The sequence below is a fragment of the Cryptomeria japonica genome, chromosome 7 (genome assembly GCF_030272615.1).
Source record: "Cryptomeria japonica chromosome 7, Sugi_1.0, whole genome shotgun sequence".
Lineage (NCBI taxonomy): Eukaryota > Viridiplantae > Streptophyta > Pinopsida > Cupressales > Cupressaceae > Cryptomeria > Cryptomeria japonica.
The window spans coordinates 813681881-813826059 of NC_081411.1; positions in this window are offsets into that span (position 1 = coordinate 813681881).

The window sequence follows — 144179 nt, forward strand, 5'->3', positions numbered from 1 at the left end:
TGGATCATTGATTCCAGATGTTCACATCATATGACTAGTGATAAGAGTAAATTCTTAACCTTTCAAGAATACAATGGAGGTCTAGTAAGATTTGGAGATGACAATGTTTGTTTGATCAGAGCAAAAGGCACTATATCTTTTGATGGTAAGCACAATACTGATAATGCTTACTATATTGAAGGTTTGAAACATAATCTTCTGAGTGTTGGTCAATTAGTTGAAAAGGGATTTCAATTACAATTCAAGAATGGTAAATGCAAAATCATGAATAGAACTGGTTTGGAAATTGCAACCGGTAATCAGACTAGAGGTAATATCTTTCATTTGAATAAGGATGAGAAGACATGCTTTATTACACATATTAATGAAAGTTGGTTATGGCGTAAGAGACTGTGTCATGTAAATTTTGATTGCATTGTGAAAATCAGTACAACTAAGGCAGTAAGAGATTTACCTAAGATTGTTAAACCTCACAATCCGGTATGTAAGGAATGTCAATTTGGAAACCAAGTTAGAGCAACTTTTAAGAGTTCCAAAAAAATCCAATAATGTTCTTGACTTAATTCACACTGATTTATGTGGTCCAGCAAGAACTAGAAGTTTACAAGGAGGTAGATATTTTATGCTAATCAGTGATGATTATTCTAGAATGTGTTGGGTTACTTTTCTCAGGGAGAAATCAGAAGCTCTTGGGAAATTCAAATTATTCAAGGTCATGATAGAGAATGAAATTGGTAATAAAATCAAATGTTTGAGATTAAATCAAGGAGGTGAATTCACATCTAAGGAATTTAATACATTCTATGAAGTGAATGGAATCAAAAGACAACTATCAACACCTCGGACACCCCAACACAATGGAGTTGTGGAAAGGAAGAACATAACTATTTTGGATGCATCTAGAAGCATGATATCAGAAGAAAACCTACCTCATGTGTATTGGAGAGAAACAGTCAATATAATTGTTTATACATTCAACAGAGTTCACATCAATGGTGAAACTGGTAAGACCCCTCATGAACTATGGTTTGGTAATACTCCTACTCTTAAATATTTCAGAATATTTGGAAGCAAATGTTATATTATGAGAGATGATTATATTGGAAAATTTGATCTTAGATGTGATGAAGGAATATTTCTTGGTTATTCATCTAAGAGCAAGGCATATAGATGTATTAATAAGAGATTGCAGAAAATCGTTGAAAGTGCCAATGTGAAGATTGATGAACAGTTTAGAAGGTCTATAGACTTTGAACTGGCAATTGAGATAATCACAAATGAACCTACTATGAGTTTGTTAGGATTCCCAAAGATATTGAGAGGGGGGGGTGAATCAGTATCTAACATGTTTATGGATTTTCTAAACTTATCAAATAAATTGCATGCTAAAATAGTGTACTGGTAAACCAGAAATAATGTTGTAAATAAGATTAGTAAACACAACATAGAAAGCACACCATAACACAATATTTTTAATGAGTAAACCCGGTGTGGGAAAAACCTCGGTGGGATTTGTGACCTACAATATTGACTCACTGGCCAATAAGTGAATATTACTGATACAATAGGAGCCTGCACATGTAGGAAGGCCAACTGCCTAAAGCTCGCTGCTTAAATACAAAAAGGGAAGTCTCACTGACTTACAAAAGTGGATTATGTAAATCCAATGTCATGTACTGCTTCAGTTCAGCATCTTCTATGCCAGGTTCAGTACCGGTTTAAGCTCATACAACTTCCAAAACCCTATTCCAAGGTTTACCTTAATATTTGCATCTTCCTATTACATTCCTTTCATGTTTTTCACTTCATTCAAATGATTTAGAAGATATCATACTTATATGATTCCTAATACAATTCGCTTTGTCGGCTTACAAAAAAATTTACAATTAAATACAAAATACAATAAACAAAATCCTGTCGGCTAGGGTGTCGATAAACATCTTTGCTAATGCTGATGCCGGTGTCTGTGCCTATGCCGGTGTCTATCAGTGCCATAGGATTGTAAGGTTGGCATCAATGACAATACCTTCAATCACTTACAATTTCTCATTGGATTGTGCATTTGCCAATAATCTCCCCCTTTGGCATTGATGGCAACACTCATGAGAAAAAGCCAAAATTATATCCAAAAAGTGTTGTCCAAAAATCTTACCAAAACTATGTGCTCCCCCTGAGAAGATGATCTCTTCTCTCTTACTCATTTTTCTCATCCTCTACTGCTCCCCCTTTGGCATCAATGACAAAGGTTGTCATTCAATGTCAATTAAGTGTAGTTCATGTCTTGATCCCTATAACCGATTGGTTACAATCTGATATAACTCTGTTGCTACAAAATTTAGGGTGTTGTAGAATCTCTCACTATCCTTTAGTGCCGCTTCAGTCCTCTAGATTGTACCGATGAGTATGTGCATTTGTTCTTCTGGTGTCTTAAGTCCTGGAACAAGAGCCTCAGAAATCTCTTTTCAAAAAGAGATGAGGATATCTAGTTTAGGACCTAGTCTACATTTCAGTTCCTTTGCCTTAAACTTTAATCTTTCCTTATCTTTTTCAAGTTTTTCAATTTTCTCTCCAAAGCTAGTAATTTCTTGTTCTACTACCAATATTGAATTTGATGAACCTATTAAATTATCAGCAATGTCATTGATTTCCTTTTCAGCTATGTTGATCTCTTTATCTATATCCTTGGTCAAAATGTTTGTCTTGCATGTTTCTCTGTACAATTTCTTGAAGTCCAAAATTGTCTTTCCTAGTGCCGGTAATAATGTGTCTATATGTTCCTTACTCTTCTTTATTGTTTCCTCAAAGAATTTTTCCTTCTCTTTATTCATTTTCTCTCTGAAAGTCTCCTCATTGATTTGATCAATTGTTAGAAGATTGCCGGTTATGTAGTTAGACAATGTGTCTAGTTGGCCTAAAGAATCTTTATTCTCTATGTTACACTTGGGTGCAATCATCTTCAAAATTGGTATGGTGTCATCAATTGTCTTATATGCAAGTGCATTGCAATTAGTTATTTTCTTAATTGGGTCAAGCAATACCTCTGTTACATTAGTCAGCCAGAATTATGTTAGTGAAGAATCAGATGATTGGCCAACTGTCTTAACAATCTGTAATCCGCCAATGTCAGGAACCTCTTTGGTTATGGTGACCTCTGGTAGGTTAATTTGAGTCTGCATTTCTACAAGCAAGGGTTTAGGTTTCTCAAATGTTGCCAGTGGTATAGTCTCTGCATTAACCTTTACCTCATCCTTCTTCTCATCTAATTTCTCAATGTGTACCTCAGTCTATTTCTCAGATCTTTCCACTGCCGATTTTTCTGATTGTGACTCTATGTTTTCTACCTGTTTCTCTGTGTTAACCTCTGAAATGTCTATAGCCGATACCTCAAAAGATTTGTTAGTACTATCAATTGTCGGTTTCTCAGTAGATACATCAGTATGTACATCAGTGGTATCTACCTTTCCCATATCCAGGGAATCAGTTGCCTATTCAGTTTGTTGTTTAGTCCCAATTTCAATGTTTACAACTATATCCTCAATATTTGTCTCAACTGTAGTGTCTTCTACCGATGGCTCAGTTTCCACATCTCTCTTCTCACTTGTTTCCTTATCCACCATAATGTTAACTTCATGTGTGTCAATATTCATTGTAAACAACACCTCAGAATCAGGGTTTGTATCCTCATGTGTTGTCTCCATACTCTCAACATTATCTGTTGTCGGTAGTGTATCAACAGTTTGTGTCAGTGGAGTATCAGAAGGAGGTGGGGGCAAGTCATCTATTATCTTTATGCTCTGAGGACCACCTACCTTACCTTTATCTTTATCCTTTTCCTTTTGATAGAATTTAAAAGTCTTTGGTCTCTTAAGCTCTTCTTGTTTCTCTTTCTCAACAAAATATATCCCACTTATCTGTTGTCTCTTATGTGATCTCATTAACTCTACCAGCCATTAGTGCTACATGTCGGTGACCGGTTGAAAATATTATTTGGTTAGCCTCACTTATCAGTTCATCAATTTCTTCTATTGAATTCACTGGGTGAACTGCAAGTAGTTTCTCTATCTTCATCTTTTTATCCAATTCAACAATTGCTGCTCTCCTTGCTTCTAACCTTCTATACAACTCATTGGGTAAGTCATCTACAACCTCAATCAAAAATTTCTTGTAGATATCCAAGTGTAGGATAACATTGTTTTCAATGCTTTCCTTTTCATCACTATTAAAAGTATCATACAACTTGCTAATGTTTGATAAGTTACCATTTTCCATTATCTCATTCAAAAGTTTGTCAAGTGGAGGAACAAATTGTTTTTCTTTTCTTTTCTTTGGTGTTAAATTCTTTGTTGGAGGCCTAACTACCTGTTGTTTTTGTCTTTTTCTCTTAGGTGTAGGAGCAGGTATCGATGAAGGTTTCCTTTTCCTTAATACCCTTTTAAACTCTGTCAGTATTTCACTATCAGAGGAGGTACCAACTAGTGAAAGATGTGTTTCTGGTTGTAATCCTTCCAAGTCACTCTCCTTAATACTAGTTTTATTCAATGTCTTCCTTGATTGCTTTAGTCTGCCTTGTTCCTTTCTACCAATACCGGGAACTTCCTTGGTGATATATAGCAATGTACGTTAGGAAATAGGAAATCATCACAAAACAAGATAGAAATACCAATAGCTCAATCACAAATGCATTCATTGCAATGAATCTATCCTAAGACACATTCAATAGAGACATGAAAACAAAGCATACAAAACTAGAAATTATGCAAACCAGATGACGATTTGAATGCTCCTTCCATGCAGCTCCATTGTTCTTCTTTCCTCTTCAAATGGTTTGGTTGTGGATCTCACCTACAAGTGCACATACAATTGAAAGCAAGTAGACGGGATTTTTGATCAAGAGTACTAGAAGCATAAATTCGATAGTCTGATTAAGGATTATTCTTATTATTAGCCAAGATTGAAGAAATTCATCCAATTTATAGAAGAATTGGAGAGATGACAAGATTAGCATGATAGTGATTCGAATGGAAATTCAAATCAAGAATAGCAAAATTATGACATGTCTATGACAAATTGCTATGCAAGGGTTTATGACAATTTATGACAAATTCTTTGTCAAGAATTTATGACAATTTATGACAAATTTCTATGTCAAGAATTGATTGATTGTCAATTATGACAAATTTCTATGTCATTTCCATGAATTTAGGAGAGAAATAGGAGGAAATTGAAATTAGGAAATTAGAAAATTAAGAAATTAGAAAATGAGGAATTAAGAAATTAGGAAATTTGATGGAAATTAGAAATTAGGTAAATTAATTAATAATTTGTCATTTATTAATTAATTCACAAAGAGGAATAATTAGCCAATTAAATGAACATTTAATTGCAATGAGAAGACTTAGGATAAATAAACAATTTATTAATCCTAAAGGAAGAAATGACACACACAAGGTTAAATGATTAAATCATGAAACCTTAGAAGATGAATTAGGTCTTGATGAAAGATAATTGACTCGATCATGATTTGATTTTGGATTGATAAATGACCAATGTGATAAATGTTTTGATTGAGAAAATGCGCCAATTGACGAGGAACAATGACAAATTGATCCAAATTGACATATTTGAGACAGATAATGATCGATGAAAAATCGATCGCAAAATGACAAGATTGAACAAGATGACAATAGTTGATGATAAATTGATCCAAAATGACAAGATTGAAAATGACCACGATCAATGATGAATTGATCGCAAAATGACAAGATCGAACATGACAACGACCGATGAAAAATCGATCGTTAAACGACAAGATTGAAGGATTGATGATAAATCGACAAGATTGATAAGAGGACAATGATCAATGACAAATCGATCGCAAGATTGACAGGAGGAAAAAACCCTAATTAGGATTGACAATGTCCAAAATAATGACAAATAAGCATGCACATTGATGCAATAGGATAAGATCGATTAAAATCATGACTGGATAGTGTTGTCGACAAGACCAAATTCAAGAGCGAGATAAATGAAGAATGTAGAAGAATGACTCGATGTTCGCAAATGATAAAAACCAAGTACGAATCATGGGAGAAATGTTAATGCGACGCAAAAACCTAAAATGGGGCAATGCGCAAATGTTAAAGTATGACTCCGCAAGCGTTGACCAATTTTAGGTGTCTACAAGTAGTAAGCATACAAGTAAGTTGCCAAATCTGAATGTACCTTTCTTATCACTTTTGATCTTCCTTGGATTGTCTATCAATTCATCCTTCAACCATTTGCATATGTCAATCTTTGTATTATTGTTTACCATGTCATAGGCACTTTTGATACATAAGCTAGAAATAGAGTTTAATCTATTGGCATGTGTAACTTTGTATCCAAGAATCATGCTAATGAACCTTACATTGATATCCTTTACATCGTTTACTCTCAAGGATCTCTTGTCAAAGGTTGCATTGGTTAGGGTCATTACAATGTCATTTGGAACATTTTTAGTCTTGTTAGGCCTACTACCGGTGAAAGGTAAGTCTGTCACTGCCCTAACTACTTCTTTTGTTATCTTGTTAATGGAATCCAGCCAAAAGAACTCCCCATGAACTTTGCTTAACACAATCCTTATAACATCCTTTGGAAAATCAGGGATACTAAGAATCTCCACAAAACCTAGGGTTTCAACTATCTTATGTTTCAGTTTCACATTTCCATTAACATCACAAATTATTATTCTATACATGATCATAATCTCTTCAGGTCCTAGTTCTTCAATATGACAATGTATGTAAATTCTAGGATCCTCAGCATAAGCAACTCCTTTGGGTATTTTTGAAAATGCTCCTAGGGTATCATCTTTCTTCATAATTTCAGGAATAATTTTAAATACGGGCCTAGGGTGCTTAACAACTTCAATTACAGTAGGGTTTGCGATGAATTCAGGTGCAAAGGAGGAAGCCATTGTATAAATACCTTAATATGCCTTTAGGTTTGAATGCTAGAATGATTTTCTTCACTTCTCATTGTGGATGCCTTCTCTTGGGATTTTCGTGCTCTAAGGAAATTTGAATGCTCGATGAATGAAAAAGAGCCAAAACATTTGCTTTATAATGTCATTTCCTTCAACTACCATATTAAATGCCTGTCGGTTAAGTGAAACTTAACACATCTACCGGTAAAGAAGTATTTCAACTTCTCACCATCAATCAAGGGTAAATTAGCATGTTTTTCAATGCATTTCCATACCCCCAAAAAGGTTTCTTTTCAACTAGATGAAGAATCTCCTGCTGGTGGAGTGATACTCTGTTCTACCGGTGAAGGAATAGCTTCATTAACATTCATATCTGACTTTCTAATCCATTGTTTTGAAAATTCTTTCTTTACTTCTTCAACCTTCTCTTTACCTTTCAAACTAGGTCCTTTTTTATTTAATGGTGATTCCTTATTTCTACAAAATTTTGCAATATGTCCAATCTTGTTACAAGCATAACAAGTCACATTGTTTTTCTGAATAGCTTTTCCATATCCTATATCGGTATGTGTTCTACATTGATTAGATAAGTGTCCAACCACAAACATAACATCTTACATTCATTCTATAGTTTTTTGAATTATGACCAACTTTGTTGCATTTAGAACATTCACCAATGGGTGCATTGGTGTTTTGAGAGTTTTTAGATCTACACTGATTTTCTCTATGACCATACTTGTTACAGTTAAAGCATTTTCCATTGAATTTGTAGGCATTAGGTTGTCTTACCGGTTTACTATGATCATGATTGTTTGCAATACCAAAGCTTTCACCAACTTCAAAGCCAAGACCATTAGTATCTCCATTAGGTTTTTTATTTTTCAACATATCATCAAGTTCTTCTAAACTTTTCTTGAAATTCTCCTTGTGTTGATTTGCAGTAGCCAACTCATTTTCTAAGAAATCTTTCTATCTCATGAGTTCAGTTTTATCATACTCCAAGTGAATTATATCTGTCTTCAACATATCATTTTCATGACTGAATCTTAGATTTTTATTTCCAACACCATTGATTCTCCTAGCCAACTCATCTTCATTCTTCTTTCGGTCTTCAATGTCTTTACAAAATCTCATAGTCATATCTTGCATTTCATTCCTCAAGGCCATGTTATCATGCTTCATCTTGCTTACAAGATCATTAAGAGTTTTTTTTTCATCATCATCACTCTGTATCTTCTCATGAAGTTCTCTTCTTTTGTTCCTAGCAATAGTGAGATTTTCCTGAAGTCCTTGAATGATTTCCTGTGTAGCCTTCAGATCATTTTCAAGTTTCATATTCTTCAATTTTTCTGCATCATAATCTGCAAGAGTTGTTTCCAATTGCTTTCTCATGTTTTCTATCTATACTGGTGTTAGAATCTTCCTCAAGTTGTTAGGATTTTGAAAATAGAAGATAAAGCTCTAATACCAATTGTTAGGATTCCCAAAGATACTGCGAGGGGGGGTGAATCAGTATCTAATTGGTTTATGGATTTTCTAAACTTATTAAATAAATTGCATGCTAAAATAGTGTACCGATAAACCAGAAATAATGTAGCAAACAAGATCAGTAAACACAACATAGAAAGCACACCATAACACAATATTTTTAATAAGGAAACCCAGTGTGGGAAAAACCTCGGTAGGATTTGTGACCCACAATATTCGCTTACTGGCCAATAAGTGAATATTACTGATACAATACGGGCCTGCACATGTAGGAAGGCCAACTACCTAAAGCTCATTGCTTAAATACAAAAATGGAAGTCTCACTAACTTACAAAAGTGGATTATGTAAATCCAATGTCATGTATTGCTTCGGTTCAGCATCTATTATGCCAGGTTCAGTACCGATTTAAGCTCATACAACTTCCAAAACCCTATTCCAAGGTTTACCTTAATATTCACATCTGCCTATTACATTCCTTTCATGTTTTTTGCTTCATTCAAATGATTTAAAAGATCTCATACTTATATGAGTCCTAATACAATTCGCCTTGTCGGCTTACAAAAATATTTTACAATTAAATACAAAATACAATAAACAAAATCTTGTCAGCCAGGGTGTCAATAAACATCTTTGCTGCAGCCACTACCGGTGTCTATGCCTGTGCCGGTGTCTGCTGGTGCCATAGGATTGTAAGGTTGCCATCAATGACAATACTTTCAATCACCTACAATTTCTCATTGGAGTGTGCATTTTCCAACAGAGTTCACCGGTACAAAATGTTGATCCAGTCACATCAGCATCATCTGAGAATTCCACAGTGACTGAAGAACAACAGCAAGTGAACACACCCAGGTATGTAAGATTGAATCACTCTAGAAGTTAGATAATTGGGAATAAGTATCAAGGTGTTATGACTAGAGGAAGACTAGAAAATGAAGAGGTGTGTCTAATTTCTCAATTTGAACCAACAACTATTAATGAGGCATGTGAAGATAAACATTGGATTAAAGCTATGGAAGATGAATTGGACAAATTGAAAAGAATAACACATGGACATTGGTTCCCCAACCTAAAAATAAAAATGTAATTGGAACTAAATGGGTATTCAGAAATAAACTTAATGAAGATGGTAAGGTAATCAGAAACAAAGCAAGATTAGTGTGTAAGGGATATTCACAGAAAGAAGGAATTGATTACAATGAAACCTTTGCACCAATAGCTAGAATTGAAGCAATCAGATTATTCTTAGCTTTTGCAGTACACAAGAACTATAAAGTATATCAAATGGATGTTAAATGTGCATTTCTAAATGGTGATCTTGAAGAGGAAGTTTACATTGAACAACCTGATGGATTTTCTTTGACAGATGACAAAGATATGGTTTGTAGGTTAAGGAAAGCTTTATATGGATTGAAGCAAGCTCCTAGAGCTTGGTATGCTAGATTGGACAAATATCTTTTGAAGCTTGGTTAGACTAAAGGTAATGCTAACAACAACTTATATTACAAAGTGACTAATGATGACATCTTGGTTATTGAAGTTTTTGTTGATGATATCATTTTTGGAGGAGAAGATGATTTATGTAAAGATTTTTCTAATAAGATGCAAAAAGAATTTGAAATATCTATGATTGGGGAGATAAAATTATTTTTAGGATTGTAGATTTCATAGACTGATAAAGGTATATTCATAAATCAATCAAAGTACTTGAAGGAATTACTTAAGAAATTGGCATGGAAAACTCTAAACTGGTAAGTACACCAATGACTACAAACTGATAAACTATCATTGAAGGATGAATCAACACCTATTAATCTGACAAGATACAAGTCTATGATAGGAGGTTTACTATATTTGACACAAAAAAGATCTGATATTATGAATGTAGTATGTATTGTTTCAATATTTCAGAGTAACCCTAAAAAAAATCATGAATCAATAGTAAAAAGGATTTTCTAGTATCTACAAGGCACAACAAATCTTGGTTTATGGTATCCTAAAGATGAAAATTTTGATTTATGTGCATACACAGATGCAAATTAGGTAGGAGATGTAGATGACAGAAAAAGCACCATGGGCGGAGCACTTTTTCTTGGCAGCAGAATAATTTCATGGTTGAGCAAGAAACAAAGTTGTACATCTTTATCAATGACAGAATCAGAATATGTTGCAACAACAACTAATTGTACATAAGTATAATGGATTAAGAAAATGTTGAAGGACATAAAGGTAAAATGCAAAGAACCTATAATCATTTACTATGATAATATGGCAGCAATTGATATATCAAAGAATCTGGTATTTCACTCTAAAACTAAACATGTTTCTATCAAAATTAATTTTTTGAAAGAGAATGTTGAAGCAAAAGAAGTGAAATTGGTTTATGTGAATACTAAAGAGCAGATTGCAGATATCTTTACTAAGCCTTTGCCTAAGGAAACTTTTGAATATCTAAGAGAACAACTTGGAGTTATACCCTCACTGGTAGAAACTTAGAGAGTTGGACCATGGCATCAGACCGACAAAATTAACAGAGAAACTTTTTTTCGGCTTTGATGAGGAGAGCTACTTCTTAGGGGGAGTAGATTGAATAAAAGTGGTTATAACAATTGGTATATGTAACAAGTTCTGTAAACTGATTGTATTTTGTTTTGTATTGCTTTGGAATTTGATGTCAAAGGGGGAGAGATATCTATGGAAAAACTATTAGGCCCAATATGGAAAGCTAATGTACTAAGAGGGGAGGGGTGAATCAGTACTCCAAAACTTTTCTTGAATAATAACTTTATTGTTATGCATAAACAGAATAGTGCAGTAACATAAAATAAAGTTAAAGCAAATAGATAACAATCATACATGATTCACTCCATAACACATATATTTTGGTTATGCAAAAACTCTTGGTTAGAGAGAAAAATTGTGGTTGGGATGACACCCACAACTTCACTACTGCAATAATAAAAAGTGCTCGGTTAGAGCTACATTTTAGCTATTTCTGATAGCTTACCCAGTTAGGAGTAACAAGATCTGTTAGATCTACCTTGCTAAAGGATTTTACAACATTTATTCTAAATGTTGCACCTGGTTAGAGGCTTTACAATTTATAGACTTGATTAGAGTCTTTTACCCTGTTAAAGGTTTATCTTTCAACTTCACAATATTACAATAAAATCATTACAAATATCTGCAACTTTACATCTGAAATGTTATAGCAGATTCTATGTGCTCATAATAGATTACCTTGCTTATAGAATACCTTGGTAACCCATATAGTAACTCGGTAAACCCTTATGTTTACTCTATTCTTCGACTATTCTCTGAAAACCTTCTTGGTGACCTATGTGTCTCTATAACAGTCTTCTTACACATATATACACACTCTTAATTCATACTGTATAAATAGATCTCTTAAGACAGTGATCTAATTCATTGTTTCGATCTTACAAACAAGATTCCTTGAATGAATAACTATACAAATTATTTCATTGGTTAGATTGATCTCAAAATCATACACAATCTTCTGGTGCAATTTCCAATGTGATAACGGTTAGATGTGCCTCGATCTTGTAACACGTTTTCATATGCATGTCCAAGTTCAATGTATCTGGTAACACGTTTCACTCAGTGTATATCAACTTGGTGTGTCATCTTTACTTCTCGGTAGTTATAAAAAGATACTCGATAGATAGCTCGGTGTATACTGCGTTCTGTGACTGCTTTCTTTTGTAACTGACTAGATTGTGCATATTGACTTCTCTATGTGTACCGACTGCATGATTCGGTAGTGTTAACCGACTAGAGTATATAGTATGACTTTGAATATAAAAACTAATGGCAATTTGATGAGTAGTAACAATCTCCCCTTTTGACATTAGTTGAGATGTTTGACAAAAACTACTTTCAAAGTCATAACTCAAAAATCTATATACTTTGCAAAATGACTATACTTGACAATATATACAATAGTCAATAAAATAGTATATTCAGATATACTCCCCTTATCATTATACTATACATAACTCTAATTTTGCATGCTCGGTTATGTGTTTGTGTGCTCTGCTTTCTATCCTTGGATACTCTACATACTCTGCTCGGTATACTCCCCTTGTATACAATACTCTGAATACTGTATCAAAACTGTATTACCAAAAATTGTATCATTCCCTTAATATATTATATTACTCCCTTTATATAGTATCACTCCCTCTTTTTGAAAAACATCAAAAACTTAATTCCTATCCGGGGGTGGGAGCTGATCAAAAATGGATTTATACTTTGTCCGGGCCTTGGTGAGAGCGACAAAGAGTGCATCTTTGACACTTTCCATTAAAGAATTTTGTGCTTGAACATCAGCCAATAGTGATATTAAGCCATCAAGAGTGCTTCCCTCTTATGTAGTAGATAGGCGTGTGGCTCGGTTAATCTATTCTTGAACTGATGAAAGATGAGGAAGAAATAATGTCTGGAGTGTCATTATATCCATCTAGATCTTATGTTCTTCATTTCTGAGTTCCAGTTGTTGAGCCATGAGTTGTTGAAGCTTGGTATAAAAATTTTGAACTGAATTGGGCCCAGGAGTCAACTTATTTGAGAGATCGGTGATCTCTTTCTCAATTGCATCAGTTTTATTCTTGATATCTTTAATGAATATAGAAAATGTACAAAGTTTCTGAGAAAAATAAAGAATATGCTTGAGTTGAGGGGACAACTCAGCAATGAATTTGACAAGTTTGACTTTGCCAATAGCTAGATCTTTTTGTACCTCTTCAATCATTTTTGCAGTAAGCTCCTTGTCTTTGAGCATGCTCAAGTACTCAGATGCATCTACTTCAGATGTTTCTATTTGATTAAGGAGTTCATCCAGTTGAATGTGGATGGCTGCATCGGTTGACACTGTAGCTAAAGGTAGCATATCTGTTTGCAGTGTCTTCACCTTCTGAAGTACTTTATTCTTCTTTTGTATGGCCATCTATTTCTCTTATTTAGCCTTTTCTTTGCATAGTTCACCAAAATCAATGAGTGCTTGCCCCTTTAATTTTGATATATTCACACTGGGCAACACTATTGGTTTAGATAAATCAATTTTGAAACTATGCTTTTTCACCTTCTCTTTACCTTTGGTTGGTTGAACTAAGACAATAGCTTGAGAGGTTTGCTGACCCATGGTAGGTTTCTCGGTAGAGGCAACACTTTGGTTGGTTCCTATAGCTATTGTGGTGTCTTTTGGTGTCTCGGTACTGGGTGTCTCAGCTGCTACATTTTTGGTTCTTGAGGGTGCTTTAGAGGTCTGGTCTTGGGTAGTCTCTTCTCCTATTGTAGACTTGTGACCTTCAGTGCCTTGTGTTGTATCCTAAGGAGCTTCGGTAGAGATAGGTTGAGTGATTAGTGGGTAAGGCTGAACTTGTTCTAACACAGATTCACTAGATACAAGTTTTGCATATGTAGTGCCTTCTATCATCTCCTGCTCCTATTCCATTGTATCCATGACATCTTCATCAATTTGAATAGTGTCAGCAGGGCCTTGCTCAGTAGCATCAGGACCATGCTCGGTGACATCAACGATTTCAACTTTAGATTGTTCATCGGCATCTTTTATTTTCAAGATTTCTTGCCATTTTGCTTTTGTCTCATTCTCTACATCAATATATAGCCCATTCATCAATTTTAAGGCTCTTTGTTTGACAAGAAATTTTGAATTGTAGGTTATCAAATGTTCTTTTATTTCTACTATAGACATATCATGAAATAGATGGACTAGACTTCTTTCTCTAATTTGTTTCTCTGAGTCCATTGCATACTTCCACCTATTATCAATATGCAAGTAAAGTTCATTTAGAAGTGACTTTACTAGTTCCAACGGAGCTAGCCGAAACTTTAGAAGTGTACAAATGACATCTTCTTAAATTTTTCTCTTCTCATCATTATTTCTTGTTTCATACTTGACATATCTAAAAGAACCAAATCCACCATATTCTTTTAGATTGGCACAAAAATTTTCAACACTATGTATATTTACCTTCTTGCTTTTGACAATTTGTAACTTGTTGGCATCCTCAGATTCTGTATCACTAGACACTTTTGTCAAAATGAGTCTTCGAGTAGATTTCTTGTAGGTCTTGGTTACCTTGGGAGTAGTAACACTCTTTTGTTTCTTACTCGGTGATGCAGTTGATGCTCTTGTATTAGGTCTCTTTGTTGGAGGAGTCGGTAGGGCCTTTGAAATGTCCTATTTCTTTCTTTTCAATACTTTACCCTTAGGCAGTTCAGTGCTCAATGTTATTGTTTCCTCTTGAGCTTCTAATTCCTCTTTGGTGATGGCAAGAGTGCCTTTGACAGGTGTGGAGGAGGATTCTTCTCCAAATTTCTTCGTTAAAACCTTTATCATCTTTGTTGCTTTCCTTGTAGCTCTGGGTACTACAATGCTCATTTTTACTTTTCCCTTCACCTCTTCATAGGTTCCATACCTCAGTTTGGTAGCATGCCTTGGTAATGAAAGATAGGCATCAATTTGCTATTGTGTGATACCAAAGTCAATCTCATAACCCATAGGTGGCAAAGATTGAGTTCTCAGTTCCATAGCATTCACATAATAGTAATCAGTGTCTACCTCAAAGCATATATCATCTTCATATTTGTCCACTAGCTGGGGTGGAATCCAGTGCCTATTGTGCATCTTCTCTTGAAATTTGCTGAAATAATCATCCATTATATCATTGAAATTATCTCCTAATTTCTTGATAAATTCATTAATCTGATGGGTGATTGGTCAGTGTAGCTCCCAAACTATTTTACCGACTGATGGAAAGAATTTTTCAAAGTAGAAAAACATGCATACAAGAAGTAAGCCAAACTTTAGTGTATTTTCCGAGTTGTTCTTCTTCGGCTTCCTTATTGTGTTCAGGTTCTCAAACAGGTTCTTCAGTAATACTTCACATAAGTCAATCTTCATTCCCTTTTTCACGATTTTATAAGCTATGTCAATTGCAGCACAAGGTACACTGTTTTCCCTTGCTGATTGGAAGAAACAATAACCAATTACTCTAATGGAAAACTTAAATTCTGCATCAGTGACATTATTCAGTTTTAATCCTCGGTAATCAGATTCAACTCCAGTTAGGCTGATTAATTCCTTTTGTGATATCATCTTCTGTGCTCATGCATGATCATAGATAGGATAGCCTGTGATCACATGAATGATTTCCCTGGTGATTTTGAATGGTTGCTCTTCTAACCACATGAAATCATCATGAACTCTGCTTAGAATAAACTTGACCCATTGGGGCTTGAACACACGAGGGTAGGTTAGGGCTTCAGTCAATCCTTTGATCTTGATGTGTTCATACTTGCTATTTAATACACCATCGGTACATAGTTCATCATAGGTGTCTCTTATCTCAACATGACCGAGTTCTTCAACACAGCATTTGGTGAAGAATCTAACATCTTCAACTAACAAGACTCGATCCAGGATGAGTGGAAAGGCGGTTTTGTCATTCGATTAAGAGGCAACTTTAGGAGTCAAAGTGTATTTTAGTGAGGGCTTCTCTACATTCTTGACAACTATGGGATCTTGGATCTTGGGTGTCATTGTAGATTTCAGGTAAAACTTAGCAAACTATCCTTGGGGTTTGATGGTTTACAAATGGCAGATACTTCACACTCAGCAGATAATAACAATTTGATAAGATGGGTAAATCATCTTAACAATGCGATAAGATTTGATGTAAATAACTTGGATTCGCTCTGAATGAGGTTTGATTGCCTTGATTCACTCTGCTCTGCTCTTTCAAAAACTTGGTGAATGTAAATGACCACGAAAATTCTTTTAAGTACACAAAATACCTTATCAGGCTCCATGTGGGTTAGGTCAAAAAACATTAAATGCACTCAGTTCACCTTTAACCGATTTACTCTCTTTTTTTTTCATTTTAACTGAGTAACCAAATTTCCTTTATTTACCGACTTGACAGGCTTCCTGTATTCACTAACTTGATAGGTTTCCTATAAAGTACTTTTGATAGAATTTCAAACTTACTAATGCATCTTGACTATGCAGATTTTGAATTTAGTACATAATAGAATAGGAACTATTATGATTTTAACCTTCAGAGAATGCAGTCCCTTCATACCTTTGCTGATTAATTTGAAATAGGTGCACCTAACTTGGTAGGTAAGGTGCTTTGTTCATTTGACACAATTTCCTTCTTTTTCCAAATCATCTTTAATTTTTCTTTTATTTCTTCAGTGTCTCCTCTAGGTTGATCTCTACAATCTCCAACTAAATGTCCAACTTTGTGATAATGAAAACATGCCATACCAGGATTTCTCCATGATCTTCGATTGTTCATTCCAAACCTTATAAAATAGTTGGCACTAATATGTCCATATCTTCCACAACATTCACACCATATCCTTGTATTGTAATCCCATGGTACTACTGCATATTGTTGGTAAGGATCTGTGTGAGTTTGGTAGCCTCTAGTGTCTGCTCGGTGTGCAGACCACATGTAGTTCTTTTGCTTAAGCCAACACTTCTCAGTACTACATCCATATCTATTGTAGTTTCTACAAAACCCTTTGAATTTTTTCTTCTGATAGTTGTTAACAGACTTTGTCCTACATTGATTAGATGTGTGACCATATTTATTGCAATTGTAACAATAATCATTGGACTTAGTGATATTCGGTTGCTTATCTTTTCTGATTTGGCATATGTTGGTAGTGTGACCTTGATTTCCACAGTAGTAGAAAATAGGCTTCTTTCTTTTTATGTTATTCCTTTTTCCAGCTTGCTTTGATGATTCTTCTCTCTCAGTAGTATGAATCCCTTTCTCGGTAGAGTCTTTTCCTTTGTAACCAAGTCTTGCATCTCTGTTAGGTCTTCTTGTATTCAGTTGCTCATCCAACATATTGGATGCTTCATAACTCTTCTTCAGTGTTTCTTTGGATTTCTTCTCTGTTTCAAGTTCATCGATCAACCTTGATACTTCAAGTTTCAATGCTTGATTCTCATCATTCTTCAAAATTGCTTCATGATGTGCATAACCTAGTTGATCTATCATATTTTGTTGAATCCCAGTCATCCTTATGATTTCATCATTTTTATCAGATGCTAAAACTTCAAGTTGTTGTTTCTCTCTTTGTAGATCTCTTGCTTTATCCTTAGCTATCCTTAATGCATCTAGATTTTCAGTCATTTATGTGTTGAAATGTTCATGTTCTCTTTTCATTGTTTTTAGTTGATCAGCAAGTGCTTTGTTCTTTTCTTTCAATACTCCAATCATTTCTTCAGTCTCTTTAGATATACTATTCTCAAATGATGTCTCAATTTGTTCCACTAACTCTTGAGAATCCTACAAGTCATCAGATAATCTTCTTCTTACTTTCAGAGATTTTTGCATTTGCCTTTCAATGTCTGCAATCACTTGATTAGCATGATCCAGCTCTTCTTGCAAATATAAAATCCTCCAAGATTGTTTGTAGCCTTCCATTGATAAGATCTTTCTCTTTAGGCAGTTAAACCCTTTTCCAATATTCAAGCTCTGATACCAATTGTTAGGCCCAATATGGAAAGCTAATGTACTGAGAGGGGAGGGGTGAATCAGTACTCCAGAACTTTTCTTGAATAATAACTTTACTGTTATGCATAAACAGAATAGTGCAGTAACATAAAATAAAGTTAAAGCAAATAGATAACAATCATACATGATTCACTCCATAACACATATATTTTTCTTACGCAAAAACTCTTGGTTAGAGAGAAAAACTGCAGTGGGGATGGCACCCACAACTTCACTACTGCAATAATAAAGAGTGCTCGGTTAGAGCTACATTTTAGCTATTTCTGATAGCTTACCCAGTTAGGAGTAACAAGATCTGTTAGATCTACCTTGCTAAAGGATTTTACAACATTTATTCTAAATGCTGCACCTGGTTAGAGGCTTTACAATTTATAGACTTGATTAGAGTCTTTTACCTTGTTAAAGGTTTCTCTTTCAACTTCACAATATTACAATAAAATCATTACAAATATCTGCAACTTTACATCTGAAATGTTATAGCAGATTCTATGTGCTCAGAATAGATTACCTTGCTTATAGCATACCTCGGTAACCCATATAGTAACTCAGTAAACCCTTCTGTTTACTTTGTTCTTCAACTATTCTCTGAAAACCTTCTCGATGACCTCTATGTCTCTGTAATAGTCTTCTTACACATATATACACACCCTTAACTCATACTATATAAATAGATCTCTTAAGACGGTGATCTAATTCATTGCTTCGATCTTACAAACAAGATTCCTCGAATGAATAACTATACAAAATATTTCATTGGTTAGGCAATTTCCAATGTGATAACGGTTAGATGTGCCTCGATCGTGTAACACATTTTCATATGCATGTCCAGGTTCAATGTATCTGGTAACACGTTTCACTCAATGTATATCAACTCGGTGTGTCATCTTTACTGCTTGGTAGTTATAAAAAGATACTCGGTAGACAACTCGGTGTATACTGCGTTCTGTGACTGCTTTCTTCTGTAACTGTCTAGACTATGCATACAGACTTCTCTATGTGTACCGACTGCATGATTCAGTAGTGTTAACCGAATAGAGTATATAGTATGACTTTGAATATAAAAACTAATGGCAATTTGATAAGTAGTAACAAAAACACATTATCTTTTGGGGAATGATTATTCATTGGGGGAGAGATTGTTACTCTCTATATCTGTATTTTGAGTTCTGGTTAGTGATCTCTTTGGGAGCTTGTTGGTATTTGGTTTTTGGCATTTCTGCTTTGGCACTTAGATGGTTTTTCCATCTTGTGTTGCCATCAATGCCAAAGGAGGAAATTGTTGGTATTATGTATGTGTTGCATTGGTTTTGTCATTGATGTCAACACTTGTCAAAACTTGGAGATCTTTGGTTATGTTCACTAGCATATTCAGTCACTTATTCACAGTCACCGATATCTGGTTCACCAACAGGTTATATTGATCATCGACACTAAGAATAATTTGTTATCATTTGGAGATTACTTGGTTATGTCAAAGACATTGTTTGGACACTTGGTGATTTGATTATTGGTACAATCAAGTTTGCATATTTGTTGTTATCGACAAATAGGTCTAGGTTATGGACCGGAAAGCATTATCTATTCCAGATCAGCACAACACATTATGGAGATGATTTTTTATTGTTGTAAATGCATTAAGCCAACATCATGCATCGTGTATTGATTCATTTGTAATTGATTTTATTGTAATATATTTGTGAGCCAACCTACACATTTGGTCTTAGGTTTTGGTATATATGTAAGATCTCATTTATGAGATTAAGTAGAGGAGTGGAAACATATTTGTAATAAGGTATATGTGAATATAAGTAGAGCTATACATGCAGACATCATTTGAAGATTCAAGGAAGGTATGAGGAAGAAAATTAGAGCTTAACCGGTACTGAATCCAACATATGAAGATGCTATTTTGAGCAGTACATTATCATTGGATTTAACCATCCAATTGTAGTTAGTGTGCCTCCCATTTTGTGATTGAGTAGTGAGCTCTAGGTAGTTGGCCTTTCTGCATGTGCACACCCCATTTGTACACACATACTATCTGCAGTAGTAACATATGATTGTGGGTAAGGTTTCCCACCATAGTTTTTCCCCTTACAGGGTTTCCATGTACAAATAATTGTGTTATGTGTTGTGTATGTTATTTGTCTTTCTATTTCATGCATTAAACTTTACCGGTACTGTTATTAACTGCTAAATTGTCTACTAGCATTAAAGTTTGGTTTACCTGTATCATGCACTAATTTTGGTTAAGTTATATTGGGTTGAAATTAACTGACAACTTATTCACCCCCCCCCTCTCAGTTGCCTCCAGGACCTAACACAGGATGCTAGAACCCAATTTGTGTTGTGTATAGGATCCATCAAAGTATAGGTTCCATTGCTTGGGTGTGATAGTGGGCACACCCATATCTAGAAAATCCACCTATAGTGGGTGTTGGTTTGGTAGTGGTGCTTCTACCAGTTGATCTGCAATTGCTTGTCCTTTGATAGCTCATCGTTCTATGTATTGAATGTCGAACTCACTTAGGATCATGATCCATTTAGCTAATCTTCATGTGAGAGTGGCCTTACTAAGTAGATACTTGAGAGGATCGATCTTTTCTACCAACTTGATTGTGTGGGCTAGCATATAGTAGTTGAACTTTTGAGAAGCAAACACCATTGCTAAGAAAGCCTTTTCAATGAATGTATAATTAAGTTTATATCTGTTTAAAGTCATGGTGATGTAATAGATATCCCTTTCTTTGCCTGTTGGATCTTCTTGTGCTAGCAGTGCCCCTAATGATACTTATGTTGTTGATATATAGAGAATGAGTGGCTTGCCTGCTATCGATGGTACCAAAACTAGTGGATTCATCAGATATTGTTTGAGCTGGTGGAATGATTCTTCACATTTGTCTTCCCATCTGAAAGGTATATTCTTATGAAGTAGGTGATTGAATGGAAGACATTTATCTACTAACTCAGTGATGAATCGTCTAATGGATTGTAGCCTGCCCTGTAGAGATCATAGCTGGCTGATGGTTTTAGGAGGTGGCATCTCCAAGATAGCCTGAACCTTTGCTGGATCTACTTTGATGCCTTTTTCTAATACAATGTAGCCCAAAAGTTTGTTGGATGTGACCCCAAAGACACATTTCTTAGGGTTTAATCTTACATTGAATTGCTCCAATTGTTGAAAGATTTTATCTCGGATGCCCAGGTGTTCTGCTCTGGTGAATGATTTAGCTAGCAAATCTTCCACATAATCCTCCATGAAAGTATGCATCATGTCATGGAATATTGTTGTCATGGCTCTTTGATAAGTTGCACTAGCATTTTTCAAGCCAAAAGGCATGACATTCCAGCAATATGTTTCCCATGGATAGGTGAATGCAGTTTTATCTTGATCCTCAGGGGCTATCTTGATTTGGTTATAGCAAGAGAATCCATCCATGAGAGATAACATTGTGTGCCTTGTTGCTAGATCAACAATAGTATCGATGCTTGGCAAAGGAAAGTCGTACTTTGGACATGCCTTATTTAGGTCTCTGAAGTCTTTTCAAATCCTTATGCTTTTATTTGGTTTGGAAATTGGTACAATATTTGAGATCCATTCAGCATAGTCTATAGGTCGGATGAATCTAACATCTAATAACTTCTTTAATTCTACTTTGACTAATAATGCCACATGTGGATTCATCTTCCTTAATTTTTGTTTGGCAGGTTTAGCTCCAAGAGCAATGGACAAGTGATGAATGATTAGATTTGGATCCACTCCTAGCATGTCAGCATAAGACCAAGCAAAATTGATTTGCTTCTCCTTGAAGAATTTGATAAAAATTGGTTGTTCTTTTTCTGTGAGTGATTCTGCTAGATGTATGGTTTTGATTACTGCTTCAGTGCTGATATTTATTGATTGAGTTGGCTCAATCAAGATTGGTGACCTTTCCTAGTAATGTTCAGAAAGATTGTCAAGTCTCCCATCTTTATGTGCCTCAAAAAGGTTTTCACCTTCAGATACGTCCTTTATTTTTACTTTTTTTGTTTTTATGATCTAACACTGCCATTAAATGGTTTTCACCATTAGATTCATTTTTGTGATTGAGAGACTTGGCACTCCCCTGATTGTAGACATTGTTATGTGGTTCACTGGTGGAGCATGTTTCCGAGTTGACTGAGTATAGGTATTGGACAATTGATTCATCATTTGGGAATATTGGTATATCATGATGTTCAAGTTCTTTCCAGTCTATGAGGACAGGATATATGAGGGGTAAGGAGTCATTTGGCGGGTTAAGATCAGCTACTGTAAGTGTGATGATGGAGACATCGTCATAGTTGTTTGGGATATCGGTGACATCTATGATATTCTAGAGGTCTTCGATGATACTTTCCTCGACATTTCCTTGTTTGTATTGTCACTCCTCGTTCTCACTAGCCTCGTAGATATGTTGTGGTCCAAATTCAAATGGTCAAGATATTGAGCCTTGTCCCTCATGAGAAATGGGTATGTATGCATGGATTGTATCCACCTCAATATCTTCAGTGTAAGTGACATTTCCTCTTCTATTTTCTCTTTCTTATACTTTAAGTTATATTCCATATATATTTTCAAGATGTTTGAGAGGGGTTTCGGACCTCTAGGAATTATAATGCAAAATCTAGTTTTTGGAAGATCCTCCAAATTTCAGACATAGTCAAATTTCAAGGCATTTCAGGATCAAGAGTGAAAAATTTGTAACCAAGATTTGAAATTAGGCTTGTGTAAGCCCACCAAAGGTTTTTATTTTTCACTAACTTCTTTCCTTGCAGGTTTTAACTGTTTCTTGCAGGTTGGAGGAGTTAGAATTAGGATTTGTGATTTCTTTCTAGCTTTTTAAAGTTGGATAAAAAGAACTCTTTTTTTCTTTGGATTAAAAAGAACCCCATATTTCTTTTGGGTTTAAAATCAACTACATTTTTCTTTGGGATTAAAAAGGACAAGAGTGAAAAATTTGTAACCAAGATTTGAAATTAGGCCTGTGTAAGCCCACCAAAGGTTTTTATTTTTCACTAACTTCTTTCCTTGCAGGTTTTAACTGTTTCTTGCAGGTTGGAGGAGTTAGAATTAGGATCTGTGATTTCTTTCTAGCTTTTTAAAGTTGGATAAAAAGAACTCTTTTTTTCTTTGGATTAAAAAGAACCCCATCTTTCTTTTAGGCTTAAAATCAACTACATTTTACTTTGGGATTAAAAAGGAATCTCATTGCAAGGTAAAAAGAACAACAAATCAAACACTTTTCTTTCTTACAAGACTAGGGGAAAGCACTTCATTTTGGGCTCTAAAAAGAACAACAAATTTTCAATTTTCTTACAAAAGGTAAAAAGAACAATCAACTTGTTCATTTTTTACAAAGCAATTTACTTTCAAGGAATGTGCTTTCATTTTGTTGACCAAGATTTCCAATCCTAGTTAGAAAACAAATTTTTATGTGGAACTAAAATAAACACCATGCTTGTTGGAGCAACATCTCCAAATAGAGGATAGATCATCATTGCTTTGAAGGTTAAAAAGAACACTTGTATTATGTGTCTCGAAAGTGGTAGGTATATGCTCTCCCCTTAATTGGGTGACCATAAAACCAAACCACTTTTTATGCTTTCTTTTACTTTCAAGCAATTAAACCTTTAGAGGGCTTGCCTTCCTAAAGCCTCGAAAAGGCTAGTGTGAAGGGTATGACTCAAGTGGGAAACAACTTTATCACCAAGTATTCCAACCCACTATAATCAAATGTTGAGGCTTATGAAAATCCTCTTCAACAATTTTGCTTAGTGATTAGCCTTCCCCCAGTATCTTTAAGATGCGTAAAGTCTTTGTTCTAAAGGTTGGGAATCCTCCCAAGGGAGTTTATCACTGAAGACCAAATGAAATCCTTACTATGAACCTTAGCATTAGAAGCTTTGTACCAAGTCAGTTACCATACATTGGCAATATCATAGTACAAGGGTGGGGAAGAATCCACCCCCAAGATCACTCACCATATATCTCCCAAGATAACTACCCAATTGTGAAGCAATTCACTTTGGGTTAATTTATGGCAGAAGGCAAAAAAAATGGGTGCCCCCTAGGGGTGACAAGGTTGTTTGAGCTAATGGAGTATCGAGACTAGTGGGCTATGATATTGTTAATTACCTTTGAATAAAGATTCAATCTAAGATGTCTTCTTTTTAATCCAAACCAGTGGAAACATCAGGGATTTGAAAACATCCTCAAAAGAATATACACTATTTGTTTAGCATAGAAAAATTGTTATCACTTCTATCTGTTGTGTTTTCAAATCATTTTATCAGAAAATCATCCATCAAAGATACAAAAAAAATCATTTCTCAACATCTCAGTGAAATCATCAAAACAAAGATATCAAGACAGTTAGTGTGTAGGATCAACATCCTACCGCATCTCAACCATCTGATAGCGCATTCCAACCAATAGTTAGTTCTTTTGTCACTCACATTAGTACATGATCACTATCATACTGGTAAAAACTCACAGAGTTCTTGCCAACATCATTGCAGTGCATATGAGCATTAGCCTAGCGCATCTCAAACATATTATAGCACATTTGTACTAAAAATTAGTGCCTAAAAGGGACATATTAGTGCATAACCGATTCAACAATTGTGTTATCAAATAGTATAAAATAGTGCATTTGAGAGGTAGCATAGCGCATCTGGACCATTCTATAGTGCTTTGGGGGCATCCTTTAGCGCATCAAGTTTTTGTTCTAGCGCATGATCAAAATTGGCAAAAAATAGAGAGCAAACCAGTCACCTTGTGAAATTTTCATCAACAGTTTCGGATACCCTTTTAGGTCCTCTGACAAATCCAACAATGAAATTGCAAAGAAGGATCATAAGTGATAAATTTCCAAATCCAACCAAGAACCCATAGAAAGAGATATCAAATCTTCAACTATCTTAATATCAGATTTCATCCAACAAAATTGAGGAGTATCAAAAACAATGATCAAAGGTTCCACCGTCCAACGAATCCTATCAAACCAATACCTAGTTAGGTTCTCAAGTTGTCAAATTAAGTTTCTAGATCGTGAAACTTGACTCATATCATTTGGAACTCTTTATCATAGAAGCGAATCAAACTAAACTTCTACTTGATGAGTAAACTTGATTTTCCAAAATGAAATATCCATATCCAACATCATCAACATCAACATTGATCATTTGTGTATGACCACTCCCCATATTTTGAGAAGAAGAAGTCTTCATCAAAAGACTAAGTTGAAGAAGAGACAACCTAGTTCTAAGTCACTTATCAAGATGAGTGAATTTCTATATATCATCCGTCAACTCTATAAATCATATCGCGCATCCTTGCGTCATATGCGGTTGTATATCTAAGGAAAAACCAATAAATTTGACAAAGAACCTTTGAGAAGTAGGGCTTACGTTCAAAAAGAATCATTCAACCAATGCCTTAATAGGGGAGGAAGGATTAATTCCACCTTGTTTCCAAAGTTTCTTATCACTTACAACAAAGCTCGACTTGAGCCTCCAACTCCACCAAGAACCCCAATAGAAGAAGAAGAATTTACTACTATAGAGATATATTAATGCCCATTGTCACTCAATCTCATAGAAACAAAAAAAAACAATCACAACTAGAATCAAGCAGGAGTCGTATATTGTCCAATCCTTTTGATGAATATGCAAATATGGGAGAAACAGAGATCACTGAAGAGCTTCTCCAAGAATCTCAAGAGAATGCGGCTTTCCAAAAGCTTGTAGAAAGACTTATAGAAGAAGATAAGAAAAAATATCTACTCATGCTAACTAGTAAAGGAGTCAATATTCCCGAGGATTCTAACATAGAAAACTTAAGGAATACAGATGAGAGAATTTTAAGAAGGGCGATAAACTATGCTTATCAAGAATAACTGAGAGAAGAAGAAGCACATGATCAAGAAAACATACACAACCAAGATCACACCCATGAACAAGATAACACTCACGAACAAGATAATACCTACAATCGGGACAATCTTAATGAACGAGGGGAAATTCCCCATCGAAGGACAAATGCACTCCTTGTTGTTCTTACACAACTCCAAACACCTCAAAGACAAATGCAGGACATGCAACAAGGGAACATGGTACAATACTCATTAGATGATATTTTTCCTTATCCTTTTGATAGGATATTGAACATGGTACCTTTTCCCCCAAATTCATATATACCAAAGAATGACAAATACGATGGTAGGAGTGATCCCCATGATCATGTTCGGGAATTTTGTACTATGAGCTTGGATTTTGCTCACAATGACACATACTTAATGAGATTATTTCCAAGAAGTTTGGGAGGTAAAACAATGGAGTGGTTTTCAAAACTCACAGCTCCCATCAGATCATTTGATGAGTTGGTAAATAAATTCATAACGCAATACTCCTATAACATCCAACATGCAATCACCATGCTTTATGTGTGTATATGAAACAAAAGAACAATGAAACATTCATGGTGTTTCTACAATGATGGAGATGCATGGTCGCAAGGATCCACGAGATGTGCTTGAAAAGAAAAAGATGGAAATCTTCATAAACAATCTAAATAGTGAAATGAGTTATCATCTCAAACTACAATGTATACTATCTTTTACAAAGTTAATAGAAAATGGTATCCAAGTAGAGGATGCTTCCATCAAGAAAGGAACCTTGAAGGTCTTTAAAGAAGGTGTTAGTTCATCAAACAATAATACCTTTAACAATCAACACAATAACAACAAATTAGAAAAGTCCAGATTTTGGACAAGGAACAAAAACATTGTTAATGATGGGGTAATCGATACCAACAATGTAAAGTCTAAACAACCCGTGTTGAATTTATCAGGCAACCCACCATCCAATAATGATCAAAGAATTTATAATAAATTCACTAACACTTATCAACAAAATGTCCCTTTTACTGAAGATATTGAGGTGGATACAATCAACAAGGTGCCATAAATGTATGAAGGAAAATGTGGTGATCAAAATGAATAAATCAAGATCAAAAGACCCACATACCAATGAGACTTTTGGTATGTTGGCATTCTACACTCTTATGAGATAGTTGATGTTGTCATTGATGGCAACCATCTGGCAACCAACTGGAAAGTCATCGGCAATTGGTTTCTACATGCTCAGCATCACAAACTTCATACACTGTTAGCTACCGGTACTGACACCCACTTCACCGGTATTCAGATTACATTGGCAACAAGCATACCGGCACCCCAACCGACATGGGATAAAGTTTTGTTTATATGAATTGTTTTTGTAATGTAATTATCTTTTGTAAAGCCGACATGGTATATTGTAAAAGACTCATATATGTATGAGATCTTATAGGTCATTTTATAAAAAAAGAAAAAGAGAGAGAGGCATAATGTGTGATGAGGCAATTTTGTATAAAGTGATATAGTTGATAGTGAAGGTTTTGGTTATTGACTAAGCTTAAACTGGTATTGAACTTGGCATGAGAGATGTTGTTTTGAGTAGTACATTGTATTGGATTTAATAATCCATTTTGTAGTCAGTGTGACTCTTTATTGAGTAGTGAGCTCTAGGTTGTTGGCCTCCCCGCATGTGCAAGCCCCTCATTGTAAGGAGTATTTATTCATCGGCTAGTGAGTAAATATTGTCGGTCACAAATCCCACCAAGGTTTTTTCCACACCAGGTTTCCTTGTTAAATATCTTGTATTATGGTGTGTTTCTATGTTGTCTCTATTATTTCTATTTATTGCAATAATTCTTATTTACCAGTACACTATTTTTGGATGCAAAGTTATTAATAAGTTTAAATATTCTGTCAACCGATTAGGCACTGATTTGCCCCCTCTCTCAGTGTCTTTGGGACTGTCATTGAATCTAACATGGTACAAGTATATAAACAATTGAACTAGTTTAACTTCCCAAGGGGTGTCCCATTGTTTTCTATCTCATGGGATCCCTAAAGACAATGTTTTTCTCTCAGATCATTGAGCAAATGACTTAGGAATGACAACTCCAAGAACAAGTGATATTGTGATCTACATGCATGAATGGATTATAAGATCTATATGATGTGTTAAAACTATGATGATTAAGTTAAGATGAAGATAGTTATATGATAAAAGATTAATAAATTATCCTAACATGATATACTAGCCTAGCACGAATAATCTATGATATGAAAAATGCTTCTAAATGCTATGATGATGTTTTAACAAAGAGAGGCTAAAATGCTTAGTAAATTAGGCTATAATGTAGATGCATGAAAACTTGGATATAAAAAATAAAGAATGAGAGCTCTATTTATAGGAGAAATTGGGCAATGGATGCTTAAGATTGAATAATCTTAACAAGGGCTAGGATTGAAAGTTAATCAATCCATGTTTACAATTTTCACCAATGAAATGGTGACAATTGTCAACAAGAGGATGCTTGAGAGGAGATGCAAGAGGCATTAAATTCTTGAGAAGACATAAAGGTTAGGTTAGGGTTATCCAATGGATAAATCCTTTACCCAAGGGGTAAACTCTTGTGTAAGGGTTAAATGGATAACTATGGTCAAAGCCATAAGTGCTTGATGAGACCCTTGAGTCAAAAGGATGGTTAAGTTAGAGGAAAGTCTCTAACCAAAGGTCAAAGGTGAGTTAACCATAAATGGTAATGTAAGAGGCTTTAATGGTTGTAAAGAAATACCCTGTAAGGAGTAACCTCAGTAGAGGATTTGAAAATCCAATCTAATGGACCACCTTGTTAGAGGAATTGAATAGCACCAAGCATGTTAGAGCTTACCCAATTAGGGGATTTCAATTCTACTGTAATTGTTAGAAAACAATAGGAATTTGTTGATCTATCTGAATAGAACTACACTTGCTTGATCAGATCCATTTCATGCTCCTATCTGTCTTTACTCAAACTGTAGATACATCATTTGGTTAGGCAACCACACACTCAACTGAACTGTGTCTATCTCTTTGCCAACTCTTTTAAAAACTAAATAACTTCATCGACCTTAAATACAAATTGTATATGGTGAAAATGGATAACAATAATAACGATATTGAAAGGCTAAATGAATTCAACCACAAAACCCTAGCCTAACAACAACAAAGATCCACCATAACATATGAAGATTACCTAAGACAATGAAAATCAAATGAAATCACAAAGATTACACCATCACATGTCCAATAGGGTTTGGATCTCCATTCTTCCTATCTCCATTGATCTTGCTTGATGTATTTGCTCTCAGATTTTATGTGCACAAGAGCTCAACAAAGAACGAAATGTGGTTGCAAGTAGGATCGTAGTGTAGTCAAGTCCTTAAGATGATTCATTAGAATGAATGATTAGTTAGGGTTTGATAATGAGGGAAGCATCTCCTTATATAGAAGACACAATACGAAATGGAGGGATAAGATTGAGAGGTGTAAAAGGAGGTCGGCTTTGATTAGAGGGTAGGTAAAAGAAATAATAAAATAATGAAAGGGGTAGGTAGTGTATGAATTAAGAGATGAATGACATGTGTCATGGGTAGAAAAGGTTAATGAATTAACTAAATAAATAAAGATTTATTTAATTAATAGAAGAAGTGGGATCAATTAAATTAATAAGATATTTATTTAATTTAGGAAAAGGATAATTTAAATAAATAAATGTATTTATTTAAATGAGAAATAAGGCTAGAAGAGGATAAATGAATTAATTAAATAAATAAATATTTATTTAATTAATAGAAGAATTAGGCTTAGATAATTAAATAAATAAAATATTTATTTAATTAGACTGGACAATTTTAGGTGTCTACATTTTGCCCCTCTTTGAGACAATGCGGCTTGTCACGTTGTTTCAAAGAAGATAATATGAACTGATACAAAGTTGCCCCAAGATGGGAATGATATGCCCCCTCGAGAGATTGGATGAAAATGTTTGTAAAGATCGCAGACAATCTCTCGATAAGAAAGAAAGGCTAGAATGGACTAGCCGGATAAAGTGACAAAGTCACGGTATAAAGAAGACTGACTCAGGAAACAAGGGCTAGGGGTAGTCTATAAGATAGACCACGGGGGAAAATACATCCTCATTGTCATCTACACATCCACAAGAGAAGAGTGCAGAGTGAAAATAGAGTAGCAGCAGTCAGCAGTGATGGCCTTCATTCACAGATTCGACTGTGTTCACTGATTCTAGAGGCCAGCAGAGGCAAGAGAGCTGGTAAGTACCACCAAACCTCCTCGTACTTCGATGCATTTATTATTGTCATTAATGCATGGTAGATAGGGAAATAAATGCATTTAGAATAGGGTCCAAAAAATGTCCAAAAACATCCAAGCGCATCTGCGTTGGTGCTAGGCGCGTCTATACTCACGAGGCGCGTCTGTGTTTGTGCCAGGCGCGTCTGTGATGGAAACTACATCTGTGCCAAATGCGGCTGCGTTTGTGATGTGTAGGTGCATCTTTGCTAAGAAGGCACGTCTATGTCGCCCAGGTGTGTCTATGCAAAACATAGGCACGTCTATGTCAAGTAAGCACGTTTGTGTCCAAAAAATGTGAATTTGTGTCTTCTAGGTCAAATCGGTAGTTCTGTGATGAACATACGCTGTTGATTGGATAAGCTGCTGAGAGGATACACTCAAGCAGGTCCTCTAGGGAAGACTAGGATAGATCAAGGCACTTTGTGATGAACAGTGAGTACCAAGATAGAGTACTTTGTGATGAACAGGGAGTACTAAAATATGAGCAACACTTTGTGATGAACAGTGAGTGCAAATGTGAGTAACACTTTGTGATGAACAGGGAGTGCCACACACGTAGTATTTTGTGATGAATAGGGAGTACCACTAGGATAGAAGCAATACTTTGTGATGAATAGTGAGTGTCATTAGGATAGAATGCCATATGCATGTAGATAAAAAGTAGCATTTTGTGATAAATAGGGAATGCCATGATGACTGACATGATTGATTTGCTTGATTGTAAGAGTATTTGCCTATGCTGGAGTCATGGGAGAGATTCCCGTCGACTTAGAGATTGTGACCTAAGCTAATAGTCGAGGACCGAGCTGCGATTGAGGCTATGGGATTGAGACATGTTCTGTATGTTCCTGAGTTTCGCGTGAACATGGGACTGTTGACTGCACTGGCGAAGAGATGGCACTCTGAGACATGCACATTTCATTTGTCGATGGGGGAGATGACAGTCACCCTCGAGGATGTATATAGGATCTTGAGGATATCGATCGATGGGGAGCTGATCCCATATGATTGAGATGGAGACAGGGAGGCCCTGAGACGAGTGTTCCAGGACCCAGGACTGGAGATGGGGGCTGGACATGTGGCTTGGGATACTATGATAGCTACAGGGCTAGCACTGCCAGTAGTGATAGGAGGAGCGATCAGTGGGTTCTTGTGTCCTGATAGAGCGACACGAGGGTTGGCTATGGGCTGGGGAGGTGCACTAGAGACACTAGTGACACAACACACCAGATATGCCTAGGGACCGTGTGTGCTGGCACACCTCTACTATGAGCTGCATCAGTTTGTATACCACGGATCAGTGGGATTGGGCTGCAGGGTGACATTGTTGCAGGTGTGGGCTTATGAGCATCTGCTAGTGATAAGACCAATACACTTTAGAGGCAGAGGTCATGGACGCAGTTTTGTTCACTTATACAACATGATCATGTTGCAGCCACGGATTGGCAGGTTAGAGCACTGGCGGCGGGTGATTGATGATATGGACATGGTCATATGGCGGCCATACCTGGGATGCGAGTAGTGGGAGGACGATGCGATAGAGCTTCCCTACACCTTCCAAAGTAGGTACCTAATTGGGCGGACGCCCTATGTGCTGGAGAGGTAGCTAGTGGATAGGGTTGGCAGGCAGTTTGGCAGGATTCAGCGGATGCCATGGGGTTCAGGCATGTATGCACAGACTGTGAGAGATCAGGCACAGTTTGGACCCCTATTATCATATGATCAGGCCATTATGCAGCTGGTAGAGATGATGCCCATACCCTGGGATATGTGACCAGAGATTGAGGATGTTGAGTACACAGCCTACTAGGCCGAGCATCCATTCCCATGCCTGACGGATCTAGGAGATCTATTAGATGGAGATGGTGGTGGGGATGGTGATGATGATGGAGCTGATGGGGGCAGAGGCCGATGGAGGAGGAGGGGGGCAGTTGGAGAGAGGAGGGTTGCACCGCGGAGGGAGGGTGGAGAGGATAGGCAGGCTCAGGTGGTGAGGGGTCACGGTGGATTGCCGCTACAGGTGCCAGTAGCACAAGGTCCTAGACAGGTGCAAGTACAGGGATAGATACTAGTACAGGCACCAGTACAGGTACCAGTATAGGCACAGGCACAGGGGCAGGCACCCGTATAGGGGGAGCCATAGGGGGCTGAGGCCAAGGAGGATGAGCTGACGGAGTTGAGGGAGATCTGCCAGGGATAGGCAGATGAGATCCAGGAGTTGGAGAGGGAGAGGGATAGGCTCAAGAAGCGGCTCAGAGATACTGAGTGAGAGCCAGACTAGGCCATTCAGCGCTACACAGAGGCTGAGATAGCATTGAGGGCTGGGAGATAGGCAGCAGAGGACACAGGGGCCGGATATGCCTACGTCCTGCAGGCAGGGGAGGATATTGCCTACTGGCGGGATCTCTATTATGGTGTAGTACTAGCAGATCAGCAGGTGAGGAGCTTCCATAGACCATCACGGACAACGATAGCTACGGGAGGGAGCCGGAGGAGATAGGCATCTAGTGGTGGGGTTATGGATCCTCCACCACCACTAGATAGAGGGGACAGGAGGAATGATCCTGGGGTGGGTCCTTTAGGGGCTCAGATTCCATCGAGGCCAACGGCTCTGAGGGAGGGAGTTCATCATAGCCGTAGAGGGCTCCCTATGTATCAGTATTGTACCATTTTTGTATGATGATGTAGACACCTTCAGGTGATTGTAGCCATATGATTTTTTGACATCATTGTATCATGACACTTTATATATATATATGAGATGATTCATCTTTGCGGCAGCTATATGCATGTGTACCTATGTGATGTATGTTCTTATGTGATGTTTGTTTTATGTGATGTTTATGATATGGATGCAAATATGTACATGATGCAATGCAATATTTTTGTTCTTTTATGTTTTATATGTGTATGCATGATGCAAATGTGAATGTATGAAATGCAGATGAATATGATAATGCACATATAAATTGTGCTAACAGGTGTTGTGTGCAGGATGTGATGTAGTTGTGATATCTATATGTATGTATGAAATGCTAACATGTGGTAATGTAGGTGCAACTACATGAAATGAAAATGTTTTTGGTGTGTCATTATACTCAGTCATGTGATAGCAGGCTACGCAGACTCGAGAAGGACGATGGAAGTCAATCAAGAAAGGGGGATGAAAGATAGAAGATATGAAAGTGAAAGAGCTTCTTGTGTGTTATCATCATTGAGCTTTATTATGGCAAGTAGGTTATGACAATCGAGGCATATGTTTGACCCAGAAAGTCATTGTACCTGTTTGCATGGAGATAAGACAGTCACAAACAAGGAATGCCCCAGTTCATACTAGACCCATAGTGTCCTCATATCCTTGGACAAGTCATAGCATTACTAAGAGACAATCCACAAATAGAAAATACAAATAGGTGACGATACCCCATCCTTGCCTTTCTAGTCAAAGACATCCTGGAGATAGAATCTCTAGTCAGAGACATCCCAGAAAATCTAAAAGACATGTCACCAAAAAAGATGAAATCAAAAGAAAACCAAGACTCGACACCAACATCCACTGTAGTCCTCAAGTTTAGTGTCCCTTGTCACTTGTATAAGTCTTATTTGATTGTGGTCACAATGTTTACTTTCACAAAAAGGATAGATAGCACTGAACCATAATGTTGTCTGAGTCTGTTGAAAGATTTGATTTGTTAAAGCCCATTGTTTCTGCTATGTCTCATCTGAAACTGACTGAATCCATGAAACTGATACTTTATTGCGAAGAAGATGGAACTTTATTGAGGATTTGTGATGCAAATGTTGCTTTATTGCGGATTGTGCGCGGATAGACTGAAGAAAGCTGGAAGAAACTGTACTCCTTGAAACATGTGATGTTCTTAGTTCCAAACCCATCACTAGACGTAGGATTTGCCTTAGCCACAGATAAGAGCTGATTTATTATGGATGGAAAGGGAGGTGAAAAGGGAGGTTTATTATGAATGGCGAACCAATCTTGGGTAGATCAATAACAAGCCATGATGGGAGTGGGTAAGTTTATTATGAATGAATAGGTTGTGAGTGTGTGCAAAGTGAAAGGATGAAAGTGAATCCTGAAGGAGGGAGGAGCAATGTCTCTATGCATGGCGCTTGTGACCCAGTTTTCACCATGGTATTTGCCCAGGGCGCCACCAAAGTGGTTTTCACCATTGGACGAAATTATTTCTTTTTACTTTTTTCAATTTTTCAATGTTTTTTGTGTCACAAGGTGCCTATTTGCTAGGTTTTCACCAAGTAATGATTTTTTTTGTTTTATAATTTTTTTTTGTATTTTTTTGAATTTTTTTATTTTTTTTTATTTTCGAATTAGGATATTCTAAAGAGCTATGTGTAAAACCTGCGAAGCTGCATGCTATTGATAGGATCCTCCAAAGGTTCACCTTCTGTAGTTGAGAGCTAATATGTATAGTAACAGAGGTTGATCTGGAACTGGTGGCATCAGAACTGGTGGATTTAGAAGATAATCTTTGAGCGTTTGGAAAGCCTGTTGACAGTTATCATCCCATTTGAATTTGATGTTTTTATGTAGCAGGTGCTGAAAAGGATTACACTTATTTGCATGTTGTGCTATGAATCTTCATATGGACTAGAGTTTGCCTTGTAAGGATCAAAGTTGACTGATATTTCTTGGTGGTTGCATCTCCAAGATGGCCTTGACTTTTGCTGGATCAGCTTTGATTCCCTTTTTGGATACAATGAATCCTAGAAGCTTCCCGGAGGTTACTCCAAAGACACATTTCTTGGGGTTTAATCTTACTTTGTATTTTTCCAACCGATCAAAGATGACTGAAAGTATGTCTAAATGTGTATTTTTGTCTATTGATTTGCCCAAGAGGTCATCGACATAATCTTCCATGGTTACGTGCATGAGATCATGAAAGATAGTAGTCATGGCTCTTTGATATGTAGCACCTGCATTCTTTAGCCCGAAGGGCATGACATTCCAACAGAAAGTTCCCCAAGGACAAGTGAATGATGTTTTGTGTTGATCCTCGGGTGCGATCCTTATTTGATTATAACTAGAGAATCCATCCATTAATGATAACATTTCATGACCTACTATGAGATCAACAATCAAGTCAATATTTGGTAATGGGAAGTCATCCTTTGGACAAGCTTTGTTGATGTCTCTGAAATCTGTACATATTCTAATGTTGTGATCTGGTTTACTAACAGGCACTAAGTTAGAGATCCATTCAGGATAATCAATTGGGCGTATGAATCCGACATCCAATAATTTCTCAAGTTCTACTTTGACTAGTAATGCCACTTGTGGATGCATTTTTCTTAATTTCTATTTTACTGGCTTTGCCCCCGGTTTGACTGTCAAATGATGCATTACCAAATCCGGATCTAATCCAGGCATATCAGTGTATGACCATGCAAAGTTGATTTGTCGTTCTTTGAAGAAACTTATGAATTTTGACCTTTCTGACTCCATCAATGATTGAGCTAGGAATATGTTGTGTGGAACCTCTTCTGTACCAATATTTGTTTTAATAGTCTCCTCTACCAACATGGATGACTTTTCCTCATATGATGCTGGGAGAATGTCGAGCCTTCCATCTTCGGGTGCCTCAGAGAGGTTTTCGCCCTCAGATACGTCCTTTCTTTTTACTTTTTTGGGGTCAGACAGTGCCACAGTGTGGTTTTCACCATAAGACCCTTGATTTGTTCTTATTTTCACATTTTTGCGACTGGAAGGTCTGACACCCTCACCAAAATATGCCACGCTATTGAGTTCTATACTGTATCCCACTTTATGGTCCCCAGGGGGAAGATAATCTTGTATGCCAAGATAGTCAATAAAAGCTTCATCATTTTGGAATGTGTCAAACTGTGCAGGTCCTTCATGATCCCAGTCAATGAGTTGGTGGTGAACAAGGGGAAGGCCATCAATGTCTTCAAAGTTAGCGGGGCTAAGAGAGAAGATGCAGTTATATTCAGGTATGTCAAAGTAATTATCGAGGTCATTGATGACACTCTCCTCATCAGTCTTGATCGCGAGCGAATCCAAATTATCATCACTAGTAGCGCATTCTGGGATAGGTGTTCTCATCCTATGTGATTTCAACCTAGGACCTTGAGACAAGGACTGTGTGGAACCCTCATGGGTTATTTCTTGACCAACTCTGAACTTGTTATAGAATTCCTCTTCTTCTGTGGGTTCATCTGGCTCTCTGAATGTCTCGTCGAGCTCATAGTCATTGGAGGACTTACCTGAACCCCATTCCCATTCATTGGAGTCTGTGGAATAGTGATCCTCTTGTTGAATTTTGGCAGCTTTGATTTGTAAGGCTTCTTCTATCCTTTGAGTGTGGACCTTGGAAGTCAGGAAACCAAGTCCTTTTGAGTGTTCCTTTTTAAATGTCAATTTAGGTTGTAAAGGTTCAATGATGCCTTCCTTTCGTAAACCAAGAGGGCTTTTTCCATCATACCCAAACTTTTGTAGAATTTTGAAGCCTTTGCCATATTTCTCACATGGTAGACTGATGTGATCTTGTGTGTCATCTTCAATGTCTTTGTAAAGAATTTTGTATAGATCTTCCTCTTCCAGTTCGCCCCATCTTTGAAAGGTAGTAGGGTCCCATTTAAGTACCGGGATGGATACTTGCTTGTTAGGATGTGGTCTTCCATATTCTTTTGGGGAACTCATGACTTGTCGTAAGTACATGGTCTGATTTAAAGTGTATTCCCCCATGCCCTTGTCTTGAAACTTGCCTTTAAGCTCACCTTGTTTTTTATGTCAAAGGTTTTAATGACTCAAGATCAATGTATGCCGAAGAAGGAATAGATTCGCGATTACTGGGAATGATGGTCTCAGTTTTTGATCTCAGGTTATTGCAGTATATGAACAGATTAGGATCGCCGTTAACTATTACTTCCACTCCATTGTGAGGAAACTTAATGCATTGATGATATGTAGATGGGACTGCCCTCATTTCATGAATCCAAGGACGTCCTAGCAATATGTTATAAGTGAGATCTAGATACACGACTTGACAAACCACATCCTTTGTAACTGGCCCAACTCTGAGAGGCAAGGTGATTGTGCCCTTGGACAAACGTTCTTCATCATCATATGCCTTGATGGTGATTTGATTTGTAGAATTCACAGCCTTATCAGAATATCCCAATTGTTTAATTGTGCTCAATGTACAAATGTTTAGACCAGCTCCTCCATCTATCAAGACTCATTTTATTCGATGTTTGTGTATGAAGGCTTCAACATGTAGCGGTGCATTATGTGGCCGACTTACGGAGGTGTCATCGGCTTCTGTGAATGTAAGTGAATGTGGAATGGAAAGGTATCCCACCATGGCTTGAAACTGGTCCACGTTCAGATCAGTAGGAATGGCAATATCTCTCAAGATTTTTTCAAGAATGGCTTTATGAGCGGGGGATATGCGTAATAGCTCAAGGATGGAGATGAGTGCGGGCATCTTCCCTAACTGTTCTACAAGGTCATACTCAGGTTTGGTTGATGAGGAGGTGATGTTCTTGGCTGGAGCACCCTACAAAGTAAATTTAAATCAGCGGGTTGTGACAGTACATTTAGAGGTAGGTTCAGAAGAAGATCCAACACCTTTTAGGACAATCCTGGGTCTCCGGGTAGAATTCTCAGACGTTTTATCCTTGATGATAATGGTAGAGACATAGCTGTCCATTGAGATGTGATTGATGGTTGAATCATAGTTATAAGATGCTCTGGTATAGTTGGTTTGGTCATCTGTGTCTTTAGCTTTTCCCTTGTCATGTTTTGGGAATGGTTCCTTAAACATCTCATGTTTTTTATTAGATGAGTGTCCCTCAATCTCAATATCACCTCTATCAATGAGATCCTGTATGATGTTCTTCAGTCGATGACAATTTCCTATCTTATGACCCTTGCTCTTATGAAATTCACAATACTCATCATCATTTCACCACTTTGGTTTAACCTTTGGTTCATATGGAGGAAAATCTGGAACTGTGATTACCTTGTTTACCACTAGCTTTTTGAAGACTGATTCAAGTGGTTCTCCCAAGGGAGTGTACTTCCTTCATGATCTAGAAGTTGTTTGAGTATTCACTTGATTGTTTGTAGAACTTGATCCTGAAAAGATGAATTTGGGTCGCACTGTGTTGGCGTCAACAATACATTCATTGACTATGTTCTTGTTTTTGTTCCAAAATCTCGGCTTGTCTTTTCCCTTAAAGTCATCTTTGTTTTCCTTGAATATCTTAATGACTCGTTGTTCAATTAGGACCTTTTCTGTTGCTAAGCCTTTTTCAATGACATCCTTGAAGGTGGACAAACAATCTTTCCTTAGATCATAGCCAATGTCTTTGTTAACAATCTGGGTGAACATTTCTACCATTTGTTTTTGTGGAATTTCACAAGAGCATCTGCTAGCTAGATTTCTCCATCTTTGTAAAAATGATGAAAAAGACTCTCCATCCTTTTGCCTAGTGTTGCACAAAGTAGTGACTGATATGTCTGTCTCTATGTTGTAGGAGAAATGCTAAATAAATGCCTCTGCTAGATCACCCCATGACTTAATACCAGGTGGAAGTTGGGAGAACCATTCCATAGCTTGATTACCTAGGCTTTGTGGGAATAATCTCATCAAATATGTCTCTTCTGCTGCTACCTCAATGCAAGCTATGAAAAATTGTCTTATGTGTGCCTTAGGATCCCCTTTTTCTCTATACTTATCAAATTTAGGCGTCACAAAGTGTGTAGGAAATGGAGGCATTGGAATGCTCTTTTCAAATGGATAAGGACATATGTCTCTCATTGTGTATGTTGGCTTCGGTGTATTTATGTCCTCCATTTTCTTTTGTAAGTCCCTGATTTGTTGCTCCAAATTGCTCTTAGGTGGAGATCGACTTCTTGGACCATACCCCATGCTTGAGGCACCAATTGGAGGAGGAGCATGTTGCATATATGGATGATATTGATCATACACATGCTCATATGGAGGAGGTCTATAGTGATGCTACGTATATGGACCACTTGGTATAGATTCATGTTGAGGAATGCCATATCTATTTTGTCCATGCATACCATACTCTACAAGCATGTCATGTTCTAATGTGTTGCCCCCAAATTTGACACGAGGTTTCCTTGTGTCCAAATTTTGAGCATGCCTTTGAATATCCAATTGCTTTGGTGGTTGATCCTTAGCATTGGTATATGATTGAGCATATTTCTCTACATAAGACTTCCATAATGGTCTGCGAAAGTGAGTATCATATGCTTGACCATGTGTATGTGGGACCTCTGGTTTTTGAAACAAAGATGATGGTGATTCAGGTACCATATGTGGTCCTCTATTGCCTCCACTATTTGGTCTCCTTTGATCCATGTTGGAGTGAGTTTGTTGCAAAGGTCTATTTTCCATTATTTGAGACATGTCAAAATCATGAGGTATCTTGGCTCCACTTTGTGCCATCATTTGTAAGAAGTATTATCTATCTCTCTTCATTATTTCCTCAATCAATCGATTGAAGCGGGGGTCCATAATGGATTCTTCCACATCTATTGAATGTACTAAAAAGTTGCCCATATCGTCATTGTGTGTATCATTTTTGTTTGTAGTGTCCATGTTCTCAACATTTGGAATGTTTCTATAGGCATCCATGTCAGGTAATGTGTTATGATCAGTATTGAAAAAGACATCATTGTCATACTCATAGATACTCATGTTTGCGGACTCTTGAGCCTCTTTAGTTTCTCTCCTAGATTTTTGAAGATGGGTTTCAACCATGAACTAGGTAGTAACCGAGATGTGTGAGACTAGATGAAGAATGGAAAAAGTATGGAAGACCAAGAGTTGGATGGAATGTAAATGAATCTGAGGTTTACTTGCAATGTCCAAAGTGTAAGACCAAGTATGTATGTAGTAGAGTAGGTGTGACTTCCAAAGAGAGGATAGTTTCTCTTGATGAGGTAAATTGACCTTGACTCTAAGTAAGACCAAATGAGACCCAAAGGTAAGAAACCTTGATGAGGGACCACTTAGCAAAGTGTTGTTGTATGTAGTGTGTTGACAAAGTATAGTGAGGACAAGCAAGTGACCTTTTGATTCAAGTTTAGACAATTGTGAATGTAAAGTGAGATGTGAAGCAATGATGGACTTTGTGAGACCCAAAGACAAGTTGAATGCTAAATGAAACCCTAGAGAAATGACCTAGGAAGCTCAAGAATTCTGAAACTGACTGTGTTTGTTTGATGGACTGCAACAGTTTTTCAATTTTGAACACAGATGCACCTGTATACTTCACAGACACGGTTTCCTGACATAGACGTGGCTCTGTTCAACACAGATGTGCTTCTGAGATTTTTTTGCAAAGTGTAATGTTGATTCTGTAAACACAGATGCGTTTCTGCCCTTCACAGACACGGTTATACAACACAAACGCTATTATGTCAGACATAGACGCGTTTCTACAAAATTTATGCAATTTTTTCCAATCTGTGAAGTCATTTTGTTGTGACCAAATCTGACTGTTTGACTTCTTTTCGTGACAAGAGGACATAGTGTTGATGAAGACCCAATGTTTGCAAGTGTCTAGACTCAAAATGACTCCAAGAAAAGTGTGTTGTTTGATGTAAAAATGTTTTGCATACACTTGAAGACACAAAAGACACAATGTTTTGGTGTTTGGTCTTGAATGTTTTGAATGTTTAAAATAAGTCAAGCACAATTCTTATGGCTGGCCAAGACAATAGTTGTTGATCCCACGTGGGGTTTTACCCTCGAGGCTACGCTATTCAGAGCAGATACTTAGATGCTTGACCTCACTGGCTCCACCCTCGGCACTCACTTCTCGGGTCAGCCAAGTATCAGTCCCCACAAAAACTCCCCATGGCGAACTTTGTATCTCTACTAAGAACCGTATGTGTGTGGGCCACTACTAGAGGTCCGACCTCCTGCCCCAACAACTAGAAGGATTTGGGCTTCTAAAACAAAAAGGTGCTAGTAAGGGCATCTGCTCATGTGGCCATACATGCGGTACTTTCAACTCTATAAATATAGAAGGCTCCCAACCGGTAGGGGTTACGCTCTACAACTGATCAAATAAATTTGATCAAACGGGTTTATGGGGAGACATAGTGTCAGTATGAACTAATCAGCACACGTTATCCATAGTTTTCACCATGAATATAGTTGTTTATAGTGGTTTGGAAGAGGTGGGTTTTCCTCGCTACCACTTGGGTCGTTCTCTTCTCACTAGTAGTCCTAATGACCACACGGGAAGATAGGCCCTCTAAAGATTAAACAAAAAGAGCCTATTACTCAAGACACAAAAGACAATGATTCAATTTTAGTGCACCAATTGAAGTGTTTGCTAGTCTATGAAAACAAGGCACACAATAAAAATCCAAAAACCCTTGCCAAGGACCTGCAGCAAAGATTTATTAGTAGTTTGGATTGTTTCAAATAATCACCCCTTCCTGCAAGCACACATGTTAGATAAATTTTAAATCCAAAAGACTTTGTGAAATAGGGGCCTTCAATCAAACGATTTTGCTTTCAAGGCAAGCTGCACCAATTTCGTTAGCTAGATCTGAAAATGTTAGCTCAAAATAAACCAGATCTGAAACCCTAAATGCAAAAACCCAAAACTAAATCAATAAACCCAAAATTTGAAACTGGTGAACACAGACGCAATTACTTTCAACACAGACGTGACTTCCTATCATAGACATGGTTTTGTGAGACACAGACGCAACTCCAGAATGTAGATGCGACCTTTGGACACAGACGCAGCTAAAAACACCGCAGACGCGACTTAATAACACAAACACGATTCCCAGAACCTGCAAAAATAAAATACTACCAATAACACAGACGGGATTCTAGATGTTGCAGACGTGCCAGAAAATAAAAAACGCGATCCGAAAGTACGCAGATGCGCGAATATCAAAATGTTGTCGAAAACGTCAGATCTGCAACTTCAAAACACAAGATCTATAACAAAAATGTTAAATACAAAAGGGACAAGAGTCCCACCGGGCATGCCAAAATGTATATGGTGAAAATGGATAACAATAATAACGATATTGAAAGGCTAAATGAATTCAACCACAAAACCCTAGCCTAACAACAACAAAGATCCACTATAACATATGAAGATTACCTAAGACAATGCAAATCAAATGAAATCACAAAGATTATACCATCACATGTCCAATAGGGTTTGGATCTCCATTCTTCCTATCTCCATTGATCTTGCTTGATGTATTTGCTCTCAGATTTTATGTGCACAAGAGCTCAACAAATAACGGAATGTGGTTGCAAGTAGGATTGTAGTGTAGTCAAGTCCTTAAGATGATTCATTAGAATGAATGATTAGTTAGGGTTTGATAATGAGGGAAGCATCTCCTTATATAGAAGACACAATACGAAATGGAGGGATAAGATTGAGAGGTGTAAAAGGAGGTCGGCTATGATTAGAGGGTAGGTAAAAGAAATAATAAAATAATGAAAGGGGTAGGTAGTGTATGAATTAAGAGATGAATGACATGTGTCATGGGTAGAAAAGGTTAATGAATTAATTAAATAAATAAAGATTTATTTAATTAATAGAAGAAGTGGGATCAATTAAATAAATAAGATATTTATTTAATTTAGGAAAAGGATAATTTAAATAAATAAATGTATTTATTTAAATGAGAAATAAGGCTAGAAGAGGATAAATGAATTAATTAAATAAATAAAATATTTATTTAATTAGACTGGACAATTTTAGGTGTCTACACAAATCAATCAGGTCAGTAACACAACAAAAACCTAACTCTCATCGAGATTACAAACAAATTCAGTTCAAGTATGATCGTTGGAATACATAGCAATCTCTTCTCATCAATCAAGAAAACCTTGATCGCTCCTTGATCATCACTTCAATGAACTTAGTAACTCATCACACACTTTGCATTAGATGCAATATTTTTGCTCAATCCCTAAACAAAAACCATTACAACAACTCGCCAAAATCTCTTGGAATTGTCTTCATACAATAATCATGCATGTCATCATCATTACTGCTCATCATCAGATCATAAACTAATATAACCAATTCACCAAACTTAAATCAGTTAGGGTTTATCAAAAACAATTGGTAGGGTTTACCGGTTACAAAAATAGATATGGTTTACACCTTTACACTAGGTACCGGTTCTCCTCACAAATTCTTCCTACCGGTTACAGTAACAATATTACAACACTATCAACAATATCATTACCGATTAAATTGACATCAATGACAACAAAACATATCATTAATGCAATCTTCATGCAAATGCCAACATATGTAAGAGCCTTTAATGGTTTGGAAGGCTTTAGAGGTTAACCATTTGAAGACATAAAGCCTTTAATGGTTATTGAAGACTTTGGAGGTTTTTGAGAAGTGACTTCCTTTTACTTAGGAATGTGACAATGATTACGAGACGAATTAGGCTAAATTGGAAGTGATTAGAAGAATCTAGAAGGGGTTTAGGAGGCAAGTGGGAGATATAGGAAAGGGCAAGTGTGTGAGGGAAAATAGGATTTAATTAAAATAAAATTGATTTATTTCAATTATTGGTTGCAACTTGCATTTGATAGATTTAAATAAATATTGATTTATTTAAATGTGAATTTGAATTTTGCAAGTGGGGGGATTTATAAATAAATTTTGATTTATTTATTTGCAAATGGGTTTTAATTAAATGTGAATTTAATTAAAAGGGGAACGGGGGTAAATGGAGATTTTTAATTAAATGTGAATTTAATTAAAATGGCTAGAGAGGGGGGTATTTAATTAATTTTGAATTTAAATAAATGATTTATATAGAAGAAGGGGAATATTAATCAAATATAATTAAAAGAATAGGGCTATTAATTAAATCTTATTTTAATTAATTGGAAGAATTAGGGATAATTAAATGAATAAAATTAACTTAATTCATTGTGCAAGTTTTAGGTGTCTACACAAACCATTCAGAGTCATAATATCTACATTTGGCCTAGGAGAGATTGTATCTATTCAACATGGCACCCAAAATGTCATAAGCTTTTCTATTTGTAAAATGATACATTCCTACTATGACCTGAGATGGGAGAACCAAACCCTTCTTATGAGCTCCTCCAATCAAGGACTTTTCTGCTTCAACCAATTGATGCATAATTTTTAGAAAAGCAACTTTTCTAGCACTATTATAGGAAGGTGCCTAAGAATGACAGGGCTGCCAAAAATTCTTATAATTGTATGGTCTTTAAAGTAAAACCATGATCCAATTGTGATTAATCCCTAATGTGGGCAAAAGGTCCCTATGCCTCGGGAATTCCTTTGCCTCTTTACTCAAACCTCATCTCACCTCCCCTTCAAGGATACTCAATAATTTCCGAACAAAATGAATTTCAAAAGTAAGATAGCTAGACTCCTTCAAGTGCATATCCCAAACATAGGTCTATTCTTGGACAAGGAGTGATTCACCTCTTAGAAACGGTACAAATTTGAGTTCAGGTTGCCAAACCTTGAGACCTTTACACAAAAAAATGTGCATTAGGATAGAATAATACCTAAAATTCAATGAAGACCCCTTCTTCAAATCATAGAGGGGTTTGTGAAGTGCCTCATCCAATAGACTAGCATAGTCAAAAGGTCTATTTATATCCCTATTCTGAATATCTATACACACCACAAGCATCTAGTTAGGAATCATACTCTGAGCATCAACTCCACAAACTTGACATAAAGCATAGTAGGTATCTTTGAAGTATCCAACAAAAAGGTTTATATTGTAGGGTGCAACATCCTTTTAAGTTAAGGTTCTCTCATCCCTCTTCAAATGCATGGGCCTAAAAGCTGGAATCTTGTCCCTATATAATCTCTCATGGATCTTGTATTCCTTTTCAAGTTCCTTCGAGTTGATGGGACAATCAGTATTGACATTGAGCATAAAGACCTCATCAATCACATCCTTGGTGATGGCCACCAATCTTCCCTCGTCTTTAGCCACAAATTCTCTCACATATGATTTGTAGTTATGAGCAATCGCAGTAACCAAATTAACATTTACAAAAACATTCAAGACAACCAACCTTTCCAAATTGTGGCTCCAAATATTAGATACAAGAACCCGTTCCTTCTTCTTATTGTAGCCCCTCCTCGAGAGGCTAAACCCCTATGGTTCAATTATGGGGTCCCTGCATCCACTGGTATGATCAATTATGAATTCATTTGGTTGATCACTTGGTTTGGACCTGTTTTGATTCTGAATCAATCTTGAGAGTTGTGCAATTATCTCCTCTAAAAATTTCCCCTTGCCCTGGCTAGAGGATTCAGCCATCTTTTTAAAATTAGGGTTTATAAAATTAGGTACAAAAAATTTCTTGGGTTTCAAAATAGGACTCTATAGAAAGGGCTCCTGAGTAGCACATGACAATGCAACAATTTAGAAAGTTAAAGCCTTGAAAGAAAGTAAAAATATTATTGAATGAAGCAAGTTGAATCATTGTTGTGTATGTTATCACTGATTAAAATGGGATTTTCTTTTCCCATGATTGGCTATGGTTTTGTTGAATTTTTGAATAAGGTGTAGTTCCAAATGCTTCAGCTTTGTTTTAGACCTCAAGGGTTTAAGGGTTTTTTATTTTAGATCCTCTTGTGTTTCGTTCTAAAACCTCTGGTTTCTAATCTTTCGTTACTTTATTCACTTAAGTAATGGGTCATGGGGTCGTAGGAAGTGTTTCCCCTTGTTGTTTGCCTAGGCAGTTATGCTAATTAATCGAAAAATTTATGCCTTATATGTTTTTCTTCTAAAGTTGTCGGGCCCAATAACTAGTGCACATCTCGCGGATGGATCCATGGCTCGTGTTATTTTGTTAGGCGAAGTTGCGCATAGTTTAAAACCAGCGAAGTTGCGAAAAACACATGGCATGCCACATAGACGGTCCAGCTAGTGGTTGAAAGCAAGTAAGTTGGCAGCATGTGGCACAAGTCACAACAATCAGCAGGTCAGGATGAAAGGCTAAAAGGCAGGCCCCAAAGGTGAGTCAGGTCGTAGGTGAAGATGACCTGGAGGATATAGCTGTTATGAAAAAGGTGGGGCCCCATGGTTTCCTTTTGGCAAATGAGAGAGTGACAAGTCAGCTCCGAAAGTGACTAGGTGCCAGGTGTTCATGATGAGTCAGCGAGCCCACCCCTCTTGAGAGCCTTTTCAAAGGATTAAAAGCCGATCAGCTTAAGAGATGATCCGACGGCCCATGCTATTTCGCAAGGGTAAGATGCTCGTCCATTATATGCCATGAAATAGCGAGAGTGAACGCGAGCCATCCACGTGTCATGATGACACGTGGTTTAAGAAGAAAGTGTGGGCCCACCAAGGTGGAACCGGCAGTATGAAAGAAAGACATGTGGCTAGTATCAAGTGGAATGCAAAGGGAATTTCAAGGCCAATGGGTGGATACCACGTGGTATCATGTAGCCAATAGAAAAGCGCGACCCAGAGTAAAGCCAAAGCTGTCAGTTAACCTAATGCTCAATCAAGTTTCTTTTGATCGAATGGTTGGCGTTATTTTGCAGGACCAAGCTGCCTGATAGTTATGCTTCGCGAAGTTGCGAAAGAGAAGATTGAAACACTTGCAGGAATGTTGTGACCCGTTGGAGCGAAAAATACAAATTCTTGTATGAATTCAATTTTGAAGGGATGGCCGAAGCATGCAGAATCAATGTTATAGTTAAGGCCCTGAGTACATATATTTGATTTCCTAACAACCGGGTAAAGATATCTTTTAAAGGATTTTGCAGAAGAGCAGACGCAGAGTTATTTTCCTCAGATACAGAGCAAGTCGTTTTAGTTGCAGAGAAAATCCCTTCAAGCAAAGAACAGGTTCTCTCGTATTTTTGTGTAGCAATTCATGTGCAGTGTTCTAAATTAGATAATTGATTCTTCGCAGAGTTGTTTAAGAGTGGTATTTATTTCTTGCATTTTCAAAATGGCTCCTAAAAGAAAATTTTCTGGTAAGGTTAACTATTTAGAGAGGAGTGTTTGTGATGATTTTTTAGAACAGTTGACGTTGTCAACTAATCAGGCATCAAAGGCAAAAGAATTAGTACCCAAAGCTCCTCGTCTAAAGATAGGAGAAGGATTATATGACAAGGGTAATTGGTTGAGAGACCCACAGGTTGGACTATCTGGGTTGGGGTTGTTTAAAGTGGGATTCGGAATGAGAAATTCTCCTGCCCCGCAAAACTGTATCTCGGAACTAGATGTCGGGAAATTAGTTGTCCCAGGAGTATTTATGGACATAGATTTGTTAACCTAGATTGCATTCAACTATGATCCAATCACAAGAAATTTTCGGGATGTAAATGGGAAAACCCTTGTTGAAATTAATGTTGAAGAGTTTAGGACAACATTTGGGCTTAATGAGTTTACAAACTTTCTAGAACCTATAAACTTCACAGCATTAGCCCAAATTTACGGTGCACAGAGGAGTCATCTCAGGAATGGGCCTCTTAAGGAATTTTTTGTGAAAATAGGAGGGTTACCAGTTGTAGGACCCAACACACAAGAGCCTTTCTCATTAAGTCTATTCACCCTGAGGGCTAAAGGAATGTATTGGGCACTTTGCCAAGTTTTGGGAGAAGATGTTGAAGCAAATATGTCGAATCATTACTTGTTAATGATCGCTCAGATTTTGAATCCTTCTCTTGCAATCACATTTGATTATGTCACATATATTGTTGATGCTATTCATGGAGGGTTGATAGGAATCAAGAATGGAAAGGTGGACAGGCCTTTTGGATGGTACTCACTCCTGATGCATCTTTTTCTTTTCAAAGGTGGTGATTATTTTGCCAGTGGGCTGGACCAGGTTAAGGAGAAGGAAGGAGAAAAAATGTCGGTACAATTATGGAGTACTGTGTTGTCATGGGATAGAGAGGATGCTAGTTTTTTGAGGTTTGATAAATATTTTGCATCAAAAATAAGGACTCTCCTCTGCTCTGAGAACCCAAGAATCCCCAAAGTTCTTCTGGAATTCATGAGACCAAAAGAATTCGCAGAGAACATAAAAATTGTTCATAATGGGGGTGACATCTATTTATATCCAGTCTCCACAGTTTTCAGAGTTTTCGGTTTCAAGGGCACCCCATTTTTGTTACCTTACCAGGTCCCTCTCAAAGTAGGAATCGCGGTGATCCTCAAACAAATTGGTGGCTTGCAAGAGGCAGAGTTAATAGGCAGGGGTAAAGGGACTATTTTCCCTACAGCTACCATAGCCCACCAATTTGTAATAACAAAGGGAGGTTGGAATTGCTTTAAGGATTTCCTCAAATCTTCTCATTTATCCACTGCAATGTCCAAGTGTGCCGATCTAGAGGACTTCTTCAACGGTATGTTTAGGAAGAAGGTAGCATGCAGAGGTAGGCCTCATCAATTCCAGTTTCCTGAAGACCTCATCAGAAATGAATTTGATCTAGAGAAGCAGGAGATAAGGAAAGAAAAGTGGGTGGCTTATAAGAAAGCCCTGGATTTTGTGCATTAGTTTGATGCTAGCTATGACCCATTGTCTAGCTTTTTCTCACTAGAAGAGAAAATAAAGTTTTTGATTGTTTGTTTTGAAGATGTGACACAGACATTGAAGGAGAAGAGGGAAGCTGTAATCAAGAGCAACCCTAAGAAAGCCAGAATGATCCTTAGTAGGTCAGTTTCTAGCAAGCCAATCCCTCCTGGTGATTACACATTGCATAAGAAATCAGGTTATAGTGTGCTGGTGCCTACAACAGGGGAGCCCTCTACCTCCAAAGGAATGAGGAAGATACAAGATGTCATCGACATCCAAGAGAGCCCAAAGAAGCAAAGGGTGGGGAAAGAAATACAATCAGATACACCTTTGTATTCCCCATCCCAATCCCCTATCCATATAGGAAATGAGTAAGCAACAGCTGAGAAACTCATACAATTGGGTAGTCTAGGGGAAATTGCATACACCTATGATGAAGTGGAGGAAGGGATGCCAGAAGAACCCATTACTACTGGAATGGATATTACCTCCGCAGAACTTAAAGGCCAGGAGTGGGATCCAGAAATAAAGCAGGCAAGTAGTGCCTTTCTAGTTGATAACAATTTTGTCACATCAAAAGCATTTGTGCAGTTTATATGGAAACAACACATAGATATATATAATGCTAGATGTGAAACAAGAAAGGTTGAGCAACCCAATAAAGATCTAGCCTTGGTGGAAGAGGAAATAAAGCAAGAGATGATAGAAGATTTCAAAACCATCACCCCTGAGTAGGGAAGAGATATGGTAGCACAAGCTGGAGTGCTTATCTTACCTAAATGAGATATTACAGATGCCCTGGTATTAGATGCAGTAAGAAAAGAGACTAAACCTATGGAGGGGGTTACTTTCAATAAGGACAATGCTGCACTTGTCATGTGGTCTCTCAAGAGAAATGAGAGTAAGAAAAGAAAAGACACCCCAAGGTCAAGTTACCTTGGTGGAATGATAGTGAAAAGAGTGCAGAGTATAGGGGTAGTGGAGGCTGCTAGCACTATGTTAGAGACTGCAAAATTCAGTGTTGCAGTAGCAAAGAAGGAAGCCAAAGAGAAAGAGGCCCTCCAAATCAAATTGGAAATAGTTTTAAAGGCCTATAACAGTGCCAAGGAGGGGATAAGAGGTAAGGATAGCATTATTGCCAAGCTGCAGAGCCAGTTGACTGGACAATACCATTAAGGTGAGTCTTCAACACTAATGATCTCCTCTTCTCCTGCAAGACCTCCACCTACTAGCCCTATCATTGAGTTTCCACCATCTCCAGCACTCTCAAGCTCTCAAATGATTGAAATCACTCCCCAAGAATTAGAAAATTTGAAACAGGCTCAAGCCTTGTATGCAAAGAAATATGAGGAGAAAGTAAGGGCTACAATTTCCAGTTTTGCAGATACAATAAATGCCTCATTGCTCTACAACAATGTAGGTAAAATTATGGAAATATGGAATGAGCTCACAAGAGACAAGGCCATTTTGACACCTATTTTTGACAGATGGAGGCCTAGGGAGCAAGATCTAGAGTTCATGTGTGTATCCTGCGATGAAGCAAGGGCCAATCCCATCATTAAGTCCACTTTTGATGTCGCTAAAGTCTTAATACAATTAGCAGCAGAAGTGGATAATGTGGATAGGAAGATTAATCTGTGCAAGAAGGAATACACTAACCAAGTTTTTGAGTTGCTCCCAGGAGTTTTTGCTAGCCCAGATCAGTTAAAAGATAAACAAATATGGCTCAAGGAGATAGAAGCTAAATTGTCAGCAAGAGTTAAAGGAATTATTGATCTTGATGATGCTTCTTTCTTCATTGTGACAATACAAGAGATAGATAAAATTAAATCACAATATGGTTTTCTCAATTCAGAAGTCAACAAAATGGGAAATTCTTGGAAAATGTTGACTAAAACTAAAAATAATGTGATTAAGTTCTCATGGCTGACAGAAGAGGTATATAGTGAGTGGGCAACTAAATATGCCACCCATGATCTAGAACAGTTGGAGAGCGCCCCTGAAAAGATAGAAGAGGTTGCAACCGAACAAACCGTTGAAGAAACTACAGAGGCTGAAAAGAGTTTGTAACCGCTTTTGCGAAAAGTTTGTAACCTCTTTACTTTGAAAGAAATGATTGTAACAAACTCTCCTCGAGAAGTCCGAAGCTTTGTGCATCCATGTTGTTATAAATGGATACCAGGACTAGAGGAAAAGAGATCGCAAAAATTGTAAGAAAATGCTGCAGAAATTTATCTGAGCTTTTCTAAGTCTAATGGAGAATCAAAATTTCTTGTAATATTTTTTTTGAACTGAATATCAAGATACAGACCATTGGTTTTGAGTAAAGCTCTATGTTGTCTTCAAGTTTGTTCACAAATCTGTTTACTGTTTTCATTCTGAATAATCCAAGGTTGTTCTGTTTGAATGGAATTGCAAAGCAATTTTAGTAGAGGTGTTCGTTAGCTTTTCTCTTTAGGAGGGAAATTAAAGAGGCGGGGATCACTCATACCAGTAAACTCTCTGGAAGGAACTTTGAATTTTGATGACCATAGCTTGATTTAGAATGCTTGAGTTCTTGTAGTTGTTAGGCATATACAAGGATTGACTGAAACCAAGCCGACGGGAAGCATAAAGATGTTATGTTTGAGGAGTCTTATTTGAGTTTAGATGACTCTGTGACCTTGGATAAGGCACTGGTATTAATTGAAGTTGTTTATTGCATGCTTTGTTGATCAAAATGTTGAACTTAAGTACAATTTCCATTCTTTGTTTTCAGTTGATTTCAAGGTGAATAGACCCACTAGTTTTTTGGACTGGTTTGCTGTGGGTTTATGTTTGAAAGCATGAATTTAATTCACAAAAGTATACCCACCTGGGCTCTGAGTAAGCCCGAAGTGTAGAAGGTCTAATCAAACCTTGTCATATGTTGTCTTGAGAATTTCCTTATCTTTGATGTCTCTTCTACACCAAGCTTTAAACCATATTATTCTAAGGATGTTAAAGGGAATCAGATTTTGAAGACAACAAAAGTGGCGACTCTGCTGGGGAGAGTTACAATAAATATATAAGCATAGATTTGTGTTGAGGTTTGTAAAGAAAATTATTGTGTGTTTGCAAATAAGATTGCTTGTTTTCATTTTTTCCCATAGTTTTGTGGGTGGCGACTTTGTTACTTTGAACCAGTCCTTGTGAGATACAAATCTTTCTGAAAATAAGACAAGCAAGATGCAAGGAGCAAAAAACACAAGATCATTCATGAAGAAACATCCTCACGAAGCTTTGCAAGAAGGTCTGCCAGAACAGTCACGGAGAGGCCAGAAGAGATCCATGTTGCATGAGCCATCAAATGTTGCTTGGGTGCAGAAAAACAATACTACTAGTAAGATGCTTGACCGGCCTATTTATGCAAAGTCTAACTCATCTTCCAGAGATTCAGAGCATGATATCTTAGGTTTTCATTCGGGATTGTTTGGAAATATTGATGATGCACCTATTTTAAATCAAGATCTATCTCATGCTAGTGTTTCTGCAAAAGATAGAACCAGTTCAAATGTAATTAGGCACTCTGTTCCTAGGACAATTGATGGGAACATTAGTCTGATTGACATAGATCAAGTTAATGCATCAGACTTTGAAGAAAATTTCACTGATGAGGATAAAGTGTCTCAAGAGATTGAAGATCTAAACAAAAGAGTCCATCATTTAATCTCCCTAAGAGCCCCAAAGGAGGCAAATAAGGAGAAGGAAGTTAAAGCCAAAATAATGGAAAGAGATAGGCTTCTCAGACAGATAGCTGATCTTGAAATGCTTGCTAAGGAAAAAGAAAAAAGTGATGAGGAAGGCCCTGTGATTAGGGAAATCCTAATCCCTAAAACTAGACAAGCTTGTAAGTCAGTAGCCTCACCAATTAGGGAAGTATTAAATGACTCCCAGCCTCCTAAAGCCAATTTAGATAAAGGAAAATAGAAATGGGTAGATGATGGAATAGAGTCTAAAATTGCAGAAGAGATCTCTCATAGGATTCTAGCACATGAGAGAGAGATGGAAAGGATGAGGAAGGAAAAGGAAGATCTCCAAATGGAACTAGAAAAGGCTGAGTTAGAAGCAGCGAATTAAGAAGTAAAAAGAAAGATTAATTACTTAAAGGCTCCCCCTATTACATTCCCATCAGAAGATCTTAGCAAGCCTAATCCCCAACACATTTCATTTCCTCAGGTTAATGCTCAACCTGCAATACAGGCCAATATTGCCTCAGTAAGCCAACTACCTGTGAGTAAACAGTGCACCCCAGCACCTCAATCTCCAATCCCAAAAGTTAGAATGACCATGGGAAATAATAGTGCTATTACCCCTTTTCAAAGAAGGCCCATCAATCTGGAACAATATAGACAATTGTTTTTTGATGGGATCCTAGGATATCCAAATCATGTTCCCACTGAGCTAAGAGACAGACTCCATAAATTTGCTAGGAACAATGCAATTAGTGTTGAGGAACATCTGAAATATTTCGGGGATTTAATAAATGATTATGAGATAGCAGATGAAGATGTTATTATGAAACTGTTTGTTCAATCCCTGGTTGATGATGCAAGAGATTGGTATAGAGGTCTTCCAATAAATAGCATAGGTTCATGGGAAGATTTTAAAAATTGTTTTCAAGAGTAGTATGGTGACAAGACTAATGTGAGTTTCATGCTAAATGAGTTCAACAACATTAGAAAATATGAAAATGAAATGGTCACCGATTTCAATGCCAAATTCCAGAAAGCTATGCACAGATTGTATCAGGTGATGAGGCTAGATGACAACATGTGTCTTAATACATATTACAATGCATTTGATTCCAAGATGGCCTATATCTTAAGAGATAAAAACCCCCATAATTTGAGAGATGCTTTTAGAATTGCCATAAATGTAGAGAGTAACAGAAAAGCATCTGAAAAATTAGGAAGAAGGACAGATGGTAGATTATGGCAAGAAACCAAACAGCAACCTAATAAAGTTGCTAAAGAGGATGATAAAATAGAGAAATTGGTTACTGCTATGAAAGATCTGACTGCTAAGGTAAACAAAAATGATAAACCTCATTATAACTGGCAAGATAGACCCCCTAGATTACATGATATGCCCTATAATACCAATTGGAAGGATGGTAAACCCCAAATGGAGAAGCCCAAAATTACCCAAAGTCAAGACACACCGGATCCCTTGAAAGGGAAAACTGTTCACAATATAGAAAATACTCCTTGGTGTATTGCTTGTGATGGACCACATTCCCCTCATCAGTGTGAAGTGGCTCAAGCTTTGGAAGAATCTATGAGACTAGAAGAAGAGCCTGACATTAATATGTTTGAAACCACCATAGAAAGTGATGAGGAATCTATGCAAAGTGAATACAGTGATGTGCTGGACAATGAAAAGTTAGTGCAAGGATAGTTATCCTTAGGTTGGCATCCCACATTAAATGTGGTAACAATTGAAGATGAAGAGGTTCATCTTAGGAGGCCTAATGAGGAAGAAGTTAGAAATCTCACTAAGGCTGCAATTGCCAAAGCAAAACATAACTATAATTTGAAAAGCACCAAGAGAGATACTGATCAAGGTGAGTCGGGTTCTATGTTTGTAAAAGAAGTCACAAAAAGGGGGGCATCAAGCAGTGCTACTACTTTCCCTAAAGTCAGTCAAGGAAAAGAGGAGCAATTTAAAGATATACCTAAAGGAATAGATGATAAAAATGTTGGTGATGTGCAAGGAGCAGAGACCGTGAAAAAGACAAATCAATCCAAACCAGAAAAAGTTAGGGTTAATACTGAAAAATGCAATAATTCTACATTTGATATGGCCCAAGCTTTAACTCAAATGAAAGTCACTGTTCCATTAATAGAATTGCTAAAGATTAAAGAACATAAGGATGCAACTTTGTCTTTATTCTCTAGTATATCTAATAGTGACACAGTATTACCCACTGGTTTAGCTAAAGTCAGAAAGGATCATGAGTTACGAACTCCAGAAGTTTATGTTGGAACCACTATCACTCAGGAGCCTTCTCAGGTAGATCCCTTCTATGTTACTTTGTTAGTCAATAACCGGTTGATTAAAAACTGCATGATAGATTCAGGAGCTGCTGCTAATGTAATGCCCTATGGTGTTATGAAAGAATTAGGGTTATCAGTAACCACTGTGTATGGGAAATGCTATGCCATGGATAATAGAGAAGTACCTGTGATAGGTACAATGAAAGATGTAGAAGTAAAAATAGCAACATTTCCTGAAGCCACTTATAAAATGGATGTTATTGTTACTGACACTAAACCACACTATGGTATGTTACTTTCCAGACAATGGGCAGCAGCAGTAGGGGGAAATGTTCAACTGGACTTATCTTATGCTACCATTCCTATTGGTGGTAATCAGGTCAAATTATACAGAGAGCCACGAGCTCCTAGGGTAATTGAAAATGTAGACCCTTGTATGCTTAATTGTATGATTGATGTAGATTTAGATAATTTTAGACTTCAACCAATTTCACCTCAATTGAAGAATACTGACCCCATTGTAGTCGAGCTACAAGCACAGCAGTATGGGTTGTGGCAGATGTATTTTGATGGAGCTTGCTCCAAAGAAGGATTTGGAGCAGGCGCTCTTTTTGTGTCCCCATCAGGTATAACTTTTAAATACTCATTTTTATTGGCATTCCAGTGCACAAATAATACTGCAGAGTATGAAGCCCTGTTACTAGGACTTGAGGTTGCAAAAAGGCATGGAATCCAACTGTTGAAAGTAATGGGGGATTCAGAATTGGTTGTTTCTTAGGTGAGATCTAAATATGCATCCAAAAATGATAGATTGAAGCAGTATACGCATGCTGTTTGGGATGTTCTTGAGCATTTTGATGCATTTTCTATTAATTGGATAGAGCGAGCAAAAAATATTATGGCAGATTTCCTAGCTAATGTTGCTTTGAAAAATGATGATGCAACGCTAACAGGTATTTCCACTGTGGAAATAAAATCTAGGCCTGCTATTCCTGATAATGTGTACAATTGGTAAGTTTTTGCTGATGATGAAGACATTCTCAGGTTTATCCAATGTGTTGATGATTATGATGGACAAAAGATTGATTGTAATGCATTGGTGGAAGTGGTAGACAATAGAGAGATAGTGTTTGGAAATGATGTTGTCCAATTGGAAACAAATGAAATACCTAAAGGGCTGGTAGAGTTGGAGAGCATGTTTAGTTATAATGATAGTCATTTATATCAGCAGTCTACCACCAAGTTGGAAGAGTTAGAGGAGGTAAACCTAGGGACAGAATCATCCCCTAAGTTGGTATATATTGGAAAGAAATTACCCCCTCATGTCAGGACTAACCTTATTAATTTATTGAAAAGGTATAAGCATGTCTTTGCTTGGTCTTATGAAGACCTAAAGGTGTATAGACAAGATCTTTTTCAGCATGAAGTTCCTTTACTTCCAGATGCTAAGCCTTTCAGATAGAAACAGAGGCCTATCAATCCCCTATTAGAAACTAAAATGCAACAAGAGTTGACCAAATTGAGAGAAGGGGGGATTATCAAACCAATAAGGCATTCTTCATGGGTCTCCAATTTGGTCCCAGTAAGGAAGAAGAATGGAGACATCAGATTGTGTGTAGATTTTAGGAATCTAAATGTTGCTTCCTTGAAAGATAATTACTCATCCCCAAATATGGAAGCCATGCTACAAAGAGTGATAGGATGTGACCTTTTATCCATGATGGATGGTTTCTTAGGATATAATCAAGTGTTGGTAAAGGAGTCTGAACAGTTTAAAACAACTTTTACTACTCCATGGGGAACTTATGTATATGTGAGAATGCCATTTGGATTAAAAAATGCAGGAGCTACATTTCAGAGAGCTATGGATGTAGCTTTAAAAGAATTCATAAACATCATCATGGTGGTGTATCAAGATGATCTAACTTGTTTCTCTAAAAAGGTTGATGATCATTGTGGACATCTAGAGAAGGTGTTCAATAAAGCCTTGGAATTTGGTGTATCACTAAACTCCAAGAAATGTCATTTTGGGGTCACTGAAGGAAAGTTACTGGGACACATAGTTTCTAAGGAAGGGGTAAGAATAGACCCTGAGAGAATTGAAGCAATCAATAGGGTGTCTGACCCTAAAAATGTAAAAGGTATCCAATCCTTTTTAGGTAAAGTAAATTTTGTCAGGAGATTCATTGCAAACTTCGCAGAGATAGTGAAGCCTATTGTCAAATTGCTTAAGAAAGACACAAAGTTTCATTGGGATCAAGAAGCTTCAAAAGATTTTGCTGAGATTAAGAAGGCAATCCAGGAGGCACCAGTGTTAAAGTCCCCTGATTATAGCAAGCATTTTTCTCTATTTTCTTTTGCTTCATATCATATGGTGGCTGTAGTATTACTACAAAAGGACAATGAAGGATATGAACATCCCATAGCCTTCTACAGTAAATCTTTGCAAGCAGCAGAACTAAAATATGAAACCATGGAGAAACAAGCTTATGCCCTAGTTAAAGCTGTTAAAGCTTTTAGGCCATATCTAGTGAATGCAAACATCATTGCCTATGTCCCACATGCTGCAGTTAAAGATATTTTGTCTCAGTCTGAGGTTACTGGGAAGAGATGCAGATGGATTAATAGAATTTAGGAGTTCAACTTGGAGATAAAGATCACCAAATTGGTGAGAGATTTAGGTTTGGCTAAGCTCATGACTGAGTCAAATCTCATGAATGTAGAAATACACAATGTTGAGGTTGGAGATGCTTTGGTCACTAGTATTGAGAGGCAACCCTGATACATAGGGATAATCCAAGATTTGAGAGGTTATATACTCCCAGAAGAAATGACATACAATCAGAAAAAAAACTTTGAAACTCAAGTCCCAAAGATATGTGCTCATTCAGGGTGATCTTTTTTGGAGAAACAGAGATGGAGAGTTACTAATGTGTTTGGATGAGTTTCAAGCTAAATAGGTGTTGACTGAAATGCATGATGGAGTATGTGGAGGTCACTATTCTGCTAAGACTACTGCTGGTAAGATAATACGGGCTGGGTATTATTGGCCCACCTTATTTAAAGATACCCATGCATATGTTTGGAGATGTGATCCATGTCAAAGATTCTCATCCAAACTCAAGTATGAAGGAGCCTTGCCCCTAAATCTAGTCTCTGTAGAAGCTCCTTTTGTTTAGTGGGGTATTGATTTTATTGGAGAAATTGTTGAGAAGTCAGGGAGAGGTCATGGATGGATCATAGTGGCCACTGATTATTTCACCAAATGGATAGAAGCCATCCCTACAAGAAGAGCTACTAGTAAAATTGTCATTGATTTTCTGATGGATAATATTGTAACTAGATTTGGGATACCTGCAAAATTGGTGATGGATAATGCCATGTGCTACAGATCAGAAGAATTTGTAGGCTTTTGTACTAGTCACGGTATACTCATGTCATACTCTTCACCTTATCACCCTCAGGGGAATGGACAAGTAGAATCCAGCAATAAAAGCCTGTTGAATATCATCAAGAAAATCCTAGAAGAGAATAAAAGATCTTGGGATCAAAAGTTGAAGTTAGCTCTGTGGGCAAATAGAATAATAGTTAAGAAGTCAGTTGGAATGTCACCTTTTGAATTAGTTTATGGTGCCCAAGCCAGATTGCCGATAAATAACCTTCTCCCAGTGTATCAATTTTTGCAAAATGAGGACATGGAGGTATCTGAACCAATGGAAAACAGAATGATCCAAATTGTAGAAATGGAGGAGCTTAGGGCTTCTGCCCATAAGAGAAATCGGAAGATCCAGTTGCAGTCAAAGTATCTTTTTGATAAAAGGACATCACTAAGGAAGTTTCGAATTGATGTCATGGTTCTTCAGTGGAATGCAAAAGGACGGGATAAGGGAAAGCATAAGAAATTTGAATCATTATGGATTGGCCCTTTTGTGGTTTGTAACTTAAATGGTAAGGATTCATATTTCTTGAAGAATATGGATGATGAAATGCAGGAATTTCCAGTGCATGGACAATTCCTGAAGCATTATTTCTCTTAAATATCCATGTAGGGTAGCTCCTTTGTTTGTACATATTTTGTTTCTTTCCTGCTTTTCTGTTTTCGTCTGTGTTTTGGTCTGTTTCTCCTGAGTTTCTGAGTTTTCTTGTGTTGACCTTGCGATCAACCATCCCCAGTCAGAGCCGCTGTTATCACTGATTAAAATGGGATTTTCTTTTCCCATGATTGGCTATGGTTTTGTTGAATTTTTGAATAAGGTGTAGTTCCAAATGCTTCAGCTTTGTTTTAGACCTCAAGGGTTTAAGGGTTTTTGATTTTAGATCCTCTTGTGTTTCGTTCTAAAACCTCTAGTTTCTAATCTTTCGTTACTTTATTCACTTAAGTAATGGGTCATGGGGTCGTAGGAAGTGTTCCCCCTTGTTGTTTGCCTAGGCGGTTATGTTAATTAATCAAAAAATTTATGCCTTATATGTTTTTCTTCTAAAGTTGTCGGGCTCAGTAACTAGTGCGCATCTCGCGGATGGATCCACGACTCGCGTTATTTCGTTAGGCGAAGTTGCGCATAGTTTAAAACCAGTGAAGTTGCGAAAAACACATGGCATGCCACATAGATGGTCCAGCTAGTGGTTGAAAGTGAGTAAGTTGGCGGCACGTGGCACAGGTCACAACAGTCAACGGGTCAGGATGAAAGGCTAAAAGGCGGGCCCCAGAGGTGAGTCAGGTCGCAGGTGAAGATGACCTGGAGGATATAGCTGTTATGAAAAAGGTGGGGCCCCGTGGTTTCCTTTTGGCAAATGAGAGAGTGACAAGTCAGCTCCGAAAGTGACTGGGTGCCAGGTGTTCACGATGAGTTAGTGGGCCCACCCCTCCTGAGAGCCTTTTCAAATGATTAAAAGCCGATCAACTTAAGAGATGATCCAATGGCCCGTGCTATTTCGCAAGGGTAAGATGCTCGTCCTTTATACCCCACGAAATAGCAAGAGTGAACGTGAGCCATCCACGTGTCATGATGACACATGGTTTAAGAAGAAAGTGTAAGCCCGCCAAGGTGGAATCGGCGGTATGAAAGAAAGACACGTGGCCAATATCAAGTGGAATGCGAAGGGAATTTCAAGGCTAATGGGTGGACGCCACGTGGTATCATGTAGCCAATAGAAAAGTGGGACCCAGAGTAAAGCCAAAGCTATCAGTTAACCTAAAGCTCAATCAAGTTTCTTTTCATCGAACGGTTGGCATTATTTTGCAGGTCCAAGCTGCCCGATAGTTATGCTTTGCAAAGTTGCGAAAGAGTAGAATGAAACACTTGCAGGAATGTTGTGACCCGTTGGAGCGAAAAATACGAATTCTTGTATGAATTCAATTTTGAAGGGATGGTCGAAGCATGCGGAATCAATGTTATAGTTAAGGCCCTGAGTACATATATTTGATTTCCTAACAACCGGGTAAAGATATCTTTTAAAGGATTTTGCAGAAGAGCAGACGCAGAGTTATTTTCCTCAGATACAGAGCAAGTCGTTTTAGTTGTAGAGCAAATCCCTTCAAGAAAAGAATAGGTTCTCTCATATTTTTAAGTAGCAATTCTTGTGCAATGTTCTAAATTAGATAATTGATTCTTCGCAGAGTTGTTTAAGAGTGGCATTTATTTCTTGCATTTTCAAAATGGCTCCTAAAAGAAAATTTTCTGGTAAGGTTAACTATTTAGAGAGGAGAGTTTGTGATGATTTTTTAGAATAGTTGACGTTGTCAACTAATCAGGCATCAAAGGCAAAAGAATTAGTACCCAAAGCTCCTCGTCTAAAGATAGGAGAAGGATTATATGACAAGGGTAATTGGTTGAGAGACCCACAGGTTGGACTCTTTGGGTTGAGGTTGTTAAAAGTGGGATTCGGAATGAGAAATTCTCCTGCCCCGCAAAACTGTATCTGGGAACTAGATGTCAGGAAATTAGTTGTCCCAGGAGTATTTATGGACACAAATTTGTTAACCCAGATTGTGCTCAACTATGATCCAATCACAAGGAGCATTCGGGATGTAAATGGGAAAACACTTGTTGAAATTAATGTTGAAGAGTTTAGGACAGCATTTGGGCTTAATGAGTTTACAAACTTTCTAGAACCTATAAACTTCATAGCAGTAGCCCAAATTTACGGTGCACAGAGGAGTCATCTCAAGAATGGGCCTCTTAAGGAATTTTTTGTGAAAATAGGAGGGTTAACAGTTGTAGGACCCAACACACAAGAGCCTTTCTCATTAAGTATGTTCACCCTGAGGGCTAAAGGAATGTATTGGGCACTTTGCCAAGTTTTGAGAGAAGATGCTGAAGCAAATATGCCGAATCATTACTTGTTAATGATCGCTCAGATTTTGAATCCTTCTCTTGCAATCACATTTGATTATGCCGCATATATTGTTGATGCTATTCATGGAGGGTTGATAGGAATCAAGAATGGAAAGGTGGACAGGCCTTTTGGATGGTACTCACTCCTGATGCATATTTTTCTCTTCAAAGGTGGTGATTATTTTGCTAGTGGGCTGGACCTGGTTAAGGAGAAGGAAGGTGAAAAAATGCCGGTACAATTATGGAGTACTATGTTGTCATGGGATAGAGAGGATGCCAGTTTTCTGAAGTTTGATAAATATTTTGCATCAAAAATAAGGACTCTCCTCTGCTCTGAGAACCCAAGAATCCCCAAAGTTCTTCTGGAATTCATGAGACCAAAAGAATTCGCAAAGAGCATAAAAATTGTTCATAACTGGGGTGACATCTATTTATATCCAGTCTCCACAGTTTTCAGATTTTTTGGTTTCAGGGGCACCCCATTTTTGTTACCTTACCAGGTCCCTCTCAAAGTAGGAATCGCAGAGATCCTCAGACAAATTGGTGGCTTGCAAGAGGCAGAGTTGACAGGCAGGGGTAAAGGAACTATTTTCCCTGCAGCTACCATAGCCCACCAATTTGTAATAACAAAGGGAGGCTGGAATTGCTTTGAGGATTTCCTCAAACCTTATCATTTATCCACTACAGTGTCCAGGTGTGTCGATCCAGAGGACTTCTTCAACGATATGTTTAGGAAGAAGGTAGCATGTAGAGGTAGGCCTCATCAATTCCAGTTTCCTGAAGACCTCATCAAAAATGAATTTGATCTAGATGAGCAGGAGCTAAGGAAAGAAAAGTGGGTGGCTTATAAGAAAGCCTTGGATTTTGTGCATCAGTTTGATGCTAGCTATGACCCATTGTCTATCTTTTTCCCACTAGAAGAGAAAATAAAGTTTTTGATTGTTTGCTTTGAAGATGTGATGCATACATTGAAGGAGAAGAGGGAAGCTATAATCAAGAGCAACCCTAAGAAAGCCAGAATGATCCTTAGTAGGTCAGCTTCTAGCAAGCCAATCCCTCCTGGTGATTACACACTGCATAAGAAATCAGGTTATAGTGTGCTGGTGCCTACAACAGGGGAGCCCTCTACCTCCAAAGGAAAGAGGAAGATACAAGATGTCATCGACATCCAAGAGAGCCCAAAGAAGCAAAGGGTGGGGAAAGAAATACAATCAGACACCTTTGTATTCCCCATCCCAATCCCCTATCCATATAGGAAATGAGCAAGCAGTAGCTGAGCAACTCATACAATTGGGTAGTCTAGGGGAAATTGCATACACCTATGATGAAGTGGAGGAAGGGATGCCAGAAGAACCCATTGCTGCGGGAATTGATATTACCTCCACAGAACTTAAAGGCCAGGAGTGGGATACTGAAATAAAGCAGGCAAGTAGTGCCTTTCTAGCTGATAACAATTTTGTCACATCAGAAGCATTTGTGCAGTTTATATGGAAACAACACATAGATATATATAATGCTAGATGTGAAACAAGAAAGGCTGAGCAGCCCAATAAAGATCTAGCCTTGGTGGAAGAGGAAATAAAGGAAGAGATGATGGAAGAATTCAAAACCATCACCCCTGAATAGGGAAGAGATATGGTAGCACAAGCTGGAGTGCTTATCTTACCTGAATGGGATATTGCAGATGCCTTGGTATTAGATGCAGTAAGAAAAGAGACTAAACCTATGGAGGGGGTTACTTTCAATAAGGACAATGCTGCATTGTCATGTGGTCTCTCAAGAGAAATGAGAGTAAGAAAAGCAAAGACACCCCAGGGTCAAGTTACCTTGGTGGAATGATGGTGAAAAGAGTGCAGAGTACAGGAGTAGTGGAGGCTGCTAGCACTGTGTTAGAGACTGCAAAATTCAGTGTTGCAGTAGCAGAGAAGGAAGCCAAAGAGAAAGAGGCCCTCCAAATCAAGTTGGAAACAGTTTTAAAGGCCTATAACAGTGCCAAGGAGGAGATAAGAGGTAAGGATAGCATCATTGCCAAGCTGCAGAGCCAGTTGACTGGACAATACCATCAAGGTGAGTCTTCAACACTGATGATCTCCTCTTCTCCTTCAAGACCTCCACCTACTAGCCCTATCATTGAGTTTCCACCATCCCCAGCACCCTCAAGCTCTCAAATGATTGAAATCACTCCCCAAGAATTAGAAAATTTGAAACAAGCTCAGGCCTTGTATGCAAAGAAATATGAGCAGAAAGTAAGGGCTACAATTTCCAGTTTTCCAGATACAATAAATGCCTCATTTCTCTACAACAATGTAGGTAAAATTATGGAAATATGGAATGAGCTCACAAGAGACAAGGCCATTTTGACACCTATTTTTGACAGATGGAGGCCTAGGGAGAAAGATCTAGAGTTCATGTGTGTATCTTGCGATGAAGCAAGGGCCAATCCCATCATTAAGTCCACTTCTGATGTCGCTAAAGTCTTAATACAATTAGCAGCAGAAGTGGATAATGTGGATAGGAAGATTAATCTGTGCAAGAAGGAATACACTGACCAAGTTTTTGAGTTGCTCCTAGGAGTTTTTGCTAGCCCAGATCAATTAAAAGACAAACAAATATGGTTCAAGGAGATAGAAACTAAATTGTCAGCAAGAGTTAAAGGAATTATTGATCTTGATGATGCTTCTTTCTTCGTTGTGATAATACAAGAGATAGAGAAAATTAAATCACATTATGGTTTTCTCAATTCAGAAGTCAACAAAATGAGAAATTCTTGGAAAAGGTTGACTAAAACTAAAGATAATGTGATTAATTTCTCATGGCCAACAGAAGAGGTATATAGTGAGTGGGAAACTAAATATGCCACCCATGATCCGGAACAGTTGGAGAGCGCCCCTGAAAAGATAGAAGAGGTTGCAACCGAACAAACCGTTGAAGAAACTGCAGAGACTGAAAAGAGTTTGTAACCGCTTTTGCGAAAAGTTTGTAACCTCTTTACTCTGAAAGAAATGATTGTAACAAACTCTCATCGAGAAGTCCGAAGCTTTTTGCATCCATGTTGTTATAAATGGATACCAAGACTAGAGGAAAAGAGATCGCAAAAATTGTAAGAAAACGCTACAGAAATTTATCTGAGCTTTTCTAAGTCTAATGGAGAATCAAAATTTCTTGTAATATTTTTTTTGAACTGAATATCAATATATAGACCATCGGTTTTGAGTAAAGCTCTATGTTGTCTTCAAGTTTGTTCACAAATCTGTTTACTGTTTTCATTCTGAATAATCCAGGGTTGTTCTGTTTGAATGGAATTGCAAAGCAATTTTAGTAGAGGTGTTCGTTAGCTTTTCTCTTTAGGAGGGAAATTAAAGAGGTGTGGATCACTCATACCAGTAAACTCTCTGGAAGGAACTTTGAATTTTGATGACCATAGCTTGATTTAGAATGCTTGAGTTCTTGTAGGTGTTAGGCATATACAAGGATTGATAGAAACCAAGCCGACAGGAAGCATAAAGATGTTGTGTTTGAGGAGTCTTATTTGAGTTTAGATGACTCTATGACCTTGGATAAGGCACTGGTATTAATTGAAGTTGTTTATTGCATGCTTTGTTGATCAAAATGTTGAACTTAAGTACAATTTCCTTTCTTTGTTTTCAGTTGATTTCAAGGTGAATAGACCCACTGGTTTTCTGGACTGGTTTGCTGTGGGTTTATGTTTGAAAGCGTGAATTTAATTCACAAAGGTATACCCACCTGGGCTCTGAGTAAGCCCGAAGTGTAGAAGGTCTAATCAAACCTTGTCATATGTTGTCTTGAGAATTTCCTTATCTTTGATGTCTCTTCTGCACCAAGCTTTAAACCATATTATTCTAAGGATGTTAAAGGGAATCAGATTTTGAAGACAACAATGTAGGTAAACCCTAAGACAAAACCATAACAATTGAAAATTAAAATTGCAAAAGCTATATAGAGTATACTAAAATACCACAAGAGCATAGTAAGCCCATAGTGAAATTAATTGAATCAAGAATCTAGGTTATAACAACAAACTTTGTTCATTAGCACGTATGGGTGGGATGGCACAAAGTAGCTATAAAATTTCATATTTGAATGTTGTGGCTCCAACAACTAATTCCCCTTTTTAGGTGGTGACGAATAGGAGAGGGACATGTAACTTCATTTTATATTTATAAAATAGCCAACACTTATAATCTTTCTAAGGTTGCAGAGTTAGGTTTTGTGAGCATGTTTGATTAGTTACGCAGTTGTGCGCTTGTTATATTGACTACATGGTAGACATGTGGAGCCCATAATCCTATTGTGCCACATAATCATAGACATGTTACAACTCGATTGGTCGACGTGTAACAAGTCATCCATAGTGGGGCCCTCATGCCATGTCCATGGGTGGGGTTGCAGAGTTATCCCAGGTGATCAATTTGGCCTAGTCGCACAATTTCGTGAGAATTGTGACCATTGATCATAGGGAACTTTCATGCCAAAAGGAAAAAGACTTGAACCATGACAACAGGCTAGCTAGCGCGCAGTGTCAATCATATTAGTGATGAATTAGAAGGATCAAGTCATAAATAAAGAGTCTGGAAACGGGCTATAGCAGGTCAACGCATGAATATAACAAAATGGAAAAAAAAAAAGAAGATAGGTGCCAACGCTACGGTTTAGTGTTTAAGGGTCCAGGTTTAGCCTATCAGGCCATAAACCTGAACAATTTTTTAGAAAAAGGAGCAAAATTTTGCATGTCCCAACAAGGTACATACTATTCATGAGTTGTATACTATTGTTTGGATGTATATGATAGTGATTTATATTGAGTGGTACATATTGTGGCCATATTAATAAATATTGAATGCTTGTATTCAAGACTTACTCTCCACATGAATCATATAAACTTTATATAACTCAACAAGTATTTATTTCACAATTTTGATGCTCACAATTTATAGTCATTGTTTATCATGGCATTCTTCATTTTCTAAATTTTAGATTCTAGATGAACTATCATGTTTCTATTAAAAACATACAATATGAAATGTTTAAATGAGGAAATTGAATAGTAGTGAATACCTAATCTCTTACCATCAAACAATCAATTAATGTGTGTTTCTTTGAGTTACATTTTGTGCATTGGAATATGAACTTAGAACCTTGTGCGCCCATCAATTGTTCCATGGGTGTGGCAAATTGACTCATCTTTTCTTTCAATAATGTTTTTAGTCATTATCCTTGTGGTTTATTTATAGATTTTAAACTCAATGGAGCTTCTAGTATCTAATTTTGAGTTATAAAAGTGTGTTGCACTTGTTTAGACTATATGTGCATAGCCAAACCTCCAATGAACCACTCTCTCTAAAATGCATGGAAAATAGATTTCATAATCTTGGTAACCAACTTTGTAAAACATCAATCATGCTTCCAAAACTATTCACCCAGCTATTGTTTTAGTTCCTTCAAGGCAACTATATTTGCATGTTTAAACTCTAGGTGCTAAAAAGCTTGAACAAAAATCAACATAACATCATCTAGATCAGTCTTAGTACCTCTAGGGTCATATTTAGTGTACTAACTTATGCACATCTTCATAGAGTGGAAACAAACAAATTAAATTTTCATATTTCAATACTAACATTATTCATGTTATCATATCTCATAAGCCCTCTAATTATGAGGATCATTCTCATAAGTCATGCATTATGCCCATATATAGGCACAAACTAATAGATAAATATAGAGATATATATCACATTTTTATAAAGGAAATGACCAACATTAATACAAATTTTGAACTTCAACCACCTAAAAGTGATAATTATGTTTTGAATTTAACTAACGAAATGTAGGGAACTTAATGTTGTTTATATTTATTAATTTTTACCTTTTTTTAGATTATTTGGATATATATATATATTTATAAAATTAAGAGAAGAGTTTTTTATTTTTATTTTTTTTAAGTGAGGTTGATGGGATGTCGCAAAAAAAAGAGAATTTTTTTTTTCATATAGATTACTTGAAAATATAATGCATGAAAAACAATTTTTTTTCTAATAATTCTTTGAAGCCCAACTTAATCAAAACACCATAATTTTTATGGGGCATCAACTTTTATTCAATTTTTGTATGACTTGTTTATAAATTATAGCCTCTTAGAGAAGATGTTCGTCTCTACTGCATTATATATATAAAAGCTTTGACACGTTTCAATTAGCAACATCTTCACCGAAAGAGATATCTAAATAAAATAAATCATCTAATTACAATGAGAAACTTTCATTTTGTCTTGTCAACTATATGTACTACTACTATTTTGTATCCATGATTGTAATTACAAAACTACAAGTTGAATTGCATACCAAAAAACACATTAGATTTGAGATCCACAATATACCTCAATTGAGAATCTCCTTTAAATTTGTTATCACTCCTCTCAAATCAATGTAGAGAATACCAATTATTGATGAATCGATCTAAATACACTAACATTGAAAAAACGATTTATATCCTTTATACATTATATCCTTTATATTAACTAAATTATATATATATATATATATAAAATGAACCAACAGTAGCTCCACTCCCCAAAAGTAGTATATATATATATATATATATATATATATATATATATATATATATATATATATATATATATATATATATATATATATATAATGAACCAACAGTAGCTCCACTCCCCAAAAGTAGTATTACACATACTTAGAAAGCATCATATGCATTTGGTGCCCTACAGAAATGGCACAAGATACTTGGGTAGTCTCCACTAGGGGAGGTGGTTCTATTTGGGCGAGGTTGTTTTATCTTTTAGATATTAATTAGATTGGAAACTAAACAAGTCCAATGGAAATGATGCATCTTTTGTTGCAACTCCATTTCCATGCACATTTTCTGAGGCCAAGGGTGTGAATGCAAATCGATAAAGTTCATCTCCCATATTGATAATTAATACCCTATACTATATCTTAAATGAATATAATAATTATATTGATAATTAATTCAAAAGTAACATGCAAATTGATGAAGTTCATCTCCCATAGGTAGCTTTCAAGTGAAGGAAAGTAGTGAGAATTTGTTAAGCTAGGGCGGTTCAAGCATTCCCAAAGATATATTTCTTTAATCACAAAAGCCAAGTTGATTTATCTATTTAAATGGGACTGAAATGGACGTTTGATTAAAGAAAGCAACATAGTGGTGTAATAAAATATTAGGTATAGTGGACATTGATGCAGCACCGACATTTTATAAGTAAAATATCAAAGTTGTACGCGTTCACCATGTGAAAACAAAAGAAAAGCCTTCTTGCTTCCTCGTTGGGTGGGACAAAGATTCTTCATTTCATTATTTGTTTGTATGTAGTAATCCATTCCATTCTATTCAACTCAAGTACAACCATTTCAATTCATTTGTTGTATGTATGTTTTTATACAACCATTTTGTCAACTTGTTTTGGTGCAAGTGGCCCCTCTATCTCCATTGTACTTTTCAAGATTTCAAGCCTTTTTGACCACACGATCTTGTACTCACTTTAGAGAAGACCCAACATTAACTTCCTTCAACTTATTTGGTACAACTTTAGCCACCAAAAATCTCATCCTTGTTCCACCAATCAACTTGTCCCATGCTTTTGTATTTATATGCATTTTTGAGTTTTTAAAGGTGTCAAGTGGCCATTATTTTATGAGGAAGTTGTCTCGTTTGTACAAGGTTTATTAGAGATTCAAGTCTAGTTGATTATCTTGATTAGACATTGCAGGGTTAAATCATTGTAATGGATGGGTTAGGTTTAAGTGTTATATAGAATGTGATAAAATGGATGTTTTTCATTTTTAATTTTTTTTAAGATAGAAATTTGATTAAAATAATTATTTAATAAAATTTTAAAATATTTATTTAAAAAAATATATTAGAAAGTAATTAGAGATTTAGTTGAAAGATTATAAGGGATAAGGTTAGGTGTAAATTCTATATTAAATTGATAGGATGAGTATCTCTTAATCATTAATGAGTAACATTATTATTATTATTATCAATTTTTAATATTTAGATAGAAATTTAATAAAAATAATTATCTATTAAAATTTTAAAAATATATGCATTAAAAAAAAAAACGCATTGAAATAAGCTGAAAGAATTACAATATAATAATAAAATAGAAAAAAACGCATCAAGAAAGATTGTACAAGAAGAAAACAAGAACTAGAAAGCTATTAGAGACTAAGTTTGGTTAAAAGATTATAGGGATAAGATTAGCTGTAAACTCTATATAAAATTGACAAGATGAGTATCTCTCAATTTTTAATCATTAATTATTATTTTTATTATCAATTTTTAATATTTAAAATAGTAAATTAATTAGTAATTTTTTGCATAATCAAAACACATTGTCCAAATTGTTTGACTATGCTTTTTTCATATTTTAGTAAGAAAGTGGCCTCCTCTTAAAGGTTTATTAGAGATTAAAGTTTAGTTAATCATATTGATTAGACATGTTGTAGAGATGGGGTTAGGTTTAAATCTTATATAAAATGGGATTGAATGAATGTTTCTCAATTTTTAACTCTTGAATTTTCTAGATAGAAATTTGATTATCTAATAGAATTTTAAAAATATTAAAAAGTTATTAAAAATTAAGTTTAGTTGAAAGACTATAAGGGATAAGATTAGCTGTAAACTCTATATAAAATTGACATAATGAATATCTCTCAATTTTTAATCATTAATTGTTATTATTATTATCAGTTTTTAATACTTAAAATAGTGAATCAAATTAGTACTTTTTGCATAATCAAAACACATTGTCCAAATTGTTTGACTATGCTCAAGAATTTCCATAGTTTGGTGAGAAAGTGGGCTCCTCTGTAGAAGGCTTATTAGAGATTAAAGTTTAGTTGATCATATTGATTAGAAATTATAAGAATGGGGTTAGCTTTAAGTCTTATATAAAATGTGATAAAATGGATGTTTCTCACTTTTTAACTCTTGATTTTTTAGATAGAAAAATAAAATAAAAAAATATCTAATAGAATTTTTAAAATATTAATAAGTTATTAGAGATTAAGTTCAGTTGAAGGATTATAAGGGATAAAGTTAGGTGTAAATTTTATAAAAAAATATCTCCCAGCCCTTAATCATTAATTATAATTATTATTATTATTATTATTATTATTATTATTATTATTATTATTATTATTATTATTATTATTATTATTATTATTATTATTATTATTATTATTATTATTATTATTATTATCATCATCATTTTTTTAATATTTAATAGTGAATTAAATTTAAAATTTTTATATAATCAAAAAATATTTATTATCATTTTTTTAATATTTTAATAGTGAATTAAATTAAAAATCTTTGTATAATAAAAAAAACATTATCCAAATTTTATGACATAGGTCTTTTCATTTTTTATAGAACTAAAACCTTATATTATATCTTTAGAAAGAAAAATCATGTATATAATTTTTTAATGTAAATGAGAACATCATCAAAATACCTAAAAGAACAGTTTAATGAAGATATTAACAAGACATGGTGATGATGCCTCATAAATATAAAAGCTAAACTCTTGTAAAACATGTGAACCTAGACACCTAATAAAAAAAGGTATATTAGATACACACTGGCATAAAAAGATACAAGGATTAAGAGACTCTTTAAAAAGAAATCCAAAAAATTGGTTGAATAGTTGCCAAATGTATTTTCCAGTATTGACAACTAGTACTATCTATTAGCCTTTTTCCCCCTTTTTTATAATTTGTGTATTCATCCCTCCAACGAATTAGATTCATGAAGAAACTTTGTAGTTTTTCTCTACACATAAGATAATCTTAGAAGAAATGAACTATGGGTAAGCATGCATCATCTGATTGTCGCATAACCATACTATGCAAAAATGTGTATGAATATTGATGAGAAGTAAGTGAATTCTTTTTGTTGGGCCTCACCATTATTCCAAGTCAACAAATTGGTGCCCTTTTGTAGGTTGAGTACATAGCTTTAAATATGACCCACTAGGCATCTTTGTATAGTTTCTAGTAGGTGGATTGTCTTTTAACATTCATGTGGTATACCATGAGAATTTAAGAGAAAATAAAGAAGGTTTTCATAAATTCTTGAAGCAATCCCTCTAATATTCCATAAAAAATTCCCATCTAATAGTTTGTGGGGCCTGAGGCTTTCTCTAATCATTTCTTGATTATGATGAACTTTTACAACCTGATTTTAAAGTGTATGACTACACTAAAACAATCCAAGCTTAGTCCCACCTACAAAGGTGCACAATATTCAACTCTCAACCACTCCAATTAAAGACCTACCTCACAAATTTATCCAAAATTCATGGCTAGACACATCTCTATAAAGACTACATTCTTGACTAAAATATTTCAACTACCCACCTAGGATGGCCTTCATAATGTACAATCATAGAATTTATTATAAATGTGGGTACCCATACTCTTCTTGATATCTCACAACTACTCTTCAAGGCATTGAAAACACCAAAATTACATATCGACTAGGATTTATGTATATATTGCATACCTTTGGCTAACTAGCAACTTCTTGACCATAGTTTAGAGGGTAAAATCTAACATAGAATGGTAATTATTCTACATATAGTAGCTAATATTTCATTAATAATTTTAGAACATGCTAGCTATAGCTAAGCTATTGATCCTAATGTAAGAAACTCTTTCTTACTTATTTTATGTTTGAAATAAGAGAACTTTTAAATTTATGTTCAACATTAAGCTATGTTGCATTGCATTTAATTTCAGATCATATTGAAATATTAATACATCATGTTGATACTCTCAAATTTCCAACTCAATAATATGTGTATAAAACATTGTAATGGAATTGTGTGTTGCTTATTTTACTTGTTATTGACTATAATAATATGAGTTGTAAAAAATTGTTAGGGTGTATAAGGAGACATATTCTAGTATATTTCCCTTTGATTTTTTTTAATATTTCTTCTCTTTTTCTTACCTACAAATTAGTTTTAGGTTGAATAGATAAGGAATTGACCTTATAATCCTAGATATTGATTTTCTAGTCACATCCCAAACCTACAAATATTTTCAATATCATTGATACTATAGGATGCATCTATGCATTAGAACTAAATAAAATTTTGAATAATTAATAATTTTTGGACAAGTGTTCTAAAGAGGAAGATAGGAACAAGGATGTGATTTGTAGCATAGATAATATGAGTTTGTCAATACCAAGTCAGGATTGCCTTTGTATATGGGATATTGGTGATAGTATATCCCAAGGTGACATGCATCATTTCTCTATAGTTTCGACTTAATCATGCATGATGGTATGGAACCCTATTTTATTTTTCAATGAATCACATAAGGTTTGTTGGTATTATGGATGACTTTGTCATGTGTTGCATTGGTTTTGTCATTGATGTCAACACTTATCTTTCTGGAGGTCTACATTGTTGATTTGGCACTCTAGTTATATTGGTTTGTTGATGAACCGACACATTGTGGTCCTGGTATGGATATTGGCTTATGCATAGTTACCGGTATATGTTTCACCTACAACTCAAGAAGTTGGTGATGACTTGTTATCATCTGGAGATCATTTGGTTATGTCAAATACATGGATTGGATGTTTGCATTTGGCATTTTTCATATTGGATTGATCGGGCTCACATATTTGCCTTAATCGGTAGATAGGTCCAGGTTATGAACCGGCATAGGAAAACATGTTCCAGATCAGCATGACACAATTTGGAAATTATTTATTGATTGGATAATGTGTTAATGTATTGAGGCCGACATATTGTATTGCACCAAGACTTATTTTATAATTGATTTAAATGCAATATCTTCTGGGAGTCGACCTAATGATTAGGTCTTAGGTTTGGTATAAATAATTGTAAGATCTTATTAAGAAGAAGTGTGTGTGTATATTGAAGATTATTGTGAAGAGCAAAAATAAGCAGATCCTTGTGTGAATCACGCAGATATCATCTGAAGGTTGAAGGAAGGTTGTTAAAGGTTATGAAGGTGTTTGGTCCTCATGCACAAAGCTTAAACTGGCACTGAATTCGGTATTGAAGATGTAAAATTGAAGTAGTATATTGATTATTGGATTTAACCATCCAACTGTGTAGTCAGTGTGACTCCTGATTTTGTGATTGAGTAGTGAGCTCTAGGCAGGTCGCCTTTCTGCATGTGCAGACCCCATTATGTATTCACTTACTATCCGCAGTAGTATCATCTGATTGTGGGTAAGGTTCCCCACCCTAGTTTTTCCCATTATAGGGTTTGCACGTCAAAATATCTATGTCATGTGTTGTGGATGTTGCTTCTCTTTCTGTTTCATGCATTAAGTTGTACCAATAATACTATAACAGTTAATCTATTTTACCGACACTAAGTTTTAAGTTGGAATAATTTGTTTTGGGTTGCAATTTATTGACAACTGATTCACCCCCCTCCCCTCTCAGTCGTCCTTCTTGATTCCTAACAATTGGTATCTGAGCCTACTAAAGAGGGTTGAAAGCTTTGGAAGGATAATAAGATGGTTAGATTGCACATAGACAAACAATAAAACATGAAACACAAACAATGCAATAAAACTCAATTATACCTTGCTTTCACCTCCTTCCTCAATGGACCTTGGATGAAGTTGAAGTGCGCCCAAATGCCTCCAACGTGATGTTGATTTTCTCCTAGATTTCTTGATGTAGTTGGCTCTCCAATATTGTGCACAAATGGATATGATGGATTATGTTGGCATTCTACACTCTTATGAGAATAGTTGATGTTGTCATTGATGGCAACCATTTGGCAACCAACTGGAAAGTCACCTGCAATTGGTTTCTACAGGCCCAGCATCACAAAATTCATACACCAACAGACACCGGAACTGACAGGCACTTCATCAGCATTCAGATTACATCGGCAACAAGCATACCAACACTCCAGCCGACATGGGATAAAGTTTTGTTTATGTGAATTGTTTTGTAATGTAATTATCTTTTGTAAAGCCGACATGGTATATTGTAAAAGACTTATATATGTATGAGATCTTATAGGTCATTTTATGGAAGCAAATGAGAGAGAGATATAATGTTTGATGAGGCAATTTTGTATAAGGTGATATAGTTGACAACGAAGGTTTTGGTTATTGACTGAGCGTAAACCGGTACTAAACCTGGCATGAGAGATGTTGTTTTGAGCGGTACATTGTATTGGATTTGATAATCCATTTTGTAGTCAATGTGACTCTTTATTGAGCAGCGAGCTCTAGGCTGTTGGTCCCCTGCATGTGCAGGACCCTCATTGTAAGTAGTATTTATTCATCGGCCAGTGAGTAAATATTGTGAGTCACAAATCCCACCAAAGTTTTTCCCACTCTGGTTTTCCTCGTTAAATATCTTATGTTATGGTGTGTTCTTATGTTGTCTCTATTATTTTTGTTTATTGCAATAATTCTTATTTATCGGTACATTGGTTTTGGGATGCAAAGTTATTAATAAGTTTAAATATTATGTCAACCGGTTAGACCCTGATTCACCCCCCCCTCTCAGTGTCTTTGGGACTGTCATTGAATCTAACAATTGGTATCAGAGCCTGGTCCTCTATTTTCAAAAGCCTAACAACTTGAGGAAGATTCTGATACCGGTACATATGGAGAACTTAAGAAAACAGTTGGCAGGAGCCCTTGAAGATTTTGATGTAGAAAAATTGAAGAATATCAAACTTGAATATGATCTGAGGATTGCACATGAATTCATTAAAGGACTTCAACAGAACTTTGCTATAGCACAAAATAAAAGAAAAGAACTTCATGAGAAGATGCAAAATGATGATGATGAAAAAGAAACTCTTAGAGACATTGCAAACAAGTTGAGACAAGAAAATAGTAATAAGAAGAATGAAATGCAAGATATGACTATGAGGTTATGTAAAGATATTGAAGAAAGGAAGAAGAATGAAGAAGGCTTGACTAGGAGACTTAATGATGCTAGAAATGAAAATCTGAGACTTGGTCATGAAAATGATATGTTAAAGACAAACTTGATTCACATTCAACATGATAAAACTGAGCTTATGAGACAAGTTGGAATTCTGGAAAATGAGTTGGCTACTGCAAATAAACACAAAGACAAATTCAAGAAAAGTTCGGAAGAACTTGATGACATGCTTAAAAAATAGAAACATAATGGAGATACTAATGGCCTTGGATTTGAACATGGAGAAAGTTCCAGTATTGCAAACAATCAAGATCAGAACAAACTGGTAAGACAACCTAATGCTTATAAATTTAATGGCAAATATTTCAATTGCAACAAATATGGTCAAAGAGAAAATCAGTGTAGATTTAAAAATAATCAGAATACAAACTCACCCATCGGTCAATGTTCCAAATGCAATAAAGTTGGTCATAATTCAAAAAATTGCAGAATGAATGTGAAATGTTATGTTTGTGGAAGATTTGGGCATTTATCTAATCAATGTAGATCACAAACTGGTCAAGGATATGGAAAGGTTATTCAAAAGAATAATGTAACTTGTTATGCTTGTAACAAGATTGGACATATTGCTAAATTTTGTAGAAGCAAGAATGCACTGGCAAATAACAAAGGATCTAAGGGCAAAGAAAAGGTAGATGAAGTTAAGCAAGAATTTTCAAAACAATGGATTAAGAAGAGTGATCAGAGAACTGATGAAACTATATCTTCACCGATAGAACAGAGTAATCCTCCATCGGCAAGAAATTCTTCATCTAACTGAGGAGCAACCCTTAGGGGGTATTGCAGCAAGTTGAAGATCATGCACTCTATCCTCGGTTGATGGTGAGAAGATACATTTCTTCTTTACCAATGGATGTGTTAAGTTTTCACTTAACCAGCGAGCATTTAATGTTATTTTAAAGAACTTTTTGGCTATAAAGCACCAGGAAACCCTCATTTCGAACTCACCGAGCATTCAAATGATCAGAGAGAGCAAAATTGAGCAAGGCATTCTAAGGCGAAGCTGTGAAGTGATTTTCAAGCATTCAGAATTTCGATTTAGAGATATTTATCTTGGAAATGGTTTCCTCATCTTTTGTTTCAGAGTTTATCTCAAACCCTACCATTGTGGAAAATGTTAAATGCCCTAGACCCGTATTCAAGATTATCCTTGAGATTGTGAAACAAGATGACTATATAGGAGCTTTTTCGAAAATCCCTAAGGGTGTAGTATTTGTAGAAGACCCTAGAATTTACATACATTGCAACATAGAAAACCTAGGGACTGAGGAGAAGAAAATGTTTAATGAGGTCATTTCTGATGAAAATGGAGCAATCAAACCCGAACATAAGATTGTGGAAAATTTAGGTTTTGTAGAGATTCTGAACATTCCTGAATTTCCTAAGGAAGTTGTCAGACTTGTATTGAGCAGAGTCCATAGAGAATTCATGTGGTTAGAATCAGTTTGCAAAATGATGCTCTGCAAAAAGGATTAGAAAATTTGTTTGATAGCAACACACACAAGAGCACAAGAAACAAACGTTAGTGTTAGCAACAAAAGATTATCCTAAACAGGCATATCAAGAGAGATATTAAGCATGAAATAGAAAGCATATAAACATAGAATGAAATAGCTAATCAAGATGCTCATAGTTGCTCCTCCCTTGTTCCTCTCCTCTCCAAGTCCCAAATGAGTGTAGCTCTCAGCTTTTAGCACTAGCCATGGATGCCATATGGAGATTCAAGATGGTTGAATATGATAAGCAAATACTATGCAAGAGTAGATAGTGATGCTATGAGAAAGCTCTATGCTAATGCCAGTATAACAACAATACTCTAAATGCTTCTCCTTTTGCTTGAGGAGAAGGGTTCTATTTATAGAAGAAATAGGGAAATGAAGGGTTAAGATTGAGCAATCTTAACAAGGGTTAGGATTGAAAGTTGGGGATCCATGTGCACAATTGGCACCAATAAAATGGTGACAAGTTTCAACATAGGATTGGGTTGAGAGAAGAGGTTGGAGGCATTAAAGGCCTGAGAAGACCTCATGGTTATCTAGAAGGTAAGGGTCAAGTCTAAATTAGGATTACCCACTGGATTAGGAGTTAATGCAAGGATAAACCTTTGTGCAAATGATTAAGAGATAATCATGGTCAAAGCATTAAAGGCTTGATGAGACCCTTGGGTTGGGTAGAGGTTGAGTCAAAACAAATGTTTTAACCATGTGGGAGGGTTTGAGGTAACCATTAATGGTTATTGGAGACTTTGGGGATTAAGTGGTTGAAGGTTGAAAGCCTTCAATGGTTATCAAAGACTTTGAGCCATTTAGTGGTTGAAGGTTGGAAGCTTTCCAAGGTTATCCAAAACTTTTAGGGTTAATTTGTTGAACACACAAAGCATTAATTGCTTTTCAAAGACTTTGGAGTCTTTGAGAAGTGACTCCAATTTGCTTAGGAATGTGACAATATTTAGGGGATGGATTAGGCTAATTAGGAAGGGTTTAGAAGAATCTAGAAGGGGTTTAGGCATACAAGTGGATTTTGTAGGAAAATGTAAGTGGGAGAAATTTTGGTATTTTCAATTAAAATAAAATCATTTATTTCAATTAAATGGTGTAATTTGCATTTGGATAAATATTCAAATAAATATTAATTTATTTAAATGAGAAAAATGAAGATAAAACATTAAAATGCTTGAAGACTTTGAGGGAAACCATTAAAGGCTTGAAGACTTTAAGGAAAACCATTAAAGTCTTAAGAAGACTATAGAAGGAAGCCATCAAGTTTGAAGACTTTAAAGCCATCAAGTTTGACTACTTTAAGGGAAACCATTAAAGGTTTCAAGTGGGTGAGGATAAATAGGATTTTAAATAAATAATTTATTTAAAATAGTTGTGCAACTTGCTTTTGTAGGAAAATACAAGTGGGTGGAGGATAAAGGTGTTTTAAATAAATTATTTATTTAAAATAATTGTGCAACTTGCTTTTGTAGGAAAATACAAGTGGGTGGAGGATAAAGGTGATTTAAATAAATGATTTATTTATTTAAATGTGAGAGGTGGGATTTTGGGGGTTTTAAATAAATATTAATTTATTTAAATGTGAGAAAAGATTTAATTAAATAAATATGATTTATTTATTTAATTAATGGTCTGAATTTGGTTAAGTGAATTAAATCAAATAAATTGAGTAATTTATTTAATTAATAGGAGAATAGGGTTAAGATGAATTAATTAAATATTAATTTAATTAATTATTAATTGATGGTTAAATAATCAAATAAATACTAAGTATTCATTTAATTAAGTGGACAGATTTATGTGACTACATTTGCCCCTCTTTGAGACGGTGCGGTTTATCGCGTCGTTTCAAAGAAAGAAAAATAGGTGTGAAGAAATGCCCCATAAAATGTAAATTTAATGGGTGGTATGCCCCCTCGAGGGATGGGCCGAATTTTTTTGAAAAATCGGGCGATCTCTCGAAAAAGAATGAAAAGCGGAGGGGAGGTAGAATAGAAGAAATTAGAACTAATGATGAAAGAATGGGAGAAAATGGAGTGAATATGAAGAAACAACAAGCCAACGAGTACCCTGAGGTCATGCAAGAGATACATAGCAGATGTAGTGTGGGGTTTGGATTGATGCTATACAATTGATCAAAATTGGTTGGACAATCTGGTGCAATCGGTTGAATTGCCCCGGTCAAGTCAAAGCATGACAGTTGATGTCAATTGGTCGCTTGGACATGATAAAGTCTGAGTAAGTGAATCAAAGTGACCTGATGGTGACTTAGACAATTGATGTAATTGCCCGATGAAGTCAAGGTATATGAAGCAAAATACTCGTTGAGACGTAGACAATTGATGTAATTGTCCGTTGGATTGTGTTTGATTGGTTGATCAATTGATAGTGTGTGCGTGGGATGGATGATTGTGGTGAATCATAGCAGCCCCGTTGAGACTAGGTCATTATGATAAATGTCTGTTGTAGTCTAGGTTTTCCATAATCGATTACCTGTTGAGACCCGAAGATACTTGATCAGAGTATCTGTTGATAGTCTAGGTGTGCGTGAGTTGATGTACCTATGCAGATAGAGTAACTTTCTTGACTTATTGGATGACTTAGGATAGGAAACACAATCCCTCCTATTTAGAGATGGATGGTGATGAACGTGGCTTGATTAGGTTGATTGGGACATGATGTAGGGTATGTGATGCTGATTGTTGAGATGGGGAGGGTTGGGGGGGTTCGATGTTAGAAGAAATGGAGGACCTATGACTCATTCCTATGGAAGAAGAGGAAAATAGAGTATGCATTATTATGACTATGTATGCATGATATGCAGCTATTTATGAATGTATGGATGGATGGAATGCAATGAAATGCAATACATACAGATGAGATGGAATGATGATCCATAGTGCTTTATTTTTCATCATTGAGCTTTAAAATGTTGTAAGAAAATACAAGCATCTTGACATAATGATTCAAGATGACCCGAGTATTCCTTACATGGATTTTATATAGCAAGTTAATACAAACGACTTGATATAAGGGATCAAGTCGACCAGAGTATTGCTTGCAGAACAGACAAGGATTATCTCTATTCATGCATGACTTGGATCGTCCTCCTTGATCTTAGGCTGATCATATCCTGAGACAAGTTCATACCGTATGAAGAGATAAAAAACCTTTATCCAGTTTGGATGAGGTAGGAGGAACCAAAGGAAGAGCATTGCACCTGCAAACAAACAATATATACATAAAGAATAAAGAATAAGGATCCTTGGTAATGGTTCATGCTCATATGGTCGAGGTATACGCTGTAGTCAGCAAGCCGTAATGATCTATGAATGCATTTGGCATAAGATCACGTAGCTTAGTGAACTTCCCACGTAGACACCATTAGTACATGCCCCAGAACTTCATCAGAAATAATGCGCAAATGATACAAAACAATGCTGCAAGATCCTGATACAGATAAACAAACGATTGTACTCACAAATCAACCAAGTATTTGATAGCTTAACATAATTTTCTTGTCAAAGAAAATGTCACTTTTGTCTTTGTTTTGGTAAGGAATGATGCATCCTTGTTGAAGACAGTTTGATTGTTGATGTTGAGTGTGTGGTTGATTGGTAAATGGTCATTGTGTGAGTAGTTTGTCAATGTTTATTTTGGTATCTGCATGGATGGGTATGTACAAGGTGTTGCCATGTTTTTGTGTGATTTTTCAATGGTTTTGTCGATGTTTTTGGATTTTGAATTGTTTTGAATGTTTTTGGTATTTTTGCGAGATATTTTTGAATGTTTTTGGATTTTTGATGATTGTTTGAATGAATAACTTAATGAATCATAAGACAATGTAGAATCCACTTCCATCAATAGGTTAAAGGCATTGCCCCCAGTTTTAGACATGACTATGAAAAAGCGGGATGCAAGATGTATGGAGTACTATCATAATTGCAGAGGAATAACAAGCCATGGTTGATGGATGGATGGATGTATGTATGAAGTAGATGTGATCACCACAAGTCTGAAAGATAATGGAGCCATAGCCTTTACGAGTGGCGCCTGTTTGCCAGGTTTTCACCATCGTTCTTACCCAAGGTGCCACCGGAGTGGTTGTTCACCATTTGGATGCATGATTTTTCTTTACTTTTTTGAATGTTTTTATATTTTCTTCAGGACATTTTTCTGAATGTTTTTTGGTATTTTCTGATAGGCAGGGTAGCCTGATGCTCTGTATAGCTTATGTGTAAAACCGTTTGAGGTGCATGCTGTTGATTGGATCTGCGAGCGGTTCTCCTTCTGATGTAGCCAACTGATATGCCCCGGACCCGAATACAGCAGTGACAACATATGGGCCCAACCAGTTTGATTCAAACTTGCCTTGATGTTCTCTGTTTGGTTGGTTGCGAGGATTTTCTCGAAGAACAAGATCACCTACCTCAAATGTACGAGATCTAACTCGGTGATTGTAGCTTCTACTCATGCGCTGCTGATAGGCTTTGAGGTGATTGTATGCAACTTGTCACTTCTCATCTAGTAACTCTAAGTCCTGAAGACGAGATACTCTGTATGCTTCATCATCGATGAGATTGTGCAATGAAACTCGTAAGGATGGTATCTCAACCTCAATAGGTAAGATAGCTTCTGTACCATAGACCAATGAATAAGGAGTTGCACCTGTAGGTGTTCGAATGCTAGTTCGATATGCCCATAGCGCTGGATTCAATTGAACATGCCAATCATGGCCGACATCATTGACTGTCTTCTTTAGGATTCTCAATATGTTTTTATTGGATGCTTCGGCCTGACCATTGCCTTGTGGGTAATAGGGAGTGGAAAAGCGGTGTTGGATATGAAATTTCTCACAAAGCTCACGAACATCCTAATTTTTGAAAGGAAGACCGTTATCTGTGACAATGGACATGGGCACACCATACCGACAGATGATGTAATTGAGGATGAATGAGGCGATCTGCTTGCCGGTGACTTGGGTAAGTGGAACAGCTTCGATCCACTTGGTGAAATATTCGGTGGCGGTAATAATGAATTTATGGCCGTTGGATGAAGATGGATGGATTTTACCCACAAGATCAAGACCCCATTGACAAAAAGGCCATGGTGTTGTGATTGGTTGCAGTTCTTGAGCTGGTGCATGTATTAGGTCACCATGAACTTGACATTTTTTGCACTTCCTGACAAAGTAGTAGGAATCCTTTTCCATAGATGGCCAATAGTATCCAGCTCGCATGATCTTCTTGGCTAGTGATGGACCACTTGAGTGAGTCCCGCAAATTCCTTCATGTACCTCTTCCAAAGCCTTTGTTATCTCACCTTGTTCTAGACATAGAAGGAGAGTACCATCAAGACTACGTTGGTATAGGGTTTCAGCAATAATGGTATATCGAGCAGTTTGGCGAATGAAGGTTTTATGTTGGTTATTTGATTGGTTGGGAGGAAGGGTGTGATCGCGGAGATAGGTGTAGAACTCACCGTACCATGGGGATTCAGAACCAACAAGGTGACATATCATTCCAGATTCAGGGATATCATAAGCGGGGATCCAAAGTTGTTCTACCAAGAACTCGTAGCGTGTTGAATTCTGTGGAAGATCTAGTAGAGATGCGATGGTAGCCATAGCGTCAGCAGCTCGATTCTGATCTCTTGGTATCTGCTCAAAAGTGATAGTAGTAAATGATGTCTTTAGATTGTCCACCATTTGCTTGTATGGCATGAGTTTATCATCTTTGGTCTGATATTCATCTGTTGCTTGTCGAATGACTAGTTGGGAATCGCCATATACTTGCAGTTCTTTTAATTTCCATTGTATGGCTAATCTGAGTCCTGTGATCAAGGCCTCATACTCTGCTATGTTGTTTGTGCATGGAAATGTGAGCCTGTAAGACTTCGGGATGCTATCACCTTGAGGTGTGATAAACAGAATGCCTGCCCCCGAGCCGTGCCTAGTGTATGAACCATCAAAGTATAATTTCCATGACTGTGCTTCTGTAATCATGAATATCTCGTCATCTGGAAAATTGGAAATGAGAGGATGATCACCTATGAGAGGTGCATCGGCCAACTGATCTGCAATAACCTGACCTTTGATAGCTTTACGGTCCACATACTCAATATCAAATTCACTTAGAATCATCACCCATTTGGCTAAGCGACCTGTCAATGCTGCTTTGCTAAGTAAATACTTGAGTGGATCAATCTTTGCAATGAGTTGCACCTTGTGTGTTAACAGATAGTGCCTCAGTTTAGTGGCTGCCAAGATTACTGCTAGGCAAGCTCGCTCAATAGGTGTGTAATTGAGTTCATAGCCCACCAGTGTGTGAGAGATGTAGTAAATAGCACACTCTTTTCCTTCTGCATTATGTTGTGCCAGTAGTACACCCAATGCTGTACTTGTCGCTGAGATATAAAGTAACAACGGTCTACTTGGATCTGGTGGCATCAGCAATGGTGGATTTATGAGATAGTCTTTAAGCGCCTGAAATGCTTGCTGGCATCTGTCATCCCACTGAAAGCGGATGTTCTTGTGTAGCAGGTGTGTGAATGGGTGACACTTATCAGCCAATTGTGCAATGAATCTGCGGATAGATTGAAGCCGTCCTTGTAGTGTTCTTAGCTGACTGATATTCTTTGGAGGTGGCATGTCCATGATTGCTTTAACCTTTGCTAGATCGACCTCAATGCCTTTGCTTGAGACAATGTATCCTAGAAGCTTCCCGGAGGTCACTCCAAAGACACATTTCTTTGGGTTGAGTCGAACATGATATTGTTCCAGTCTATCAAAGATTTGATCTAAGATGTGGAGATGTCCTTCTCTAGTAAGTGATTTTGCTAGTAAGTCATCCAAATAATCTTCCATTATAGTATGCATCATGTCATGGAAGATGGTGGTCATTGCTCTTTGATAGGTCGCTCCTGCATTCTTTAGACCAAAAGGCATTACATTCTAGCAGTATGTGCCCCATGGACATGTGAAGGCTGTCTTATGTTGGTCCTCTGGTGCGATCTTTATTTGATTGTATCCCGAAAAGCCATCCATGAGTGAAAGCATGGCATGTCCTGCTGTCAAATCTACTATGATGTCGATATTTGGTAGAGGGAAGTCATCCTTAGGACATGCCTTATTCAGATCTCTGAAGTCTGTACAAATGCGGATGCCCCCTTTTGGTTTGCCGACTGGTACAATGTTGGAGATCCATTCTGCATAATCAATTGGTCTAATGAAACCAACATCCAGGAGTTTCTTGAGTTCTGTTTTGACTAGCACGGCAATCTGAGGATGCATCTTACGAAGCTTCTGCTTGACAGGTTTGGCTCCTTTTGCTACTATGAGATGATGCATGACTAAATCAGGATCAAGCCCAGGCATGTCTGCATATGACCATGCAAAGTTGATCTGACGCTGTTGGAAGGACTCTATAAATTGAGGCTGTTCCTCTGGAGTGAGAAGAGATGCCAGATGTATGATATGAGGGTTTTCAGGAGTCCCCACATTGTATTCTTTAGTCTCCTCAATGAGAATCGTCGATCGTTCCTGTTGTGTACTAGCAGGGAGAATGTCAAACCCTTCATCCTCAAGTGCCTTAGAGAGGTTTTCACCGTTGGATACGCTCTTTCTTTTTACTTTTGTGGGATCAAACAGTGCCACAGTGTGGTTTTCACTGGAAGATCCATGTTTCATTGTTATATTTTTGCAGCTGAAAGGTTTGGCATCCGCCCCGAAGTATGCTGCGCTATTAAGTTCAATGGCGAATCCAGCTTTGTGATCCCCGCTTGGTAGATTATCCCTTAATTCCAAAAAGTCAATGATAGCCTCATCGTTTTGGAAGAGGTCAAGACATGGGGGATTTGGTTGGTTCCATTCGATGAGTTCAGGGTGGATAATGGGCATTACTTCATCGATTAAGTTAAGTGCGGGAGATGTATCAGTGAGGGTTAAGACAGTGTGGTGAAGGTCATTGATGGTACTCTCCCTATCAGAATCCGGCGTAGGATGAGACGTAGGGTCTGTGGAAGATGTTTCCAGCTCAGGTACCCAAGTGGTCTTTATCTGTGCTTCTCCGTAAACAGGAATGTCTTTGCGTGGCGGAGGTGGTGACGTGTCTTCCTCATCTGAAGTGTTAAGCTGTACAGAATCAAATTCCCACTCATGTGAGTCGGTCTCTGAATCACTCTCCAGCATCCGATTGCTATACCATACTGGGATGTCGCTGGAGTTGAATACTGTAGGTGTGATTGGTTTATGTACCTTTGAGGTGATCGGTGCTGCAGGAACTGTGATGGGGTTTAAAGGTTGTGTCACTGGAAGTATCGACAGTGTTGATTTAGTGGCTTCTATTGGAACGGCTGGTGCCATAGATGCTGCTACGGGTTCCAATATAGTTGTGGCTGCGAATGATTTTATTGATGTGATGACTGCGGTGGATGGGATTACTAGTTCGATTGGTGGGATTTTTGGCACTGATGACGGTTGCGGTGGGTTTGTGAGCCTCAATGGGGCAGTGACAATATTGCTTGATGGTGCTTTGATTATGAAAGGTGTCCTCTTTACAGTAGGTGGGCAAAATGGTTTGCTGGGTTTTCCTTTGAATTTGAGTTTAGGAAGGATCTCTTTTTCAAAGCCTAGGCCTGTATTACCTTTGGGCTTGAATTCTGGTAGCAGAGGTTCATGTCGTCCTTGTTTGTAGTATCCCAAAGCACTCTGACCATCATATCCCATTCTTTGCGTAATGAGGAGGCCTTTACCATACTATTCCGTAGGAAGGGTAACTTGCGGTTTGTCAGTGGTGATGGGATCTTTATAGATCCAGTCCGCTAGGTCCTCATCTTGTGTTTCTTCCTCTTGACTCTTTCCAAGGACGAAAGGCGTCCAGGCACATGCTGGCGTGATTAGTCGTTGCTGGAGTAACTGCTGTGGTTTACCATGTGTTCTAGGAGAAGTGGGCATTTGTCCCACACAAAAGAGTTGACTTAAGTTATATTCCCCGGAACCTTCCTCTGCGACTTTCATTTTAAGCTTTTCTTGCTTGGGTATAGGGGTGTTCGAACTAGCAAGAGAGGCGGGACTTACATATGATGTGGAGGAAATGGCTTCCCTATTATTAGGAACAGTAATTTCTGGTTGATGGCTGATATTATGGCAAAATGCAAAGGGATTTGCATCACCCAGGATTGTGATCTCTGCACCATTATGTGGGAACTTGATACATTGATGGTAGGTAGATGGAATGGCTTGTATGGCATGTATCCAAGGTCTTCCTAATAATAGATTATATGGCAGAGGAAGGTCCAGAACCTGACAAATTATGTGTTTTACCACAGGGCCCACTCGGATTGGTAGCACCACCGCTCCTTTGGATGAACGCTCTGCATCATCATAGGCCTTGATGGTGATCTTCTTGCGAGGATCCACTGATTCTAGTGCATATCCCAATGCTGTGACCAACTGTAGTGTACAAATGTTTAGGCCTGCTCCATTATCTATCAAGACTCGCTTGATCCTATGTTGGTTGATAAAGCCTTCAATGTGTAGTGAAGCGTTATGAGGTTGTTGGAAGGAAGAGTTGTCACTTTCAGAAAAAGTGAGACAAGGTGATGACTTTAGATTTCCAACCATGGCTTGAAATTGGTCTGTGTTCAGGTTTGCAGGGACTGACGCCTCTTGGAGTGCTTGATCCAAGATTGTTTTATGAGATGGCGATAGGCGCAATAGTTCTAAAATGGATATGAGCGCAGGCGTTTTATCTAATTGTTCCACAAGATTATATTGCTTTGGGACGGAGGTGGTGCCCTATGGAGCTGCCTTGATGGTGACCTTGCCACGACATGTAACAACATTGCAATTTGAGGTGGGATTTTTGAAGGTTATAGTTGCAATTTGTTCACTAGCATCATACAGGTGATTTACAGTGTAGTTATACGCAGCCTGCGTATAATCAGTGGTATCAGTGCCTCGCCGGGAAGTGGAAGGATCCCTTTGATCTTGTGATGGAAGTGGATCCTTGAACATGAGATGATCATTATTGGTCATTTTTGGGTCATGTCCTTCAATTTCAATTTCTCCTCGATCAATAAGATCCTGAATGAGATCCTTCAATCGGTGACAATTACTTGTCTTGTGTCCTCGTCCTTGATGGAACTCACAGTGTTCAGTATCTCTCCACCATGCTAGTTTGACCTGAGGCTCATAGTTGGATAGTTTAGGTAGAGTGACCAAATTCTGAGAAAGGAGTTGTCGCAACACTGTTTCAATGGGTTCCCCTAAGGGAGTGTATGTGCGTTTTTGTTTTTGTGGACGAGGTCTTGGTTCATCATGAGATGTGATGCGACCTTGATTAGGAGGAACATTTGTGTTATTCTGAGGTGGAGGATTTTGTCCTGCAAACCGAACCACAGGTTGTGCATTTTGGATAGTTCGAGCATCCACAACCCCATCGTTGACGATATTTTTATTCTTGTTCCAGAAGTTTGGTTTATCACTATTGAAGCGCGGGCGAGGACCATCTTTTGGTTCATTAAAGATTTTGATGAGTCCTTTCTTGATGAGTGCCCTTTCACATTTTATACCCTTGGTGATCATATCGTTAAAGGAGTCTGTGTCTTTGACATCCAGGTGAAATTCCATTTCTTCGTTTAAGTTGGAAATGAAAATTTCCACTAGTTCTTGTTCAGGTAACTGAAGAGAACGTCTGCTAGACATTTGGCGCCATCGTTGCAGGAATACTAAGAATAATTCACCTGGTTTTTGTCTGTGTCTTTGACATCCAGGTGAAATTCCATTTCTTCGTTTAAGTTGGAAATGAAAATTTCCACTAGTTCTTGTTCAGGTAACTGAAGAGAACGTCTGCTAGACATTTGGCGCCATCGTTGCTGGAATACTGTAGAAGCCCACCAAATAGGCGGATTTTACTAACTATTTTTCTCTTTTGTGCAGATTTAAATTAGATTAAAAAGTAGATTTATATTTTTTTACTAACTTGTTTTTTGAAGTTGGTTTTAAAAATGAATTCACTTTTTATTTTGGTTTAAAATTAACTTCACATTTCAACTTTGGGCTTTTAAAAAAAAGAATCACATATTTGTTTGGGGCTCTTAAAAAGAATTTCATTGTTCCAAGGTAAAAAGAACCACAAACTTATACAAAAACAACTTTATTTTTTTTGCAAGTTAGGAAACAAACTTCGTTTTGGTGCTTAAAATAAACAAGGCAAAATTTATTTCTTGCATCAAGATAAAACTTACAATCCACACTTCCATTTTTGGTGCAAATAAAATTCACAATCAACTTGTCTCATTTTTAAAGCAATTTTACTTCATGCAAACGTGTTTTTCATTAAGTTGACCAGGATTTTCAAATTCTAGTTTACTCCAACAATTGCCTTTGAAAATTAAAAAGAACACCATGATTGTTGGAGCAACATCTCCAAATAGATAGAAAATCATTGCGATGACAAATTAAAAGGAACAAGTGAATTTTGTGTTTGGCACACTTGTGCAAAAGAGTTGGTCGAGTGGTCCTACCTCTAACACACACTATCCTCTCCCTTGGCTCTCGTGGTCCTAGGTGCAAGAGAAAAGTGTTAGTAACGCTCAAATTTTATCTTTTTAAGAGAGGCCTGCCAAGGGATCGATACTCTTGGGAACGACCTCGAGCGGTAAATCCTTTGAGCCGCTATAGAAATCAGGTGAGAGCGAAAGCTATAGCCTTGGGTATAGCTGTTCCTACAGTGTAACTAGCCGAAAGGACAAATGGGCCCCACCACCAGTTACAAGGCTCTTAAGTGAGTCACTGCAGAATGAACTTATGTCCAAAAATATCGAACATGACTAAACACCTTTAAGTAGTAGCCCACCTGTTCTATTGATTGAGGATATTTGAGATATAATTTAGTGCAAGAGCATAGATGGTTTTGCTCCCAAGATACTCACCATACATATTTCCTTGAGTAGAAACATAGCTTTTTGAAAAGTCACTTGTGGCTTGATAAAAGTGGTGACTCCCCCATCATAGGGATCATCTATTTGTTATGCTCGTGCAAGACTTAGTATATCACATCCTTACCTGCCACGGCGGGATTCATAAGGTATGTAGTACCAAAGTCGAAGAAATATCAAGATGTGGGCTAAATTTATCACAACTGGCCATTTGACCTTAGGGATAAAAAGTGTTTGAAGTGTGTTCGTTTTACAGACCTAGTGCAAATTGAGCCGACTTCAGGCTTTGGAAATACACTTTAAAATAAATATAAAGGAAGGGTCATATACAAGTCCAAAGATTGGGTTGATCTAGACCCATACTCATTTGTGCCTTTGGGGGCAACATTGTTGTGTTTGTGTGCTTGCTTTGTTTTCTTGTCAAAGAAAAATCAGAAAATCACTTTCAAAAACAAAGTACTCATCCAACATTTCTCAAAAACAACCAAACACATCAAAAACAAAGTACAAACAACAAAGAGTCAAATTTTATGACCATTCTTCACATCTTGCGAAAGAAGAAGTGTCATCAGAATATCAACTTAAAAAGGAGACCATTAAGCTCAAAGGCTTTGATCAAAAGGAGGAAATTCTTCTATCTCAATAGACAAATCTTTGTCTCACATAGAGTCTTTCTACATCGCATGCGTCTCTATCTTCAAGGTAAAACAAACGAATTTGATTCCGAATCATTGAACCGCAGAGCTTTTATGCAATATAGAGCTCTGAGTTATCACAAAAATCAAGGAGGAAAGATTAATCCCAACTTCTTCCCAAACATCTGTATCACCTACAACACAGCTCGAGAAGTGCCACCAACGCCTGAAAGGGAAGAAGTAGAGTTTGTTCCATTTGTAACACAAAGTTTTTATTGAAGTTGAAAACAAAACATCCATCATCTCATTCATACATCATTATTCCATCATCAATTCATCCCAAAACTCTCAAAACATTAAGAGGTTCTTGTCCCAAGTTCTCTTTTAGATATTGCTTGAAATCAAACACATCACATCACTTTTTAGATTGTTTCTACATCTAGGATAAGCTCATCCTAAGAGACACATCTACGTAGGTTAAAACTAGTTCATGAGTGAATCCTCTCATTACTAGGTAGTCAAAATCTGTAACACATCTCAGATTTCTCTACACCTTATCACATCCAAACTCCTCAAAACAAACAAGCAATTCAAAAAAGGAATTTCGGTTACATCTACCTTAAAGTGCTAGAGATCCCCATACAATACAAATCACCAATCATCAATCTTTCATCAATAACTCATCATCATCTTCAATCAACTTCAACACAAACTTACAAACAAAATGGCTCAAACCCGATCGCGATCAAGGCAACGAGAAATAGAAATTGAGGAAGAAGAAGACAACCTCAATGAATTTCAAGAAGCACTTGGAGGAACTGTAACTGATGAAAACCCAAGTACTCCCACTCCTTCAACAATCGAAAGGGCTCAGCATAACCCTCACTTCAACAGATTATTTGATGAAATATTAAGGAGCAATGCGGATGCTCACTTCTTAAAACTCGCTCAAGAAGGAGCCAAACTCCCCTCGGACTTTGATCTTGCCCAATTAAGACAAGCATCAGAAAGACAAAGTCGCCATGAGGAGGAAAGGGGTAGAAATCACATCAGATATAACATTCCTCGAGGTAACCCACCACCTCCTCCTCCAAATGAAATAGAGATGTTGCGGCAACAAGTCGAGAATCTCGCCCAACAACTTCATAGTGGTGTTAAGACCAATCAATTCTCACTTAACGACATCTTATACCCTTGGTGATCATATCGTTAAAGGAGTCTGTGTCTTTGACATCCAGGTGAAATTCCATTTCTTCATTTAAGTTGGAAATGAAAATTTCCACTAGTTCTTGTTCAGGTAACTGAAGAGAACGTCTGCTAGACATTTGGCGCCATCGTTGCAGGAATACTGGGATTCACGTCGGGTTCACCAAATGATGCTCTGCAAAAAGGATTAGAAAATCTGTTTGATAGCAACACACACAAGAGCACAAGAAACAAACGTTAGTGTTAGCAACAAAAGATTATCCTAAACAGGCATATCAAGAGAGATATTAAGCATGAAATAGAAAGCATATAAACATAGAATGAAATAGCTAATCAAGATGCTCATAGTTGCTCCTCCCTTGTTCCTCTCCTCTCCAAGTCCCAAATGAGTGTAGCTCTCAGCTTTTAGCACTAGCCATGGATGCCATATGGAGATTCAAGATGGTTGAATATGATAAGAAAATACTATGCAAGAGTAGATAGTGATGCTATGAGAAAGCTCTATGCTAATGCCAGTATAACAACAATACTCTAAATGCTTCTCCTTTTGCTTGAGGAGAAGGGTTCTATTTATAGAAGAAATAGGGAAATGAAGGGTTAAGATTGAGCAATCTTAACAAGGGTTAGGATTGAAAGTTGGGGATCCATGTGCACAATTGGCACCAATAAAATGGTGACAAGTTTCAACATAGGATTGGGTTGAGAGAAGAGGTTGGAGGCATTAAAGGCCTGAGAAGACCTCATGGTTATCTAGAAGGTAAGGGTCAAGTCTAAATTAGGATTACCCACTGGATTAGGAGTTAATGCAAGGATAAACCTTTGTGCAAATGATTAAGAGATAATCATGGTCAAAGCATTAAAGGCTTGATGAGACCCTTGGGTTGGGTAGAGGTTGAGTCAAAACAAATGTTTTAACCATGTGGGAGGGTTTGAGGTAACCATTAATGGTTATTGGAGACTTTGGGGATTAAGTGGTTGAAGGTTGAAAGCCTTCAATGGTTATCAAAGACTTTGAGCCATTTAGTGGTTGAAGGTTGGAAGCTTTCAAAGGTTATCCAAAACTTTTAGGGTTAATTTGTTGAACACACAAAGCATTAATTGCTTTTCAAAGACTTTGGAGTCTTTGAGAAGTGACTCCAATTTGCTTAGGAATGTGACAATATTTAGGGGATGGATTAGGCTAATTAGGAAGGGTTTAGAAGAATCTAGAAGGGGTTTAGGCATACAAGTGGATTTTGTAGGAAAATGTAAGTGGGAGAAATTTTGGTATTTTCAATTAAAATAAAATCATTTATTTCAATTAAATGGTGTAATTTGCATTTGGATAAATATTCAAATAAATATTAATTTATTTAAATGAGAAAAATGAAGATAAAGCATTAAAATGCTTGAAGACTTTGAGGGAAACCATTAAAGGCTTGAAGACTTTAAGGAAAACCATTAAAGTCTTAAGAAGACTATAGAAGGAAGCCATCAAGTTTGAAGACTTTAAAGCCATCAAGTTTGACTACTTTAAGGGAAACCATTAAAGGTTTCAAGTGGGTGAGGATAAATAGGATTTTAAATAAATAATTTATTTAAAATAGTTGTGCAACTTGCTTTTGTAGGAAAATACAAGTGGGTGGAGGATAAAGGTGTTTTAAATAAATTATTTATTTAAAATAATTGTGCAACTTGCTTTTGTAGGAAAATACAAGTGGGTGGAGGATAAAGGTGATTTAAATAAATGATTTATTTATTTAAATGTGAGAGGTGGGATTTTGGGGGTTTTAAATAAATATTAATTTATTTAAATGTGAGAAAAGATTTAATTAAATAAATATGATTTATTTATTTAATTAATGGTCTGAATTTGGTTAAGTGAATTAAATCAAATAAATTGAATAATTTATTTAATTAATAGGAGAATAGGGTTAAGATGAATTAATTAAATATTAATTTAATTAATTATTAATTGATGGTTAAATAATCAAATAAATACTAAGTATTCATTTAATTAAGTTAGATTCATTGCACTATTGATTGAAGTCTCTTGCATCTCATTTGAGAAGTTGTAAAATTTGCATCATAAGTCCACTTTGCCTTGTTTTGCAAGTGGCTCATTGTAATTGCACTAAGTATAAAGTGCCAAAATCATCACTTTGGGGGGGGTACTTTGATTGATTGAATTTGGGGGGGTGTCTCTTGTGCTTTTGTGCTCTTGTGTTCCTTCCTTTTTGTTGCTATGGGTTCTTCTAAGTTTCCTCTCTTAACTCCTCATAATTATGCTACTTGGAAAATTGATGCATGGAGTAAACTTATGGAAAAAGGACTCACTCATTACATTGATGGAACTATTGTTGCTCCAGCTGATCCTAAGGTTGATCCAGTTGGTCACTTGGATTGGCTCACTAAAAATATCATGGCAATTGGTACCTTAAGAAAGTATGTATCAAAGGATCTCATTTTTCATATTGAGAAGTGTACTCTAATCAAGGATGCTTGGCAAAAGTTTCAAGACTTGTATGGCCAAGTTGATGAGATTAGGGGATATCAAATTGATAGTGATCTCACCATGTTAGATCCCAAGAACTTTGATACTATACAAGATTATGTCACTAAGGCAAATATGTTGAGGGCATAACTCAAAGATTGTGGCATTGATAAGAAGGATACTCAATTGATATTCAACTTGATAGGCAAGCTTCCACAAGAATATGCAACATTTGTTTCTAGTTTCCAAACCCATAGGATGACAATGGGTTCAAGCTACAAAATGCCTACATTTGATGCTTTCAATGAAATGTTGATGATGGAACAAACTAAGTTGATAAGCATGGGCATTCTTAAGGATTCTAAGTCTCAAGCATTAGTGGAAAATCAAGGGAACAAAGGAAATCAAGGAAAGGACAACTCAAACAAGAAGAAATGGCAATCAAAGCCTAAGGACAAAGCATCATCTTCTCCACAACAAGGAGATTCATCCTCTTCCAAGAGAGATAATTCACCAAAGAGGGAGAGACCTACTTGTGCTTATTGTAAAAGGATTGGTCATGAGGAGCATCGTTGCCATTCTAAGAAGATTGATGAGCTCACACATATCATCAAAAAGCATAACATTGATTTACCTAAAGTCTACAAGAAGGATGATTCATCAACTTCCACTTCCTCACATTCAAAAGGAAAAGGGCAAGCATTCATGGCTTCTACAAGTGGGAAGACTCACTCTTTTGGAACAAGAAAAGGAAAAGCTCTATGTGCTACTATCAGTCATGATTCAGAGAGATGGCTTCTAGATTCAGGGGCTTCTCATCATATGGCATCTTCGCAGTCTATGTTCTCTACATTTGAGCCTTGCACCATGCCACAGATTTTGATGGGCAATCATACATACATGGATGTGATTGGGAAAGGATCTATTGACATTGGGGATAACTCCTTCAATGATGTGTTGTGTGTACCCCACTTGACAAACAATCTCCTTTCTATCTATCAAATCACACATGGCACAACTAAGAGAGTTGTAGAGTTCACACCTGACTCAGTTTTCATTAGAGACTTGGAGACTAGAGCTATCATTGCAACTGGGGTGGTTGATCATGCATCTCGGTTATACTCCTTTTCAGATTTTGTTGATGATGATGATTTCACATTTGATGATTCTACACATGATGATCACACTTATTGTGATGGTTCAAATTTTGAGGAGAACTTTGGACACTTGAACATTGGGATTCTCACATGTGACCCCGTTCTTGAATTTTGTATTTCATCTCCTCATATTGATATCACATCACCTATTGCACCTGATGATGTAGATAGTGCAACAGTTTTGCCTTCATGTGATTTAGTGCAGCAAGATATTTATTGTCTTCCAGCTTTAGATTCATGGGATGATTACATGACAGATATTGCAGGTTTGTTTATGGAATCCTACATTGCAGATTTGGGAGACATCATTGATGACATTCATCTTCTCTTTGATGAAGGTGATCCTTCTTCGATTGTTGCGAGGGCACTCTCTGACCCTCTTGTTCATTCTCTACATGATCATTCTTTCGAGGTTGACATGATTGTGGATACTTATGTACAGCAGTTGGAGGAGGTCTCTTTATTTTTTGAGGAGACATGTGAGTCTTTGGGACATGTTCTACATCCATCTCCACTAGATCTTGGAGTGCCTTTTTCAGCAGTGTGGCACAGTTTACCACCTTTGGAGGGGGTATCTTTCAGCATCGACATGGGGACACTTGAGCAGTTTTCAGAGATTCCTTTCATCATGAGTTTTCTTCATATATCTTCCCTTCATGATTGGGGAGACTTCATGGATACACCTTTGGTTTTGTTTCTTCCTAAGGGGAGGAATGTTGTTCGATGTTCATGGAGCAATTTCTTCATACATCGAGCTTCTATCATTGGTGCACATTCCACATTGAGGGGGGGCTTCCTATCTTCTCTTCTTCTCTCATATGGGGGGGACTTTTTCCTCACATGGGGTTTTGTCCTTCACATTCTTCTATGAGAGTTCTCTTGTATGTTTTTCATCTCTCTTTTGGGGGAGGGTTTTTTCCCATTGGGTTTTTCTCTCTTTCCCCACTTTGTGAGAGATTTCATTGCATTGGTTTGCATGCATTTGCATTTGTACATGGGTACCTAACATGGCCTCGTAGCCGGGACCCATCATGCATTGCTTAGTTGCATTGTAGACTTAAGTGCATTCCCCTAAGTTGCACTTAAGGGGGGGTGTTGGTGTAAATAATTATTCATCTTGGATATTATTACACTTACTTAAGTTTACTTAGGAAATGCATTTCATAGTAGTTTGGGTATGAGACACTTGGGTGTTTGTGCCACATCGGGATAGTGTGTGTAGGAGAAATTCCACCTTTTATGGTGTTGATCTTGTAGTTACACTCCACATTCAGTGGGTGATCCACCTCATGTGGACTATTATATTATTTCTCCTACCTACCCACACCTATTTCCTACCTACCCTTGTTTCTTATTGAGCCACATGTCATGTTTGTGTGCTCACATATCCCTAGCCTTGCCTATATAAGAAAGCTCATCTACATTGTATGTAATCAATTATTATTGATCATTTTCTATTGATGAGAATACAGTTTATTCTTGTCCTATATTGTGTCTCTATTTTGTACATTTCATTGAGCTCTTAATCTTGGCAAAATCTCACAAATATTATAGGTTCATCCAGACTCATATTAGTTTTTGAACAGGAAATGGCAGTCTTTGAGGAGAAATTAGGAAAACTTGAGAAAGAGAAGGCAAGGTTAATGTCTAATTCCCGAGAACTAAAAGATAAACTTGGTCTAAGGCTAGATAATTTGATTACTCAAAGAACTGAATTTTCTAAGGCAACAATACAAGAAGAACAATCACCGGAGCAATAGATGCACTATCTCATTGGTATGATCCAGCAGACCGAGGCAACTTTAGATGACATCAACAAATTTATGCAGAGTCTGAATATGATTTTGGTGGACATCTTTTAGATTGTAACCAACAGATTACAAACCATGAGGTAGCATTTTTGTACTCTTTTGATGACATCCTTTGTCATTGATGTCAAAGGGGGAGTAGTGGAGAGAAAAATGCATGTACAGAGGAGATCACTTGATCAAGGGGAGCACATCTTTTTGGATTTCAGTTTTTGGATAGTAGTTTTGATTTTTCTCATGAGTGTTGTCATCAATACCAAAGGGGGAGATTGTTGGCATTCTACAATCTTATGAGAATAGTTGATGTTGTCATTGATGGCAACCATCTGGCAACTAACTGGAAAGTCACCGACAACTGGTTTCGACATGCCCGACATCGCAAACTTCATATGCTGACAGACACTGACACCGGCAGACACTTCACCGACATTCAAATTACATCGGCAACAAGCATACCGACACTCCACCCGACATGGGATAAAGTTTTGTTTACATGAATTGTTTTGTAATGTAATTATCTTTTGTAAAGCCAACATGGTTTATTGTACAAGACTCATATATGTATGATATCTTATAGGTCATTTTATGGAAGCGGATGAGAGAGAGATATAATGTGTGATGAGGCAATTTTGTATAAGGTGATATAGTTGACAGCGAAGGTTTTGGTTATTGACTGAGCTTAAACTGATACTGAACCTATCATGAGAGATGTTGTTTTGAGCAGTACATTGTATTAGATTTGATAATCCATTTTGTAGTTAGTATGACTCTTTATTGAGCAGTGAGCTCTAGGTTGTTGGTCTCCTTGCATGTGCAGGCCCCTCATTATAAGTAGTATTTAGTCATTGACCAGTGAGTAAATATTGTGGGTTACAAATCCCACCGAGGTTTTTCCCACACCGGGTTTCCTTGTTAAATATCTTGTGTTATGGTGTGTTCTTATGTTGTCTCTATTATTTATGATTATTGCAATAACTCTTATTTATCAGTACACTGTTTTGGGATGCAAATTTATTAATAAGTTTAAATATTCTGTCAATCAATTAGACACTGATTCACCCCCCCCCCCTCTTAGTGTCTTTGGGACTGTCATTGAATCTAATAGATTAAGGATTGAAGGATGAGATGACTAAGTGTGGATGAATGATAATTTTGGTGTGGTAAGGATGCAAGGATGGTTTCCTAGGCACAAACTAACAACATGGATTTACTAAACTTGGAGATGAGATATGAGGGAATGGAGTCCTCAATTTATAGGAAGAGAGGAGGAGAAATGGAGGGCTAGGATTGACCCAAGATGGAGGGTCAGGATTCCTTGTGAGCCCACACAAGGCCCAAGAGGAGGTGTGGAGACCAAGAGATATGCCTTAAAGGCATTTCTTGTCTCCACACTCCTCAAGGTTCATTGGGAAGACTTCCCAATGTGCCTTGAGAAGAACAAGGGAAGTGAAGAATTAAAAATTCTTCAAAAGGGATACTCATGGGGATTGGAGGAATAAGGAGGAATTTAAAATTCCTTGGAAGATGAGATGCTTAGAGGAATGGGAGATTTTGAAAATCTCACATTCACCTAGGAAAAGAGCATTTAAGGAGAGTGGTCGGATGGAAGGGACAAGGAGTTGACTTTGTGGCTAATCATGATGATTAGCCACTAGCAACTCATTAGGAGAGGGATTAGAGGAAAGATTAGGTGGGATTAGGGTAGATAATATTTGTAGGAGGATTTGACTAGGAGAGAGAATGAGTGGAGGGAATTAAAAATTAGAATAATAATGCTAAGTGAGTTTAGGGAGTTTCTAGAAGAATTTATTAGGTTAATGATGGATTCAGAAAAAGGTGATTTGTAGGAATCACTTAGGTTAACTAATTAATTGAAATTAATTAGTTAAGAGGAGGAATTTGAGGAGATTTAATATTGAGATTTTTTAGAAGAATAAAAGGGAATTGATTTATTAAATAAATCAATCAACGGGCTATAGTGACAATATTAATTATAATTAATTAATATTGAGGAGGAATTAAAAATTATCATAATTAATAAATTAATTATGTCAGGAACTTAAAATAATTAAAATAATTATTTTTAAGTGTCTACATTTTGCCCCTCTTTTTACGCAGTGGCAAATTTGGCTGTGGGTAAAAGATAAAAGAAAAATAAATAGATGCCCCAATGTAAAGCGTGGGAGGTGTATGCCCCCTCGAGAATTTTGTCGAAAGAAAAATTGATGAAAAATTCTCTAAATAAAGAAGAAAGAATTTGAGTGGATGAGATAAGTGAAAGAGAAAGAAGGAGCAGGTGTAGAAAAAGTAGAAGAGAATATAGAAGAAGAGAGACCACGGGGGGAATGGGCCCTCAAGGGGGGGGCGCATATAAGCCACAAAGGGCCCAATGAGGAGTCATTGTTACACACAAGCCTTGGAGCCAATCAAATCCTAGAAGAGAGAAGGAGATATGGATCGCATTCCCTCCCATGATAATCGGACCGAGAGGATCCAATGGTATGACAGACCCACCAGCTATGGACCACTAGTATGTAGGACTATCCCCCCTTTTGATTTTTTAGGATAAGGGTAGAATTAGGGCTTAGATTAGGGCCAAGATTTGGTGAGGCGCACGTGCTGATCACCGTTTCAGCACATGCGCCAATGGGTTAGCGCGAGCGCTCGAGAACAGCGTGGGCGCTCATTGGGAGAAGGCAGGTTGAATAGGTTTTTGGGGGTGTTAGGCGGAGGCTAGCGCAGGTGCTTGCACATTGATGCAGGTGCTAGTGCATCCACACGGGTGCTCAAGGTGTTACGCGGGCACTCACATTGAAGGGGGGTGGTAGATAGGGGAGGGGGTTTCCTAGGCTCTCTGCTAGCACATGCACCATGACTTTGGCGCGAGCACAGGGTAAATCAGTGCATGCACTAGGGAGGGGAGAGATTAGAGGTAAGATTAGAATTTTTGGGATAGGTTGAGGGTATGGCTAGACCCGGAGGGTAGAATAGGACTTGAGGACTCAGAAATAATGAATTTGTTTTGCTGGATGTGGGTTGAGTTGGGGTCGTTGACTTTGAGGGAGCATTAGCACACTACCATGAGTTTATATTGAGAGTTACAACCTGATGAGTTGGAGGTGTTAGCTGCTTTAGGGTTGCATTTTGTGGGTAGGTGGTCGAGGATACGTGCTCATACTGCGATGATGACAACATTAGTGGAGAGGTGGGACAGTAGGTATAACACCTTTCTGCTTCCTACTGGTGAGGCGACAGTGACTCTTCTGGATGTATGGAGGATCTTGAAGATCCTCGTTTGCAGTGTCATACCAGAGTACCATTTGGATGCAGTGGAATTTTATCTTTGAGAGGCTTGCAAGTATGAGACCCAATCGATGCTGGATAGGAGTAGGATGCACTTGGGTAGGGCGATTGGTATTCGACATATTCCTCGCGTGGTACTGGTTATTTGTGGATTTTTGAGCGGACAGATTATACCTGATCTGGGAGGCCATGGATTTCCTGTTGGATGGAGCAGGTTCCTTTATTTCATGGTTCATGATGGCATGCAGTATGTGTGGGGAGATACGATGTTGGCTCAGTTATATGATGATATGCATCTGGTGGTGTATAGGGAGTATGCTAGCTTGTCTGTGGGAGTGACACTTCTCCATATCTGAGCTTGGGAGCATATTGCAGTTACCTGGCCACAAGGTGTACAGGACAAGCAGGACCATTAGCCATATGTGGATAGGTAAAGGGGGTTGCTGCACTATACTCAGATAGGGTACATATGGGTTTGGCACCAGATTCTTGATGAGCTTATGCAGTTTACATGGCGGCCATTTTTGGGGTGTGAGAGATGGAGGGGGGACTGATAGCTACACTGGGCTGGGGTGGAGATGTGGATATTCAGCAAATCAGTGTATATTATGGATTATTATGTACCCTACAGAGTGGCGAGACAACTTGGGTAGGTTCAGAACATAGTGGGGGACATCCCATTATATCCTCGGATTATACGGGAGGTGAGACTTTGGGGCCCGACAGTGAGTCCATTGGAGGGCAGGACCAATTTTTTAGATAGTGTCTCATTTGGTCTGGGATGAGTGGATGGGGGTAAGTGAGGATCTAAGGATGATAGGGGGATACAAGAGCTGGTGGGAGGGGCACTTCCCAGTACGTCTTACCATTCCTGGGGTTTTGGAGGATGATGAGCTACACCTGGCTGTAGATCAGGTAGTCGATGGGGAGGATGATGGGTCGGGCGAGAGGGTTGTGGTTGGTACTGGTGGACAACAAAGGAGGGTCAGGGTTGTATGGAGGAGGGATACTGAGGAGGGAGAGGGAGAGGGAGAGGGAGTACTAGGGCTGTAGAGGCAGTGGCTAGTGGGGGAGAGGATGTTGTACCTATGGATGTTCCTGAGGCACAGGTGGAGGGGAGGGTAGGAGTATCGCAGGCTAACCTTGACAGAGTACAACAGGAGAGGGATACAACCTGGGTGAGGCTCCATTTTATTGAGGATGAGATACAAATAGAGAGAGTTGGGAGGGAGAGTTTGGAGGCAGAGGTGCAGTGGTTGCAGTGGGAGATAGCAGATTTGACAGAGATTTTCCATACAGCAAGGACAAAGGTGGATGCCTTGAGGCAGGAGAGGGAGGAGTCTAAGTGGATGCTAGAGGAGGCACAAGAAGGGAAAACTATAGAGGCTCTTTAGGATTTTATCCATCAATAGGAAGATGAGATAGAGGGGATATGGGGCAGAGTGCATAGGGCAGAGGCAGATGTGATATGACTACGGGGGGAGAGGGATGCAACCTATCAGATGTTGGTTCCTACAGGGCTTGGGGAAATGTACTCTGATATGATGCAACAATGGGATAGGGAAAAGAGGGTAGTTCAAGAGGTAGGGTACTATAGGGGACTATATCACAGAGCAGTACTTGCGGCAGAACGAGCAAATTTGCACACTAAGAGTGTGCGATCTCACAGGACACAGAGTCAGTGGCCCACACAGAGCCAACAGATAGGTGGATCAGTGGGTTTTAGGCCACCGAGAGGAGGGGGAGCAGAAGGATCAGGTGGAGGAGGTACAAAGGAGGGGGGTAGAGAGATAGGAGGGGAGAGCTAGCTCCATTTTGGCTTGTGTATCATATTTTCAACCTTCGGGGTGATCATTGTACCATTACAGACATATTCATCTCTTTTGAGCTTATATATATATTATTTATGGTGATGGATGATGTGTGTACTTTATTATGATGGATTCTATTTATTTTCTTGTGATGTGATGTATGGATGGTGATTATGGATATGCTGTACTAACCTATTTGTGATGCAATGTGGATGCTTATATATGTATGTCTATGATATGGTGCTGACATGTTTATGGATGCATGATGATTGATAATGCTTTTTTTATGTGAATATATGTTGTATATGTATGATGGATATGTAGATGTAACTGATTTTTGATGAATGAATAATTAGCGTAGGTGCAATCTATATGAGAAATGAATGTAATGTCATTTATACAGCTATTACAATGTAAGTCACAAATGGTATGCAAATGATGTGATCTAAATAAATGAGTAATGAAATGTAATGCACATGGATGAATTGATGTCATTTATTATAAATGGATAAATGATGTATGCAATAAATCTAAGTGCAACCTTATGTGGTAAATTTTTTTGGAAAAAATGACAATCTAATTGAGTAGTGTAAGTAATGCAACTTAAATATGAATAATGCCACCTATATGGGTAAAGTGAATAAATAATGCAAAGAGGGAATATGCCAATAGTAATACAATGATCTTAGATGAAAAATAGAAGAATATTGGATAGGAGAGGGGTGGGGGGTGTTTAATTGAGGACTCCATGGGATTATTAGATTAGGAATTTATGGAATGATGGTGAGAGTTATGTACAAATATTGTGCAGAGCCAACCTAGTTTGATATTGCCCTGGGTAACTTGCACCACTGATTATAGGAATCAGGATGCCATGAGAAACCCAAGGCGTGGACTGACTCACAGTCAAGTAGGAATTCCTTACACACAACTATGCAAGTGTTAAGAAACACTAATACAAAGTTGTGGGTACATGCAAGGAAACCCTCAAACACACTGATACCTCTTGTACACGAGAGGGTAAGTGTTGATAAACACTAGTACTAGGTCGCCGGTTTATACAAGAGATCCAAAACATGCCATGCTATGAAAATATGCCCTAGTATGCATCTATTGTAAACATACCTGGATATGGAAAATCCAAGAAGTTGTAGATAGGTGTAGTCATAGGGAAAAAGATGCAAGTCTAAATGAAAAATCAAGAAATAAAACAAGTCATTCATTCATGACCAATTGACACCTCTTGCCAAGAGTAGGATTAGGGTGGAGAATTAAGTTTCCAGGCAAAGGAATGATTCATCCCTAGGGCAAAGGATAGAGTGGGTGGACTTTTGGATTAGGCAAGTGATCATATGGCTTTGCAGATTAACTTGTGGACTTAGGACTGTTCTCAAGACTTTGTGAAGCTCGCACAGAGGCACAAAAGCTCAGTTTTGATGGGACATTCCTTATTCATGATTTTGGTGAGGACTCATCATCATATGAGTGATTTATTCAGAGATGGAATGGAAAGGATGTTGCGATGGGCAGATTGAATGGGGAGGGTGATGGAGCACCGACCTAATAGACAATGGATCCAGTTTATTTACCTTAGCTCCTACATGGAGGTTTTCACCAAGGTACTTGTCCATAGGGCCACAAAGTGATTTTCATTGATGGATGATTTTTTTATTTTTTTTTGGGTGTCACAGGGTGCCTATTTGCTAGGTTTTCACTAGAGTGACAATGTTTTTTTAGGACCCTTTTTCTCATTTTTATGTATTTTTCATGATTTTTTGATTTTTTCTGACAATTAATGACTTTGTGTGGACTAGGCATAGAATCCTTTTAGGTGCATGATATTCATTGGATCATCCAGAGGATCTCCTTTAGGAGTAGCCAACTGATAGGCCCCTGATCCATATTTTGTTGTGATTACATATGGTCCAAGCCAATTAGGCTCGTACTTGCCTTTCTTTTCTCTTTCTTGAAGGTTTTTCTAATTCTCCATGAGGACAAGGTCACCAATTTCAAATTCCCAGGTTCTGACTTTCTTGTGGTAACTCATGCATAGATGATTTTGATATACCCAGAGATGGTTCAAGGCCTTGAGGTGCCTTTCATCTTACAATTCTATCTCTTGTAGGTGGGCAATTCTATATTCTTCATCTGGTAGGATATTTTGCAGCGATACTCTTAGAGAGGGGATCTCGATCTCATGGGGGAGGATGACTTTGGAACCAAAGACAAGGGAATAGGGGGTGGCACCTGTGGGTGTTTGGATGGAAGTGTGGTAGGCCCACAAGGCAAGATGGAGTTGGAGGTGCCAATCACGGCCAGCTTCATTGACTGTCTTTTTGAGGATTTTGATTAGGGTTTTATTAGAAGCCTCAGCTTGACCATTACCTTGGGGGTAATATGGGGTGGAGAAGCGATGTTGGATGTCGAATTTTTGGCAGAGTTCCTTGACATCCTAGTTTTTAAATTGTCTACCATTGTCTGTAATCATAACTTTTGGAATGCCATATCGACAGATCAAGTAGTTGAAGATGAATTTGGATATCTGCTTACCAGTGGTAAAAGTAAGAGGGATAGCCTCTACCCACTTGGTGAAATATTCGGTGGCAGTGATAATGAATTTATGTCCGTTGGAGGATGAAGGGTAGATTTTCCAATGAGATCGATCCCCCACTATGAGAAGGGCCATGGTGTAATGAACAGCTACAATTCTTGTGATGGCACATGGATCTTTTTGCCATGTTGCTAGTAGGGGATGCATTTCTTCACATAGTTATATGCATCTACTTCCATTTTGGGCCAATAATATCTTTTTCTCAAAAGATTTTTATCCAAGGCGAGCCCACTTGAATGTGCCCCAAAGATGCCTTCGTGTACTTCACGTAATGGCCATTCCGTCTCTTGTTTATCTAAACACCTTAGGAGGGAACCATCAAAATGCCTTTTGAATAGGGTGTCTCCAAGGATGGTGTAACGAGCACATCAGTGAATGAAGTTTTGTTGTTGGGTTTTTGTAAGGTGTGGGGGAATGGTGTTGCCTTTTAGGAAAGTGATGGTTTCTTGGTACCAGGGGGACTCGAGACCAACGAGTACACACTATTAGGTCCTGGAGACAACTGAAAGGGGGGGGGGGGGTGAATCAGTTGTCCAATAAATTCAAACCAAAATTAACTTAACCAAAACTTAATGCTTAATGCTGGTAACCCAAACTTTATCCCAGTAGATGGTTTTATCAGTCAATTGCAGTACCGGTAAAGATTAATGCATGAAACAGAAAGACAATAACATCCACAACACATACCACAAATATTTGTACGTAGAAACCCTGTAAGGGGAAAATCCATGATGGGAATCCTTACCCATAATCAAATGATACTAATGCAGATAGTATGTGTGTACAATATGGAGTCTACACATGCAGAAAGGCCAGCTGCCTAGACCTCACTCCTCAATCACAAAATGGGAGTCACACTGACTACAATTGGATGGTTAAATCCAATGATAATGTACTGCTTAAAATAGCATCTTCATATGCTAGATCCAGTACCGGTTAAGTTTTGATTATCTTCTCAAAACCTTCCTTCAACCTTCAAATGATGTCTATGTGTATAGCTCTGCTTATTTTGGCATATACCTTATTACAATCCTTTTCCCAATCGCATATCAATCTCACAAATGAGATCTTACATTTATACCATAACCTAAGACCAATTGAATAGGTCGGCTCACTAAAAGATATTACAATAAAATCAATTACAAATAAATCAATAAGCAATGCATCATGTCGGCTCAATGCATTTACAAAAATAATAAATCATCTCCATAACATGTCGTGTTGATCTGGAATAAATATTCTTGTCGATGCATAACCTGGACCTATTTGCCAGTAACAATAAATATGCAAGCCCGAATAGATCAATAACCAAATCACCAAAACCAAGTGATAAAATAATGTCTTTGATATGACCAGGTAGTCTTCAAGTCATTCCAAGTGTCGGTGAACAATATAACCTGCCAGTGAACCAAATACCACTGACTTGCTGGTGAACATAACCAAAGATCTCCAAGTGCTGATAAGTGTTGACAAGTGTTGACAAGTGTTGACATCAATGACAAAACCATATCAACATATCCAAAATACCAACACACACCATTTCGAACTTTGGTAGATCATATGCTAGAATGAATAGTTGCTCGACCAAGAACTCACACTTCTAACTATGTGCTAGCATCTAAAGGAGGGAACCAATGGTGACTATTGCATCTGCAGCCCTATTGTTTGTTCATGGGACTTGATCAAACTTGATCATTGTGAAGTGCTTCTTAAGATCTTCAACCATGCTACAATCGAGGAGAATTTTGTCATCTATTGTTTGGTATTCATCATTGACTTGTTTTATGACAAGTTGGGAATCACCATAGACTTGTAATTCCCTTATCTTCCACTGGATAGCCAAGCATAATCTTGTGATGAGTGCCTCATTTTTTGTGATATTATTGGTACATGCAAAAGCTATCTCGTATGAATTTGGGATGCAATCTCCTTGAGGTGTGAGGATTAGTATTCCTACCCCCGATCCATTTTGGGTGCAAGAGCCATCAAAGTATAACTGCCATGTGGAAGATGTGGTGACAGTCATAATGAATTCATCTGGTAGTTCTGTAAGAATAGGATGGTCACCTGGAAGTGGAGCGTCAACCATCTGGTCTACGATGACTTGTCCCTTGATTTCTTTTCTATCTATATATTCAATGTCAAATTCGCTTAACAACATGACACATTTAGCGATTCTGCCAGTAGATTTTGACAAGAGATATTTAAGCGGGTCAATCTTAGCAATCAATTTTGTATTGTTGTTCAGCATATAGTGTCAGAGTTTTTGTGTAATAAATACCAATGCCAGACATGCTCTTTCAATGGGGGTATAATTTAGTTTATACCCCACTAGTGTTCGACTGATGTAATATATGGCATGTTCCTTCCCTTGATCATTCGTTTGTGCCAATAATGCCCCCAATGCGACTGTGGTAGCACATATGTACAGAATAAGAGGTTTTCCAAGAGTAGGAGGCATAAGCACTAGAGGTGACATTAAATATTCTTTGAGTTTCTCAAAGGCCTTTTGACACAAGTAGTCCCATTTGAATTTTGTGTCTTTGCGCATCAGGTGTGCAAATGGATGGCATTTATCTACAAGTTGTGAAATAAAATGTCTAGCAGATTGGAGTTTTCCCTGGAGACTGCACAACTGTCTAAGTGTCTTTGGTGGAGACATTTCCATGATGGCTTTCACTTTTGCAGGATCAACCTTGATGCCTCTGCGAGAAACAATGAAGCCTAGTAGTTTTCCCGATGTGACACCAAAAACACACTTCTTAGGGTTGAGGCACAGTTTGTATTTTTCCAATCTTTCAAAGATCTGCCTTAAGATAGGGATGTGCACCTGTCTTGTTTTTGATTTACCTAACAGATCATCCACATAGTCCTCCATAATTTTATGCAAGAGGTCATGAAAAACTATTGTCATGGCACGGTGATATGTGGCTCCAACATTTTTTAGGCCAAAAGGCATGACCCTGTAACAGAAAGTCCCCCATGGTGTTGTGAATGCAATTTTATGTTGATCTTCATCTGCAATCTGATTTGATTATATCTAGAAAATCCATCCATAAGTGATAGCATCTCATGCCTTGTTGTAAGGTCCACAATCATATCTATGTTGGGGAGCGGGAAATCATCTTTAGGACAAGCCTTATTTAGATCTCATGTTTAGTATAGATGCGGATGCCCCCAGTGGGTTTTTCAACAGGTACAATGTTGGAGACCCATTCAGCATAGTCTATTGGTTTGATTAATTCTACGTCCAACATTTTTTGGAGTTCTTCCTTGACCAAGAGTGAAATATGTGGATGCATTTTGCACAACTTCTATTTTACAGGTTTTGCATATAGGTAAACAATGATATCATGAACCACCAAGTCAGGATCTAGACCTGGCATATCAACATAGGACCATGTGAAATTGATTTTTTCCTCTGTGAGGAAGTTGATTAAGTCTTGTTTCTCTTGCTCTGTGAGGAATTTGGCAATGAGCACATTTTTTGGAATGTCTTCGGAGCCCATATTGATACTATCTGTTTCTTCTATTAACAAATTTGACCTATCTTGTGGAAGATAACCAATGGTAGGGAGGTCAAGTCCCTCATCCTCAAGTGCCTTTTCCAGGTTTTCACTTTCGGATACACCCTTTGTTTTTGTTTTTTCCTCATCCAAAGGTACCTCAGAGAGGTTTTCACCTAGGAAATCATTTTTTTTTCTTTTTATTATCTTTTTTGTGGCTAAGGGCATTGACCTAAGTACCAAAGTATCCTTCTTCATGTAGTTGAATACCATGCATCCTGTTGCAATCTTCCAAATTTCGCATAGTTAGGAGAGTAATGAGAGCATTATCATTGGTGCAAATATCTAAAGTGGGTTTATCTCATTGGCCCCAATCTATGAGTTCAGGATGGACAAGATGTAGCTCATGTGAAATGGGAGGGGTGATGGGGGTGATGGAATTGACGTGAGTGTCAAAGAAGATGTCATTTTCATATTCATAAGGCATTTCATGGAACTCCTCTTCGTTAAGATTTTTTGATATCCAAAGAAGGACTTGAAGGGGCACCAATGATAGTAATCTTAAGCACCAGGGTGTACAACAAGCCTCTGTTGTACTTGTAGGAGATAGGATTTATGGGTGCTTTTCTTCCTTTCTCCTTTGGTCCCAAGTCGTGTCCTTTGTAACCCATTTTTTCAACTATAGCTGATGCTTTTGGATATATTTTTTAGGTATTTCTGCTAGGTATTCATCTTCTTCTTGGTAAAACGATGAAAAGACATCTGTGTCAAGGCTTTCCTCATGAAGTGGGCCCCATTGCTGGAAGGTGGTATCTTTGAATTGTATAACCGGTTTTTGATCTTTTTTGAGTTCTTTTGGTTTGCCAAATGACTTAGGAGATAAGGGGAGGTTGCCTATTAATAAGACATCCTTCAATTTGTATTCTCCACAGCCATTATCCAGGATCTTGATTTGTGTGTCTTCTTGGGATGAGGTGGAGGCAACATTTGATGTGTCTGTAGACACCTAAAAATGGTCAACGCTTGCGGAATCATACTTTAACATTTACGCATTGCCTTATTTTAGGGTTTTTGCATTGCATTAACATTTCTTCTATGTTGCGTACTTGGTCTTTATCATTTGTGAGCATCGATTCCTTCTTCTGCATTCCTCATTTTTCTCGCTTTCGAATTAGGTCTTGTTGATAACAATTTTTAGTCATGATTTTGGTCGATCCTTGTCTTGTCAATTTTGTCATTTTGCGATCGATTTGTCATGAATCATCGTCTTTCTCAATTTGGATCAATTAGTCATTGTCCCTCATCAATTGGTGCATTTATCAATCAAATCATTTATCAAATTGGTCATTTATCAATTCAAAATCATGATCGATATCAATTATCTTCAATCAAGACCTAATTGTCATTCTCGCATTGCTAATTCATCTTCTAGGGTTTCATGATTTAATCATTTAACCTTGTGTGTCATTTCTTCCTCTAGGATTAATAAATTATTTATTTATCCTAAGTCTTCTCATCGCAATTAAATGTTTATTTAATTGGCTAATTATTCCTCTTTTTGTGAATTAATTAATAAATGACAAATTATTAATTAATTTACCTAATTCTTAATTCCTAATTTTCCTCTTTTTCTAATTTTCTAATTTCTAATTCATCTAATTTCTATTCCCTCCTATTTCATCTCCTAATTCCATGGGAATGACATTTCAATTTGTCATAATTTGTCATAATTGACAATCAATCAATTTTGACATAGAAATTTGTCATATTTTGTCATAATCATCAATCAATCAAATTTTACATAGAAGCTGCATAATTTGTCATAAATTGTCATAATTGACATTTTTGATTTGCAATTTCTATTTGATTTGAATCATGCTAATTTGATCCATCTATCCAATTTGTTTATAAATTGGATGAATTTCTTCAATCTAATCCCTAATCAGATTATCGAATTTCTAATCACTTTGTCAAATCACGCTTCGAGTACTCTTGTGCCAATGTCAATCTTGCTTTCACGTTAGGTTTATGCACTTGAAGGTGAGATCTACAACAAAACTATTTGGAGAAGAAAGAAGGACAATGGAGCCGCATGAAGGAAGCATTTCAATTTACATCTGGTTTGCATAATCTCTTTGAATGTTTCAATTTTCATGTCTCTATTGAGTGTGTTTAGGATAGATCATTCTATTTAAGCTTTCGTGATTGAGCTAGATTAGTTTTTATAATGTTTGTGATGATTCCTGATTTCCTACCTCACATTAATCGGTGAACCCGATGTGAACACTAACCATCTAACCCCTTAACTATGTTTTTGAGTGCTTTTGAGTTGATTTGCAGGCCAAAAAACCCAAAAACAGGGTAGTGCAGGGCTTTCTGGGGACTTCTGCGCCTGTGTGAGACAACCTGCGCCTGTGTCAAGAAACCTGTGCCTATGTTGAAGACATTCTGCACCCGTGTCATGCATTGTGTCATGAGTTCTGCACCTGTGTAAAGTCCAGAACAGAGGTAAAAAGGCAGTGTTTTGCTTAAAAATTTGTTTTGTTTTTGCATTCTGTTTTCTGTTTTTTGGTTTTTGGTACTAATTATCTATGCAGCATCTTGGCATATGCATGGCAAAGACAAAAAATGAAACTACTAACATGTTTTATGCAGAATCGATGGTCAAAGAATAAACACCTCAAACTTCTAACTTGGGTTTTGCAGGTTGCCTTGGAGAAACAACTAAACTTGGTGTTTGCAATTAATTTTTAGGCACCTAGTGATTTCTAAATAGGTTGGAGTGAACATGTTTTTGCTTTGATTTTTGAGTGTGACATTGGAGTAGGAGAGTATACTCTCATCCTTCTTAGGGTGATCAGAAATCCAGATCTTCGATACCATGCCCATGTCTTTGATTGTGTGTCACCTTTAGAGGGCTTGCCTTCCCGACCATTTGCTTTTGCAAGCAAGTGATAATCGTGAGAAGGGAATGACCCAAAGTGAGTATGGCTAGAATACCTTGGCATTCTAACTCACTATAAAAAAATACCCAATGAGCAAAAGCTTTGAAGGAAGGGTTACGTGGGAATTGCAGTTACTTGGGAAGTGATGACCCTTGGACTCTTTCTCATATCAACATCTAAGTAGGACCTCATGGTCTAAATCATGCTTGCGCGACTACATTTGTTTGGTATCTTGATGGGCTTAATATCTCAATCACGCTTGCATGACATCAAGGAGTAACGCTTAACAGAAATCTTGACTAAACACCTTGTTTTTAGAAGCCAAAAACCCTTCTAGTTACTTGAGAAGGACAAGTTCGGATACTTGGAAGAGATACTAAGTTCGCCATGGGGAGATTTCCATGGGGACTAATTCTTGGCTACCCTGAGAAGTGAGTGTCGTGGAGGGGAGCCCGTGGGGTCAAGCATCTATGTATTCTCCTTGAATCCCATAACAAGTCTACCTCTCAAGTACCTAATGTCCTTGCCTACCATAAGAAATGTGGGAATGAGCATGATTGTCTTGAGTCTAAGTTGAAATATCTTGTATTCTTTGCTTGTCAAAAGTTGAATTGTATCTCATTTCAAGAACAAGACAAATTGATTCAAAACAAGGTCAAACACAAGAACATTTCATCCAACAAAGTTCAAAACATCTTCAAACATGGTTGTCAAACATTTTTCAAAATCTTGTCTCAACACCACATGTCACTTAGATTTAGGTTCATCCTAGGTTTGCATTTTGCAAAGTCATTTTCAATTACCAAGGTTAGGTTTCACCTAGGTCATACTCCTTTGCATATCAATAAGGGTCATCCATTTTGCATGTGTCCTCTTGCATTAAAGTCATACCATTGTCATACATTCATATTTGCATACCTTAGGTCTCTTCATTAAGCTTAAGTCATTATCATATCATATTAGGGTCACTTGCATAGTAATTGTCCCTTTGCATATAGTGTCAAAAACTAGGTTTTGTCATACTTGAGTAATCCAAATCTTTGATAAACCCTAAGTCATTGTTAGGAAGTCTAGACCTTATCAAACCTTTTGTCCTTTTGTCATCAATGTCATTTTGTCAAACCTAGCTTAGTATCCAAGCATATAGGGGAGACATTGTCATCTTCTCCTTTTGTCATTTGGTCCTTTTGTCCTTCGAGGTCTAGACATCATTTCAATTTCCTAAGGGTCCCTCTTTTAGATTTGCATTCATAAGTTTGTCAAAATCTTCAAAAACAACCAAAAACATAGATTGCATTCTTGTCATAGATTGCATTTTCATCTATTTAGTTTGCATTTAGTGGCATATCATATATTATCTTTGAAAAATTTCCAAAAGTATTGCATTTGCATAAGTGACATGCCTGTTGAGACAAGATCAAAATCTAAAAAGATGGGCGAACCAATGTATCAACCCATGGACAACATAGCAAATTTGCAGTTTCAAACTAGTCAAACAATGCAAATCGAAGGTTCATCAAATGCATCTTTACCACCATATGGAATGGTTCAACTTGGACCACCTCCATTATATGAACCAGTGTTTGTACCTATGAAACTAGGACATGGGAGTGATCCACCAACTCCAAGAGGAAGTGCACCTTTCAATTTGAATCAACCACACCTGCAACATGACATTCAAACTCAAACATTGTATGAAGAACAAACCCTCTCACAAGGATTTGGTTCAGATCAAGGCATTCACCAAGAAACGAATCCAAATATCCAACCAAATTCTTCATCCAACTTCGATGCTTCTGATGATGTTGACATGTTCCTTCAAGATCCAAAGATAACAAAAAAGATGGATAAGTTCTTGAACAAGGTCTTTAAGATGTTTCCACAAAAGTATCTTAACATGATGAGTAATGTGACCTCTTCAAGTGAGCAAGTCAATGTGCAAAAACAACAAGGCGGTGAGTTGTTAAGTTTCTCTCCACATCCAAATGAAGAAAATGCACAACATGCAACTCAACCTACATTGATGAGTAAACGTGCTTCAAAGGCATTGACAGTGACTATTCCTCAAAAGTCACCATTTGAGACAATAAATAATCCATTATTCAACGCAACACTTGTGCAACAAGATCAAATGAAGACCGCACAAATATTGACAACTATCCCTCAACAAGAAGTGGTTCCTTACATGCATAAAATTTGATCAAAATCTAAGATGCAAGAAAGCTTCACGATTGGAATGCCTGATATCACCAATGTCCAAAACAATTCCACGATGCAACAAAGTTCTTATGTCCCGTTAAGTTCAATATCTTTGCCAAACAATATAATGACAGATCCTTCGATAATGGTGACACAAAGAGCTACGGATAGTGGTTTGCACCAACAACAATTGTTGCAACAATTGAGTAATACACAAAAGGTACAATCGAATGTGCAAACAAGCAATGTTCAACAACAACAATATCACATTCGACAACAAATTGCAGCGCCTTCGGCACCATTACAAGTTAATGCAAACTTGCAACCATCACAATGGATTGGACAAACAACACAACAAGTTAATGCAAGTGCTATACCCCATCTTAAGGAGAAGCAACGAAAAGCACCTAAACAAAGTTTTTTACAAATGATGGGATACACACCGTGACAACAATTGGCACAAAGTCAATAAATTCCGATTCATCAGCATCAACAACATGTGCCTCAATATGTGCCAAGGCAAACAAGTTATCCTACTTCACAACCGCAATTGGTGCTTGTGCAATATCAACAACATACTCAATTGCAATATCAACCTAGGCTACAAGAAGCACAACAACAAGGTCGATATCAAGGCATAGCACAACCACAACAACAAGCGATGTACCAAGAACATTATATGCCGGAGACACCAAAAACGGCCATTTCAGAGTATCAACAACCGATCGGAAATACGATGTATCAACAAAGAGTACCCATTGGCATTAATGATGGACCTCCAAAATTTGATACAATTGCGCAACAACTTGAGAAGTTGCAACGAAAAGTTGACACATTAGAAACTAAAGGAACAAAGAAATTGTATACAGATCAAGATTTATGTCCTAATCCATTTGACAAGAGTGTATACATGCCTCCATTCCCTAAGCATTTTGAGGCACCTAATTTTGAGAAATATAAAGGGAATGACAATCCAAAAGATCACATTCGAGCATTTTTCGTGGCATGTATTGAAGTAAGCTATGAAGAGACATATTTAATGCAATTATTTGCACGAAGTCTCACAGGACAAGCCATGGATTGGTATTCACATCTGCCAGGAAATATAAAGACTTGGTCAAAATTGGCTCAAAAGTTTTTATCTCATTTCGCGTTCAACATCGACAGTGATGTGACCATGTCAGATTTATGCAACACTAAGCAAAAGCAAGGTGAACCATTGGTGACTTTCTTGCAACGATGGCGAAGCTTGTATAGTCGTTCTTCCTTAGATATACCTGAAGAACAACAAGTGAATCTGTTTATCCAAAATTTGGTCCCAGAAATGATGTATGAACTAAAACTGAAAAGTCCCAGTACTATTGAGAAACTCATTAAGAAAGGAATGAGCATTGAAATGGCTCTTGTAGCTAAAGGAATTATCAAGCTCAATAAAGACAGTGACAACACAAATTATTCAGGGGACAAAAATAGATTTTGGTATAAAAATAAGAATGTCACTAGTGATGGAGTTGTTGATGCAAGAGCGGTGAATGCAAATCAACCCCCATTCACGATCAAGAAGTTGAGTGTTCCTAATATGTCAACTATGGAACAAAATCAAGCACCAGTGAGCAATGTTACTCAACAGCCACAATACCAACAACATGCTCAACAACAGCATACTCAACAATATAATCAACAACAAGGCCAACAACAAAACCAACAGCGCAAACCTTTTCGATCGCGGGATGGGCCTCCTCGACAATTTACGCCATTGGGAGAGCCTATTGAGTCAATAATGAAGCAATTAATACAAGGAAAATTTATTAAGCTACCTAATATCAAGGCAAAACCACTGGTAAAACCACATTGGTGGAATGATAATGCATACTGTGAGTATCATCGGTCTAAAGGACATAAAACCACGTCATGTTTTCAATTGAAACATATGATTCAAGATTTATTAGAGCAAGGAGTAATTGAGGTAGATCCACCACATGCGACCTCTAACACTGATCATACTATTTTCAAAACTCCTTTGCTTGATCATGACAAGGGTAAAGCGTCTTCTTCCAACTCTGCCCAAACAGCAAATTATGCGAATACTGGTTATAACAATGTCATCAATTGTTTTAGAGCATCAAATGAGTATGTTTCCACCCTAAGAATAAAGGGACAAGATCCCTCTTGCGCGGTCACGACTTGTCGATCTAGAATAATCCTGAAAGGAGCTCCTGCAAGCCAGTATAATCTCTTGGATCATCTAGGAAAGACACTTGCACAAATATCAATCCTTGAGTTATTGACAATGTCTCCCATGCATCGTGTAGTCCTAGATAAAGCTTTAATTGAGTCCACTGTCCTGACAGATATTGATGTTGACTAGTTTCAAGCTCGGATTGGACATCTAGCTATTTCCCAAAATGTCACATTTTCTGATAATGATATCTCACCTAATAAGCTCCCTCATAACGATCCTTTACACCTTGAAGTCTTTGTCCATAATTGCGAAATCCGACCAGTCTTGATAGATGGCGGAGCAGGTCTTAATATTTGTACCTTGAGAGTGGTCATTGGCCTTGGATATACAGAAAATGACATTGATGCTTCCAAAAGAATAACAATCAAAGCATATGATGATGCTGAGCGCCCATCCAAAGGGATAATTACATTGCCTATCAGAGTCGGTCCAGTGACAGAAAACACTTTCCTGCAGGTCCTAGACCTTGATCTCCCTTATAATATGATCCTTGGCCGTCCATGGATCCATGCAATGAAAGCAGTTCCATCCACCTATCATCAATGTTTAAAATATCCTTACAATGGAACTGAAATAACAATTCCAGGAGATCCTAATCCATTTCAATTTTGTGCTACTCTAAAGGATACCACTCAGTAGCAAGTCCCAGTCAATAGAGAGGCCAATTCACATAGTTATGTGGACCCTAATGAATTGTTAGATGTTGTCAAAGGAAAATTGAAGATACAAGACCAAGCATGTGGAGAATATTCAATGGATCAAACATTCCTCATCGGGAATTTACCAATATCTCTGAAATCATATGGCAAACCGTATTTATTGCAAAAGGAGCCTAAGGTCGTTATTCAATATCAGCCTCCCACTAGATTTACAAGGTGGGGTGAACTTGACAAAGAAACTGTAGATGATGATGTCATAGATTGGCTTTATAAAGATCCAACTGAGACCCCATCTGTTAGGTTGCCAGTGGAATGATACGGCAAAGGATTTTCTATGCTGCAAAAGAAAGGATATGATGGTTGCAGTGGCTTAGGCCTGAACAACAATGGAAGGCTAGAACCTGTTATACCCAAGAGACGACCTCCAACTTTAGGGTTAGGTTTTGTACCATTGCGAATTGGACCCTCATCTTCCAAAGTGACCATGCGTGGAAAAGGGCGTGACTCTAATGATGAAATAACACCTGAGGATACCCGACCCAAAACTGATTCCAATGAATGGGAGTGGAGTTCCTTTTCTTCTAGCTCCGATGCCCTGGACAATATTTTTATTGACCCTGATAATTTGCCTATGGAAGACAAACATGAAATAACTCCTCTTCCTAAAACATGTCCTCATGCTTGGATAGAGTCATTCTGGGATCCAAGCTCCCAATCAGATACAAGCAGTTTGGATAGTGACACCACAGATGTTTACATCTTTACCATATCAGCCCTCTCTCTCCTAAAAACTGATGATGACATGCCCCTCATCTATCCCCAGCTTATCCAACATGACCAACAAGAACCACTCACATTGGACTGTTTTCAAAATGATGAAGCAATTGCAGAATTCCTTGGACTACGGGAAGGCATACCACAAGGTGATCATAAGGTAGGATTTGCTATTGACCTGGATTACACAACATATTTTGGGGAGTCAACTCCCTCTTCCAGTCATCAAAATGAAAAAAGAAAAGAAAAAGTAAAAAATCAAAAGAATAGAGATCTGAGTGAAAACCGTAATGCACTCTCTGATCATACAAAAGTAAAAATAAAAGACGTACCTGCGGGTGAAAACCTCTTCGAGGCGCCCAAAGGTGGAAGAGTGGACATACCCCTATCAAGTCAGGACAAATCAACATTGCTTGTGGAAATGACCGAGGAAATTAGTTTGGGTACACCTGACAACCCTAAGGTCATTCATTTTACTGCTTCTCTATCAAAACAGGAAAAGATAGATTTTGTCAATTTTTTTCTTGAGAAGAAGATCAGCTTTGCATGGTCCTATGCAGATATGCCTGGCCTCGATCCAGAATGAGTCCTTCATCATTTGCCATTAAAAGCTGATGCCAAGCCTGTCAAACAGAAACTTAGAAAGATGCATCCCCAGGTGGCTCTTTTGGTCAAGGTGGAACTGAAAAAATTACTGGATGTGGGCTTCATTAGACCCACTGATTATGCAGACTGGATTTCAAATTTAGTACCAGTTAGCAAAGTAACTGGGGGCATCAGAATCTGCACAGATTTTAGGGATCTCAATAAAGCATGCCCTAAAGATGATTTTCCATTGCCAAATATCGACATCATAGTGGACATGACTGCTGGATATGAGATGCTCTCATTGATGGATGGTTTCTCCGGCTATAACCAAATTCACATTGCTCCTAAAGATCAACATAAGACAACATTCACCTGTGCTTGGGGTACCTACTATTGGAATGTGATGCCCTTCGGTCTTAAAAATGCAGGCGCAACATATCAAAGAGCAATGACGACAATTTTTCATGATTTCATGCATACTTTGATGGAGGACAATGTTGATGACTTGTTATGCAAATCTGTCACAAGAGATAGTCATCTAGCAATCTTGGGCCCAATCTTTGACCGAATGGAGACATACAAGCTCAGACTCAATCCAAAGAAGTGTGTCTTTGGTGTCACAGCTGGCAAGTTAGTAGGGTACATTGTTTCTCACAGAGGCATTGAGGTCGACCCTGCCAAGGTTAAAGCAATAATGGATATGCCTCCTCCTTCTAATCTCCATCAATTACGCAGTCTGCAAGGAAAGCTCCAGTCAATCCGCCACTTCATAGCTCAGTTGGCCGATAAATGTCATCCATTCCAGCATCTATTGCATAAAGGTGTCACTTTTAAATGGACCGAGCAATGTCAATCAGCCTTTCAAGCTCTTAAAGAATATTTGCTATCGCTGCCTATTCTAATGCCTCCTATAGAAGGAAAGCCTTTTATATTGTATATTTCTGCAACTAAAATGGCATTAGGAGTTCTCTTGGCCCAACAAGATGAGACCGCCAAAGAGCGAGCTATTTATTATATCAACCGGACACTAGTAGGCTATGAGCTTAATTATTCAACTATTGAAAGGGCATGCTTAGCAGTGGTATTTGCAACACAAAAGCTTTGACATTATATGTTAAGCCACCAAACATTGTTGGTTGCAAAAATTGATCCCCTAAAATACTTGCTTAGCAGAGCAGCTTTGACGGGTCGCCTAGCAAAGTGGGTCATGATCCTCAGTGAATTTGATATTGAGTATATGGAGTGAAAGGCAATAAAAGGACAAGTCATAGCAGATCAACTTGCAGAGGCTCCTATTTATGATGATCATCCCATGTTGACTGATTTTCTAGATGAATCAGTCTTTGCTCTCACGTCCTCTAATGAATGGAAGTTATACTTTGGTGGATCCCATACCAAGTTCGGGTCCGGAGCAGGCATCTTGTTTGTCACCCCTCAAGGTGATGCTATTCCAAAGTCCTATAGAATAACTTTCCACTGTACCAATAACATTGCAGAGTATGAAGCACTGGTCACAGGACTCCGAGTAGTAGTCCACTGGAACATCAAGCATTTGCAAGTTTATGGAGATTCTCAATTAGTCATCCATCAAGTCAATGATGACTATGAAACAAAAGATGAAAAGCTTATTCCCTATAAGCACATGGTAGATTTCTTCAAGACCAAATTCACGGCTATCCATTTCAGTCAAGTTCCAAGGGTGCAAAACAAGTCAGCCGATGCGATGGCTACGATTGCTTCCATGTTGAATATGCCCCACAATATGGACAAATGTGAATTTTTAGTCGAACAATTGCTGGTTCCTTCTTTTGACATTCCGACAGCGGATGTGATGTGCGTTCTTGTTGGTCCCAACTCCCCATGGTACAATGACATATATCAATATTTAAAATCCCAAACCTTACCACCCAACCTGTATGCTAACCAACGCCGAGCCTTTATCCGACAAACAGCCAAATATGTCATCATTGCCGACACCCTTTACCATCGTTCCTTTGACCATACCCTCCCCAGGTGTTTGGATTCTGACAAAGCACAAACAGCTTTACACGAGGTTCACGATGGTATATGTGGAGGCCATTTCAATGGTCTGAGCTTAGCCAAAAAGTTGATTCGTGCTGGGTATTATTGGCCCACTTTGGAAAAAGATGTTCATGATTTTGTTAAGAAGTGCTACAAATGCCAAATTCATGGAAACTACATTCATGCACTAGCCCAAGAGCTTCATTCTGTCATATCTCTGTGGCCCTTTTCTCAATGGGGATTGGATCTTATTGGCAAGATTCACCCGACATCTGCAAATGGACACAAGTTCATCATTACAGCCACAGAGTATTTTACAAAATGGATCAAGGCTATCCCCATGACTTATATCACTGGTGTCCAAATTTCAAAATTCTTGCTGAATTATATCATATGCCGGTATGGGGTTCCCCTTGCCATAGTCACAGATAATGGTCGTCACTTCAAGAATAAAGATGTTGAAGAACTCTGTGAAAAGTTTCATATCCAACACCGTTTCTCCAGTCCATACTATCCACAGGGGAATGGTCAAGCCGAAGCATCAAATAAAACCATTATCAAGATCTTGAAGAAGGTTGTCAATGACGCTGGTCGAGATTGGCATGTACAGTTGAATCCAGCACTATGGGCCTATCGCACTTCTATCCGCACACCTACTGGCGCAACACCTTATTCCTTGGTGTATGGTGCGGAAGCCATTTTACCTTTGGAGGTGGAGATTCCTTCCTTGCGTGTTTCCTTGCAACATCTGATTGATGATGAGACACATAGAGTCTCTCGGCTGCATCAGCTTGAGATGTTAGATGAGAAACGTCGGACAACAATGACACATTTGCAAGCACATGAGAGCGTTATCATTGGTGCAAATGTCTAAAGTGGGTTTATCTCATTGGCCCTAGTCTATGAGTTCAGGATGGACAAGATGGAGCTCATGTGAAATGGGAGGGGTGATGGGGGTGATGGAATTGACGTGAGTGTCAAAGAAGATGTCATTTTCATATTCATAAGGCATTTCATGGAACTCCTCTTCGTTAGAATTTTTGATATCCAAAGAAGGACTTGAAGGGGCACCAATGATAGTAATCTTAAGCACTAGGGTGTACCACAAGCCTCTATTGTACTTGTAGGAGATAGGATTTATGGGTGCTTTTCTTCCTTTCTCCTCTGGTCCCAAGCCGTGTCCTTTGTAACCCATTTTTTCAACTATAGCTGATGCTTTTGGATATATTTTTTATGTTTTTCTGCTAGGTTTTCATCTTCTTCTTGGTAGAACCATGAAAAGACATCTGTGTCAAGGCTTTCCTCATCAAGTGGGCCCCATTGCTGGAAGGTGGTATCTTTGAATTGTATAACCGGTTTTTGATCTTTTTTGAGTTCTTTTGGTTTGCCAAATGACTTAGGAGATAAGGGGAGGTTGCCTATTAATAAGACATCCTCCAATTTGTATTCTCCACAGCCATTATCCAGGATCTTGATTTGTGTGTCTTCTTGGGATGAGGTGGAGGCAACATTTGATGTGTCTATAGACACCTAAAAATGGTCAACGCTTGCGGAATCATACTTTAATATTTACACATTGCCTTATTTTAGGGTTTTTGCGTTGCATTAACATTTCTTCTATGTTGCGTACTTGGCCTTTATCATTTGTGAGCATCGAGTCCTTCTTCTGCATTCCTCATTTTTCTCGCTTTCGAATTAGGTCTTGTTGATAACAATTTTCAGTCATGATTTTGGTCGATCCTTGTCTTCTTGTCAATTTTGTCATTTTGCGATCGATTTGTCATCGATCGTCATCTTTCTCAATTTGGATCAATTAGTCATTCTCCCTCATCAATTGGTGCATTTATCAATCAAATCATCTATCACATTGGTCATTTATCAATTCAAAATCATGATCGATATCAATTATCTTCAATCAAGACCTAATTGTCATTCTCGCATTGCTAATTCATCTTCTAGGGTTTCATGATTTAATCATTTAACCTTGTGTGTCATTTCTTCCTCTAGGATTAATAAATTATTTATTTATCCTAAGTCTTCTCATCGCAATTAAATGTTTATTTAATTGGCTAATTATTCCTCTTTTTGTGAATTAATTAATAAATGACAAATTATTAATTAATTAACCTAATTCTTAATTCCTAATTTTCCTCTTTTTCTAATTTTCTAATTTCTAATTCATCTAATTTCTATACCCTCCTATTTCATCTCCTAATTCCATGGGAATGACATTTCAATTGTCATAATTTGTCATAATTGACAATCAATCAATTTTGACATAGAAATTTGTCATATTTTGTCATAATCATCAATCAATCAAATTTTGCATAGAAGGTGCATAATTTGTCATAAATTGTCATAATTGACATTTTTGATTTGCAATTTCTATTTGATTTGAATCATGCTAATTTGATCCATCTATCCAATTTGTCTATAAATTGGATGAATTTCTTCAATCTAATCCCTAATCAGATTATTGAATTTCTAATCACTTTGTCAAATCACTTCGAGTACTCTTGTGCCAACTTTCACATTAGGTTTATGCACTTGAAGGTGAGATCTACAACAAAACTATTTGGAGAAGAAAGAAGGAGAATGGAGCCGCATGAAGGAAGCATTTCGATTTACATCTGGTTTGCATAATCTCTTTGAATGTTTCAATTTTCATGTCTCTATTGAGTGTGTTTAGGATAGATCATTACATTTAAGCTTTCATGATTGAGCTAGATTAGTTTTAATAATGTTTGTGATGATTCCCAATTTCCTACCTCACAGTGTCAGATGGAGGAGTTGGCGAGGGTCTATTTAGTGGGCAATGATGTGGATGCTTCCCCTCTAAGAGCTTGCAATATTGAAAAGATTGTGGATCACCTTTGATAGTGATCTCTCTTCCATTGAAGGGGAATTTGATGCATTGGTGATAAGTGGAGGGTATGGCTTGCAAGGAGTGAATCCAAGGCCGACCGAGAAGGATGTTGTAGGGGAGATCAAGATTTAGTACTTGGCAAGGGGTTTCAATTGTGATAGGGCCCACTTGAAGAGGTAAGGTGATCGTGCCTTATGAAACTCTTTCTGCATCATCATATGCTTTTATTGTGATACTTCCTGATGTATCTACCAAGTCCTCAGAAATTCCCAATTGTTTTATTAACTTGTATGTACACAAATTGAGTCCGGATCCACCATCTATCAGGATACGTTTGACCTTGTGCTTCTGGATAAGGGTTTTGATATGCAAAGGTTTATTATGGTCTTCATCTATAGGAGCATCATTGGAAGTCAACACAAGGTGTTGTTGGGTGGCAAGGTTTTGAATGAGAGATTGAAATTGAGTAACATTGATATTATCGGGAATGCGAGACTCAAGGAGGGTTTGTTCCAAAATTTCTTTATGGACAGGGGAAGTCTTGAGAATTTCTAGGATGAAGATCTGTGCGGGGGTCTTCCCTAGTTGGTCAAGGAGGTCATATCAGTGGGTAGAAGACATGCGGGGTGTTAGTATTAATGATAGTCCCAAAGATACTAAGAGGGGGGGTTGAATCAATAGCTAACCGGTTAGCAGAATATTTAAACTTATTAAGAACTTTGCATCCCAAAATAATGTACAGGTAAATAAGAATTAATTCAGTAAATAGGAATAATAAAGACAACATAGAAAACACACCATAACACAAGATGTTTAACAAGGAAACTCGATGCGGGAAAAACCTCGATGGGATTTGTGACCCACAATATTCACTCATTGCCCAATGAATAAATATTACTTACAATGAGGGGCATGCACATGCAGGAAGGCCGACTGCCTAGAGATCACTACTCAATAAGAGTCACACTAACTACAAAAGTGGATTATAAAATCCAATACAATGTACCGCTTCAAATCAGCATCAACTATGCCAGGTTCAGTACCGATTTAAGCTCATTCTTTAACCAAAACCTTCGCTATCAACTATATCTCCTTATACAAAATATCATCCATATATTCTCTCCATGCATATACCTTACTACTCAAAATGACCTATAAGATCTCATACATATATATGAGTCTTTTACAATATGCCATGTTGGCTTTACAAAAGATTATTACATTTAAATACAATAAACAAAATTTTATTCCCTATCGGCTGGGGTGCCGATATGCATTATTGCCACTACTGGTGAAGTGTCTTCCGGTGTATGTAGATGTTTATGCCAGTGCTGGTGTCTGCCAATGGATTTACTAGATGAGTTCCAAAAGGTTGCCAGATGGTTGCCATCAATGACAACACCAACTATTCTCATAAGAGTGTAGAATGCCAACAATCTCCCCCTTTGGCATTAAGGGCAACACTCATGAGAAAAATCCAAAAACTGTTCCAAAAACCAAAGTCCAAAAAGTTACCAAAACAATATTCTCCCCCTAAGCAGATGATCTCCTCTGATTAATCCTTTTTCTCTATCCACTACTCCCCCTTTGACATCAATGACAAAGGTTGTCAAAAATTGTCAAACGAGTGCAAAAAATTTCACCTCAAAGTTTGTAACCAGTTGGTTACAATCTGAAATATATCTGCCAAAACCAAATTTAAACTCTACATGAATTTGTTGTTATCTTTTAAGGTTGCCTCAGTTTGTTGGATCGTGCTAGTGAGATGATGCATGTACTCTTCTGGTGATCTTTCTCCTTGAAGTAATGCCTTAGAGATCTCATTTCTCAGAGAGATAAGGTTGTCCAACTTAGGACCAAGTTTATACTTAAGTTCTCTGGCATTAGCCTTAATCCTTGCCTTCTCTTTCTCAAATTTCTCCAATGTCTCCTCAAAAACTACTATTTCCTACTCAATAACTGATATAGGTTCGGATGCACCAATTATGTTATCAGCTATGTCATCTATTTCTTTCTGTACTCTGCTTATTTTCTTTTCTATGTCCCGTGTCAATAGATGTGGTTTGCATGTTTCTCTGTACAACTCTTTATATTCCAAAATTGTAGTATTTAGTGCCAGTAATAGTGTATTTATGTATTCTATGCACTTCTTTATTGTATCCTCAAAGAATTTATCCTTTTCCTTTTCAACTTTCTCTTTGAAGGTGTCCTCATTCACCTTATCAACTATTATTACATTGTTAGTAATGAATTTGGACAATGTGTCCAATTTACCTAAAGAATCCTTTACATGATCTATATTACATTCCCGTGCAATCAATTTAAGAATTTGTATTGTGTCAACAATTGCTTTGTAAGCCAATGCATTACAATTAGTTATCTTCTTGATAGAGTCCAGGAGTGCCTCTGTCATATTAGTAGGCCTGAATTCACTTGATGAAGTACCAGATATCTGACCAACTACCTTAATTACCTCTATGCTTCCAACATTTGTAACCATTTTTCTTGTGTTAACCTTTGATGGATCGGTCTGAGTTTGCATTTCAATTAGTAAAGGTTTGTCTGATTGTTTAGGTACCTCAGTGATTACCAGTTTCACTACCTCAATATGTACCTATGCCTCTATCGGTTTCTCAAATTCAGTAGGTCTCTCTGTGTGCTCAACTGTCGGTATCTCTATCTTAGTAGGTTTCTTTGTGCTAGCATCTATACCTTCAGTATTCATTCTAGTATCCAATGATTGCTCTGTTTGTAGTATTTCCTCAGTTTGTAATGATTGTTCTTTTGGGATCTCAACCTCAACAATATCTACCGGTTTATCAACAATGTTACCACTATCAACATTATTATCCTTAGCCTCTGTACCATCCTTATCCACAACAATATTTACTTCCCGAGTGTCTACATTAATGGTGAATAGTATTTCAGATGCAGGATTAGTGTTATCATGTGTGATACCTTCACTTTTAGTAACTAGTGGAACATCAATATGTACTGGTGTAGTATCCAAAGGTGGTGGAAAGTTATCAGTTATCTTGATGTTTGGTATTCCACCAACTTTACCTTTCCCTTTTTCTTTATCCATCCGATAAACTTTGAATGTTTTCTTTGGTCAGTTCAGTTCCTCTTGTTTTTCTTTTTCCACAAAAAAGATATCCCATTTATCAGTAGTCTCCTCTGCAATCTCATTTACTCTTCCTGCCATTAAACTTACTTGTCAGTGACCACTAGCAAAAATGGATCTGTTAGCCTCACAAATTATGTCATCAATCTCCTTTTTTGAGTTAACCAGATGTACAACTAGAAGTTTTTCAACTTTTAGTTTCTTGTCTAATTCCATCACTGCAATCCTCTTTGCATCTAATCTTCTATATAGTTCATTGGGCAAGTCATCCACAACTTCAATTAAAACTTTCTTGTATATATCCAGATGTAAGATTATACTATTTTCAATGCTTTCCTTTTCTAAATCTTTGAATGTGCTATACAATTTTCTCACATTAGCCAAATTACCATCATCAGTTATTTCATTTAGCAAATTATCCAATGAGGGTATGACCGATTTTTGTTTCTTCTTGGGAGTCAGTTTCTTAGCCGGTTGCTTTACTGCCTGCTATTTCTTCCTTAAGGTCCTTATTCTTTTGGATGGAGGAGAGGGTATCGGTGAAGGTTTTCTCTTCCTTTCAACTCTTTTGAATTTAGCTGGTATCTCACTATCAGAAGATGTGCCAATCGATGAAATGTGTGGCTCCGGTTGAAGTCCTTCCAGCTCACTAGCCGATATACCAATATTGTTCATAACATTTTCTTTGATTTCCTTTACCTGCTTTGATGCATCTCTTATGTATTTTTCTCTTTTCTTCCTTTGCTTCATTGTTTTCACATTACTTTCAATTGTTTCAGCACTACCAAAAACTTCTTCTGTTGGTTCTCTAGGTGCATCTAACATCTAACAAGGCTTTTGCATAAGTCTCAATTATGTTGAGATCTACCTCATAACCCTTTTCTGTTACCCATACAATTCTAGGTAGTACAACTTCCATCCATGTTTCATCCTTCTTGATTACAAAACATATTTCTTTATCATATCTATCTACTACACTCTATGGTAGTCTTTCTCTAGTTTTCATTTTGGCTTGAAAAGCTTTGAAATATTTAGTTATATTGCTATCTTTTGCAGTTCCCATGTTGGTAAAAGCTTCCTGTAATTTTTTTTCTACCGGTATGTCATATCCAAATTCTTTCTATCCTATATCGGGGATCTCCTTTGTGAAATACAACATTAAGCATACTAAGAGATTACCAAAACGAAATGTCCCTTTCTTATCACCTTTAATCTTTTTCAAAATATCTATGAGTTCATCTTTCAGCCATTCACATACATCTATTTTTGCATTGTTGTTCACCATTTCATAAGCACTATTAATGCAAAGACTAGAAACTGAATTAAGTCTGTTTGCATGTGTAGTCTTGTAACCTAAAACCATACTTATGAATATCACATTGATGTCCTTGATGTCATTCACTCTTAGTGATCTACTATCAGATGTTGCTCTGGTTAGGGTCATGACTTTGTTGTTAGGGACTTTCTTTGTCTTGTCTGCTCTGCTGCTGGTTGAGGGTAAACCTGTTACTGCCCTAATTGCTTGCTGGGTGAATTTGCAGACATAGTCTAACCATATAAATTCTCCATGTGCCCTACGTAGGACAATTCTCACTACTTCTTCTGAAAATTCAGAGATATTCAATATCTCAACAAAACCTAAAGTCTCCATAATCTTGTGCTCGGGTTTAACAATGCCATTTTCATCACAAATTATGGTTCTAAATATTTGTAATAATTCCTCAGAACCTAATTCTTCAATGTTGCAATGAATATAAATCCTTGGGTCTTCAGCATAAGCTACACCTTTAGGAATCTTCAAAAATGCTCCTATGGAATCATCTTGCTTAGCTACTTCAGGAATAATTTTGAACACAGGCCTAGGGTATTTTACATTTTCCACAATAGTAGGGTTTACAATAAATTCGCGAGCAGAAGAAGAAGCCATTTGAAAAACACCTTTAGCTTCCTGATAATGTCTGAATGCTTGAAAGAAATCACTTCACACCTTTGCTTTGAATGCCTTTGCTCAAATTTTGCGCTCTCTGCTAATTTGAATGCTCGGTGAATCAAAAATGATGGAAAATTGATGATTTATAATGACTTTTCCTTCAACAACTATATTAAATGCTTGTCAGTTAAGTGAAAACTTAACACATCTGCCGGTAAAGAAGAAATTTATCTTCTCACCATCGATCGAGGGTAATCTGCATGATATTCAACTTGCTGCAATAACCCCAAAGGGTTACTTCTCAGATCGATGAAGAATCTCTTGCCAGTGGAGTAATACTCTTTTCTACCGATGAAGGAATAGTTTCATCAACATTCTGATCTATCTTCCTAATCCATTGTTCTAAAAATTCTTGCTTTACCTTATTTACCTTTTCTTTGCCTTTCAAACTGGGTCCTTTATTATTCACCGGTGAAGTCTTACTTCTACAAAATTTTGCAATATGTCCAATTTTGTTACAAGCATAACAAGTTACATTATTCTTCTGAATAGATTTTCCATATCCTATGCCGGTTTGTGTTCTACATTGATTAGATAAGTGCCCAAATCTTCCACAAACATAACATTTCACATTCATTCTGCAGTTTCCTGAATTATGACCAACTTTTTTGTATTTGGAACATTGACCGGTGGGTGCATTGATGTTCTGATTGTTCCTGAATCTACTTCGATTTTCTCTATGACCATACTTGTTATAGTTAAAACATTTCCCATTAAATTTATAAGCACTAGGTTGTCTTACCAATTTATTGTGATCATGATTGTTTGTAGTACCAGAACTTTCTCCAACTTAAAATCCAAGTCCATTAGTATCTCCATTAGGTTTCTAACTTTTCAGCATGTTATCAAATTCTTTTGAGCTTTTCTTGAATTTCTCTTTGTGTTGATTTGAAGTAGCCAACTCATTTTCTAGAATTCCCTTTTGTCTTATAAGTTCAGTTTTATCATGTTGCATGTGAATCAGATCTGTCTTCAACATATGATTTTCATGACCGAGTCTTAGATTTTCATTTCCAACATCATTGAGTCTCCTAGTCAAGTCATCTTCATTCTTCTTTCTATCTTCAATGTCTTTACAAAACCTCATAGTCATATCTTGCATTTCATTCTTCATAGTACTATTTTCTTGTCTCAACTTGTTCACAAGTTCATTAAGAGTTTCCTTTTCATCATTATCATTCTGCATCTTCTCATGAAGTTCTTTTCTTTTATTTCAAGCTATAGTAAGCTTCTCCTGAAGTCCTTGAATGAATTCATGTGTAGTCCTAAGATCATCTTCAAGTTTGATATTCTTCAACTTCTCTACATCATAGTCTACAAGAGCTCCTTCCAATTGTTTTCTTAAGTTGTCCATCTATACTGGTGTCAGAATCTTCCTCAAGCTATTAGGCTTTTACAAATAGAGGACCAGGCTCTGATACTAATTGTCAGGATCAATGATAGTCCCAAAGATACTGAGAGGGGGGGGGGGAGGGTGAATTAGTATCTAACTGGTTAGCAGAATATTTAAACTTATTAAGAACTTTGCATCCCAAAATAGTGTACCGGTAAATAAGAATTAATGCAGTAAATAAGAACAATAAAGACAGCATAGAAAACACACCATAACACAAGATGTTTAATGAGGAAACCCGGTGTGGGAAAAACCTCAATGGGATTTGTAACCCACAATATTCACTCACTAGCCAATGAATAAATATTACTTACAATGAGGGGCCTACACATGTAGGAAGGCCAATTGCCTAGATCTCATTGCTCAATAAGAGTCACGGTGACTACAAAAGTGGATTATGAAATCCAATACAATGTACTTCTTCAAATCAGCATCAACTATGCCAGGTTCAGTACCAGTTTAAGCTCATTCTTTAACCAAAACCTTCACTGTCAACTATATCTCCTTATACAAAATATCATCCATATATTCTCTCCATGAATATACCTTACTACTCAAAATGACCTATAAGATCTCATACATATATATGAGTCTTACACAATATGCCATGTCGGCTTTAAAAAAGATAATTACATTTAAATACAATAAAAAAAGTTTATTACCTGTCGGCTGGGGTGCCGGTATGCATTGTTGCCACTACTAGTGAAGTGTCTGTCAGTATATGTAGATGTCTATGCTGGTGTCGGTGTCTGCCAATGGCTTTACCAGATGAGTGCTAGAAGGTTGCTAGATGGTTGCCATCAATGACAACACCAACTATTCTTGTAAGAGTGTAGAATGCCAACAGGGGGAGGGTTTGGTGGGGGAGGAGCTCCTTGCATGGTGACTTTGCCTTGGTGAGTGGTTACATTGTAGTCATTTTGAGAGTAGGAGGCATAAGTTGTAGCACCTTGAATGACTATCCTAGCAGGGTTAGGTGTGCTTTGGGGAGGGGGAGGGTTAACTCCTTGGATAGTTATGACATTGACATGATTGTCTGCGGGCTCAATGCGACCTACTAAAGAGTCAAAGCCGGTTATGTGATTAGTGTAGTCATAGTTCACTGCGTTAGATGATGAAACTTTTCCTTTATCATGTTTTGGGAAGGGTTCCTGGTACATTTTGAGTTTTTCATTGTTATTACTAAGTTTTGCATTTGGCACTTCAATTTCACATCTATCAATGAGATCTTGTATGTAGATTTTAAGCTTCATGCATTTTCGTGTATCATGTCCCTTGATACAATGATACTCGCAATATTCATTCTCATTATACCACCTATGTTTGGGTTGATTGGGATCAAATGAGCGAGTAATCAAGAAAACCACTACACCTGCCTCAACAAGCTTTTGAAACACCACTTCAATGGGCTCAACAAGAGGAGTGAAGTCTCTTGGAATCCTGTTGTTGGATCAGGGTGGTCGCCCCTGGATTGAGACATTGTTATGAGGCTTTTGGGATTGATTTTTATTATTTTGATTGTTGAATTGGCGATTGGTGGGGATGGATTTTGGAGGAGCGGCCATGGTCTGGACCCATTTTGCATCAATTACATCGTCATTGACTATGTTCTTGTTTTTGGACTAGAATTTTGGTTTATCATTATGATAAGAGGAAGAATTTTTACTTGATCTTTGGTAGTGCTTTAAGGTTCCTTCCTCTAACAAGACACGTTCAAGGGATAGGCCTTTATCAGTCAATTTTTGGAAAGATTTAACACATTGAGATGTCAGAGGCCTTGATAGTTCAGGCACTAGATTCTTTTAAAATAATTAATTTGGTGTTGTTCTAGCATGTCCCATTGGAGTTTCTTGATGAGGTGTCACCATCTTTGCAAGAAGGTAGCAAAAGTGTCTCTGAGCCTTTGTTTTGTGTTACACAGGTCCATCATGGAAACATCATTAGCCATGTTGTAGGCATAGTGAGCCATAAACTTCTCTGCCAAGTCTGGGAAGGAGATAATGTAACCTCGTGGTAAGGATGAGAACCATGCCAGGGCATCTCCCATGAGACTCTTAGGAAAGAGTCTTCGAAGGTATAGGTCACTATAGGAGACTTCTTGACATAGGATGTGAAATTCTCGGGCATGGTTATAGGGGTCCCCTTTGCCCTCATACTTGGTGAACCTAGGGATATCAAACCTTGGGGGGTAAGGTGCAACTAATATAGATGGGTCATAAGGACGAGGAAAAAATTCCTCAAAGTAGTAAGGTTTCCTTTTGTTAGTCCCTTCCTTCATGTCCTGAATTTCTTTAATGAGGTCTTGTTGTGGATTTTGGAAATTATGGATTGTGTTTTCCCCTAGAATCAGATGAGTCATGGAAGGTACACCACCACTAATGTATTGATATGATGAGGAAGCAGGGATGTGAGATGTGATGAGAGATGTTGCAGGGACTTGAGTGATAGTCGATTGCAACCCACAAACTGTTGTGATAGGATTAAGTGCGGGCCAAATGAAGCTATCGACATTGTTGACGGGAATGGAGGTTTATGGAATAGGAATATATGGTTGAGAAGAAGATGGTATAGAGGCATGTTGGAGAATAGATGAGATCAGATTTGATAGTGGTATAGATGGTAAGGAGGAAGAAGGTGGAATGGAGACCACAAGGGGAGGTTCCGTGAGTATTATTGATTAGGTTTGAATGATTGGTGGGGCTGCAATTGATTGAGTTTGAATAGGTGTGGTGGTATGCTTGGGAGAAAGGTCTCCTTGTGGTTGTTGACCAAGGGTGGATTTATCAAAATTAGGTGGGAGTTGAGCTCCATTTTCAAGGAGGGTCTTTATAAGTGCAACAAGATTGTGCTGGGTAATTTTCTCCAACATCTCTTGGTTATAAGAGTTTGCTAGGAAAGTTTGCACTTCTGGAGAGAGTTCATCTTGGTCAACCATATTAGGATTTTGTGTTTGACTTTAGATCCTAGGTTGCACACTCTGTGTAGGATCTTCATATAGGACACTAATGTCCAACATACCATATTGTTGTTCAGCCATATTTTTCTTTTGAGATCAAATTGTGACCATACAAGAATAACCTTAGAAAAAATTGAAGAAGGAAATTTTTGATGAGAGGACTTAGCAAGGCTCTTGGATTTTTGGATAGTGAATTTGAGGAAAAATGCCTTTTGCTGATTGATAGGGTCTTTGGATTAGGACCCAGATTTGATTAGGATTGCACCTTAGCCCATGAATGAGGATCTTAGGTGGGAAATGTTGATGAACCCTCAAGAGAGGTAATGACCAAGTTGCGTAGAATTTAGACCTTAAAATGATGATAAAAAAGCCTTTCTTCCACTAAGGGTTGACTAATGGCCCTAAGTAAAACAAAGACGTGAGATAAGAGTCTTGATTGACTCAAAGGATAAGGAAAAGGTACTTGAAGAGGATTCTTCTTCAAGCACAAAGCCAAGTGATTAAGGATGACGTCTAAATGAAAATTCACAAGGCATGCAACCTTAATGTGAGGTTAAGCTAGATTTGATTTGGATTTTGAGAATTGATTTGATAATTGGAGGTGATTGATTTTATAAATGATTGATGTGCCAAGTCCTTACGAAAAGATTAAGGATGATCAATTGAAGAGGGATGATAGTAATGATTAGAAGAATTTTGATGACTAGGCTATCCTTAGCATGAACATGACTCAATAGATGATTGGTTTGGATGGCAAGTTGTACGAAGGGATACAACCACCCTGATTTTGATGATAGTTGGTGTTAAAAGTCAAACCTGAACCTTGATGGAGTGCACAAACTCTTAATTCATCACTAGCATCAAACTCAGTGCTATGACCATGGACGTAATCATGGTAATGATGCAAGAAGGTCCTATGTTTAAACAAGAGTTTGCGATTTGTGTACCAAAATTTCTGACGTCTAATGAGTTGTGCTTGTGTGAGCTTCTTCTTCTTGATAGGTTGGTGGACTGACTTCTTAGGATGCTTATATAGCTTAGGTTTATGGAACATGAGATGGACGAAGTTCCGACGCAATTAGGACTTTGTGTGGATGGTGGCTGGGATGTGACTTGGTATGACTATGCTTGGAATTGTGACTAGGATCTTGACTTGGATGATTGTTTGTTTTTAGACAAGTGTTCTTTGTAAAGTGTTTGAGGATAATGATGTGTTTTTAGTCTACTCTTGGGAAGTGAGTATCAAGCAAAGAAAACACAATAATCAAATGAATTTTAGCTCAAAGACACTCATGCTCATGTACAACATTCTTAAGGTTGTAAAGGACAATAGTCATCGGATCCCAATCGGGTTCCCAACTATGCTTACCCAGAGTAGACACTTAGATGATTGACCCCACTGGCTCCCCTCCATGACACTCACTTCTCCAGGGCAGCCAAGCATCAATTCCCATGAAAAATCCTCATGGCGAACTTCATGTCTCTACTAAGGGCTGTAAAAATATGGGCGGCTTCAGAGGTCCGACCTCCTGCACCAATGACTAGAAGGTTTTTGGCCACTATGCACAAGGTGTTTAATATGTCTTCTCATTAGGAGCTACCCTTCATAGTTGCGCAAGTGCAATTGAGGCCTATAGTCCAACAAAGCACCAATAATTTAGTAGTCACGCAAGCGTGATTGAGATCTCTAGGATCCTACTAAGCACCTAATGTGAGAATGAACTCTCATATAGCCCCAACCATTGACCCTTTCATCATCAATGGCCTATTTATTATGGTGAGTTGGGAACCCTAGGTCTGGGTGTACTCACTTGGGTTGTTCCCCTCTTACAGGATCAAAGAGAAAGTTGGGAGGGCAGGCCCACTAAGGATAAGCATACAAAAAACATGAAAAGCTTGGAGGGTTTGGATTTATGATCGTCTAGCTAGATGAGAGCATACTCTCCTACCTTTACTCTTTTCACAAAACAAAAAAGACAATGGTTTATTTACCCCCTAATTAGATCTAGGTGCCTAGTTAAGAAAAAAGACACAATGTTTGGTTGGAACTCCTAAGCAACCTACAAAACAATTGGATAAATAGTTTTTTTTGTGTTTCTTAGGTCTTGGACAGTCGAAGAAGCTGCACCACTCATAAAAGAAAAAAATCAGTAGCTACTGGCCTGTAGAAACAACACATGCGCTGAAGTGTTTGCACAGGCACCAAAACACCTATGGACGCACTGCAGTGGGCCAAAATCTAAGCAAATAAAAGGAAATTAACACAAATAGAACTCATGATTTATACCTGTCTATCATGTTGTTCAGCATCGGTCATGCTGAAATGCCTATGTAGGCATTGAAATGCCTACGCTCGCGTTGAAACACAAAAACTTGCAATAAAAGTTAGCGGTTGGATTTCAAAATTCATTTTTTTAAATTTTTTGGCAGAGGGCAGGATTTTGAAAATAGTCGCGCTGAAGTAGTTTCTCCTGCACTAAAACGTGGGCATATGCACTAAAACACCTAAGCCTACGCTGCAAAGACAAAAAGAGTTAGTAAATTTCAAAAAATGGGAAGCGAGAAAATTTTTTGCTTTGAATTTTAAGGTGCTCGCACTAAAAGGTCTTTCTGTTACGTTAAACCTGAATCACTCATGCTGATTTGCAGGCACTCACGTTGTTTCAATACCTGCGACTTGCACACTCACAAAAACTCACAAAAACGTTAGATTTAGTGACGTGGATCCCACCGGGTGTGCCAGAATGAAGAGGGGAAAATGATTTGGAAGGATAATAAGATGGTTAGATTGCACATAGACAAACAATAAAGCATGAAACACAAACAATGTAATAAAACTCAATTATACCTTTCTTTCACTTTCTTCCTCAATGGAGCTTGGATGAAGTTGAAGTGCGCCCAAATGCCTCCAACGCGATGTTGATTTTCTCCTAGATTGCTTGATGTATTTGGCTCTCCAATATTTTGCACAAATGGATATGATGGATTAAGGATTGAAGGATGAGATGGCTAAGTGTGGATGATTGCTAATTTTGGCATGGTAAAGATGCAAGGATGGTTTCCTAGGCACAAACTAGCAGCATGGATTTACTAAACTTGGAGATGAGATATGAGGGAATGGAGTCCTGAATTTATAGTAAGAGAGGAGGAGAAATGGAGGGCTAGGATTGACCCAGGATGAAGGGTCAGGATTCCTTGTGAGCCCACACACGGCCCAAGAGGAGCTGTGGAGACCAAGAGATATACCTTAAAGGCATTTCTTGTCTCCACACTCCTCAAGGTTCATTGGGAAGACTTCCCAATGTGCCTTGAGAAGAACAAGGGATAGGATATTTCTTGAGGGATGGAAATGAAGAATTAAAAATTCTTCAAAAGGGATGCTCATGGGGATTGGAGGAATAAGAAAGAATTAAAAAGAGCATTTAAGGAGAGTGGTTGGATGGAAGGGACAAGGAGTTGACTTTGTGGCTAATCATGATGATTAGCCACTAGCAACTCATTAGGAGAGGGATTAGAGGAAAGATTAGATGGCATTAGGGTAGATAAGATTTGTAGGAGGATTTGACTAGGAGAGAAAATGAGTGGAGGGAATTAAAAATTAGAAGAATAATGCTAAGTGAGTTTAGGGAGTTTCTAAAAGAATTTATTAGGTTAATGATGGATTAGGAAAAAGGTGATTTGTAGGAATCAATTAGGTTAACTATTTAATTGAAATTAATTAGTTAAGAGGAGGAATTTGAGGATATTTAATATTGAGGATTTTTAGAAGAATAAAAGGGGATTGATTTATTAAATAAATCAATAAAGAGGCTATAGTGACAATATTAATTATAATTAATTAATATTGAGGATGAATTAAAAATTGGCATAACTAATAAATTAATTATGTTAGGAACTTAAAATAATTAAAATAATTATTTTTAAGTGTCTACACCTACTCCTGTTTTTGCAAATGCCTAACAACTTGAGGAGATCCTATGGCAGCAAATATCTTCAAGAAGGACAGTCGCAAACTTGATGGAACTAACCATGGTATATGGAAGATCCGAATGGAGACACATCTGAACTGCATTGGAAGAGATATATGGGATGTTACAAAGAATGGCTTTGTTGCTCCTAATCCAAACAACCCTAATCCACCAACCTTAGCTAAAGACTTGGAGAATGATTGCAAAGCAAGAGAAGCACTTTTGAGCACATTATCAGATCAACAAATCATGAGATTATCAGACAGATCTACAACAAAATGTATTTGGGATAAACTAGAAACATTGAATGAAGGAGATTCCATTATCAAAATTGCAAAAATGGAATGTTATCGGGTCAGGTATGAAAATTTAAAAATGGAAGAGGATGAAAGAATTTCTGCATTTATGGAAAGAGTTAATGAAATTGTTTTAGGAATACAATGTTGTGGAGGATCTTTAAGTGAAGATGAAATTGTTTCTAAAGTTTTAAGAGATTTGCCACCGGATTACAAAATGAAAGTGACAGCTATTAATGAGTTGAGAACAATGCCTAATACATCAGTACCTAGAGATACTTTGGTTGGAAATCTTTCAGCATTTGAGCTTGAAGAATTTGGTCCTATTGCTACAGTCAAGACTGATATAGCCTTTAAAGAATCAACAGCATCATCATCATCTGACAAATTTGATTGGAAAGAACTTTATGCAAAATAACTTGAAGATATCAGAAGAGAAAATGAAGAACTTGAAGCACTATTTTCAAGGAAGATGCCTAAAGGTCTAGCAAGAAGTAAGTATGAAGGTAAAGAACCTTTCAAATGTTTTAATTGCAATAAAGTTGGTCATATGGCATCTAGGTGTCCCGATAGACATTCAAGACTAAGAGATGAGGCAAAGAGAACATATAAGCCTAACCCTCAATATCAGAGATACAATTCTAGGAAAAATAGAGATAAGTCATGTTACTATGCAGATGAAGGTGTTACAGATGATTCTGATGAAGATCTAGCAGATAGTGGATAGGCATTTGTTGCAATAAAAGAAGATCAACTCGTGCCTATTGTCAAACCGGTAGAGCAGGCATTAGTAGAAAAATTGAACTAAAGGATGAATGGATCATTGATAGTGGATGCTTGAATCATATGACTGGTGATAAAAGAAAATTCTTATCATTACAGGAATATCATGGAGGTCAAGTAAGATTCGGAGATGACAAAGCTTGTTTAATCAAAGGAAGAGGCACTATATCTTTGGATGGTAAGCACAATACTGATAATGTTTATTATGTTGAAGGTTTAAAGCATAATCTTTTGAGTGTTGGTCAGTTAGTGGAAAAAGGATTTCAATTACAATTCAAGAATGGAAAATGAAAAATCATAAACCGAACTGGATTGGAGATTGCAACTGATAATCAAACTAAAGGTAATATCTTTCACTTGAATACCAGTGATAAGACATGTTTGATTTCTCAAATTGATGAAAGTTGGTTATGGCGTAAAAGACTCTGTCATGTGAATTTTGATTGCATTGTAAAGATTAGTTCAACCAAGGTAGTAAGGGATCTACCTAAGTTTGTGAAACCTCATAATTCAATATGTAAGGAATGTTAAATGGGAAAGCAAGTTAGAACAACATTTAAGAGCATTTCTGAGAAATCCAATAATATTCTTGATTTAATTCACACTGATTTATATGGTCCAACAAGAACAAGGAGTCCTCAAGGTGATAGATACTTTATGCTAATAATTGATGATTATTATAGAATGTGTTGGGTTACTTTTCTCAGGGAGAAATCAAAATCTTTTGGAAGATTTAATATATACAAGGCAATGGTAGAGAATGAAACCAACAAGAAAATCAAATGTTTGAGATCTGATCAAGGAGGAGAATTCATATCTAGGGAATTCAATGCATTCTTTGAAGAGAATGGAATCAAAAGACAACTATCAACACCTCAGACACCCTAGCAGAATGGAGTTGTGGAAAGGAAGAACATAACTATATGGGATGCTGCAAGAACCATAATGATGGAAGCAAATTTACCTCATGTGTACTGGAGAGAAGAAGTAAATATAGTGGTTTACACTTTCAACAAAGTTCACATCAAAGGTGAAATCGGTAAGACCCCTTATGAACTATGGTTTAGTCATATTCCTACTCTTAAATATTTCAGAATATTTGGAAGCAAATGCTATATTAGGAGAGATGAGTCTATTGGAAAATTTGATCCTAGAAGTGATGAAGGAATATTTCTTGGTTATTCAACTAGAAGCAAGGCATATAGATATTATAATAAAAGATTACAAAAAATCATTGAAAGTACTAATGTGAAGATAGATGAACATTTTAGGGGAGAATCAAGATCTATAAGTTCTGAACCGACAATAGAAATGATTATAAATGAACCGACACAGATTGAAGCAGAACAAAATGAAGAACCAATCACACCAACATCATCAGAGAACTCAACTGTGACTGAAGAACAGAATCCTGTGAATGCAAATCGGAATAAACACAGGTATGCAAGATTGAATCATTCAGAAAATCAGATAATTGGAAATAAAAATCAAGGTGTTATGACAAGAGGAAGATTGACAAATGAAGATGTATGTTTAATTTCTCAAGTTGAACCAGCATCAGTTGTTGAAGCATGTCAAGATAAACATTGGATAAAAGCAATGAAAGATGAATTAGAATAGATTGAAAATAATAATACTTGGACATTATTTCCCCAACCTAAAGACAAAATTGTAATTGGAACTAAATGGGTATTAGAAATAAACTTAATGAAGATTGTGAAGTAATCAGAAACAAAGCAAGATTAGTTTGTAAAGGTTATTCTCAGAAAGAAGTTGTTGGGATTCATGAAATTTGAGTAAAATTTCAAGGTCCATTTCAAAGAAGGGTAAAATGAATCCAACATCTTCTCCTCGCGTGCCTATGAAAAGTAAAGGCATTTCACATTTTCAGCCAAATGCAATGGTAGGTAGGAAGTTTGTTTTCCCCCCATTATGGTATTTGAGAAGACAATTAAAACTTCCAAGCAAAGGCATCTTGGCGAGTGTAAAGGTTTTAGAACTTTCCAAGTAGTTTCAGTCGCCAGGCATGAAGAACCATTTGTCCCACATTGGTGGTGAGGAGGAGAGTTTTAATATTTAAATACAAAGCCCCAAGCATATCAAGTGTCAAAGCTTAAAGGCTTTTGACAAGGCTAGCTTAGCATTGGTGGGCCCCCACACGCGCACGCATCTCAAATCGCCCAAATTTTGCAGCAGAAGGGCAAATTAATCAGTAAGCAAGTTGGGCAGATCAACGATGATCGCAGATGATCTGATGGTGGTCACCTTACCGTAATAGAAAGATGCTCACTAGTTATCCCCACGACATAGTGACTAACGAGGTGGTAGTTGAGGTAGTCATCCAGGTGAGCTCAGAATGAATCAGGATGTGCCACATGGCAGAGAATAGAAGAAGAACCAAGGCAGGCCCAAATCCAGTGGCCCAAGAAAATTAGAATTGGTCCCACTGATAAAATAAAAAGTATCGATGAAACTACAATATCGATGAGACATGTGAATAGCTCACCGAGGGAGGAAGTTTGGTCGAGAGAATAATATTGGACAAGACAATAGAACCAAAGATACATGGTGGCTAGAGGGTGGTGCCCAAATGGATCCAAAGGTGAACCAGAGGCTGACACGTGGCGGGCCCATGCAGAAAAGGGGTGAACGGGCCAGGTGAGATAATGGGTAGTTCCTCTCTAGTTTGCAAGACAATATTAAGGATGAGTTTTTTTCTTTTGTGCAAACTAGTGGTCAGCATGTGCCTGGTGTTCCTAGCTTTCAAAGTAAGTTGGATTACTTTTATTTTTAGCTGGGAAATAATTGTAAGAAATATTACATTTATGTGTCATTTGATGATAAACTTTTAGAGGTGGGTTTTGTTTTTCAAAGTTTGAATGATTACCAGTATGCTGACTATCTTTTATGTGATGAGCTGATGAGAAGTTGTAGCATCTGTGATCAGGCAAATGTAAATGAAACTTCCAGCTTACTCTTGATTCATGGAAATGAGAATCATATGTTTGACAGAGGTAAGCATTGATTCCTTTTTTGATGGCCCGGGGCCATATGTAAATAAAATTGTATCTTTGTATAGTTGCTTTGCTTCAGTTGTGTGGTTTTCAACAAAGTACCTTGTTGTTTGGGTAGAATAAGGAACCCCTATTTTTGAGAAGAGGAGAAATCATCTATTTATGGGTGGTCTACTCTACCAAAGATTTTGAATTCTTGTATTGATCTTGCAATCAACCATCCCAACTCAGAGCCACTGTTGGGACTCATGAAATTTGAGTCAATTTTTGAGGCCCATTTCAAAGAAGGGTAAAATGAAGCCAACATCTTCTCCTCGCGTGCTTGTGAAAAGTAAAGGCATTTCAAATTTTCAACCAAATACAATGGCAGGTAGGAAGTTTGTTTTCCCCCCATTTTGGCGTTTGAGCAGACAATTAAAACTTCCAAGCAAATGCATCTTGGTGGGCATAAAGGTTTTAGAACTTTCCAAATAGTTTCAGTTGCTAGGCATGAAGAACCATTTGTCCCACATTGATGGTGGGGAGGAGAGTTTTAATATTTAAATACAAAACCCCATGCATATCAAGTGTCAAAGCTTAAAGGATTTTGACAAGGCTAGCTCACCGTTGATGTGCCCCCACATGTGCGCACATCTCAAAGCATCCAAATTTTGCAGCAGAAGGGAAAATTAACTAGCGAGCAAGTCAAGAAGATCAACGATGATCATAGATGATCTGATGGTGGTCACTATATCGCAATAGAAAGAAGCTCGTTAGTTATTCCCCATGACATAGCGACTGGAGAGGTGGAAGTTGAGGTGGTCGTCCAGATGGGTTCTAAATGAATCAAGATGTGCCACATAGCAGAGCATAGAAGAAGAACCAAGGTGGGCCCAAGTCTAGTGGCAGGTCCAATGACAAATCCGAGGAAGATAAAAGGTGGAGTGAAATTCCAGGGCTATCCATGACTATCATTGTATCACGGTTGTGAAGTGCCTGGAATGAATACCCTTGCGACATAGCGACTGGTGAGGTGGCAGATAGGTGGCACCTAGATGGTGGCCAATTGGATGCACAGACAAACCAAAGAGTGACTTATCGAATAGACCATGGCCGCGATGGATCTCTAAAAGGATTCACCGAAAGCATCAGTTCCATCAACATAAAGTACATCGAAGAAAATTAGAACTGGTCCCGTCAATAAAATCAGAACTGGTCCCATCATATGTGGCAGTTAGAGGGTGGCATCTAGATGGATCCAAAGGTGAACTAGAGGCTGACACGTGGTGGGCCCGTGCAGAAAAGGGGTGAGCAGCCCAAGTGAGATAACAGGCGAGCAGGTTTGATGAAGATCAATGGTCATCGCTATACCACAAGATGAAGATGCTCGCTAGTTATCCTCCATGACATAGCAACTAGCAAGGTGGTAGGTCCAATGGCAAGACAAGTGGATCTGCAAGTGGGCTGTAAGCTAGCACGTGGCACAGATGGACAAAGAGGTAAAGGTCAAGCAGGTTGGAGGTGATCAGGTGGTGCTCCGAGGAAGATCAATGACTGTCACTAGACCGCGATGGGAAATGGCTCGATGAATATCCATCATAACTTGGTGACCTAGTGGTGGGACCTGACAAGAAAGCAATTCAGAGGAGAAATAAAGAACGAGAAGGTTGGAAATGATCAGACGGTGGTCGTTGATCCGCTATGCAAAGATGCATGATGAATATCCATCATCAATTATCGACAAGGAAGAGACAAGGAAGTGGTGGGTCCGACAGTGCTCAGGTGGCAGGATAGGTGGAGTCCAGAGGGACTCATGAGCCAATCTAGAGGTGATATGTGGCACAGATCTGCGTGGGAAATTCAAAGTTTAAAATATAGTTTTAGACTATAGTAAAAAGGTATAAATTTAAATGATTGAGCTCATCTAAGAGATTGATGGCTGAGGGATTATTTTTTGCCCAAATATATAAGTATTATATATCGTTGGAAAGCTCTAATAACAAGGAATTTATTTCTACCATCAAGTGTAACCCATAGAAAATATTTTTGGGGTAGTTACCTCGGGATCTTAGAATATAATTTTCAGTCATAAAGAGAAGATTTTCCAGTAGACCAAGTGTGTGAGCAGTTAATGCAGAAAGATTTGGGGCAGTGGTCATTGTCAGAGATGAAATCCAAAATTCTTCTCTCTTCCTTCTTATTCGGAGGTCTTATCATTCTATAGGGGTTCCAGATTTTTGTCTTAATCTTGGTTTCCAATTCTGAGTTCCTCCAAGTTTGTAATATAATGTCTTTTTTCAAGTAATGGAGTATATCTTCTTGTTGTAGGTGTTTTTGTTGCAGGTTCTTATGTATGTAAGGCATGCATAAATTCACACAGTATTGTCTCTAGATGTATATTTCTTTGTTATAAATTAAATCCTCAAGGGGGCTGGAATTTGTCATCTCATGGAGATTGTTGTCATTGTTTGTGAGTATTCTTCAAGGAAGAATTTAAATTCTGTAATTAATCATAAATAATGGAATATAGTTTCAAGATTTGATGATTTTGTGAATGAGCCAAGTAATGCATTTATGCAAGGAATTAATGCAGGAGTATTTAATGATGAAGATGGATTTGCAGTAGAGGTTTTTTGTTTGTAGTATGATGTATGACTCTATGCCCTTGGATAAGGCACTGGTCTTGCAGATTTGGGGGATTCTCGGATATTTTTTAAAATCAAATATCTATTTACTTTTATGTTTGTAGTTTTAGTTTGTTCCACCTATCTCATGCTTCAACTTAGTTGAGATGTCAATGTAGATCTAGCCCATCTGCAGTAACCTCCTAGTTGTTTAAGCCTTATGAGATCTATCTTCTTTTATTGGTGCTATCATTTGTGTGTAATGGGTCTGAGTCAATGCATCAAAGGTACACCCACCTAGGTTTTGCAGAGCCTAAAGAGTAGAAGGATTCAAGTCCTTGTTATGTTGTCCAAGTCTTGAAGTTCTTCATTGTATGAAGTTGGCTATTTCATAGATAGATTGCAAGTGAACTTGGTTTGCTATTTTTTTAGAACATTAAAAGGAATTGATGATTGTAGATCAGGAAATTGGGAAGCATCAAAACAAATAGCAATTAGGACCATCACAAAACATAAAACTGTAATGAAAGCAATCCTAATCCAATCAATGAAGACATAAAGACAAGATATTCAAATTGAATGAAATTGAAGCAAACCGACGTAGATATCTCCTTCATGTGGCTCCATTGTTCTTCTTTCACCTTCAAATTTGATGTGGATCTCACCTACAAGTGCAAAATGCATGTGGAAAGCAAGTTGTTGACAGATGAAATTCGTAGCATAAGGTTACTCGAAAATGTGATTGATTCATTTCTTGACTGAAGAAACTCATCCAATTTATAGACAAATTGGAGAGAGGAAAAGATTAGCATGAAGAGATTTGAAAGGAAATTCAAATCAAGAATGGCAACATTATGACAAATGTATGACAATTGCTATGCAAGGAGTATGACAAATTATGACAAATTATGACAAGTTGCGATGAAAAATGCTTGACAAATTATGACAAGATTGAAATAGAAATAGAAATTAGAAATTAGGAGAAATTAGCAAATAAGAAAATTGAGGAAAAAGATGAAATAGAAATTAGGTGAATTAATTAATAAGTTTTCATCCATTAATTAATTCATGAAAGAGACCTAGGACTAAATAAATAGATTTATTTAACCCACAAAGAAGAAGAAAAAGGATTAAATGAACAAATCATAAAACCCTAGAAATAAGAGGACAAGGAATTAGGTCAAGAAAATAAGAAATTAATGTAGGTTCGATCATGATTCTGATTGACAAAGGACCAATGTTGATAACTGATTGAGATTGGTTGACAAAAATCAATGACAAATTGACCAAGATTGACAAGGAGATCAAATTGATAAGCGCCAATTGACAAGGAACAATGACTAATCGATCCAAATTGACATGATTGAAAAGGACAAGGATTGATGATGAATCGATCGTGAAATGACAAGATTGACAAGGACAAGGATCGATGACTAATTGATCACAAAATGACAAGGCTGACAAGGACAAGGATTGATGATGAATCGATCACAAAATGACAAGGTTGACAAGGACAAGGATTGATGATGAGTCGATCACAAAATGAAAAGATTGACAAGGACAAGGATCGATGACAAATCGATCGCAAAATGACAAGGCTGACAAGGACAAGGATCAATGACAAATCGATCGCAAAATGATGAGATTGACAACTTGATAATTGCAAATGATTACTAACAAGCTAAAGATGATTGAAAGATTAACAAGAGGAAAAAACCCTAATTCTATCATTGATTATAATTGACGATGTCCAAAATGATGATAAATGAGCATGCACATTGATGCGACAGGATAAGATCGACCAAAATCATGACTGAAGATTGCTATCGACAAGACCTAATTCGAAAGTGAGAAAAATGAGGAATGTAGAAGAAGGACTTGATGCTCGTAAATGATAAAGACCAAGTGCGCAACATAGAAAAAATGTTAATGCAATGAAAGAACCCTAAAATAAGGCAATGCGCAAATGTTAAAGTATGACTCCACAAGCATTGACCATTTTTAGATGTCTACATTTTGCCCCTCTTTGAGACAATGCGATTCTAAGCGTTGTTTCAAAGAATAATAATGAAAATGCCCCAGACAATAACAATGACAATATGCATGCCCCCTCAAGGAATTGGCTGGAAAAATCCAGAAAAGAGGCCAAGTGATCGATAAGAATGACAGAAGACGATAGGTTCGAACAGATCAAAAATTGAAGGTCAGATGCACAAAGGACAAGTAGTGGAAGGTGCAAAAGCCAAGACTGGCGGAAGAAATGTTAGTAAGTAGAAATTAGATAGAGGATAGTTAGAGATGAAGGAAAACTTGCTTTCACAAATGCACATAAGTAGGTGAGAACCTTTATTGAATGTAGCAAAGCGGATGCAGAGCATCATGGCATTGAAGGCCAGAGCTGGAATGCAACCCCTTTTGCAAAAGATAAACACATCGCACACAAGGAATGAGTGAAGCATTATAGGGTGCATACATCAAGGGTCAAGGTCTATGCGACATTCACAAAGCGACCGTACTTATCACGGACACCCAA